Genomic DNA, 144,179 nt, shown 5'->3' on the forward strand with positions numbered 1-144,179 from the left:
CTATGCAACATGCCCAAACTATCCTTTATCCTGTTGCCTCCAAGGGTTTTTTTGTTGACACAAGGTCTCAAGGAGCCAAGCCTGGTCTCAAACTATGTAGCTGAATTCATGGATGATCTTCATTTGCTGGTCTTCTTGCCCCCATTCCCAAAGTGCTGGGACTGGTAGACATCAACATGCACGGTTTAGATGGCACTGGAAATCAATCCCAGAGGCTTGTGCATGCTAGGCACCATTCTACCATCTGATCTACATCCCAGCCCTGTTGTCTGCATTTCTGGATTAATTTTCTCCGTAATTGGAGGACCATTCATTCAGGTTTGAAGATGAACTGTTGAGGTGGATAAGTGGGTAGTCTAAAAATAGCACTTACCTCCTCCTTGCTACTTAAATCTTTAGTATTTAATTTTGTTAGGAAAAACAAGGGCTTTATGTAAAGGTAGAGAGGGGGTGAGGCAGAAGGAAAAATTTGATGGCCATTTTTTCCACCCCCAATCCAAGGTTCACTCTTCACTCTCTCAAAACAGTTCAGGCACAGGGCAAATAGAGAATTACTTTACTCTCTTTCTGTAATCGTCTTTTCCCTTCCCTGCTTGCATCACAACAAGATCTCGAAATACTGTGTTTAAGCATATCTGACATTTAGCTCTCATTTCTGTCTCCTGGAAGTCACACAGGGAACTTAGGACCCTTTTGTATCCACCACGTCTCCACGGCAGCTTGATCTCTATATTGCCAGACTCCAGTTTTCAGATCTCGTGCCTGCCTTTTAAACTTCCTCTGTGCGGCTGGAGAAATGGTTCAGTGTTAATCAGCTGCTCTTCAATTTCCACCTTCCCCCCACCCCCATCCCCACCCCAGCCCAATGGTGGCTCACAACCTTTTCCAGTTCTCAGGAATCCGATGCCCTGGTTCTCCCTCCAAGGACACTGACACACATGCAGGCAAAATATTCATACACATTTTAAAGAGTTAAAAAATAAAAAAATAAACCAAGCAAAATCCAAAAACTCTCCCTTTGAACAAAGTCATTTCAATTTACTGACGGTCTTCAAGAAATTAATCTCTTGGAATTAATGGGTTAGAACCTTTAAAACTCCAACACTGTCATCTTTCTGTAGTCTAGTTTCTAGCAAACATTACCCAGTAACTCCTATTAAGCTGGAGACTCAGGTTTTATTTTGGACAGCCCCTTAGTTAAAAGCTCCATTATTTGATGGAACAAATACCACTTTAAAACTCTGGGAACTTGGGGTTGGGGATTTGGCTCAGTGGTAGAGCGCTTGCCTAGCAACCGCAAGGCCCTGCGTTCGGTCCCCAGCTCCGAAAAAAAGAAAAACAAAACAAAACTAAACTAAACTCTGGGAACCAGAAACAATGCTTTATAAGTGAACATTTACATGACAGTCTAATGCTTTTGGCTACAGCTTTTCAATTGCTTGTTGGCCCTAAGTGGAGCCCACAACATCTAAGAGCTTCTACCAAAGGCTCTCTTCCACCTTCCGTTATCTTGTACTCCAGCCTCGACCACTGTCTTCTCCACTTAGGCTTTACAGCGCTAGAATACAAATTTCACAAAAGCTTTGTTTTTGTTCTCATTGTGCTGCTGGGTGAATACAGCCTCACCTGAGCATCAACTTAAAGGGTAGAACTGTTTTAGGGCAAGATGAGGAATGGGAGAGAGGGGGAGGGAGGGGAGGGAGGGGGGAGAGAGAGAGAGAGAGAGAGAGAGAGAGAGAGAGAGAGAGAGAGAGAAGAGAGTCCACCTCCTTAAGGCTCCACCACCTTCCCAAAGTGCTAGAGATGGGAACCAAGAATTTAACACAGGACTTTGGGGAACATGCAAGATCAAACTATAGCAACAGTTCAATACTAGAATTTTAATCTTAAAACCAATCGAGGAAATCACTATTTGTTCTGCATAATACCCCTCTGTCTGCAGCTTAGAACACATACTACATTCGATGGCATTGCTCTAGAGAAGCCATGCTTACTCAGAAGTTACTAGCTGTCCTCTGTAAGTGTTCAAAATCGCCCCAACTACTTCTGTAGTTAGCCTATATTAGACACCTAGTCTCTATCTGGAATCCATCTTTTTTTGTCTCAACAATTTTTCAGCGATAGATACCTGCTGGTTCACAGATATCTCCAAGCCCAAAAGTTGGTTTAAAACAATCTTTTCGGGGTTGGGGATTTAGCTCAGTGGTAGAGCGCTTGCCTAGCAAGCGCAAGGCCCTGGGTTCGGTCCCCAGTTCCGAAAAAAAGAAAAGAAAAAAAAAACAAAAACAAAAACAAAAAAACCAATCTTTTCTTCCTAGATACCTTCTTAGATCACTACTTCAAAATGTTGTTTTTCCGTTCATCAATGAGGTATGAGAGAAAACTTCTGCAGTGAGACCAGCTTTCGCTGTGCTGTAAACTCATGTAATCTGAGTGAAATCATTTAAAGTCAGAGTTGGTCGAACACTTTCCTAGCGTGCACAAGGCACCTGTTCTACTGTCTAGCACTACAGAGAGAAATGACCTTATCAGCTAGTTTGTTCCTGCTAGGCTACTGGAGGCATCACGCCAGTTCTGAAATTGACAGAAATCAGTGTCTTGGCCAGAAAAAAAAAAAATTCTTACTTTGGTTTAAAACCCATCTGTGTATACACCCAATGATAAGCAAACCCTTCCTCTTTACAACTCAGCAAGCGCAGTTAATTTCCTATTTCATTCAACAAGTCTAGGCAAACCACACACTGTAAGTAAACTAGAAACACACATGTAACAGCAAGAAATGAAGGTGTGGACTAGGCTTGTTTTGCCGTCTGCAGTGTTTAGAATATAGATTTGATGAACCCTAACAGAACTAGCATAATCAGTTATCTGTTTTTCAAGACTCTGGATATGATTCAGAAAATGATAGTTTTATACTGAACAAAATTCAAGGAATGACGACGATGTAAAAACCTAGAAAACAGTTAAGGAAACCATACAAAGGTTTCTTGTCTTGTAATATTAAAATTAAAAAGTAAAAGCTGGAATGCTATATATACTCCAAATTCACTGATTTGGACATAGGAACTCTTTCTGAGAAATGGCAACTTCATATTCAAGGCCAAAAACTCTATATGCAATAGGAAAAATAGGGAGAAATGATAAATCAATATAGCTATAAATTATGGGCTGAGTTGGGAAAGACGTTATTATTCTACCGGAATGTCTTTCACGTGTACATTCTGGTGCCATCCACTTCAGGCTGCAATCTGATTACTAACTTGGGAAATCAACTCATATCGTCAGCAGATTTTTAAAGGAAACTGTAAATTACAATGTTATCTGAAATCTCCCGTTTTAAGAGCAGTCAAGTTGAATCCTACGTAAGTTGAACAATACTTCTATATTTGGCTACATCATTAGCAGGTAAAAATCTACACTTTTTGACAAGGGATGGGGTGTATGAGGAAAAAATGCCTTTTCCTAATTCTCGGTTGCAGCCTGTAGACTACAATGGCAGACCATTAAATGATGATTCTCATGCAGTACTCTAAGAACCTAGGTTGCTCACTGCGAGGCTTTTCTACTCTGGCAATGTGCTTGGTTCCCCTTTGTTTGGTGGTTGCTTGGGATAGCATCCAGGCTTCCAGCATGCTCCCCTACAGAACCACAATCCCAACTCTTTTTTCAGGCAGTGTCTTGATAAAAGACCCAGGCATACTTCATAATCCTCCTGCCTCAGCCTCTCGAGCAGCCAAAACTACAGGCTTTTAACACTTGGCTGGGTATTTTGTATTCTGCTCAATGATGTCTGTAAAACAGCTTTACTAGTCTTAGGTGCACACACTGACATGGATGGTGGGTGTGTGCAATACATGTCATGGAGGTATGTAACTCACACCCTAAGATTTATGACCAAATAAGACACAGGGCATTTAAAGCTTTTCTTTTTGTTGCAAAGCTTGCACACATACATAAAGTTGTTTAAGTGTAGACTGCAGGTACGATATATACTCAAATTTGAGAACCAACCATCTCTTCATATACAGGTGAAAGCTTTTGTAATAGCAATTCCCCAGGACCCACTTCTTAGTCTAAAATGAGCACACAGAGCACAGTGTGTCAAGATATACACGGCACGAGGTTTTGGATGTTTGGTCTCATTACCTAGCTATAGGGACATTTTCCAAGGTTGTTGTAATTCCTAAGAAAACTGCTTCAAGTAAAACTCATGCTTATAAGTAGCCTTTGAAGAGAAAGCTGAAGACATTTTTAAAAACCAAGCAAGTGTTGAGGCACAAAGTGACAGTGTATAGTGAGGCTTCGTTCTATAGTTAGAAAGCAGGTATTACCAAGCACCTCCACTTTCTACAAACTCTAGCATGCAATCCACCGCAGCACCACTCCAGGACGTTTCCAGAAACAGCTATGTCCATGATGAAGTTATCTGCGTCTTTTTATAAAGCTCTATTTTGTTGGGGGAGCATACAAAGAGAAAACAAGAACTAAAGTGTCATCAAATGCTAAGAATGTTCACTACCTACTCATTCTGAAACCATTCACAGTATTTTATACCTCTAGAGGTATCATATATAACCTTTAGGTAGATTAATAATCTACCACCATTTACCTTACACAAAGAGTACTCAAAGACAAATGTAAATTAAAAAGCTTTCAAAGCAGGTGTTTAAAGACTGAAATTCATACATCAGTGCTTTAATCACATCTGTTGACTTCTTAGTGGGAGAGGCCAGGGCTGCCACCCAGTGGCAACATCAGCCTCCAAATGATTTTAAGATTTAAATGAAAAGTTTTAAGATACTACAATGTAGGAAAAAGTCAAACTACAAAGTTTGATTTTCACGAGCTATAATTTTGGTAAAGTGTTTAAAATAGCAAAAAGCAGCAATGTTCTTGTACTTATGTGGAATTGAAGTTTTTGTTACTTTGCTTAAAAATTTCAGAATGAAGAAGACTCAATGCTTTAGCTTCTCATTCACACACACAAAGTACTAGATGGCAAACAAAAAATTAGATAATACAGTTTACCTGACCATAGCACATCATTTCAGTGTGTGTCCCAGTTAAAGAACTAAAAGGAGGGACCAGAGAACTCACTAATACAGAACACCTGCTTTCCATGTGTGAATCCTTGGGCTCAATATGCAATAGTGTCAAAAAAAATTATTTCAGTAAATCTGATCAGATATTGGATCAGGATGGTGAAAAGTTGAAAACTTTAAGTTACTGCCATGCAGAATTAGTGATGTTTAGAGAGGAAAAAAAATTACGCATCTCATTGTCGACTATATTCCCCAAACTTGGCCATGACTTATTTCACAGTGGCATAAATATGGCATGATCTCATGGAACAAAGTTTGGTCAAGGAACATTAGAAACATTCAAGAATCAACAGCCCAAACTGCTTTGTTCTCTTGAATAACCAAGTGAGGGGGGCAGGGGAGAGGAAACACTTCCTAAATTCTTAAATTTTTGTTTAAATAGCTATAAATTCTATTTTCTAACAGATTATCTGGTCTCTTTTGGATACAATAAATGGATTTTTTAAAATTAAGGCACAGACAACAAACTTGATATTTACAATGGCTTGTGACAGATACAATATCTAAAAATAATGTCTTATTTTCTGTTTATTATTGCTATTTAGTCACAGAAAAGATTAACACTTTACAAGAAATGTCCTTTATCATATGCCATATAGATATAATTTTATATGAAGAGGGACTGTGGGGAAACAGGATAGCTTTACGAGGAAATAAAGAAACAGCAATAAAAGGATTCTTCCATATAAAGATTTTGAACCAAATTATTTGTTTTCAGAATACAAAACCTTAATTGTTGGAAGGAAAGAGAAAAACAGCAAAGAAAACAGTAAGACAGAAGACCAAGAATAAAGACCTCTTCTACACGAGATGCACTGCCTATGCAATATGTATGTATGGGCTGAGTCATAACAAAATACTCATGTATTGTACAGTCAGTTCTCATACAGTTAGAAACAGCACTTTCCCAGCAAGCACAACTGGCCCAACACTTTCTCAGTCTTCCGCTGCGTGACGAGTTAAAGTGTGTAGCAGTCATTGCTGACGAGCAGTATCAAGACAAATGCTTGACGAGATACAATTTCTCTCCTTGTTCACTTGTAAAGATCGGTGCCTTTTTGTAATGTTCTACAAGTTCCTCCATGGTGCTGAATTTCCGCTGCCCAATGCAGTAGACAGTCTCTTTCAGCTGGACTTTAAAATGCTTGTTTTTCCCTTGTGCTTTTAGTGATACTGAGAAATCATTTGGCTAAAACAGAAAGGGGAAAGGGGAAGTAAACATTTGAAAGTCATGTATCAGGACATAAAATAAAACATAACTGTGTAAATCTGAGCATTTATGCTAAATTATTTATATCTCTCCTTTATTTCTCCAAATAAGCCCTTTTTATAAATGAGGAAAACAAGCCTCAAAGAGCACGCCTAGGATCCATTACCTGGTGACAGGGTGCTAGCATCTCCTAACAGTCACCCACAGTACCCATAGAGTAGTAAACACAGAAAGGAGTTTTCAGAGGCACAAGAGAAAACATTAGAAAATCTCAGACTTCCACTCCATCCCCTTCTCAGTTCAGAGTGAACAGTAACTGACTTATATAGTATGCTGAATTTTCAAAAATAATGGACAAATAGGAATTCAACTAAACTTTTAATAAAAGGTAACAAACACAAATTCCTACAAGGGCCAAAAGTTAAATGTAAGAAAGGCAGAGGAGGAAAGAGGGTGTGGCCAGCCTAAAGAACACTTACTGTTCACCTGTGATTGCTGCTTTGCAAGAACTGACTGCACGTGAACAGTTTTTTTAACACCTTTATTTATGGGTGAGTGTTTCGCCTGCATACATGTTTCTATATCACATGTGAGCAGTGTCTGTGGAGGCCAGAATTGGGTACTGGATCCCCTAGAACTGGAGTTACAAATGGTTTGAGTTGCTGGGAATCAAAACTGGTTTCTTTGAAAAAGCAAAAGAACAGTACTCCTAACCCTGAGTCCTCTCTCCAACGTGGTCTTTCAATTTTAAAGGGAAATCTGAAGTCCACATTTTTAAAAGAAGTTTTTATTACTTTACAGATTTTGCATATGTTTGTATGTCTATACGTGGGTATATATATATATGTACACTAGTGCAAGATGTTCAAGAAGCCATCAGATCCCCTAAGAGCTGCAGCTACAGGTGACAGTAAGACACCTGACACAGTGCTGGGTACTATGGGTCCCCCGGAAGAACTGTAAGCACTTCTCATTGCTGAGCCATTTCTTTAGCCCCAAAGTCTGGATTTTTATAAATCCTTCCCTATTTAAATATTGGCAATGAATTAGAAAAAAAATTTAATTGTGTAAGGCTAAACAAAAATACACGTTCACGATCTCTAGCTGAAAAATAACACTACTGAAAATAATCACATATTTCAGCTGGTATTTATACTCAAGCCACAAGAAAACCAGCATCCTGTACTTAACTTTCTTTCCTTCTTAATCAGGTGGAGGCAGTTGCAGCTGTCGTTTTAAACCTAATATTTCTGAACAATGTCAATCGAGAACAGTGACTTTTGAACGGTCTGTGTGCTGCTGACCATCAGGATTTTAATAAAAATGGACTCCTCTATCCCATCTGTTAGCAACTCTCTGCCTCCTGACAGGTTAAAGGCCCATTTCTCCCAATTCCGCATCAGAAGGTTCAATTCATCTCAGTCTCATACACACACCACTTTCTTTAAACTGTTTGTATAATGCATTCACAAAAAGCCAGTATTAGCCATGATTTGATAAGTAGTGACATCATTTATCAGGAAAAACTTTAAAAAAAAAATAACCATCAAATTTTAGCATTCAAAGGAACACTTTTAAGAGATTATTAGTGATGTCATGGTTCAATTTGTATGGCTACTGTCTAGCTGTTACTGCAATGTAATTTACCTTTTATTGCAAGTATATTTTAAATGATGCTAAGTAGGTTGTTGAGGTGAATAAAAACTATTTTTGGTCAAGTAAGGTATATCTGTGATTTCAAGGCACCCTGGTCTACCTACACAGTGAGTTTCAGGGCAGCCAGGGTTACAATAGTGAATCACTGTTTTATTTTTTTTTAAAAAAGATATTTTAAGCAAACAACTAATTTATAAAGAAACATTCAGTTGCTCCATTTTTAAGTTTAATGAACAGAACTATTCCAGAAATGCAAATTTAAAGCAACTGAACAAAGTCTATTAAAACAAGATATTCACTGCTCAGTTATCTTATTCAAAACAGGTACACTGGAAAGAAGAGTGTGATCGTGTCCCCTGGCTACCTCAGGCTGAAGGAAGCCGGCCACTCAACCTTTCCGACCTTATTTATGAATGCACGGAACTCTATTTTCACTTTCCTTTGAAAATCACTTACCGAAGACTCACTGTCGCGAATGAGGAAGTCTCCTTCATGCCCTCTTTCATTCAATGCCATCTCTGCCTGGTGCCTGGTGACTTTGCCATAATACCAAGGATTGCCAGCAAACTTCCCCGTGAGTGAAGGCCTAATGTAATCACACTGTGGAGGCGATGGTTCCAAACCTGAGGTTAGCGGATTATTCTGCATGACGGTAACATAGTTTTTTGGCACCAGGCCAACCATGCCATTGATTTTCCTGCATTTCCACCATTCTGGGTCATTTTCCGGCTTTTCAATAACATCCATTACATCACCTTTCTCAAAATTGAGTTCTTCATCATTGGATGAGCTGAACGGGTAAAGAGCCTGTACAACGTGCAATACTTGACCTGTATTTAGGTTATTGACAACTGCTGCTAACTTCTCTGACAGAGAACCTACATGGTCACCCAAAGGACTGTCACCTTCTTCAGTTACATAGTTTGAAGGGAACCATCCAATTTGTCCATTGTAGCTGCCACGCCACCATCCGTCACTGCATTTCTCCATGACTATCACCTTGGTCCCTTTTATCAATGACAATTCATCCTCTCTCTCAGCCATGTAGTTAAACTTCACAAAAGCAGGCATGTTGAGGTCATAGAGACGTTCTCCTGGATCAACAAAGCTATCATCAGCAGGAGATGCCGTATCTGGAACACTGGGTTTTCTTTTCACTTTTCCAATGCCTGTTTGAATAAAGAGGAGGCTGTAAGACTATAGCTTCAACTTGATACACTTACCTCAACCAGGCTTCTAAATGGAGCAAGCAGACTGTGGCATGATGGAATCATCTTTTGGGAGATAAAATACAAGTTAAGTTCTTCTATAACCAAACCAAATATACTATTAAGTATCTTTCTCTCCTGCCAAAGCCAAAAAATAATTGCATAATAATAAAGTTGCCATGTTGAATTTTCTCTTAAATGTTAATATGGTTTCTTTCTTTCATAGCTACAACTATGAAAGAAAGTACTGAAGTACAAATACTTCAGTAATCCCACACTTTGATATCTTAGTTTATTAACCTAGATTTTGTAATTAGCTGTATACAAATGAATCAACTATTTAAATAAGAAATGAAACACAAAGGAAGCGGTAATATAGGAAGGAAGATGGGGGACTGGGCATAAAGGAAGAAATAGCAAAACAAGTCCTTCCTCATCGGTGATAGTTACCTATGGTAAAATGCATTTCCCATTCCCACCCCAAGGACATTCAAGCACTTCTTGTTAAAACATTCCAGGATCTTCTCAAGGAACTACATAATAGTTTGTTTTTCCCCCTGAGTTTTTGCTTTATTTTGTATTTAAGCCAAATATAAAGCATACCTTTCAATGATAAGTGTTCGTGTTTCATTAATCTTTTTGCATGTACACCATCAAAAACTGTATATGGAGCAGACATATAAACAGTACAGTGAAATAAAATATTTTAAACTTTTAACTGAAAATAAAGACTAGCCTCCAAATGACTTTTAATTCTAAAGAAAATGTCACAACTAGTTATAGATATTCCGATTATATATATACATTCTGATTACATATAATCAGAAAATAAAGAATAAAGATTTCTGGAAAAACTAACAACTAATATGTCAAGTGAGAGCACATTAAAAACAATCTGCACTAATCGTAAGAGACTAGCAGTACTGTGAGGACACGGCATGTAGTGTCTATAAACTAGAAGCCTCCACATCTCTGTCCTCAGTAACACCCTCCTCCTGGCACACTGCCGCTCTAACACACCACAGCCAGAACAAAGTCTCATAATCACTGGAACACTCCCACCTTAGTCTTCAAAACTTGGCACAGATATGTAGTTACTCACTGAAGATTTCCTTCCCTCTCCCTCAGAGTTTATGTGTTTCTCCTTTTCTATTACAAAGTTCTATAGTTTTACCCTAATGCTAATACTGTGTGCTCCTATTTGCTTCCTTAAGGCCAAGCATATGCTTTTCCCCACTCTCTCTCCATCCCTAGTGCCTCCCCTATATTAAATGTTCTATTAATCTTTATCAGAAAAAAGAACAAACCCCATGCCTGATCGCACATGATGGAATGGGAAAACAAACATCCATAGGTTGTCTCCTAACCTACATTTCCTTGCTGTCGTGTGCACGAACATGTGCACACGCATGGCGTGCACACACAATGATAGTAATACATTTTTGTAAACAAATGTATGTGTAACTAGTAGGCTATATTATTCTCCTTTACAACTTTGTTTATATTACAATCTGCTATCAACAAAGGTTGATATAAAAATTTTACAAAATTATTTTAAAGTATTAAGTCATTCAATCATGTATGTGATACTTATTAACAATTAGATCCTTTCTTTTACATTTCCTTCAGAATCTATATTACTATTTTTTCCAAAATCCCTCCTGTCTTTCTTTGCTCAGGCTGCTTGTTACGTAAGCCACGTAGCTTACAGTTAACCAAAATTTGCCTCTCATAGTTCTGGAAGCTGGGAGTCTAGGCTAAAGACTACATTTGGTGGTTTTATTTCTTATAGTTCAGGACTCACATTTTAGTAAAGACAAAAAAGCTTGTAACTGTGTCACACGATGGCACTAATCCAACTCAGGAAGGCTTTGCCCTAGTAAGCTGGTCGCTGCCTAAAGACCCAGCCTGTAAGTTCTGGGACTCAAAGCTGACACACAAAGCTCATGTCATAGTCTCATGTATTAGTGATTGAACGAACCAAGGGATTCCAAGGGATTGGCAACACAGTGAGACCCTGTTTGTTTTAAAAACAAACAAAACCCCCACTACATTCATAGCACATTTTGATCTAGCATTTAGTTGACCACAATCATCCTAATTTCAATTAGTCTTTTATTTCCAAATTATTTTATTCCATTGCTACTCTTGTTTTGATCATCTCTTAAAGGATATATTATGAAAACTTAATAAAAAGACTTAAATTTATATTGTCCCTTGTTAACTTCTTTAATTTAATCAAGTTATTTAATTTTTAAGCTTCGAAATGTTGACATGTAAAGAGTTTTTTGTTTTTTCTTTTTTTCGGAGCTGGGGACTGAACCCAGGGCCTTGCGCTTGCTAGGCAAGCGTTCTACCACTGAACTAAATCCCCAACCCCAAGAGTTTTTTTTAAAAGTGCATATATTAGTGCTTAGGATAATACACAGCACATAGTAGGCACTCAGTAGGTAGCAGCTATCAGTTTTTCTGGTATTTTTCAGAATTAAATAAATCTTTTTCACCATGACAGGTTGGCCAGACCTAGCCAGGGTTGGAAGGGAAAGAGTCACATGTAAACACTAATGAGGAGATAACTCTGAAGCAGCCATAGTTGTTGTTGTTACCTTAAAAAATGGATAGCTTTTGTCTCTCATTTCTATTTGGTCTTCTCTAGAAATTGTGTGTGTGTGTGTGTGTGTGTGTGTGTGTGTGTGTGTGTGTGTGTGTGTGTGTGTGTCTCGGGCTACAGGCTCTCCCTATGTAGCTCTGACTGTTCTAGAACTCTTAGGTCTGTACTACCTTATCTGGCTAAGGACTACTTACTTATTTAATGTATATGTGGGTTTTGTCTACGTGTACGCCTGCATACAAGGAGATAGCGGACCCCATGGAACCAGTTATGAAAGGCTGTGAGCCACCATGTGGGTGCTAAGAATGGAATCCAGGACCCAGATCTGGAAGAGCAGTCAGTGGTCTCATCCACTGAGCCATTTCTCTAACCCCTTATAGCAATGTTTTAAACAAGAATAATGCATTATAAGTTGCTCAAAAGCTTTTTGGAACCAGCTGAATATGGCGGTAAACTTTAATTTCAGTACTCCAGAGGCAGAAGTGGCAGATTTCTAAATTTGAGGCCAACCTGGTCTACAAAGTGAAACCTTAAGAAAAAAAATTTTTACCCCAATCTCTATATGATAGTGTTCTTCTTTCTCAAGCAAATCTTTGTACCAATAACTCTTCCTTATATAAACTGCTTTCAAATCCCTAATAAGCTTAATGTCAGAGTCTGAAAGCATCAGATACCAAGTGGACAAACTGCCATGTTTAACTGTCCAGAATATATGTAAGGAAGCTGCTGCAGACAAGACTTGAATCAAGACCACCATAGATTTTTGCACTTACACAACCATGGCAGCTCTTACTAAATTTTTCCTTGGTGTCAGCCATTCCCAGGCTGATTTTCATCAAATTTTTATTAGGTTTTGCTTCCAATAACAGCTTTCTTTCAATAGCTAAGTAAATGCTCAACAGAATGGGTTCTGAGAAAGTACTGCTGCTTCCAATTCCTCACTGAATTATCATCTGCGCTTATGTCCTCATTTCTCCAAAACCTGCTTCTCCTGTGGACTTCCCCCAATCCCCATGACACACACACAGCCATTTATGTATATGCCAAGACTGTAAGACTTCTAGAGCTTGAAGGTACTTTCTAGGATCATCTAGTCTTGCCCAACTGTTGATTTTTCCCAAAAAGGAAATTAAAAAAAATTTATAGCTGTATATTAAGACTACGAGGCTTATACATAGTTTAACTGAGGGTAGAACTAATTTATTGTAAATACAAATATATACTATTCTACTCATTACAGACTATTTTTTACTTCATCTGTTCATCTATCTACATCATAAATTATGAAAATATGTAATATTTTCAAAGTATCTTGGCTATTAATGAAGAACATATAATCCTGTTTTCTCTGTTTTTCAAGTCCATTCAGAAATCAGGTGAATGACTAACCTGTCTCTACTCTGACAAGTTTCCTGGCAGAATAAACATCGGTATTATAGGGATTGAGGAAAGTAATATTTTGCTTACAAAACTAAAATCTTAGCCCTTGGACTAGATACAGTTAGGATTATAACTGTAAAGTTCCTAAGACCCAGTAAGAGAACAGCTTTGTCATTCTATTTATAAACTGATATACTGAGTCAATGTCCAATAACATATGCTTTATATGCATGCCATCTTTTAATATCATTTCTGGTTTATTAATGATTACCACTCATGCCAGGCATGGTAGTACATGCCTTTAATCCCAGTACTTGGGAGGCAGAGACAGGCAGATCTCTGTGAGTTTGAGGTCAGCCTGGTCTACAAAGGAAGTTCTAGGACATCCAGGGCCACACTGAGTAAACCTGTCTCAGAAAAACAAACAAACAAGAAAAAAAACAAAAAACAAAAAACAAAAAACCAACGTATGACCATACCTAGATAGAAACCTACCTACATTATTAACAGATAATTACTACATCTAACTCCCTACCAGATTCTACAAGAGTTAATATGTCATACAAATCTTAAAAAATGATTTTATTACATTATTTGTTCATTTATTATAGTATGTGTATGTGCATGTATGTGAACATGAATATGCTGATGTAAGAACAATGTGTAGGAATCTGCTCTTCCCTTCTACCATGTAGTTCTAGGGATCATATGGGTTGTCAGGCTTGATGACAAGGACTGAACCATCTTGCCAAAACATTGGGCGGATTTTTATACAGCTTGCATTAGATTCTCTATAAAAGTATGTTCATAAATTAATGAATAAAGAGCTGAGGGGAAGCCTCAGTTGGGAACACACTTGCACCATGAGCACAAGAACTTCATTTTTTACCCAGAACCCAGGTAAAAAATGCCAAGTGTGCTAACTTGGTTTTATGATCCTGAGCTGAGGAGGCAGAGACAGACTGCTGAGGAACATTGGCTAGCCAATGCAGCTCAATTATGCGCTCCAGACCAATGAGAGAACATGTCTCCCTGGAAAGAGGAGGATGGTGTTCCTGAGGATGGCACCTAAGGTTAGCCTCTGGCCTCTATAACGTGTACCCACATGCGCAAAGGCATGTACACACACATACACACAATGTGTAGAAGAAAATTAGCTTTAAAAAACTGGATCTCTTGGGCTGGAGAGATGGCTCAGTGGTTAAGAGCACTGACTGCTCTTCCAAAGGTCCTGCGTTCAACTCCCAGCAACCACATGGTGGCTCACAACCATCTGTAATGGGTCTGATGCCCTCTTCTGGTGTGTCTGAAGACAGCTATAGTGTACTCATATACATAAACTATAATAAAATAATTCTTAAAAAAAAAACAAAAACCAAAAAAACCTGGCATCCCAAAGATCTAAAAATGTGTTTGTTCTCTAAAAAGTAAATAGGAGTTAGAAGAAAGAATGCAGGAATCAGTCAGTCATCAAAGCTAACAAGGAAACAAAAGAGCCCACGCATTACAATGACCACATTCTCTTCCAACAGTGCTTACTCCTTTGCTTTGCCCTTTCTTTTGGAATCTCTCGCTAGATTACTGTTTTCTTCTTAGGCTTCTTGTATATAAGAGACTTCTAGAATAATTTCTCTCTTCACTTTTGTAATGACACTTAGCAAATATTCAAAGAGATACAATCAAGTGCAAAATTATCATAGTATGCCACCAGCAGAGCCAGGTTAGCATAGTATTTTACTTATAAATCAATACTTGTAGTTTACTAGTGCTCTTATTAAATGTTATCTTGACATTATTCCAACAAAGCATAAGCAAAATCTAGTAAACAAAACAACCAAAAAAAACAACCAAACCAAAATCAAACAAACAAAAAACCCCATGGTGTTACTTCAGAGGGTGAAAGTAAAGAATTGCTCACAACTGACAATGCCTGTGCGAGGTTGAGCTACTGAACTCCAACTCTCTACTTCACATCTAAATCTTGTATATCCTCTGTCTACTTGTTACGCATTCACAATGAAACACTTTTAAATCATTTACCAGATCAAACAACTAGTGAAAATATCACCAGCCATCTACCTTATATTACACAAACAGCATGAAGTACCAGCTTACATAAACCCACTGAGTTCTTTCCATAAAATTTCCCTCTTAATTCACAAAACAATAAAATCCAATTCAAAATCTGTAACAAGAAAACTACAGACTTAATAAACAAAATAACTTACTGAAAAAGTCTTTAAAGATGTTTAACCAATCCATTTTGAATAAAAATTCTGTGTTCTCTTTTCAAAGTTTGTTGACACAGCTCCGGGATAATTTTCAGTGAGCTTCCTGGTCTGTTCTGTAACACTGAAACTTCCCACACCCAATCCATGTGACCTGGCCCACACCCAAGCAATAGAAAAGTTTTCAAAACTGAGGCTTCTCTTTTCCAATACTGTTTCCCTGTAAGCCATAACCCGTGGAACAAATAACTCATGGCAGCAGCAAAAACATGAGTTATAATCCACTCATTGTAACAGAAAATATTAAAGCTAGTACGTTTTTAATAGTTAAAAATGAATACATACATTCTTCATTTCCTACACTTCCTCCTTTTCCTTGACTTCCAAACAATGTCTCTACTAGCACAGCCATTGTAAAACAAATTCATTAAATTATATGAGATTTAAGGTATCAAAATGTGGTACAGAAATCCTAGGAACGGGGGAAAGTTAGATATTTGATACAAAACCTAGATTCATATCATTTAGATGTGACCACTAATTTAATTTCCAAACTCTGGGAAATGCAGACAACTATAACTGTAATAAGTACAGTTGACTGATGTTTCCCAAAATTAAGAGGTAAGAAGTTAACTGGTGTGTCAAATTCCATGTTAACTGCAGATATTAAAATATGTTAAGTATACCAGAAATGTCTTCGTGTAGAAACTGAAAATCCAATACTTCAGGAAGTTCTTAGTACTATATTTTAGCTTTTGCAGCTTAGAATAATTTAAAAGAAGAAACATTTACCTTATATTGCCAATAATTATCAAAATACTAGAGTATTAATTGTGTATCAAAAATTTTAAATACTATTTAATAATATGCTAGTCATGCTACATTTAGTCCTAAACTGTACACAAAAAACCATTTTCCTCCTTTTTTACAAACAGGCAAAGAGTTATTAAGCAATAGCACATCTGTCTCCTTGAACACCAAAGTTAAATTTCTGTCCCTCCCAATTCCTTCCTGTCCATTAAGGAAAGTTAAATTAAGAAAAGGGAGGAGGTCAGTCTTCACCCTACATACTTCCTTCCTTCAGTTTAACCAAGGCCAGGGTAAAGTGGGTTCCCCATCTCTGGCCTTAATAAAGGCCAGCAAACAGCTGAACCAAACATACAGAGTTGGGGTAAGACAGAAGTTAACAGAAACGCGACCAGTCCTACAGATGCAAATATACAGCAATAGCCCAATGGTGTAGAACTCTTCCGTCAGAATAAAGTAAAATGATTTGCTTTTTAAGGGAAATTCATTAACATGTCAATAAAGTTCAGTAATGTGCCATGTAACATAAATTACCAGGAAGCCTAGAATCAATTGCGAATCTCATTCATTTTCCCTTTCTCAATTAGTGGCAAATTTTTTGCAAATCGAAACTCCACAGGAGCTGTTGTAAGAAGGCCAAAGTTGGGCTGGAGAGATGGCTCAGTGGTTAAGAGCACTGACTGCTCTTCCAGAGGTCCTGAGTTCAATTCCCAGCAACCGCATGGTGGCTCACAACCATCTGTAATGGGATCCGATGCCTTCCCTGGTGTGTCTGAAGGTCAAAGTTGGTTCTGCTCATTAGTACCATTTGAATGCAGGCCTAGATTAATATAAACAGCTAACATGATCGTCATTGCCTCTTAAACAGCTGTTAGGAATTCAACTTACATTGTCTAGATAAAACAACTTTGCATACTGCTATATGGATTGTGTTCAAAGAACTAAGTTCCAAAATCCATCTCAAATGAAAGCTGTTGCTTTTCCTCCAATAGGAAACCACTTACCTAAGGTGTCCTTCAGGTTTTTAACAATAGATGCTTTCCGAGCACTATTTTTTCTTTCCACATAGTTAGAAGGGACAAAACCTGTTTTATTCATGGAATTTCGAACTCGCCACCAGGACTTAGAGTCATCCAGGAGCCATAATCTCTCATTCTTCTTGATATCCAGCTCTTGTTCCTGCTGTGCCACATAATCAAATTTGGCCACCACCACCACTTCTTCAGCCATGTTTCAGCAGCCTCACTGTAACACATAGACAATGTGTTTAAATGTTGCTGGAGTGTAACTGTCTACATGCTTGTTCAAAAAGACATGCCTAAACATGTAAGAGGCCAGAAATTATGAATCATACCAGCAAGCCTAACACTCAAAAGGCTGAGGCCAGAGGACTTTCATAAGTTTGAGGCTAGCCTTGGCTACACACTAAGTTTGAAGCTAGAGTGAGCTACAGAGTAAGGCCCTGTCTCAAAAATAATATACAAAACAGGAGACGGGGGCTGGGGTTGCATGTAGTTTAGTGGTAGAGAACATGCCTAGAATATGCACAGCTTTGAGTTCAATTCCCAATACTATAAAAAGAAAAACATCTAAGAACATCAAAAAGTTAAAAGTGATATGAAAAATGCCAACAGGCAAATACTAATTTTTAAAAAGCACTTGTTCCTATTTAGTATTATATAAACTAACTTACATTTAAAACCACCATTAGCAATGAAATTCACTACACAAACAACTGAACATTTTTCTTAATGTGGATAAAATCAAACTTGTATGTAACAAATAACATAGATGCTTTCTGAATACTTTTCTATCCCATATAAGTTATATAGTACAAAATTTAAATATAGTGGTCTAACTACAGGAGAAATAACAAATCCATTATTATGAGGGATTATTTTTAACATACTTATCTCAATAATTAAACAATCAAGGAGACAAAGCATCAAGGTTATAAAATAACACTGTTAGTGAGATATAACAGGCATGTCAAGTGTTACTTCTAAACAAAAGAACATATATGGAACACATAGATACCATCAGTATGAGCTAAAACTTTAAAGAAAGTTTTAGCCTGTAAGTTCAGCAACTGGAGACTAAGGTAGTAGCATCATAACTCCGAGGCTAACTTAGACAACATTTCATATCTCAAAAGTCTAACCCCTTTCATGTTGTTCTCTGGACTGAGAACCAAGTACACTGATATGTGTGTATGAAAAATTCAGTAATAAGGGCAGGAGCAATGGCTCAGCTGTTAAAAGTATTTCCTGTCTTCCGGAGAACTGAGATTTGGTTCAGACTCCCCACCTCAGGTAACTAACAACCCCTGGTAACTCCATCTCTCCTCTCCTCTCCCCTCCCTCTCCCTCTCTCCTCCCCCCTCTTCCTCCTTCTTCTCTGTCATACACACACTAAATAAATTAAAAATATTAAAAATAAAATAAATATTTAGCGCAAGGCCCTGGGTTCGGTCCCCAGCTCCGAAAAAAAGAACCAAAAAAAAAAAAAAATAAATAAATATTTAAATTGGAATAATGAAGCCCATTACTTTATAAACTGGTTTAAAAATTATTTTCAACTTTCATGTAACTGGCAAAAGAATTTATGAAGGAGATGGCTCAGAGTCAGGGCTGCCAGCCATTGCCCAGTGTAGAAGAGTGTGTAACACTCAGGAGGTGAAGCTCCAGTCCTCTCTCTAATTAAAATGACAATTCTGGAGATATTAATCAATAAAACAAAGAAAAAGTACATGTAAATACCGGGAGCTACAACTGTGTACTGCAAAACAGTCAAAGTTAATAGTAACACAAACAACTTTATAAATAAATCTGAAGATAATAAAATACAATGATGAAACTGTATGAAAAATAGTATTAACAAGTCTTCCTATAACATCAACACCAAAGAAAGAAAGTTTTACAGGAAAACTCTACTAAAATCAAGAAGAAATTATATTGATTGATTGAAAGATTGATTGGTGGGATTTTTGGTTTGTTTTTTTTTTATTGGTTTGTTTTGTATTTTGAGGTAGGGTTTCTCTGTGTAGCCCTGGCTATCCTGGAACTCACTCTGTAGACCGGGCTGGCTTCAATGTCATCAATCTACCTGCTTCTGCCTTCTGAGTGCTAGGATTAAAGGTGTGAACCACCACTGCCTGGCTTATACACATTATTTTAAAAGAAAAAATAGTTTCAATAATAGTTACAACTATTATTCAATAATAGTTCAATAACATATAGTTGCAATAATAGTTTCAAAGGCTGTCTTGAAACTATTTTAGAGTTGATCTCATTCTGCTTTCTTCGGAGAGATTCCTTTCATAAAAGCAGATATATATGCCTCACAAAGGAAGCCAATTCAGCCTTTTGTCTTGGGCATTGATACCAGGTCTGTTTTCTCAACAATGAAGTAAGTACTTTAATCTAGAATTTTAATTTTAATCCAGAAAATTAACTTTAATTCAGAATCCAACTTCCTTTTGCACAAGTATGTCAACAAGATAGAGACATACAAAGGATTTGCAAAAGCCTCAAAATCTGCCACACATTGTTTTATGCTTTGTAAGGGAATCACTTAAGTGAACAAAGATGCTTTAAAAAAGAAGAAAGAAAAAGAAACAACATGCTCTGTAAGAAACACTGATGAGCTAGGATGTAGCAGGTCAGTGGTAGTATTCGTGCCCAGAATGCACAAGGCCCCACGGGTTTGAGAACCATGAGAAAAACAAAGATGAGCAGAAAAACGTGTGGGGGGTGGGGGGGAGGTTACTTGTATTACTGCAACTCGACTGTCTGAAAAGACCTCAGCACAGAGTGTAAATCATTACTGCCATGATACGATGTCAGTTAAAATAAAGGCCGAGGAGACGGCTCAATTGGCAATGTGCTTGCTCTGCAAACAGGAGGAAGAGTCTAATGCCCCAGAACCTATCAAAACGCCAGACAGCAGCACACAACTGTAATCCCAGAGTTAGACACACACACACACACACACACACACACACACACACACACACACACACACACACGTCCCAGGAGGTAGCCCTAAACATGCTGCCAGCCCATCTAGCAGTCCATCTAGGTTCAATGAGAAACCCTTTCTTAAATATAAAGAGCTATTGAGGAAGACACACAGTTGTCAACCTCGGACAGACACATAGAGACAGACAGACACACAGAGACAGACAGACACACAGAGATAGACAGACAGACACTGATTACAATGAGCAACCAGCTTTCTGAAATACTGGAAAACTAGAAGCAGGGATATTTTTCTTTTTTCTTTTTTTTTTTTTGTTCTTTTTTTCGGAGCTGGGGACCGAACCCAGGGCCTTGCGCTTCCTAGGTAAGTGCTCTACCACTGAGCTAAATCCCCAGCCCCGATATTTTTCAAAGATACCTAAAGAACTGGAATAAGGGTTTTTTCCTCCCTCATACCCCGCAACTAATTTTTATAAACTTAATAGAATTTATTTTGATACTTGACAACTGTTTTGAGTTTTTTCTAGAAAAGCATGTAAAATTAATAATGAATATTTGGAAAGATAATTATCTGAATACTGACAAACTGTATATTCCAGAATTTAATGTCTCCTGTTGTAGCATACTTGGATTACCCTTCTATTAGAATCTACTGTTATTTTTAGCAATGCAACTTGGGAGACTGACTTTAGCTTCAAGTAACTGGATTAATCAAAGCCCCATCAGGATATCAGATTCACATATTGGACTTTTAAGGCCAATTAAATGAAAGGAAAAGAATCTTGACAGTTGCTTGGAAATGAGCTAGAACTGATTTAAAAAACAAAATACTGCAAAAGTCATCCTCTGAACCTCTAGGTCCTTAAGTTAGTAATGGGAAGATTGTTCATCATCTCAGGCATTTGGGTCATCCTTTACTCTTATTTTCAGTTAGGTCATGTTACAGGTTAGGTTCCCAGTTACCACAATGTACTTAAAAATGCTGAAGTAATTTAAGACAACACTAAAGCAGAAACATATAAAACCAATACAATTACGGCACCGCTGCATACACTTAACCTCTAGAAGTCTTTTTTCCCCAATGTACAACAAAGTTCTAGTTTAGGCTTTTAAAAAGTAGAGTATTTCAAACTACTGGTGATCTAAACATTGAAGTGATTTCCTTTCTATGTTTCTATTCCTCCTTCCCCCAAAAAACACTTAAAGGTTTCACACAGACCAACTAATTCAAAAGCAAGTGATTTTTAGTGACTTTCTTTGGTAAGTCTTTCTAAAGCAATCAATTTAGTTTTCATAAAATAACCTTCTTTAGCACTATTTGTTTATAAAATAAATAAAGGTTCTTAAAAGAAACTTTCAATATGCAGATTTAATTCATGGGAACAGAACTGTACCAAAGGTATCAAGTTATACCCTGCATTAACAAAAATGCAGGGGCCTAATCAGGCAAGTCAGTTAAGTAACTTCTATTGTATAAAAACATTAAAAAATATAAGAGCTTTATGAGGAGTAGCACTGCAAATCATGTTAGAGCAAGTTATTTAATGAAATAACTGACACCAGAGTATTGGTCCTTTGGGGAAATAGTCCCAGGTTTCTAACTAGATGGGAACTTGTACTACTAGGGAGGACTGTCCTTTTGTTAAGTTCAAGTGAAATTCCTAAGTGTTGTACCTGGAGAACAGGACAGAGAGTGGGGCATTAAAAACAGCAGAGAGACTAGAAACCTCTCTCTCTACCAAAATTGACACTTAACAATCATGTGCAGAATAGCTATATGCTCTGGGTTCAATCTTTAGCACAGAAAATAAACAAAGCCTAAAAAATGAAAAGAACACAGCTAGAGGATCTCAAGCAGGCAAAGACCTACACAAGTGATTTTTAGTTTAATGTTCAACCAAGAGAAAACAATAAATCAACATTTATAGAATCCTCTGCCACCCCCCCAAAATATCAAAATACACATGCTTTACCATGTGCCCTGCAGGGAACAGATAGAGATAAACCATAGTCTTAGCCACACAAAACTCAACACCTCTGTATGGCCCCCAACCATCTGTGATGGGATCTGATGCCCTCTTCTGGTGTGTCTGAAGACAGCCACAATGCACTCAGATATATATATCTTTTAAAAAAAGTTTGTACCAAGCTTTTATACAATATTCAGAAAGTAAGAGTCATACATACAGATATCCTTTAACAAATGACTGACTTAAAAAACTGTAAAAATCTATACCAAAATGAGCAAGACGGATACACAAAACCTGCACAAAGTTCTAAGGGAATTACACGGAGTGGAAAAAGGCCAATAATAATGACTACTGACTGACTCCATTTACATAAAATTCTTAGAATGGTATGTTACAGAACTAGAACTAGTGACTAGAGGGTAATTACCAAAGCAATGAGCGAATGGGAAGGGGCTGGAGAGACAGCTCAGCAGTTAAGAGCACTGATTGCCCTTCCAAAGTACTTGGGTTCAATTCCCAGCACCTACATGACAACTCGCCACTCCAGCTCCAGAGGATCCGACATACAGACATATGTGCAAGTAACACCATGCACATAAAATTAATAAAATTAAAAATAGTTTTTTTTTAGGAGAATGGGAACAGGAGAACTGTGAGTATAGTGGTTTTGTTAGTCAGCTTTCTCGGACCAATAAAAACAAACAAACAAAACCTGAGATAACTTATATTTAGTTCAAACATCTTGGTTCACAATTTTGAAAGTAGCAGTCCATAATTAGCTACTATTGGTGCCATGAAGGAATAGAGACACTCATTTTTTAGCTATGAAGCAAAAGAGAAAGGAAGGGAGCTAAGCCTCTAAAATGGCATAACCTCCCTCCATCCTCAAAATGGCCCAAAGATCTCTCCCTAGGCTTCAGCACTTAAAGAGCCCACCTCTTCCCAACAGCACCAGGGGCTGGGAAGCAAGACTTTAACACACGGACTTTTGAGGGACTTAGAAATCACAGCAGCTACAAGTCAGCAACATGACAGATTCTTTTGTTTATAAAAGAAATATACTGTATGTTGATTGTGTCAACATTAATATTCGGGTTGCGATATTGTACTATAATTCTGCCAGATATTACCACTAGAAGAACTCAGTCTTTCAGTAAAGTCTAAAGTTTCTTACATTACACATAGATTTAGAATTATCTCAAAGTTCAAACATAAAAAAATTAACATGTTTAGCACTTAGTGTATTGCTGCTGTAACTAACACACTAGTAATTTTAGAAATCACAAATTTATTCTTACAATTTTTTTGAGGGTCAGAAGCTTAAAAGCCTGATGAAACCTGTAACACTAAGCAATATTTTCAAATGTATACCCATGAATAACTGGGTAAAATAAAAATCAACCAAACTAAAATGCAGTTACTTTTTCTTTGGTGGTGGTGGTGGTGGTGGTGGTGGTGCTGGTGCTGGTGCTGGTGCTGGTGGTAAAATCCAGGGTCTCCCACATACAAAGTGCATTTTACCAATGAACTACATCAATGTGTTTTTAAAAGCTTTCGAGACAGGGTCTCAGTAAAGCTGCCCAGGTTGGCCTTGAACCTTCAAATTCTCCTTAGCTAGTATATTTTATGTCTCTTAGTATTGCAATTATTTTCCGTCACTCTTGCATGTTCTTTCCTGAAGAAATTAGATTCATCATTCTTATAGTGCATCCCCCATCATGAATTTGGCCTATAATCCCAACATGTGGGAGACTATAACATAAGTTCTAGACTAGCCAGGACTACACAACATAGGAGGACCCTGTCTCAAATTAATTTACTAACTACTTAAATGAGTGGAAGAAGAGAAATCAACTCCAAAGAACTGTCCTCTGACTTCCACACACATGCCATGGCATGTACGTCTGGATGTAAACCTCCCTACAAAGGCTACTTAAATTACATGTTCACCTAACATAGCCAATAATTTAGAAAAACTCTGAATCAATGAAATTTTATAATAATTAGGGGTTATATTTACTCATAATTTTTAAAACTAGGGTAGGGTAATAGTTTGTGTAAGGACAATATAAGTTATAAACAGTCAGTATTTTAAAAAGCTTGGTGACTCCAATATAATACGGCCATTTCTTAACTTGGCATAGAACATAACTAATTTTGCTTTACTCACACTCATTTCAAAATGAGGGCTGGAGGGATGGCTTATCAGTCATGAGCACTTATTCTTGCAGAGAATCTGGGTTCAATTCCCAGAACCCACACAGAGGGTCACAACTATCAATAAGTCTAGTCCCAGGAGGATCCTACACCTTCTGACCTACACAGGCACCAAACAAGTGCATGGTACAAAGACACGCTTGCAGGCAAAACACCTATACACATTAAAAACATTTTTTTAGGGAGCTGGAGAGATGGCTCAGTGGTTAAGAGCACCGACTAGGGGTTGGGGATTTAGCTCAGTGGTAGAGCGCTTGCCTAGGAAGCGCAAGGCCCTGGGTTCGGTCCCCAGCTCCGAAAAAAAGAACCAAAAAAAAAAAAAAAAAGCACCGACTGTTCTTCCAGAGGTTCTGAGTTCAAATCCTAGCAATGGTGGCTCACAACCATCTATAAAGAGATCTGAAACCCTCTTCTTGTGTGCCTAAAGACAGCTACAGTGTACTTATATGTAATAAATAAAAAAAGCTTTTTTAAGACAAAATCACTATATTAGTATTTACATATGAAATTCTTTTTTTTTTTAAGATTCATTCATTTTATTATATATATAAGTACTGTAGCTGTCTTCAGACACACCAGAAGAGGGCATCGGATCCCTCTATAGATGGTTGTGAGCCACCATGTGGTTGCTGGGAACCGAACTCAGGACCTCTGGAAGAGCAGTCGGATGCTCCTAACCGCTGAGCCATCTCTCCAGCCCCCTACATATGAAATTCTTAAAAGTATATACTTTTTTTAAAGTTATAATCATGTATAAATGTATGTTCTTAGCTGGTAAATAAATATTCTTACAGTAATGTAAGACTTCCTGTTTCTATGATATCTATCGAGGGAATTTTAAAGATGTCTCTATTTTAAAAAAAAAGAACAAAAAAAATACAGCTTAATTACTAAGTTGCAATTTTATAAATTCTGTATCATTAAAATCTCAGAAAATTAAATTCTAAGAAATAATTAACTTGAAAATTTCAGAACTATCCCCAACATACTTTTCTTGGTTTTTTTTTTTTTTTGCAATTTTAAATGTAAAACATGTTCCCCCCAACCAATGATAACTCATTGGTTTACATAAAAAAGGACTCTAAACAACTTCTCTTAAATGTAACCTTCTGACAGAACTAAACTTATTTTTACAGATCACTCAATCTTAACTTAAACCAAAAAGATTTATTTATTTTATATATGTGAGTACACACACCGCCACTGTCTTCAGACACACAAGAGGGCATCAGATCCCATTACAGATGGTTGTGAGTCACCACGTGGTTGCCAGGAATTGAACTCAGGACCTCTGGAAGAGCAGTCTCTCAGTGCTCTTAACCGCTGAGCCATCTCTCCAGCCCCCTCAATATTAACTTGTAGTTATGGCCTATATTTGTTGTTTTATTGAGACGGGGTTTCTCTATTATGTAGTTCTTGCTGTGTAGACCAGGTTGGCCTTGAATTCCTAGAGACCTTTCTGTCTCTGCCTCCCAAGTGCAGGGATTAAAGGTGTGCATACCTGGCTACACCGTATGTTCTAAGCAGTAGCTTTTGCTTAAACTTAGCCTAAGTTTTCTAAACCTCTTCTATCACATTTAGCTAAAAATTGCTTTATTTATACATACTACTGTCCATATAATATCCCCACAAAACAGGAGTTAAGATTATCTACAGGAACATGCCTATCTCACTAAAAAGGATCAAAGCATGGGATGACTGACAAGAGGGAAGTAAAAATTGAAATGAAGCCTCAGTACTCCCAAGAGAAAACCAAACTAGGGAAATTTATGTGAAAGAAGCTCTCAGGCATTTGCCTATACTCCCACTAGGTGGAGCTATTAGCTGCCTCCCTGTGTTCTGCTAATGCAATCCCTTTCCGAACATCAGCATGCTCCTTTTTAATTACAGGCTTCCAAGTGTCCTTAACTGAATCTATGTTCAAATACAGCAACAAACAGCTAACTAGATAACACAGTGCTCTGAGTGGTGTCTTGGGTGGGGGTTGGGGGATGATGAGACCTAAGCTTCAACCCTATTCTCATAGAAATGGAATAGTAGGGGAGGGAAGACAGCTCAAAGCAAAGAGTTTGCCTCATGTAGACATGAGGACCCACATTCAATCCACAGAACCCATGTAAAAAGAAGGAACAAAAATGGAGATGCTGGTGCACTTGTAATTCCAGCTCTGGGAAGGCAGAGACAAAGGCAGATCTTGGGGGTCAGCCAGCCTGGTGTAATCAGTGCACTCCAGATTGGTAAACGATGCTGCCACAAACTCCTCAGGACAGCTCCTGAGGAAACACACACACACACACACACACACACACACACACACACACACCCCATTTTAGCAACCACATGGCATTACCTGTCTGTAGCTCAGATAATGAATGGCCTGAAGCATAGAGCACCTGGATTGCTACAGTGAAAACCCCCAGTACTTGCCTGTGCTTCTTTTTCCCATTTAACACTGGACTGTTACAAGCACTTTGAGGAGAGATTTTTTTTAAGATTTCATTAGATCTTTCCAATATGCTCATCATGCTTGTCTCTTTGACTAGCTTTTAAGTACTCTCAGTTACACCAAAAAGGGTTTTACTGTATGTAAGTCAACTAAATATGGAACAAAATAGCTACCAGGATGACTTAAAACACAGAATGAGCCTCCCACATACATAATCTTGTATTGTTATTCGATACTCACTATATTTTATATACCTTACAAATGTCCCGATGTTTTGTGACATCCATCAACTTTGGAGACAACTAAATGTCCACAGTAAAAGAGAAACTAGCATCCTACTATTGTAAACATTGCCTTGGCTTTATAGATCCCTCAGTCAACCACACATCTAAACAAGTGGGTACAACAGGCCAAATATCTACACTTCACCTATTTCTACAAATTAAGAACACATATTATTAAGTTTGTCAAAACAGTCACTTGAGATCTCAAACACCCTTAACCCCAGTACTCAGAAGACACAGTCAGGCAGATCTCTGAGTTCAAGACCAACCTGGTTTACACAGAAAGTCCCAGGACAGCCAGGCTACACAATAAAACCCTCTCAAAGAAAGGCTGTCAAATCATCTAACCAGCAAACTCTGAGGAAGGACGATGTTTGCCATTGATATAGGTCATAAGCAATGGGATCCTTTTTTTGGCAAGTTAGATGTTACTGTCTAAAAACAACCAGCAGCAGGGGAAGGGGGAAAAAAACACATCTAAGAGAAGCCTACCATGCTAGTTATAAATACGATTTTATAGTCTGCTGTACTTTAACTCATTACTTGACAATTTCCTGTTCCTGATAAGAATGAGCTAAGTAGCAGTACTCAGGTAACTAAGTCAGGCCATTTAGATGAGTTACAATCTCTCGGTAAACTATGAAATAAAAAAAATCAATAATAACATTATATTATTATTGTTGTTATTATTATTATTATCAACATTTTATGCCATACCATCATAGTTTATATTGCTAAATATTCTAACAAGTACAACTAATAAACATTCTACTACTTACAAAACAAAAATTAGAAGCACATCAGAAATAAAGAGAATGAAAATCAAGTGTTTTTTTGAGTTCGGTCTGGTCTTACTATTTGTTTGGTCAGTTGTAATCACATGTGGCCCAGTCACGCCTTAAAACCCACTATATAGGATGACCTTGGCTTTGAACTACTGATCTTCCTATCTGCAATCCCAAATGCAGATATTTTAGACCTGTATCACCATGCCCAGAAAGATTAGGTTCTTTTAAGGATAGGGAACAATTTTATCACTTTTTTAAGCCACTTTTCAATGATTACTTGGGATATATAACCAAGATGAGAAAACAAAGATGAAAAAGAAAAAATGGTATTGCACACATAAAATTCAGTTGTTCATTCAGCAAATAATAGCTGAATAAATGTTCACTAGGAAAACAAACCAAGTTCTGGGAACAAAGGAAGACAAATCAAGTATACTGCTAATAAAAAGGATTCTAGTGAAAATCCTGTTTCTTCAACACACTTACACATGCCTTATACTAACACAAGAGTAACACATTCCCTATATGAGGAGTTTGTCAACCATCACAAAATTTTACTTTCTATCCTCTCTAAATTAAAATAAACTGACCCAGGATTATATATCCTTGGGCTGGAGTGATGGTTCAGTGGGTGCTCTTCCAAAGGACCTACCTTCTACTCCAAGTATCCACATGGCGGCTCACGACTATCTGTAACTCTAGTTCTGACACGCTTTCACACATGGACAGACAGACATGCAGGCAAAACCACCAATGCACATTAAAAAAAAAATAAATAAGGGCTGGAGAGATGACTCAGCGGTTAAGAGCACCCGACTGCTCTTCCAGAGGTCATGAGTTCAATTCCCAGCAACCACATGGTGGCTCACAACCATCTGTAAAGAGATCCGATGCCCTCTTCTGGTGTATCTGAAGACAGCTACAGTGTACTTATATATAATAAATAAATAAATCTTAAAAAAAATAAATAAATAAATAAAAGAGCATACCCATCCTACAATCTGCAGAGAGTATTGTTTTATAATACCAAAAGAAGCAACCACTAAAATAGTAAGCAATCTTGCCAAAGTAAATAAATTACAGCTACATGATTACAACACAAACTGTGAAAATGCATAACATAAAGAATTTTATTCATATAAGACATGAGTTATGAGTTAAAGAGTTATTACTCTAACCCTTAAGTTACCAGATGGCTATGAAACAGTCACCACTGACTATATCCACGTTGAAGTGCTCTGATTGTGATATAAATAAATGATGGGTCAAGGATGTAGCTGCTGATACAGCGCTCGCCTAGGGCATGAAGCTCTGCTGAGTTCAATCCTCCTCACCACAGAAAACCAGATGTAGTAGCACATGCTTGTATTTCCAGAACTGGGGCGCGCGTGCGCGCACACACGTACATGCACACGCACACGCGCACACACACACACACACACAGAGTACGCTGAAATCCAAGCCTCCGCACCTATGAATATGACTATTTGGATAGCTTAAAAAAGTAAATGACGCCCACAGCTCACTGCTCCCAAACCCCTTGGGAGAGAGAGCTCACTGCCCGGACAGGTGGGCACTCCTGAGACTGCAGAGCGGAAGAGACCACCAATACTGCCCACCCCTGACCACATCCCTGGACCAAGAGGAAACTGTATACGGCCTCTGGGAACCGGAAAATAGCGGCACGTCCCCGGCACTCCAGACACCACCTGGACCTGAAGGGACTCGGTCAACAGTTCTCTGCACCCAAATCCCGTGGGAAGGAGAGCTAACCCTTCAGAGGGGCAGACATGCCTGGGAAGCCAGAAAAGACTACACTCTGCCCACATTTCTGACTCCAGAGGAAAACACCCAAGGCCATCTGGGACCTCTGTGCACTGGGGCTCAGGGAAAAGGCGGCGCAGGACCTCCTGGTTACCGCCCTCACGGAGAGCTCAAAAGCAGCCCCCTCTGCACACACATCTTGGACACCAGAGGAAAACGCCAAACGCCATCTGGAACCCTGGTGCACTGAAGCTCCCGGAAACGACAGCGCAAATCTTCCTGGTTGCTGCCGCCGCAGAGAGCTAGTGGGCAGCACACCCCGAACGAACTTGAGCCTTGGGACCACAGGTAAGACCAACTTTTCTGCTCCAAGGGACTTGCCTGGTGGACTCAGGACACAGGCCCACAGGAACAGCTGAAGACCAGTAGACAGGAAAGACTACACGCCCGAAAGCAGAACATTCTGTTCCCATAACTGGCTGAAAGAAAACAGGAAAACAGGTCTACAGCACTCCTGACACACAGGCCTATAGGACGCTCTAGTCACTGTCAGAAATAGCGGAACGAGGTAACACCAGAGACAACCTGATGGCTACAGGCAAGCGCAGGAACCCAAGCAACAGAAACCAAGACTACATGGCATCATTGGAGACCAATTCTCCCACCAAAGCGAACACTGAATATCCAAACACACCAGAAAAGCAAGATCTAGACTTAAAATCATATTTGATCATGATGCTGGAGGACTTCAAGAACGTGAAGAACTTCCTTAGAGAAACACAGGAAAACATAAATAAACGAAGCCTATAAGAGGAATCACAAAGATCCCTGAAAGAATTCTAGGAAAACACAATCAAACAGGTGAAGGAATTAAAAATGGAAATAGAAGCAATAAAGAAAGCACAAAGGGAGACAACCCTGAATATAGAAAACCAAAGGAAGAGACAAGGAGCCGTAGATACAAGCATCATGAACAGAATACAAGAGATAGAAGAGAGAATCTCAGGAGCAGAAGATTCCATAGAAACCATAGACATAATGGTCAAAGATAATGTAAAACGGAAAAAGCTACTGGTCCAAAACATACAGGAAATCCAGGACTCAATGAAAAGATCAAACCTAAGGATAATAGGTATAGAAGAGAGTGAAGACTCCCAGCACAAAGGACCAGTAAATATCTTCAACAAAATCATAGAAAAAAACTTCCCTAACCTAAAGAAAGAGATGCCCATAAACATATAAGAAGCCTACAGAACTCCAAATAGATTGGACCAGAAAAGAAATTCCCTCTGTCACATAATAGTCAAAACACCAAATGCACAAAACAAAGGAAGAATATTAAAAGGAGTAAGAGAAAAAGGTCAAGTAACATATAAAGGCAGACCTATCAGAAGCACACCAGACTTCTCACCGGAGACTATGAAAGCCAGAAGATCCTGGACTGATGTCATACAGACCCTAAGAGAACACAAATGCCAGCCCAGGTTACTGTATCCTGCAAAACTATCAATTAACATAGATGGAGAAACCAAGATATTCCATGACAAAACCAAATTTACACAATATCTTTCTACAAATCCAGCACTACAAAGGATAATAAATGGTAAAGCCCAACATAAGGAGGCAAGCTACACTCTAGAAGAAGCAAGAAACTAATCGTCTTGGCAACAAAACAAAGAGAAGAAAAGCACCCAAACATAATCTCACATCCAAATATGAATATAGCAGGAAGCAATAATCACTATTCCTTAATATCTTTCAACATCAATGGCCTCAACTCCCCAATAAAAAGACATAGATTAACAAACTGGATACGCAATGAGGACCCTGCATTCTGCTGCCTACAGGAAACACACCTCAGAGACAAAGATAGACACTACCTCAGAGTGAAAGGCTGGAAAACAACTTTCCAAGCAAATGGTCTGAAGAAGCTAGCTGGAGTAGCCATTCTAATATCAAATAAAATCAATTTTCAACTAAAAGTCATCAAAAACGATAAGGAAGGACACTTCATATTCATCAAAGGAAAAATCCACCAAGATGAACTCTCAATCCTAAATACCTATGCTCCAAATACAAGGGCACCTACATATGTAAAAGAAACCTTACTAAAGCTCAAAACACACATTCCACCTCACACAATAATAGTAGATTTCAACACCCCACTCTCATCAATGGACAGGTCATGGAAACAGAAATTAAACAGAGACATAGACAGACTAAGAGAAGTCATGAACCAAATAGACTTAACAGATATTTATAGAACATTCTATCCTAAAACAAAAGGATATACCTTCTTCTCACCACCTCATGGAACTTTCTCCAAAATTGACCATATAATTGGTCATAAAACAGGCCTCAACGGGTACAGAAAGATAGAAATAATCCCATGCCTCCTATCAGACCACCATGGGCTAAAGCTGTTCTTCAATAACAATAAGGGAAGAATACCACATATACATGAAAGTTGAACAATGCTCTACTCAATGATAACCTGGTCAAGGAAGAAATAAAGAAATTAAAGACTTTTTAGAATTTAATGAAAATGAAGGTACAACATACCCAAACTTATGGGACACAATGAAAGCTGTGCTAAGAGGAAAACTCATAGCGCTGAGTGCCTGCAGAAAGAAACAGGAAAGAGCATATGTCAGCAGCTTGACAGCACACCTAAAAGCTCTAGAACAAAAAGAAGCAAATATACCCAGGAGGAGTAGAAGGCAGGAAATAATCAAACTCAGAGCTGAAATCAACATCAACCAAGTAGAAACAAAAAGGACCATAGAAAGAATCAACAGAACCAAAAGTTTGTTCTTTGAGAAAATCAACAAGATAGATAAACCCTTAGCCAGACTAACGAGAGGACACAGAGAGTGTGTCCAAATTAACAAAATCAGAAATGAAAAGGGAGACATAACTACTGATTCAGAGGAAATTCAAAAAATCATCAGATCTTACTATAAAAGCCTATATTCAACAAAACCTGAAAATCTGCAGGAAATGGACAATTTCCTAGACAGATATCAGGTACCGAAGTTAAATCAGGAACAGATAAATCATTTAAACAACCCCATAACTCCTAAGGAAATAGAAGCAGTCATTAAAGGTCTCCCAACCAAAAAGAGCCCAGGTCCCAGGCAGGTTCAGTGCAGAATTCTATCAGACCTTCATAGAAGACCTCATACCAATACTATTCAAACTATTCTACAAAATTGAAACACACGGAGCACTACCGAATTCCTTCTATGAAGCCACAATTACTCTTATACCTAAACTACACAAAGACCCAACAAAGAAAGAAAACTTCAGACCAATTTCCCTTATGAATATCGACGCAAAAATACTCAATAAGGGAGTGGGGAAAGAAAAAAAAATACTCAATAAAATTCTGGCAAACCAAATCCAAGAGCATATCAAAACAATCATCCACCATGATCAAGTAGGCTTCATCTCAGGCATGCAGGGATGGTTTAATATACGGAAAATAAACATAATCCACTATATAAACAAACTGAAAGAACAAAACCACATGATCATTTCATTAGATGCCAAGAAAGCATTTGACAAAATTCAACACCCCTCCATGATAAAAGTCCTGGAAAGAATAGGAATTCAAGGCCCATACCTAAACATAGTAAAAGCCATATACAGCAAACCAGTAGCTAACATTAAACTAAATGGAGAGAAACTTGAAGCAATCCCACTAAAATCAGGGACTAGACAAGACTGCCCACTCTCTCTCTACTTATGCAATATAGTTCTTGAAGTTCTAGCGAGAGCAATCAGAAAACAAAGGGAGATCAAAGAGATACAGATTGGAAAAGAAGAAGTCAAAATATCACTATTTGCAGATGATATGATAGTATATTTAAGAGATCCCAAAAGTTCCACCAGAGAACTACTAAACCTGATAAAGAACTTCAGCAAAGTGGCTGGGTATAAAATTAACTCAAATAAATCAGTAGCCTTCCTCTACACAAAAGATAACAAGCCGAGAAAGAAATTAGGGAAACGACACCCTTCATAATACTCCCAAATAATATAAATACCTCGGTGTGATTTTAACCAAGCAAGTGAAAGACCTTCAAACCTCTGAAGAAAGAAATTGAAGAAGACCTCAGAAGATGGAAAGATCTCCCATGTTCATGGATTGGCAGGATTAATGTAGTAAAAATGGCCATTTTACCAAAAGCGATTTATAGATTCAATGCAATCCCCATCAAAATACCAATCCAATTCTTCAGAGAGTTAGAACAATTTGCAAATTCATCTGGAATAAGAAAAAGCCCAGGAAAGCTAAAACTATCCTCAACAATAAAAGAAATTCTGGGGGAATCACTATCCCTGAACTCAAGTAGTATTACAGAGCAATAGTGATAAAAACTGCATGGTATTGGTACAGAGATAGACAGATAGACAGACCAGTGGAATAGAATTGAAGACCCAGAAATGAACTCACACTCCTATGGGCACTTGATTTTTGACAAAGGAGCCAAAACCATCAAATGGAAAAAAGATAGCATTTTCAGCAAATGGTGCTGGTTTAACTGGAGGTCAGCGTGTAGAAGAATGCAGATCGATTCATGCTTATCACCCTGTAAAAAGCTTAAGTCCAAGTGGATCAAAGACCTCCACATCAAACCAGATACACTCAAACTAACAGAAGAAAAAGTGGGGAAGCTTCTCAAACAACATGGGCACTGGAGAAAATTTCCTGAACAAAACACCAATGGCTTATGCTCTAAGATCAAGAATCGACAAATGGGATTTCATAAAACTGCAAAGCTTCTGTAAGGCAAAGGACACTGTTGTTAGGACAAAGCTACAACCAACAGATTGGGAAAAGATCTTTACCAATCCTACAACTGATAGAGGGCTTATATCCAAAATATACAAAGAACTCAAGAAGTTAGACTGCGGAGAGACAAATAACCCTATTAAAAAATGGGGTTCAGAGCTAAACAAAGAATTCACAGCTGAGGAATGCCGAATGGCTGAGAAACACCTAAAGAAATGTTCAACATCTTTAGTCATAAGAGAAATGCAAATCAAAAAAAAAAAAAAAAAAAACCCTGAGATTTCACCACACACCAGTGAGAATGGCTAAGATCAAAAACTTAGGTGACAGCAAATGCTGGCAAGTATGTGGAGAAAGAGGAACACTCCTCCATTGTTGGTGGGATTGCAGACTGGTACAACCATTCTGAAAATCAGTCTGGAGGTTCCTCAGAAAATTGGACATTGAACTACCTGAGGAGCCAGCTATACCTCTCTTGGGCATATACCGAAAAGATGCCCCAACATATAAAAGAGACACGTGCTCCACTATGTTCATCGCAGCCTTATTTATAATAGCCAGAAGCTGGAAAGAACCCAGATGCCCTTCAACAGAGGAATGGATACAGAAAATGTGGTACATCTACACAATGGAATATTACTCAGCTATCAAAAACAATGACTTTATGAAGTTTATAGGCAAATGGATGGAACTGGAAAATATCATCCTGAGGGAGGTAACCCAATCACAGAAAAACACACATGGTATGCACTCATTGGTAAGTGGCTATTAACCCAAATGCTTGAATTACCCTAGATGCACAGAACACATGAAACTCAAGACGGATGACCAAAATGCCAATGCTTCACTCCTTCTTTAAAAGGGGAACAAGAATACTCTTGGCAGGGAATAAGGAGGCAAAGATTAAAACAGAGGTAGAAGGAACACCCATTCAGAGCCTGCCCCACATGTGGCCCATACATATACACCCACCAAACTAGATAAGATGGATGAAGCAAAGAAGTGCAGACCGACAGGAGCCGTATGTAGATCGCTCCTGAGAGACACAGCCAGAATACAGCAAATACAGAGGCGAATGCCAGCAGCAAACCACTGAACTGAGAATAGGACCCCCGTTGAAGGAATCAGAGAAAGAACTGGAAGAGCTTGAAGGGGCTCGAGACCCCATATGTACAACAATGCCAAGCAACCAGAGCTTCCAGGGACTAAGCCACTACCCAAAAACTATATACATGGACTGACCCTGGGCTCCAACCTCATAGGTAGCAATGAATAGCCTAGTAAGAGCACCAGTGGAAGGGGAAGCCCTTGGTCCTGCCAAGACTGAACCCTCCATGAACAGGATTGTTGGGGGGAGAGTGGTAATGGGGGGAGGATGGGGAGGGAAACATCCATATAGAAGGGGAGAGGGAGGGGTTAGGGGGATGTTGGCCCAGAAACCGGGAGGGGGAATAGCAATCGAAATGTAAATAAGAAATACTCAAGTTAATAAAGATGAGAAAAAAAAAAAAGAAAGAAAGAAAGTAAATGACTCTGCCTGAGCCTGACAAATAGAGGCGGATGCTCGAAGCCAACCACTGGACTGAGCACAGGGTCCCCAGTGGAGGAGTTAAAGGACTGAAGGTGCTGAAGGGGTCTGCAACCTCATAGGAAGAACAACAATATCCAATCAGACACCCAGAGCTCCCAGGAACTAAACCACCAACCCAGGAGTACACATGGTAGGACCCATGGCTCTAGTCACATATGTAACAGAGGATGGCCTTGTAGGGCATCAATGGGAGGAGAGGCCCTTGGTCCTGTCAAGGCTCCATGTTCCAGTGTAGGGGAATGGCAGGAAGGTGGGAGGAAGGAAGGAAGCACCCTCATAGAAGGAGGGGGAGATAGTGGGGTTTCTGGAGGGGAAACCAAGAAAGTGTATAACATTTGAAATGTAAATTAAAAAATGCAATTTAAAAAAATTTGAAATAAAAAAAGAGAAAAATATTGTTTCTCACATGAATTGAGGTCACTTTTTTCTTATTAACATTGTAATCTGGTTTTAGATCTAAATTTGTTCTGATATCTAAATATTGTCTCATATATCTGTTACTTTTTTGAGAATTATTATTAGGAAGTTCTGGTTTCTAGTTTTTTCCAATAGATTTTTGCTCATTCACTATTATGCATGATGGGTTTCTTCATCAAGATATTAAATAATGGGGTTGGGGATTTGGCTCAGTGGTAGAGCGCTTGCCTAGGAAGCGCAAGGTCCTGGGTTCAATTCCCCGCCCTGAAAAAAAGAAAAGAAAAAAAAAGATATTAAATAATTCTGTTATTGATGGGGTGCATCATGGGCTGGTGTTTCATTGACATTAATGTTACCTTCACATAAGACAGAATATAAAATCTACAGAGTATCATAGCAGGACCACAGTTTGGTGAGTTAGAGACCTTTTGTTACACAGAGTGAGTTTTATGATAGCCAGGGCTGGGTAGAGAAACATTATAACAACTCTTAGCTCAAAAACTCACCAAACAGAAAGAAAAGCAAAAACAAAACAAACAACAAACAAAAAAGTAGTGTATGAAAGTCACATAGACTCATTATGAATAGAAACAATGTAAAGTGTTACCTACTTTTATGGTCGAGTCCTAGAAATTTACAATAACACTCCAAAGCTTTTCCTCCCTTTGCAATATCAGACTATATTGAATAATGTAAAATAAACAAGGTAAATGAGGAACAATGAGTTTATAAGTTTACTAACAGGCCCTTATCCAGCACGACTGGTGCTCCTGTAGGAAAAGTTTGGTTCACTTAGAGAGAGAAAACAGCCATCCAGAAGCCCAAGATAGGAGAAAGGTTAAAGCGTAGAAGAGGAGGCTCTCAAGAACTCTGCTGAACCTAACCACAGACTTACTATCTTCCCAAAATGGTGAAAAAAAAAAATTTCTGTTGTCTAGGCCACTGTATCTGTACTGTTTTCTTAATAGCACCCAAGAAAACTAATCGAATACAAAAAAATTACCATCTGAGCTATGTTTTAAACGATTTAAGTATACAATCCCACAGCAGTAAATACCTTTACAATGTTGTGCCATTTAGCACCACTATCTTCAGTAATTTTCATTTTACAAAAATGAATCTTTGTGTATATTAAATAATTCTCTTATATGCAGTCAAGTCACTATATTAATTCTACCACATGATCCAGCTATACCATTCTTGTGTATACACCCCCAAAGATGTTGCATCATACTACAAAGATATGTGTTCATCCATGTTTACTGTTGCTCTATTCACAATAGCCAGAAAGTCAAGCTCTGTGCTTGGAGTCACTGGGGAAGAAGAAACTTCAATTAAGAAAATGCCCCACTAAAACTGGCCTGTAAGCAAGCCAGTAGTGTATTTTCTTGATTGTTCAATTATGTGAGAGGACCAAGCTCATCACAGGCTGTGCCACCTCTGGGCTGGTGATCTTGGATGCTATAAGGCAGGCTGAGCAAAGCATGACAAGCAAAAGAGTGAGCATCTAATTCCTGCCTTCAGGTTCCTGTCCTGATTTCCATTAGTGATAGCATGTGACCTGAGAGCTGTAAGCTGAAATAAACCCTCTCCTCCCAAAGTTGCTTTTGGTCATGGTGTTTTATCATAACAATAAAAATCCAATTAAGTTAGAAGGGAAATTAGTTAGGTAACAGAGAGGGGTGGGTCTCAAGGGAGAGAAGATAGAATGCAATTATAAAAATGGGGTACAGAAAAAATGGGGTACAGAATAATTGAGTAGAACAGATTAAATGGGGTGGTATGTGGGAAGGCAAGACAGAGAGGGAATACAAGGAAGGATAACTAACAATAAAGATCTTCTGGAATAGTTGTATGAAAAACTCTGACTGCAGAAGCTTCCTAAAATATAAACAAATAACATATAAAAAGAGCTTACGAAAGTACCCTATAATGGGACAAAAATGTCTCTAACTCATGACAATAAAAAGCCCAATGTCAGGAATGAGGTTCTATACACACCCTCGCTATAGGCTATCCCCATTGTCCTCAGTTACACGATAAAACTTGACTAAGACCCTTTTGCTGAAGACATCACATGCTTGAATCAAAAAACATGAAGACATCAAGCTGTTATCACCAGGAAGCTTTATTCCCACTCATCAGCTCTTACAGCACTGGAAGGTGCTATTCATATTATGGGGAGAGAAAAGAAATTGTCAACCTTATTCAGGTATGAACCCTGTGAGTTATACTAATGAGCTGTCTGGCAAGATATGCCTACTGTTAGAAAGAATGTCATGACAATAACCAACCACTGCAACTGGACTTAAGGCCTTCTCCACAAGATGGATCTCCTACCTGGCACATTTATCACGGCCAAGAACCTGTGCTTACATGGAGTCTACATTCCTAGAGGAGACCCTATTACTGCACTCTGCTAATGGGACATAGGATTAAGCTGAACCTAACAACTCCTCATTATACACAGAGATCTGTACCTCTCTCAAATCTCTCATGAGAGGATCTGCTTTTCACAGAAGATAAGAGATGACCACAAACCCTGCAACTGGTCATGTTGCAGAGAGTAAGTGCAGTGTGCTCCTCCCTAAATGAGATAGATAGCTGTATCACACAACCTGCCTCAAGGCTCTAGGACCATGGCAGAAGAGGGGACAGAAAGACTGCAAAAACCAGAGGTAGTACACAAGGAAACCGTTTTTCAGACACAATATGGCAGCTGCACATGAACTCATGGCAGTCGTAACAACATGCATGAGGTCTGCACAAGTTTAAGCCATACAAAATCCCAACGTGGAGGGGTAGGGGTACAAAGTCCCATATCTATTGAGGAACTATTGGTGAATGACAGTTACCAGGAGAGGTAGTTTTAGTTTTAAGGGTGTAGTCCCTAAGAGGTCTAAACAGAGCCAGGCGAAGGCCAGATAACTCGGAGAAGACAGGCAGCACTAACATGACTTCATGGGTTAAAAAAAAGGTGAGGACACAAAGTTGGATGGATATGGGTTGTGAGTATGGGAGGAGATATAGAAGAGGGATCAAAATGTTCAAAATACAATGTATGAAATTCTGAAAGAATTACTAAAAAACCTTTGTAATATTAATTCCAGGGTTGGCAATTTAAAATCCAATTTTAAATATCCTATTAAAAAAAAAGAAAGAAATGTAATTGCCACTAAAGAAAACTATAAAACTGCGAGGCACTGGAAGAAAAAATGTACGGATACTCCGGAAAGAAAAAGGAAACCTCACCCAAATACTTCCCAAATCCTAGGAGATCTGTGTACAGTAACGGATTATGGCTTCTCATCATCTACATACAGGCATAAGCAGGCTGCCAACATTTCATTTCTCCAAACTATAAATCCTTCCTTCTCAGATTGAAGAAAACTTAAAGAATTGTCTTTTATTGTTTTTCTTCTCCCCCCATTTTTCTGTTATCCTCTTTTAGGAGCCAATAATAGATCAAGATATTCAAAAGAAAACATGTAAACTGAGGTGACTAAAAGGTCATGTGAATACTCAGGAAAGACAAGAGCAGACAGATATGGGACAGAGAAGGTAGTGACAAGCAAAGGAAGAAATAACCCTAAGAAAAGGAATACTAATTCCCAGAGTTACCACAGAAGATTTGGATGTATAGTTTTCAACATCAGAAAGTGCAAGAGGACTATGGAAATAGGTCAGTCAGTAAAGTGTTTGTTATGAGCATAAAAACTTTGAAGCTAATAGCAAACTCCAAGGCAGCTAGGACTAAATATCCTGTCGAAGAGGGGGAGTGAGACCCAAGGTTAAATTCTGGCCTTAGCACTCACATACACATAAGGAAACATATACACAAAGTACACAAAGAAACAAATAAATATGCCTATTATAAGAGAAGAGGGAGGGAGAGAACCAACGGAAACTTCCTAGAGAAGAAAAAGTTGGATCTAAACTACATAATGCTTTTAAAACAGCTGCCTCAAAAATAACCTAAAAATTAAAGGAAGGCATAAAGAAAGGCAAAGAGAGAGAAAATAAAATTGAAACTAAAAGAAATTCTAGAGTTGAAATTTTCACTAAAACCATTCAAAGGCAGATTTGAGTGCACGGAATAAAGAATCAGCACATATGAAAAATCTATAACTGAAGCTAAATGAACTAAGAAACAGGAAGAAAAAAGACTGAGGAAAAATGAGCTAAAGAAATGGGATCTAGTGCTTACTTCGGCATATACTATATACTATATACATATACTAAAATTAGAAATGGGATCTATGTGATATAAAAAGACATTGTGGGAATTCTGTACACACACGCCATTGTTAAGCTGATGTCATTTGAGTTCAAGTATCTGGATGGTATTCACTCTGAAGCCTATTTATATTTAGTTCACATCAGAACTGACTCAGATGTTCATATGTCCACATAAGAAAGATGAAGACTAGGTGTTGGGGAAATGGTTCATTCAGTAAGATGAACAGAACATAAGTATAGATCCGAGTTCAGATCCTAGCACCCGTATTAAAAAAAAAAAAAAGACAAAGCAGTGTGTATTCATAATCTTGGTTCTGAGAACATGAAAACAGAAAGATCTCTTGGTTTACTGACCAGCCAGTCTAGCTGATTCAGTGAGTTTCAGGTTCAGTAAGAGACCCCACTTCAAATAAATAAACAATAAAGGAAACTATCCAACTTCAGCCTCTGGCCTCAACATCACAAGTGTGTACTAGTGCCTGTCATATGCACACGTTCTCTCTCTCTCTCTCTCTCTCTCTCTCTCTCTCTCTCTCACACACACACACACACACACACACACACACACTCGAGAACACATATATATATGCACAAAAAAGGATTTTAAAGAAGGAAATCATAGTTGAATACCCACTATGACAGCTACTGCTCCCATTCATTAATATCTGTGCTTTCTTCATCAGCTTACTGCTATCTTACATTTTTCAGAAATGCATAAATTTCTACAAAGAGAACATGATGTGGCTATGACCAATATGGGTAAAAGAAGTGACCACTTCTAATCCAGTACCTTAAGCTTCCCTATACACATTTCCCTTTTCAACTCAACATCAGAAGCCACTGCTGATTGTGGTGGTAACATAAAGACAGAAGAGCTTACGTCTCTAAGTAACTGCATGGAGCAAAGGTGTCCTAACACACACCTTAGACAGTGATATTTGAAGATAATATGAACTGTGTTGTTGCTAAGATTTGTGGCTTGTTGGACACAGTAATGAATCATACCTAATATAGAAATCTTAAAAACATTTCTCTGGCTGCTGTGTGAAATAATTTTTTTAAAAGGTAAGAGATTTAAAAGAAAAAAAAAAAAAGACCTATTAAGGCAGGAAGCTCATAGCTCGTGCCTATAATACCCATATAGTTCCCCAAAAATATTATAAACAGAACTATTATACAATCTAGCAGAGAGCACAGTCACAAAAAGACAGTTCTACTATTCTACGTGCAACATTTAAGAAATTTATTGAAAGAAAAAGCAGATTAGAGGGCTGGAGAGATGGCTCAGTGGTTAAGAGCACTGACTGCTCTTCCAGAGGTCCTGAGTTCAATTCCCAGCAACCACATGGTGGCTCACAACCATCTGTGATGGGATCCGATGCCCTCTTCTGGTGTGTCTGAGGACAGTGACAGTGTACACATATAAAAGAAAAAGCAGATTAGAAAGTAGTTGCTAGGGGCCAGCAGAGAGAATGGGGACTTTTTTTTAAATGGGTAAAGAGTTCATACCAAGATGAAAGACTACCCGACAACATGAATATACTTAATACTAAACTATAGACTTGAAAGCAGTTAAGACTGAAGGAGGGGAATCCTGAGTTTCAGAGCAGCCTCAGCTTAAAAAAGAAAAAGGGGGCAAAAACCTTAAGACTGTAAAATGTTTATATTTAACAACAAAAAATACATATAACAACAGCCGGAGACCAATAATCCAAATAAAATAAAGACAGCAATGATGGTGGCTTGCAGTTGACTAGTGTACTAATATAAATAGAAAATAAAAGAATTTACTGGCTGAAAATGCAGCCAGTCAGAAGTGATTGCCTAGAATGTATAATTTAGAATGTCTGCCTCGAATGCAGAAATTACCAGCATACAGGGGTCAACCACTGATCAAAATGGTGACCACCAGAGGATCAAACACTGGGTTTGATTCCCACCACCACATAAAACTAGGAATGGTGATGCATACCTATAACTCCACAGCTGAGTATTAAGCTTGAGGCCAACCAGGGTTATGAGACCCTAGTCAGACAAGTAATTAAGACTCCAAAGGTCAGCAAAATGACTCAGCAGGTAAATAAAGGCACTTGTCATGCAAACCTGAAGACCCGAGTTCCATACCCCTGAACCATATAGAGATGAAGAAAATCCACTCCACAAAGTTGTCCCCTGGTTTCTATACATGAACCGTGGCACATGTGCCCCTCCACATATCATGTATGTACACACTCACAAGCATACACACAGATATGCAAATAATAATGATAATAATAATAGTAATAATAATGTGTTTAAAGAATTCAAGAAGCATTTGGAAATATAATGTATATGGACTAGAATAAGGAAAAGAAAGGTATCAGATATGGCACATGACTTCCTGACAGAAACACCATTTAATGAGTGAGGTGGCATGAACTTTAGTTCTCAGAACTCTCTGGAGGCAAAGGCAGGCAGATCTATGTAAGTTAAAGGCCAAATCATGGTAAAGGAAGAAATAACATTTGATAAAATGAGGAAGACTGAGGAAAGTTTTACTCCAATTATCTTAAGTTGATACTATCTGTGAAATATCCTAATGACATCAAGAACATTACTCAATGTATGGCAAATTATATTTTTAAAAGATAGCTGAGGGTTGGGGATTTAGCTCAGTGGTAGAGCGCTTGCCTAGTAAGCACAAGGGCCTGGGTTCGGTCCCCAGCTCCGAGAAAAAAAAAAAAAAAAAAAGATAGCTGAGGGTGAGGGTATAAGAGTATAGGAAAGGTGGTGTGGGAGAGGGGGTGTGGGGGAGGGGGTAGAGAGATGACTCAGAGGTTACAAGCACTGACTGCTCTTCCAGAGGTTCAGAGTTCAAATCCCAGCAACCACATGGTGGCTCACAACCCATATAATGGGATCCAACTCTTCTTCTGGTGTGTCTGAAGATAGCAACAGTGTATCCACATACAATAAATAAACAGTTGTGATACTGTACCCATCCTAAAGTACTTGCTATATGATTTAGACAAAATTAGTAGTATATCCCTCTCACTGGCTACAACAAAAGTAAAGTATTTCAATTTCCAAGTTCTCATTAAAAATGTACCATACAGGGGATTTGGCTCAGTGGTAGAGCGCTTGCCTGGCAAGCGCAAGGCCCTGAGTTCGGTCCCCAGCTCAAAAAAAAAAAAAAAAAAAAAAGTACCATACAAAATCTCACTCTTCAACTACAGGAATTCTTCAATCTTTTACTGATTAATTTCATTTTCTGTTTTAATGATATGATCAATACTTCTACTATTTGGAAGTTGACTTTCGGGGTTGGGGATTTAGCTCAGTGGTAGAGCGCTTGCCTAGGAAGCGTAAGGCCCTGGGTTCGGTCCCCAGCTCCGAGGGAAAAAAAAAAAAAAAAAAAAAAAAAAGGAAGTTGACTTTCCAGTCTGACATTTTATCTTACCTTTTTGTCATTGGTATCCTTTTTCCTTTGTGAAAGGTCACTAATAACTTTCATCCTTTATTGTTCTGTCCTTGTTATACAATAGTTTAACAGATTTTTGTTGTTATTTTGGTTGAATTCTTTTTTCCTATTTGCTTCATTTTCTTATTTGTAAAGCTTGTCTCATATATCTATTAATCCTGTCTGTCTACTCAAATTTAAAAGGAAGCCCCTAAGAAGTTGTTAAATTGCTCCTCCCTTTGGATTATTGAGAGAAGCATCTTTTCTATCCTGTCTTTAGGCAGGATCTCACTATGCAGTCCAAAATAGCCTTGAACTTGGCATCTTTCTGCCTCCAGATGCTAAGATTACTGGCAAGCATAATCGTGCCCTGGAATGCATTCTCTCGACTACTACTTAGATGCCAAAATACCAGGAGCAAAAGAGAAGAGTTCTCAAAAAGGGTTACAGTAGTGAGTACTTAATCAGATTTTTCTAGGAGATTTAGTCTTCAATTATGTTTAATGCCTATCTTCTCTCCGAAAGATACATTTTAAACTATTTGCAGTTTAAGTTTTAAGTCCTGCTAAGGCATTCAAGTAGGTAGCATTCGTCTGTACCACTTGACGAGAATATCTGAACTCAAGCTTTCCTTTTGTAATAACTTTATAGAGATGTAATTCACAGATCATAAAACTTACCTACCTGGGTTGGGGATTTAGCTCAGTGGTAGAGCGCTTGCCTAGCAAACGCAAGGCCCTGGGTTCGGTCCCCATCTCCGAAAAAAAGAAAAAGAAAAAAAAAAAAAACTTACCTACCTAAAATGCATAATAGGAACTGAAGAGATGGCTTGGTGGTTATGAGCACTTTTGTTATATGCACTTGCTGTGTAACCCTGAGCATCATAACCCCATGTAATAAACTGAACATCCACACTTGCTTTAATTCCAACTCTGACTTGCTTGCTTCCAGCCTAGATGAGAAAACACACACCCTAGGTTCAGGGAGAGCCTTTGTCTCAAAAGGAATAGGAAGAAAGTTATAGGAGAATATCCAATATCTTCCAGCCTCCATGCACAGTCAGTCATATATACACATGTAAATAAAAAATTTTAGATCAATAAAAAACAAAGTGTGTGATGATTTTTGTGTAATCAGAAAGCTATAGAACCTCCATATTTAAATCTGTTGGAAGGGTTACACAAACAGAATCATGTATTTTGTGGGGGTTTTTTAAAAATAGTTTTCTTTGGCTCTTTTTTTCGGAGCTGGGGACCGAACCCAGGGCCTTGCGCTTGCTAGGCAAGCGCTCTACCACTGAGCTAAATCCCCAGCCCCTTAAAAATAGTTTTAAAGGTCCATCTAAACTAAAACATATGCCAATGTTGTAGCTTTTGTGACTTTTTTTCTGTTTTTATTTTAACTTATTTATATATATGCGTATCTTGCCCATCAAGTATGATTGTATATCACTTGTATGCGTAAGACCAGTGGTGGACAGATGATGGTGTTGGATCCTCAGAACTAGGGTAACAGGTTTGAGACACCATTTAGGTGCTGGAAACTGAACCTGGAAGTGTACTTGCTTAATCTTGAACCATCTCTGCAGTCCTATGAGTAGGATCTTTCACAGCACAATGTTCCTAAAGTTCAACAATGTTACACCATGAATCAATATTTCATGACTTTTTAATGCTGAGTAATAATATTCCATAGTGTCATATACATTTCGCTAACTCATCAGGTGATGAGCATCTACATTTTGGTATTATTTTCAGCAGATTTGAGGTGGTATATTTTAAAACCTAGGATAACTTTATTTTAATAGATCATGGCAAAAATCAGGGCTCATGAAAATCTTCTATTAAATACCCAAGGGTTCCATAAAGTATAATAAAATCAATACTTCCATTAGAGGAACTGTGATGCAAAATTTTTAGATTTTTATAAAATGTTTAAAATGGCACTTGTCTCCTGAGATACAGTGTACTATTGACAACCAGGGTCCACAAGTCTAGGCTGCAAAGCAAAAGCAGGAAGCAAGACCCTCCTATCTGGTATTGAGCAACTTTGTGATAAAATCAGCCCTAATACTGCTCTGTCCTTTGAGATAACACACGCTCTTAAACAAACAAAACCCAGAGCTTTGGAAATAATACAGGAGAAGAATAATTTTCATGGATTTTTAGAAAACTAATATATGCACATAAGCTAGTCTATTGAAAGCTTGCCAGGTTAAGTCTGACATATACTTGTACTTAATTCATATGAATAAAGTGGGTATCCCCAAGTGTCACCACTATTTCAAGATAACTGCTCCTTATTCTGATGGCTAGTGCTGTACTACTAGCTCTTCCCATTATGTGCACTTCTCTGACCTCTACCTCTACTACTTTAGCTCCCTCAGTGGAAGAAACTACAGACAGACTGCTGCTGCTGGCTGTCCTCTTTCAGTTGTCCAACAATCTCTAATATAGGGCTTACACCTCTGGTACATTGTCTTTTTTTTCAAGAAATAGAGCAAGCTTTGTGATGCAAGGGTAGGTCAGAGAACATCATGTGGGAGGCAATTCCCTCCTTCTGCTCTCTGCGTTCTAGGGAAGGAACCCAGGTAATCAGGCTTGATAGCGAGCACCTTTACTGCTGAGCCATCTGGTGATTCCCTGAAAACACCACCTCTTATAAAGGTGAACTGCTGTCCCTCTCCTGCTGGTTTATGGCCCAAACTCATTCTCTCTCTCATTTTTTACAGATGCTGGGAAAAATACAGGGGTGTCTGTGCATTTGTGTGTGTGTGTGTGTGTGTGTGTGAGAGAGAGAGAGAGAGAGAGAGAGAGAGAGAGAGAGAGAGAGAGAGTGTGTGTGTGTGAGAGAGAGAGAGAGAGAGAGAGAGAGAGTGTGTGTGTGTGTGTGTGTGTGTGTGTGTGTGTGTGTGTGTACATAAATAGGAACAGAGATGCATTCACTGCCTGGAGCAGCTTCTTATACAAGTATGAATGTTAACTATGAAGAGGGGACAATTTCATTAGAAAATATAGGCCAGGTACTGAGGTACGTACCTCTAAACTCAACATTTATGAGTTCAGCAAGAAAAGAAACACAAGTTCAAGTCCAAACTAGGCTACATGGTAGATCCTACAAAATGAATACTGTGAGAACCACTGCAGTGTCAGTTCCTGAAACAGTCCTTGAGATCCTCTGTAGACTGTAATGGTGAATGCTTGAGTGGGAGGAGGTTCTAGCCAATCCTTCCTTTGAAGATAGTAAAGTGTATCCATTAGAAGTTAGAAGTTACCAAATACCATCTTTGAGCACTAGGATTCTGTTTCTCTGTTTTGCCTATGTATAGATACTGCTGTTCTTATAGGAGCAGTGAGAATCCTTGTTCCCAACCAGTGTTCACCCAGGAACGTATAAGTAGTAAAACATGTACAAACTCCCATTGAATCCTAAAAGTGCGTTCTTTCTTTGGTATTTCAAAACAGTACTGAGAGACCTTAGAGGTCTTGGGTTTGCAAAGCAAATACAACAAAACAAAACATCAATTTGATCCTGCACTTTGAGGCTTTAAACCCTTCTATGCCCCATTCCCCGCCCCCCGCCCCCCCCCCACTATGTGAGTTTACATCTTACCTCAAATGTAGTAAGATCTTACTGCCAAAGCCTCTCAAGCAGCTAGGGTTACAGGCAAGGACTTTAGCTTCTAACTTCCTTCCCCCATTTTGTTTTGTTTTGTTTCTTTTTGAGATAAAGAATGTCATCATGTAGCCCAGCTCATTAAGTAGCCCAAACTCATGACTGTCCCAAATACATGAGGTCTCAGGTGTATCCACTGCCCTAAGCTCCCTTTCTTCTCCATTCTAAAAGTATATGAGTCTCTTGGGTTCTGCACTTAGATGACAAAGCAAAGAGCAGTAAGGATTTCTTAGATTCTACAATTCAGTTCCTCAAGATTATGCTTTATCTAGGCTCTCTAAGCCTAAGGTTTTACATTAAGATGATTTAATTAAGATGGCTGAGTAGAAAGAACCAAAACAAGCAAAAAAGAAAAAAACACCAAAAAAACCCAACTACTTCACTGAAGTATTTGAGGTATTTTTTTGAAGTATGGTTGGAATGTGGAGAAGACGCTGCATAGCATGAAAACAAGAAGAACCAAAACAAGCAAAAAAGAAAAAAACACCAAAAAAACCCAACTACTTCACTGAAGTATTTGAGGTATTTTTTTGAAGTATGGTTGGAATGTGCAGAAGCCGCTGCATAGCATGAAAACAAGAACTAAGTTGTGGTGGTTGAATGAGAATGGTCTTCATGAGGCCATGTATGTGAATGTTTGGTTATCACTTAGGGGAACTCTTTGAGAAGGATTAGGAGGGATGGACTTGTTAGAGGGGCTGTGTCATGGACAGAAGGCTTTAAGTTTCAAAAGCCATTCCCAGTTACTTCCCTCTCTGCCTGCGACCTGTGGATCAGAAAACTGGCCCTAAGAAACTGATGCTTAGTCTTTTCTGTAGGTTGATGTCTAGATGCAGGTGAGCGCTGGCACAAGTTAAGTTGAGGCCTGTAATTGGACAGTAAAATGTAAGGCAGGAACAAAGTTTTTGTAAGGTGAGAGAGAAGAGGGGGAAAAGGAAGAACCAAGATGGAGGCAGAGGGTGACCTGGAGTATAACGACCCCAGCAGTTATGACTATTCCTTAAGGGATGGATTTTTACAGCTCAATTTAGGTGGGCGCTTTATATCATTATCAATTGGCTCTGAGTTTATTGTGTGGACGTACTGTGAATTGAGAGTTTAACACACAAATCTGATTGCTAAGTTATAAGCTTTTTGAGTATTAATTCTAACGGGTTGCTGGGAGTTTATACTATAACTTTAAGGGGGCAGATGCCATGAATGTAAACAGAGCTGCAGCAGAGAGCTTCGGGAGAGTAACCGCTGCTAGGACCAGGGGTCAGTTACTGGGTGTATGGGCAGAGTCCACAGCAGGGAGCCGCAATAGGCCAGCTGCTCCCGGGATCTCTAGAGTCCTGATTTTACGGGGTTGCTGGGACCAGAGAGCTCCGGGCTTACAGAGAAATAACAGGGAGAAGGTGGCCAGCAATGGGCAGAGAGACCTCCTAGGCCAGAGAGTAGCTGGGGGTAGTGTGGCATGGTGCCCTATGGCCACCAATGAGATGAACGTTCCCGCTCTGCTAATGCCATGGCCTCACGGTGCCAGCATTAGTGTGAGATATTAGATTAATTTTTTTAGTATTTACTGCAACATCCATCCACCCAACATGGGAAACAGGCAGGCAGAGTTCCCTGAACAGTCGTCCCACAAAAGACTATATATATATACGCCATCTTTACCACTGGTCAGCATTAACCACCAGAGAGCATTGACACACTGGTCAGAGTTAACCACCAGACAGTACTGACACACTGGCAGACACCACACCCTACCCTACTGAAACATGCTGTGCTAGATCCCCAAAGCCCTGGGGCATGCCTGCCTTCATGTGACCAGTGGAAAGTGGCCAGCATCCCCTCCTAACTGCTAGATGTACCTCATCAGGAGCAGGTGACAAACGCACCTGCCTAAGGGAGCGACAGCTTACCATGCTGCAGTCCCACCACCCTAAGATCACAGTCCCACAGACATCTACAGACATTCTCAAATTAATTATAGCTGAAGAAACTACTCAAAAACTATGCTAAAGCATCTACCTGAAACCAAAGCCAACAGTCTATCCAAATAAAAGTAGGAAACACTGCCAAGAATGCTTTAAGCCACTCTTAAAATTGGCAGAGACTACTAACCTACCAGCTGCATAAAATACCAACACAGGGACACAACTAACGTAAAGAAATATGTTAACAAGACACTTCTAAAGGAACACAAAAAACTTTTTTAGAAAGTGCCAAAGAAAAGGAAACCAACAAACTGTCAAAAAATTTTAATGAGTGAAGAATTCTGCAAATAAAAATCATTCTTTAAAAATCAGGGCTAGAAATACAGATGTGGATGCTCGCAGCCAAGCACTGGACTGAGCAGGGGGTCCCCAATGGAGGAGTTAAGGAAAGGACTGAAGGAGCTGAAGGGGTTTGTAACCTCATAGAAGAATAATATCAACCAATCAGACCCCCCCAGAGCTCCCAGGGACTAAACCACCAACCAAAGAGTACACATGCAGGGACCCCATGGCTCCAGCAGCATATGTAGCAGAGGATACCCTTGTCTGGCATCAATGGGAAGGGAGGCCCTTGGTCCTGTGGAGGCTGGATGCCCCATTGTAGGGGAATGTCAGGGTGGGGAGGGGAGAGTGGGTGGGTGAGTGGGGAAGCTCCCTCATAGAAGCAGGAGGGAGGGGGATGGGATGGGGGGATTACAGAGGGGAAATCAGGAAGGGGGGATAACATTTGAAATATAAATAAAATAACCAAACAAACAAAAAAAAAGAAAAAGAAAAAGACAAAGAAATCAGAGCCAGAGACTATAGCTCAGTGGTAGGACACTTGTTTAGCATATTAGTAAGCAGTACCTCAAATTTTGGCATTGAAAACTCAATATATAAAATACAAGAATAACTTACTTTGAAGATAGGTCTTTTGAAAATATCTAGTTAGGCTTAAGCCACAAACAAACAAACAAAAGGAGAAAAAAATAAAAAAGACTCCCAGACTTAGAGACTACTAAGCAAGCAAGCACTTACAGTTTGTGCTTAAAAAGAAGGGGAAAACATAGAAAACTTACACAAAATAATAAGATTATCATTATTATTACTATTATTATTTTAAACTTTTTTTTTTCGGATTTTTTTTTTTGATTCTTTTTTTCGGAGCTGGGGACCGAACCCAGGGCCTTGCGCTTCCTAGGTAAGCGCTCTACCACTGAGCTAAATCCCCAGCCCTATTTTAAACTTTTAAAAACAAAAAACCTTCTCCAAAGCACTTAGTAGTCATGCTACCTAACACAAAGAAAGCCAGGAGTGCGGGACACAATTCAGTCAGCTCAGCAACAGAGTAAATGCTTAGTGGTTCAACCTCAGCACCAAACAACAGAGAAAATTCTGACGAAATGAAGAAAAAGGTGCATCTGATACTCTTGCTATGAAAATCCAACAACGTGATCAATCCCCGGACCCATGTAAAAATAAAAGAACCAACTCCCCATAAGTTATCATCCTCTGACCTCCCACATACAGTGGCAAGCAAACATCCATACATACCAAACATAATAATAATCATTTTTCATCAAAAAATAACAATGTGGGAGCTGGAGACACAGCACAGTGGTAAGAGCACTTGTTCCTCCTGAAGAGCCCAGTTCAGTTCTCAGGACCCTCATCCAGTGGCTCACAAAGGCCTATAACTGGAGCTCCAAGGAGCTCAACACCTTCTTCTGGCCTCTGTGGAGAACCTAAACACACATGGCACTCACCCACACACAAACACGTACACACGAATAAATGAAAATACGGGAAATTCTGGAGCTAGAGTTAACTGCAGTTAAGAGCACTTGCTGCTCTTGAAGAACTAACAGGTTTGGTCAAAGCACCCACATGGCTGCTCCATCACTTGTTAACACCAGTTCCAGGGAATCCCACACCCTCTTCTGGCCTCCAGGGACAGCAACACACATACATACACACAGGCTAACACTCATACACATAAATATTTTTCAAAATAAAAGTAAGGGATTCAAACTACCCCTTCATGTTGAAGTGCCCTTGTTAGCCTTAACTATTAGCACAGCTTACTCACTTGAGAGTCTCAGCTGAGGGACTGCCCAGATCAGACTAGCCTCTGGGCAAGTCAGTGGGAAGCTAGCTTAGTTACTAATTGATGGAGGAAGACCCAAACCACTGTGCCTGGCAGGTGGTCCAAGCTGTATTAACACACACACACACACACACACACACACACTCACACACACACACTCTCACACACACACACACTCTCACACACACACACACACACACACACACACACACACACACTCTCACCGTGAGCCGGTAAATAAGCTAGCAAGCAATGTCTCTCTAGAGTTTCTGCTTTAAATTCCTACTTGACTTTCTGCCCTGATTTTTCAATAATGGTAGAGTAACCTACACGCTGAAATAAACCCATTCCTCCCCTCCCCTCCTCTGTGCTGCTTTTGGTCAGAGCATTTTTAGCATATCAGCAAATCAACAGAAATGTAACCACAGTAGAGAGAATAATTTTTTTTATATAGAAAAACCTAGACATTCTAAAAAGTCCATTACAGCTATACGATATCAAAATTATCCCTGCCAGGTGTGGTGGCACGCACCTTCAATCCCAGAGCTTTAAAACAGAGGCAGGCAGATCCCTGTGATTTCAAGACCAGCCTGGTCTACAAGGTAAGTCCCAGGACAGCCAGGACTGTTATACAAAGAAAACCTGTCTCAAAAAACAAAAACAAACAAAAATTAACTCATGAGGCAGAATTAGACAGACCTCTGTAAATTCAAGGCCAGCCAGGGCCACAGAGGAGAGGGAGGGGGAGGGGGAGAGGGAGAAGCCCAGGGAGAGAGGGGGAAAGGGGAGGAGGGAGATGGGGAGGAGGGAGATGGGGAGAGAGGGAGAGGAGGAGGGAGAGAGGGGGGAGAGGGGGAGGGAGGAGAGGGAGACACTCCCTCCAAAAACAAAATGGCAAAACAACAAAAATCAACATACAAAACTTAACTTTTTAAAAATATACAAATAACTAGGAAAAAATTAACTAAGTCCACATATTTAACATCAAATTTTCAACAAAGGCAAGTATATTGATGAAAAAGGAAAGTCTCTTTAATCAATACTTCTTGGAAGACTGAATATAGAACTGCATAAAAGTAAAACATCTGCCCCTATTTCTTGATGTAAATAAAAAATAATTCAAAATGGAACTAAGATTTAAATTTAATTCTAAAACTATGAAAACACTAGAAGAATATACAAGAAAAATGCTTTTGGACATGGGTCTGAGCAAGATTTTTAGGTAAAATACCAAAAGATCAAGGAACAAAAGCAAAAACTAACCAATGAGACTGACTACATTAAAGAAAAATAAAATAAAATTTCATTCTAACAAAGGAAACCACCAAAAATGAGAAAACTGTACAAAATGGAAGAAAACAATGGCAAACTATTCCTCTAACATGGTATTAATTCACATAAAAACTCAAGACAATTCAACTACAAATAATACAATTATAAGTGGGCAACTAGCTGGCTTGCAAGAACATCTCACAGTTCCAGCACTCAAGAGGTGGAGGGGAAAAGATTAATTCAAGGTCAGTCTGGGCTACAGAATGAAGCTTTATCTAAAATGTGTGTGTGTGTGTGTGTGTGTGTGTGTGTGTGTGTGTGTGTGTGTGTGTGTGTATGTGTGTATATACACACACATACAATAATAAATAGGCAAATGTTGTAAGTAGGTAATTCTCAGGATATACAAAAGCCAATAAATACATAAAAATACTCTTCATTCATCACTAGAGAAATGCAAATCAAAACCATATGATTAAAAAAAGAAGTAGGCACAGATGAGGATGAGCTGAGAAATTAGTGTTGGTAGTATATTCATTACTTTTCTATTGCTGTGATAAAAGACTCTGTTGGCTTATGGTTCCAAAGAGGTAAGAAAACATCATGGAAAAGCAACATGGCAGTAAAATGACAAGCAACAGGAACAGAAGCTAAGAGACTAATCACATATACAACTGCAAACAAGATGCAGAGGTGGTGAACTGGAAATGGGTGCTACAAAAAGCCCACCCAGAGACATCCTTCCTTCAGCAAGGCTGCACCACCTCCCCAAACACAAGGGCTAAACTATCTGAGCCAATCGGGGACTTCGTCATTAAGTCATCACAGCAGGACTCTACAGTGTGGAGGTTCCTGGAAAAACTATAATAGTGGTGTGACCCAGCATGTCCACTTCTAGGAAATCAGTGGTGAAGAAGGAATCTGCACTCACTTTTATGTACGTTCTGGTTAGATTTTTGTTGCTGTTTGGTGTGTGTATGTCGGGGTGGGGGTGAGAGGCAGGCAGACAGACAGGCAGACAGACAGGCAGGCAGGCCACACTGTGTAGCCCATGCTGGCCTTGAAATCATTATACAGGATACAGTGGCCCTAAAATTGTGCCCTTCTTATCTTCAGCCTCCCTAGCACTGGGATTACAGGTCTACTGACCACCCTTGTTCACCCACAGAATCAATGTCCTATGGCTATCGATAAGGAATAGTAAATATACATAATGGAGTGCCCAAGGAGGTCAGAAGAGGTGTCAGATCTTCGGGAACTGGAGGTACAGACAGTTGTGAACAGACTTGGTGATGCTGGGAATTGAACCAGGTCCTCTGGAAAATCAACCAGTGCTCTGAACCATACAGTAGGCAGGGGGAATAAAACTATCCAGCTATTAATTAATTTAAAAAAATAATAAAAAGCAAGATTGGCAAGCCATAACAGTTTCTGCCTCTGCTCCTGCTGGAGTTTCTGTTCTGACCTTCCTCAACAATTGATTGTTGATCATGTAAATCAAATAAACCCTTTCTCTACAAGATGTCATGGTATTTATCAAAGCAATAGAAAGCAAACGGACATAGCGCGAACACGAAAACAATCAAAACATCCCTTTAAAAGTTTAAAAAACTTGTAGTAGCTGAAAATGATGAAGCATTTCCCAGGAAAATTTTCCACTCCCCTGTCAATATGTTTCTTCAATAGAGCTCGAATGCTTTAAAGATGCTACATTGTGCCAAAGTATTCTATTATTTGAGTTGATCTACACACATAACATGATTTAGAGATGTGTGATAAAAGTTTTGGAAGACTGATTAAACAAAAGAAAAATCATTTAAGAAGCACCTACTCTTAAAAAAAATGTCCAGGCTAGGGACATAGCTCAGTTGGTAAAGTGCCCTCCTAGCAAGAACAAAGCCTCACTTTCAAGATCCAGCACTGCACACACAAAGAAAGATGGCCCACACTTAGGGGACTTGGAAGCAGAAGATCAGGAGGTTCAACAGAGTAAGGTCAAGACCAGCCTGAAACAAATTTTCCACACACTCTCACTGATGTACTTTATTCAAATCATCTGAAGAAAAGCTGGCATCACCCATACCGTATTTATATAGAATATGCAAATCCCTAAAGATAATTTCAGAAATAAATAAGAATCAGCATTTCAACAGAATTTTTCTGTTTCTTTTTATTTTTCAAGATAGGACTTCTCGTTTGTCCTGGCTGTCCTGGAACTTGCTTTGTAGACAAGGCTGGCCTCAACTCACAAGAAATCACTCTTCCTCTGCCCTCCCAGGCACTGGGATTAAAGGCATGCACCACTACACCAGGCTCAACAGACTTTTTAACTTGTAGTTTTGTTTTAAGACTGTACTACATAGCCCAGGCTAACCTCAAGCCTGCAATTCTGCCTCAGTCTGAGATCTAGGATTTGGCAGTTTATTTAAACAAATAAAAAAAAAAAAAAAAAAAAAGCAAGCCATGTTAACCAACCAAAGTATAAATGAAAAAATAGCTTCTAATCTTTTTCTGATCAAAAAAGGAAGCACTCAGTGAGGCCTGGCGGAGTATACCTTCAATCCCAGTGCCTGGGAGGCAAGAGACAGGAGGATGTTTAGTGAGTTTGAGGCCAGCCTGGTCTACCTTAGTAATTTTCAGCTCAAACCAGGACTGTTAAGTGAGACCTTTTCTCACACAGAGAAAGGGGGGTGGGGGATTATAGGAGAGAAGACTCAGAAGAACTTTGCCTGGCAGGTTTCTGTGCTCTTTGCACCACTGAACTCATCATAGGCAAGACAACACTGCTTTTATTAACAAACTTTAGAGTTAAAAAAATAAAAAGCTCTAGCGCTACAAAATGGAAGGTGATTGTTACAATGTGTTTAACAAGCAGACTGCAGAGCTGAGGCTTGACAAACAAAATGTGAAAGTGTTACTGTTTTAACACCCAGAGAAGGAACATTTAGCTAGCTCATTACATTTAGTTACATGATAAACCCTCCAAGCTTCCTCCAAACCATTTCAGTATCCTTTCAAAGTCCCCCAGAGAGTCATTTTTATCAAATAAGTCAAGGAAGATCCTCAACTTCCTAACAGCAAAACCTGTAAGGCAGCCATCCACTGTCTTTTCCCTTTGGTGCTAAGGATCCAACCTCCTTCTGCCTCCCCCAGAGCTACATCCCTAGCAACAGCGTACACTTCTTAGAAGGCTACAGGCCTCAACCACAGAGACAACTTATTTTGTTAATGCTCCTAATACATGGAGTCTGAGAAGTACAAATAAAAGGTCATATACCAGAAATCCTAGATACGCCAAAGGCTGAATCAGATAGATGGAAGATCACATCAGAACATAATTTGAGCAAAAATTTAGAGCAATGATTTGAGAGCCCATTTTTTTTATTTTCAAAATAAAAAGTGCTGGATCTCTAGGGGGAATATATAAAACAAATATTACATATTGTACACAGTAATAATATGGTATCAGAAAGAACACACGATACTTGAATAAGATGACATTTGCATCTCAGCTCTGCACCAACATCAGGATGTGTAAATCTCAAGTTATTTTGCATTTCACTTTCCCAATCTAAAAAACAAAGGGCTAGATTCCAGTGTTTTAACAATGTTCCATGACATCATGACATAAATCCATATAAAATTAAAAAGCAAGGGAAAGAAAGATGTCAGCTGGGGAAAAGGATGTTTAAGGAAAAAGCACAGCAATAAATACATATGCAAACACCATCACAAAACCCATCACTTTGTATGCTAACTCGAAAAGAGGGAAATGCAAAAAAAAAAAAAAAAAAAAAAGACAGATTAACATAAGTAACAAATTTTTGACAACCTTTCCTCAAAAATCAAAATTAAATTTCTGGGCGCTGGAAAGATGGCTCTGGTTAAATTCAAGTACTATTCTTGCAAAAGATCTAAGGTTGATTCCAGCAACTATATCAGGAGACTCATAAGTAAGTGCCTGTAAGTCCAACTCCACCATATCTGACACTTTTTTCTAGCCTCCTTTTTCAGGCACCTGCCTTTGTGTACACATATCATGTCCTCAACATACATACATACATACATACATACATACATACACACACACACACACACACACACACACACTTTTTAAAATGTTTAACTATTTGTAAAAACTATAACTCTGGTTGGGTGTCGGATGCCTCTGCAGGTAAAGGTACCTGCTGCCAAGCCTACAAACCTGAGTTCAAGTCAAGGGACCTATGTGGTGGACAGACAACTGACTCCCTCAAGCTGTCCTCTGACTCTGCCATAAGCACATTGCCTGTCCACCCACCCCCCACATACACACACACACACAAACAAAAATGTAATAATCTTTTTTAAAAAATAGAACTTTAGACTGATGATATAACTCAGTGGTTTATGAGAAGCCATGGATCTGACCCCAAAACTGAGGGAAGGAAAGAGTCAGGAAGGGGAAAGAGAAGAGAGGGGTGAGGAAGGGAGGAAGGAGATTATGGAAGGGAGACTTTTACTTTGCTACTTTAGTAATCTGCAGACAACTTTCTTCCTGTGCTAGGACAGATGGTTCAGTGGTTAAGAGCTCTAGCAGAGGATCTCCGTTCTGTTCCCAGAACCCACACCACATGCTGTGCGCTTCTATGTAGGCAAAACACTCAAACGCATAAAATAAAAATAAACCCTTAAAAGACTGAAATCTAGACGAAAGATATTACTAGTGTCTAAACAGTAAAAATATGTTCAAAGTCGTATTTTAAGATCAGCACAGGCAGAACACATTTGTGAACACCCAGGCAGAAAACCCAGCTAGGGCAAGTGAGCAGTTCAGAAGCGGAAATTTAAACAATATATAAGAATAGGAAGGGAAGGTTTTTTTGTTTTTTGTTTTTTGTTTTTTTTTTAAAGAAAACGACTACAAAAAAATAGGACACTGTTAAAGGTTTATGTCTGGGTTACTGAAAGCATGTTACAGAATGTATCACCAAAGAAAGACAGCGCATGCATCAGTTTTGCAGAGAAGACTTTTTAAAGATTTATTTATTTTATGTACATAAGTACACTGTTGCTATCTTCAGACACACCAGAAGAGGGCATCGGATCCCATTACAGATGGTTGTGAGCCACCATGTGGTTGCTGGGAGTTGAACGCAGGACCTTTGGAAGAGGAGTCAGTGCTCTTAACCACTGAGCCATCTCTGCAGCCCCAGGGAAGACTTTTAAGTTTTATTTCTCAGACAGATTAAAGTGAGAATCATCCGGGCCTGTCAAACTTTCTTCAAACTGTTGGATTTGTTAAATGTTCAGTAATTTCTAATTTTAAGTTTCCTTCAATTTTACTTAACAGTGAAATAATCATTGGTTTTCTGGCATTGAAACCATGCATTCTTCCAAATACTACCAAGGTGAATTCATTTTTTTTTCCAAGTTTTCCTGAAAAGGAATTTATTTACAACAATAATCACATCAAGCCTTGAACTCTAAAACTAAGTTCTCAAATTATGAAAGTCAGCAGCATAAACTATCACTCAGTGTTTAATAAAAGCAATACATTGATATGCCAACTTGTTTACATAGGATCTGTAAGGCTTGGAAAACCAAAACAAAAAATGCTTGACAGGGAGGCAAGTCTTTTCAAAGTTAATGTTCATACATACAGCTGAGACATCAACACAATGCATGCTTAAGTTATTCTAGCCAATTCCTACAGAAGCTCTTCCCAGAGAAAACATCCAATGTGAGCATGATGAAAAAAGTACTAATCAGCCAATGCATATGCTTTGACTTACTATCACGATGCGGAGAGAAGGTCTACTTAAAAACAAGACTGAAAATTATCAAACCAAACTGTCTTCTTGGACTCTCTGTTCATGTGGTGACGTCGCTAAAGGCTGAAAGCTTGCAACTGATTTCCAGGGTGCTTAAGAAATCGTTAAGGCTGATTGATCATCAAGCTATCAAAGTAACTCTTTTGAAAATGAACACTTCTTGCAAAACTTTACCCGTTTTGGGCTGAACACTGATCTCACTGCTCCCCACCCAAGATGGGGGTCAGGAAGTTTTCTTCATCTCGTTCTTTCCTAACTCCTATGGATTCTTACCTAACTAAAGGGCAGTATTGTCTTTGGGTGACTTCAGCTCCGCTCGACATTAACCAAGCGATAATGTTAAGATGATGTTACGGTCCTCAACCCTGAACAAAAAACCAGCTTCCTTCCAACCCAGCTGTTAACAGACTGAACCGAACTAGTGCGGAAACCCGTACGAAAACCAACCCAATGGGCTGTTTTTCCTGGACCTACCCCACCTCAACAGCCACCCCAGACAACCCCATCTCTCCTGCTCTGGAACGGGAGGGGGAGGGGAGGGCGCGCCCGAGGATGTCCCCCCTCACGGCTTCCTCCGGTTGGCGGCTGGAGGTGAGAGCGCCCTTCCTGCCTGCCAGCCCGCGTCCCTACCGTCCCGGCCTCGGACACACCACAGACCGCGACAGGGCTTTCTGAGAACCGCCGAGATAGCGCGCCGCACACTTGCCTGCTCGGCTCCCCGAGCAGGGCTCGTAGCTCAGGCCAGAGGCCGCGCGGGGTCACCGGGCGGCACCGCGGACACCGGAGCTCCGCCGAGCGGCCTCCCCGCCCCCTCCGCTCCGCTCCGCCGCCAGCAGACGGCGCCCCCGGGCTAACTTCGCCGGGGAAGAGGAAGCGACCAGAGACTAGCAGGCAGCGCGGACAGACTAGGAGACCGAAAGGACGGTGCGTGTGTCCGCACGCGGGCAAGGCCATCTCACCTTCCCTCCGCCGAGCCCGCGGCTCCAGTCACCTGAGGACTGCACCGGGACGCCACCGCGGCTGGCCGGATGCCGTTACCGCACGAGGCCTGTGCTGCGCCGCCGCGTAGCTCTCAGAGAGGGGCGGGGCGCGCGCAACCGGTGGGCGGACCGTTGCGGGCAGGAAACCCGCTCCACACCTAACCTAATAGGCTCCTTCGCCTCCGGCGCCCGCCCCTGATTCGTCAGAGGAATGAGCCGCTCCCTGATTGGGCGAACGGGCTTGTCACTCAAGCGCGGCGCTCACTGTTCAGTGAGCTGAGGCTGCGCAGCGTTTGGACAGGAGAAGGTGAGGTTCGCTGGGCCCCACTGCCTTTTTCTCCCCCAGCTTCCTCGGTAGCTGGTTACTCTCCGCCTCTCCAAGCCCTACTAAAACCTGTCATTATAATCGCTCATTAATGTCGAACAGTGGTCCCGAGTTCAACCCAAACTACTCTGGTTCCTGCTTCTGAAAGGGCCGACCACCTACAGATCTTAGGGACAGAGAGCGACAAAGAAAAATCAAGCCTCGGAGAAAATGTAAAATGTTTGTTAACTAAAACCACAACCAAAATAAGCTGTGTGAGGAACTTCCGAGTGCCCTGGCGCGTGGGTAGCCTTCACTCTCCGCTTCCAGTTCTGTGAAAAGCACTGTTACCTTTGCCCTTGGGTTGAGCGTGGCAGTGGCACAGCCCCAGCCACCCGCTAAGCCATTAAGAAATCGATTCTCCTTCCCAATTAGCCCTACAGCCACCAATAACCTGCCTCACTATTTCCGAACACCCTTGCTACTTAGTATAGCTGTGGCACCTAAAAGCAGCACTCTAGGTTAGGTAACTTTATTGAAACACGGGTTTTGCCTCCGGCGTAGCTGCACCCATATACCTAGATTGCAAAGTCTATTACAAGAGGAACTGTGTCAGCACCCACCCACCCTCACTCCATGCCTAGCACAACATCATCGTCAATAATCGAGGAATTAATACATCTTCCTTTCCCCTTTTATTCATTTTTATTTTTTGTGTGTTCGAGTGTTTGGTGTACATGTGTACTTGTGTATCATGTGCGTGCCTGCTACCCCTGGAGGCCAAAAGAGGATATAGGATCCGCAGAAAAAAAGTTACAGATGGTTTTGAACTACCCTGTGGGTGCTGGGAATGAAACTGGGGTCCCTTGGAAAACTGGCGCTCTTAGTCACTGAACCACCTCTCCACCCCTTCCTTCCGCTGTAATACAGGTCCTACCGGTAAGTCCTAAAAAGTTACTTCTCTGCCTTTAACCTAGTTGCATGTTAATAGATATGGTGGCCTGCCCTAGGTAAAATACAAATTACCTGTAGCGCCTTCTTATCCTGAGTAAGAAAAGTAGGTGGTAAAGCTGGGCAGAGGATACTCTGCCTATGTTCTATTGTTAGTATCAAAAGTAGGAATGCAAATCATATATTAAAAACCATACATACTGCAGACAAGGGGGTGGTACATGCCTTTAATCCCAGCACTTGGAAGGCTGAAGCAGATGGATCGAGGCCAGCCTGGTCTACAGAGTGAGTTCCAGGACACCCTGGCTACACAGAGAAACCCTGTCTAAAAAAAAAAAAAATCATACAGACCATTACACATTACACCTGCATAGACAGGTTCAAGTTTTGCAAGTTCAAAGCCAGCCTGATTCATATAGCAAATTCCAAGACAGTCAAGGCTACATAGAGAGACCCTATCTCAAAAGCAAACCAAAAACCATACAGGCAGCTCACCCCCATTAACTCTGAAGGAGGATATTTGGGGTAGTGTAGAAAGGAAATAAGAACTCTCCATGCCTTAAGACCTTTCCCAGAGAACTATTGGCAGCTTATGGTTAGAATGACCTAGTTTAGGGGTTGGGGATTTAGCTCAGTGGTAAAGCGCTTGCCTAGGAAGCGCAAGGCCCTGGGTTCGGTCCCCAGCTCCGAAAAAAAGAACCAAAAAAAAAAAAAAAAAAAGAATGACCTAGTTTAGTGTCCCTATCATACAGGAATGATTAGGAGGAAGAAAATCCTACCTATCTTATCTTATGGTTATCAAGAAGTTATCCCAGACTTGATCTTCAAATGTAAAAATCAGTGGGCCATACTAAACAAATTTAACTTGTGGATTTAGTATGGTTGTGCTGTTATAGGAAAGAGTCTGCTTTGTATGGTAGGTGCTGCAGGAGGCACTGTATATCTCAAGTCTACACCAGTGTCAGATACTGAGATTTAAACCAACCCGTATTCTATGCTAAACACATCAACATTGTATCTAGGGACAGATGGGCATTAAGCCACAATGAGAGGGGAAATGTGTAGTAAGACTGTTTGCGCAAAAAGAAGGGTTTGGGAGGGAGTTACCTAATAGAGAGACATTGAGTAATTGTAGTATGTTGGTGGAGCAGACACGGTGGCTAGAATTGAAGCAGTATGTCAGGAGAGCTGAGGTCCTTAGAGTTTATTCTATAGGAGGCGAGCGGTCACTAAAGAGTTGTTTGTTTTTTCAGTACTTTAAGGATCATTCTGATGCTTTCTGCCTCTTGTTTCTGCTGAGGAGCAAGTTGCTATTTAAAAAAACAAAAACAAAAACCCTTTCTTTGATGTGTGTTAGATGTTTTACTTACATACAGTTCCCTCGGAGATCAGAAGAGGACACCAAATTCCTGGAACTGAAATAGCAAACAGTTGTATGCAGCATGTGGGTGCTAGGAGCCCAACCTGGGTCCTCTGAAAGAGCAACAGGTTCTCTTGATGGAGGAATCCTCTCTCCAATCCTACAATGTACTTTTTGAAATGTTTTATCTATTAATATTTATTTGGGGTGTGTGTGTGTGTGTGTGTGTGTGTGTGTGTGTGTGTGTGTGTGTGTGTGTAGGCTCCAAGGATCCACCTTGGGTTGTCGGGATCGGTGACAGAGCCTTTATCCACTGAGTCATCTCTCTGGTCCTGGAGCTCTTGTCATTGTCTTTCTGTGCGTTTGTCCTTTTGCTCTGTTATTTTTAAGATTCTACAACTTACCCTTATCAGCAAAGGTGCACTGTTGAGTTGCACACTTTTAGATGTCTTTTTCTGTTTGTCCTGCTGCTGGGCGTTCATCTGGCTTTCCAGATTTCTGAGTTGCTGGTGCTTATTTTCTGCCTTGAGTCAAATTTGAAAACACTCTGATTAATATTTCTTCAAAATCTTCTGCTCTATTTTTTGTCCTTTTCTAAAGACCACAGTGACGGGAGCTGAACTATGACCCTAAGGGGACTTTGTACAACATTTTAAAAAAAAGATAAAACTGTAGGCATAATGTTTTTGAACACTGTGTTATTCAAATGCTGATTTCTCTGCCCTCATATCTTGTTTCAATTCAGACACAGCATTGTAGGGCTTATACCAAGAACCTCCTGCCTCAAGTTTGTATAAACAGTTATTACCAGTTATTCTGTGCCTTGTCAATAAATGCTGATCACCCAATAGCTGAGCAGAATAGAGAATAGGGTGGGACATGCAGTAGCCAGAGAAGGAGAGATGGAGAGAGGGAGATTCAGATCAGCAGCAGGTTGGAGGAAGTGGAGCCATGAAAAGGGGATCAGTGTCATGGGAGGGGCTGGGAGGGGCCAGATTAAGTTCCTTTTGCTTGTTCCCAACAATGTCTGTGCACATCACAGCACCCAAGACTTCATATCTGCTGCCCAGGATCTTGCTAAATTTCTCAAGCCGGCCTCAAATTTAGGAACATCCTGCCTCAGCTTTCTAAGACACTAAGATTACAGGCTTTATACCTCTATGTCGGGTTTAGTTTGCATAATGTCTATTGAAAACTAATGTTCAGTAATCCCTGAAAATCTAAGTGTCAACATTGCCCAAAGCTGGCTACCTCATTAATGGCTTTGGTTTTGTTTGGAGATGATTTAGAAACATTTTACTCAGGAAAACAGAAATCACAAGATAACACAATGGAGGAGATTTAGTATTACGTGTTAATGGACTGAAAAAAACTGACACCAGGTTTGGTGGCTCACACCTGTCACCCCATCATTGGGGCGGCAGACACAGGAAGGATCACCCCAAGTTCAAAGCCAGCATGGGTATATAGTGAGGTAATTAATTAAATGCAGGGAGGGGCCAGGGATGGCAACTGAGTTAACACAAATTGCTTCGTGGATCTGCTACCACCCCTAGGGCTAGTGAAAAGGGAGAATCAAGTTTGGACTATAGATAGGACTTGAGCGGAGAGTCATGACCCAGCTGGGATACAGCTCAGACCTCCAAGAGGAAGCTCTCCCTCTGGCTCTTCTACTGCTTAGGGAGTTATGTGTGGGCCCGGGTTACAGGACAGAATGATGCCAAGAGTAACATAAGGATAAAACTAAGTCCTGATTGCTGGAGCCAAACAGCAACAGATAAGGCAAATGGAAAGAAGGAAGTCCATCTCCTCTGCCATCTAATCTAATCTTCTATTGACTTGTTTGCTTTGTCAAGTATGTATTATGTATGTATGTGTTTGTTTGTTTGTTTGCAGTACTGGGGCTTAAACAAGGTCCTCAGCTTTTGCTTCCTAGTCTCCCTCTGTTGACTTGTTTGCTTTTTATATATATATTTATTTATTTATTTATTTATTTATTTATTTATTTATTTATTTATTTATTTGCAGTACTGGGAGTTGGACCTAGAGCAGCTTTCTGCCCAGTATGTAAGTGCTCTGCTGTGAGCCAAATCCCCTGTAGACCTTCTCGTTTTTGAAAACAGGGTTAAGTTGCCATAGCGAACCCTGGACTTTGTGAATCACCTGCCTCATCCTCCCAGTATCTAGAGTTACAGCCCTAGGCTCTGCCCCTCTGTAGTGTCCTTTGTAGGCAGAACCCTATGAAAGAGATACTAGCTAGCATCGGAAATCGAGATGGGTGGGGCTGGGCCTTAGCATCATACAGGAAGTATAGAAGGGAGCTAAGACAGTTCTTAATAATCAGTACCACATCAACATGGGTGTGAGCAGAATGAAATAACAGCCCAAATTACACTCAAATTAATGCTGCCTAGTATGCTTTCACAGACCTTGACGTGCCTTTGAAGAACATCTCAGGATACCATATCAGGATTCTGCTAGCAGATTACTGCTAGTGTTAAATTTTTTAATTATAATTTTTCTTTATTCTTGAGAGTTTCGTGCATGTATACAATAAAATATTATCATATCTGTCCCTATTTCCCTCCTCTAACTCCCCATATACCCCTCAACATGTTCTACTCCCAACTTACTGACTTTGGTTTTGGGTTTTGGTTTGGATTGGTTGGTTTGGTTTGAGACAAGGTATCTCTGTATAGTCCTGACTGTCCTAGAAATAACTTTAAAAAAAAAAAAAAAGAAAGAACCCATTAAATCCAATTAGTGCTGCCCATAGTCGGGGGAGGGGAGCCTGGAACACAGAAACATACAAGTAGGAACATCCACAAGAAAACCACAGTCTCCTTCCTCCCTCCCTCGGCAGGTGTCAACCCACGCCAACTGAGTAAGGCATGGGTCCTGGAGAGCCCCTCTCCCACTTGTGCTAGAACAGTGCCGAGCTTCGCCTTGTCCAGGTCTTGTGCTCGTAAGCCCAGCTGTTTTGAGTTTATCAGTCAGTAGACACGTCAGTGTCCTTTTTTTTTTTAAAGGAGTATGTCTGCTTTGCTTAATACTTACCATAGAATCATAAACAGGAACAGCTATGAAAAAGATATGCATAAAAGGAGATAAAGAGACTCGTCCAAACATTAGATCTCACATCATCAGGTAAAAAGCTGTGTGTACTATTGATTATATACAGCTGGTGAGAAACTATACCCTACACTCATTCTCTATTCAGTGCTGTAGCCTACTGTGGAAAGACAGATTTTCCATTCTAGCGTTTAGACTCCCTGTTACTGAAATCCAGCTTTTCTTCGCTCCCCTTTCTATCCCCTTTTAGGACCTCTTAGATTTCTAGTGGAAAAATAGATTTTAGCTAAGTGTTCAACATTTTATCCTATACTGTAATTATGATAAATGAATATTTTTGGATATTGAATGTTTGTTGCACATTTGTAGAACATTAAAAGTAAGCACTTTTGCCAGTCATGGGGGTGCATACCTTTTTTTCTTTCTTTTCTTTTTTTTCGGAGCTGGGGACCGAACCCAGGGCCTTGCACTTGCTAGGCAAGTGCTCTACCACTGAGCTAAATCCCCAACTCCCATGGGGGCGCACACCTTTAAAGCCAGCACTCAGGCAGCAGAAGCAGGCAGAGTTGGCAACCAGTCTGGTCTACATAGCTCCAGGTCAGCCAGGACTACATAGAGAAACAGGGTCTCAAAAACAAAACAAAAACATGTTTCAAATTTTAGAAGTTTATGCCACCTAAGAGTTCCAGCCTTGGTCTTTAGTGATGGAGAATTCTACCACAATTACCTTCTATTAATAATTGTAAAGACACAAAGTTCATGACACATTTCAGCTATTTAATATTTATTCTTTAATATATTAGTCTGGTATATTTTTCTGCATCTGCATAATTATTTATACTATATAGCACTCTATTGATAATGTAACACAAAAGACATCTACAAGTAAATGCTAAAATGGCAGTGTATGTGTTGATAACTAGACATTAACAAGATGACAGTAATAACCAGGTGTTCATTTAATGGGAGAGTCCAGTATTTCCTGATAATCTTCCCTCCTTACATTCCTCCAGTAAAGTTTATAGCCAGCAAGGACAAATACACTAATCATGATGATCACCCCTCCAAAAACATCATAAACACTAGGAAATATGTGTAACACTAGAAGCTGTAAGACCATAGCTACCACAATCTCCAGATGTTGTACTGTGCTGACCAAAGCTGGGTGGAATTTGTCCAAGGCGTAATAAACGCCTAAGAATGCTACAGTAGAACAGATGCATATAGCAATGAGATAGCTCCATGTTTCTCCATCTAAAGGAATGATGGGTTCTTGAAGGACAAACATAGTAGATAACCCCCAGATTGTTCCAGTCCAACCAAAGGTAAACAGTGCGGTCCACATGCTGATCTTCTCCCTGATGGATCTGTACACTATCATAGAAAGAGCAGTGGTCAGCCCAGCCATCACAGTCATTGTATACCCAAAGGCTTCCTTCCAGACATTTAACAGAGAATTGTCCTCATCAGCAATGTTGGGGATCATGACAAGACAAACACCCAGGATGCTGCAGACCACTGTAGCCATGTCAACATATGCCATTTTCTCATCTACAAGAAGAAAGGCTAGAACAGCACTGAAAACGGTGGTGGTGGCTCTCCACATCGTGGTGCCATTGCTGGGAGGAACTATTGAAAAGGAGGTGTAAGCGCAGGTGATGGAAATAACGTTGCACACACCGTACAAGAAAAGTCGTAATCTGTATCCGCTGGGCCCAAAGGGAGCTTCCTGGTAATAACACACAACTATCACGGATAAGACCTGCAAGACAGACCGGATAAAAATCAGTTCTAAGGACGGAACTTTAGAACGGTCGGAAACAAGCCTCGTGATGAGAGCCACACATCCATGCGCCAGTGCAGACCCAAACAGCACTAGCCACATTTTTCGGGACTGAAAAATGTTCTTTTCTGCAAAGCTCTGGAACTGTCCCCTGCTGCTGGCTCTTGGGTCTTCTGATCGTGGAGGCTGAGTGTCCATGGTTCCAAACAGAGTTCTTCCTTTTCTTCTCATTTCACTCAGCAGACTTTTCTTTGGGTTTTCTTCCATAAATCTACCATAGTCTTCGTTGATTTCTTCATACCCATCCTCCCCGGGTTGGGGATAATGAGAGGTATATTTCACCATGACTGTATTGGGATGTATTTTCACCCGTTTTTTAATTGGGTATTTTTTGGATGGAGAAGTATCCATTTCTTCAGATAAGAAATTCTATTTAAAGAAAAAGAAAAACAAACATGTTCATTCCGTTGAAGACTGCATTGCTATTTTACAGATATATACTAATTCAATGATGAAAGCCAAATATAGCAAGAGTCTGGAAGATGTAATAGGAAAAGAGGACCTGGCACGTGCATTACCACATACACGAAGCCCACCGAACTTCCCTCCCCTTATCATGTCTGCTGTAAACCTGTCCCGAAGTCCCACTCCATCTGCGCTTTGCCTCATTTAGCTTGGCTGATTGGTTGGTTAATTGGTTTTTTTGAAGTAGGGTCTCATCTAGCCCATAATATCCTTGAACTCCTGGTCCTTATGCCTCCACCTCCCAACTGTAAGGATTAGAGGCATATACCATATGACCCATCTTAAAAGAAAAACACCAAACTAAAAAGCAACTTCAATCACATCTTACTTATTTATGTGTCTACTTGGCTATGTTCTAAATTGCAAGTACATAAACCCGAAATATTTTAAAGATTTTTTTAAATTTTGTTTGTGCGAGCATAGGAATATACATGTGCACATGAAGATATCCTCACGGGCTAGAAAATGGAGTCAGATTTCCTGAAACTGGAGTTACAAGTAGTTAGTTGTGAGCCACCTCACATATATGCTGGGAGCCAAAGCAGGGTCCTTTGAAAGAGGAGGTGCTAACCACTGAGCCATCTCATCAGTCCCCCAAAGTATTTTACATAATAACACAATCTAAGCCAGGTATAGTGTCACATACCTATAACCCCAGCACTTGATACTGTGAAATACTGCTGATTAGGAAAAACATTAAGCTTCTTTCAAAGTAAGGAGTAAAGAAATACTGACCATAAATAATTTGCTATAGCACTATATATAGTAAACTGTCAGATGTGAGCAGTAAGTAAATTTGGCCATTTTCACCTATAATTATCCTGTGAAACACTGGGTATCTTTTACAGTGTTATTCTTTCTCCCTCAGCCTGCCTTCCTGTCGTTCTTTGAACAATTCTTTTTCCTTCTCAGTGATTCTTTTCTTCTTCCCTAAAATATAGTCTGGCCAAAGACCTTACCAGATATGTGAAGCCCATAGGCATTCTCACCCTAAAAGGGAGGAGACAAAGGAGAAAAGAAGAAACCTTTTTCCTCATCATTCCTAAAATCCTTGCCCAAACTCACCAATTCCAAGTTCTTACACCATAACCCCAAAGCCAAACCGGGTTCTGCTGTTTTAACACTATCTGTTCTGTGTGTGCCCTTTCTTCTGAAGATCCTTTCAGCTGGAAGAAGCCATGGGAAATACTACCCAGGCCTCAGAGCCACCAGTTTCCTAACCCACCGCTTCCTTACAGTCCCTCCAGCATACAAGTGTCAAGAAATGTCAGGCCCCTTTGTGTCCATTTCCGTTTTAAAGCATGGCTTTAGCTTCAGTAGCTTCAGACTGTGGCACAGTCTCCCCACGAAGGGATTTCCTTCCCAGCTGCCTCACTTCTGTTGGCGACCTCATGGTCCCTCCAGATTCCTAAGCTACAAACCAAGGGACACTCTGAAATCTCCTTGCTGTCACCACACTCTAAATCGGCTGTCCCTCATTACTGCTTGTGTCTTTGAACTGTTTCTCAAGGGTTTTCTCTTTTCTCTAATTCCATGCTTATGCCGTTTTTCCAGATGAAGGTAGTGTGGGTTCCGGACTAGAAGGTTACCCTGGCCTCCTGTCTGCCCTCCTTGAGTCCCACAGTCCTCCCCCTTCCAAATCCCATCTGTGTTATCCTGTCTTTGAAAGATTCAGAATGTTGCTGGAGAGATGGCTCAGTGGTTAAAAGCACTGACTGCTCTTCCAGAGGTCCTGAGTTCAATTCCCAGCAACCGCATGGTGGCTCACAACCATCTGTAATGGGATCCGATGCCCTCTTCTGGTGTGTCTGAAGACAGCGACAGTGTGCTTACATACATGAAATAAATAAATCTTTAAAAAAAAGAAAGAAAGGAAGAAAGGAAGAAAGAAAGAAAGAAAGAAAGAAAGAAAGAAAGAAAGATTCAGAACAAAACTCTACCGACCTCATTCCTACACTATCACAGTGCACCCCTGTATCCCAGCACTTAGGAGACAGGAAGACCAGGAAGTTAGCTTTCTCAGCTACATAATGAGTGGGTTGGAAGTTAGCCATGGTCATGTGAGATGCTGTCTAAAAAACACAACACAACAAAACAAACAAAAAAGAAAGAAAGAAAAGTTAAATCCAAGTCCTCCACCAGGCACTTGGTGCGCTGGCCCTGGTCTGCCCGTAGCCCCTTGGCATTCACGCTTTGCTGCGTGGCGTGTGTCCCCCTGACCATATCATGTGTGTAAAATCATTTTCCAGACTTTCATTTTTCAGACTTTCATTTTACTAGTTCCTCCATTCTCCAACTTTCTGAACACTGATCATCTGTTAGGGCCTAATTCTAAATCGTCTTCAGGAACAAGCGTCTGACTTCTCCAGACATTTCTTTTTTTTTTTTTTTTTTTTTTTTTTTTGGTTCTTTTTTTTCGGAGCTGGGGACCGAACCCAGGGCCTTGCGCTTCCTAGGTAAGCGCTCTACCACTGAGCTAAATCCCCAACCCCCAGACATTTCTTTACCTAAATAATTACAACGCTTCTAATCTGATTTGTATAATGCAATTATGTTGCTTCCTGCTTGGCTCAGCTCTAGAATTTTATGTTCCTAGTTACTCTACCCAATTTAACTATATCAATTCTCCTCCTTGATGACCAGTAATTGCCTTAATGAAATTTTACATTCCATAACTTCTCATTTGCCACTGTTTTTTTTTGTTTTTTTTTTTTGGTTCTTTTTTTCCGGAGCTGGGGACCGAACCCAGGGCCTTGCGCTTCCTAGGCAAGCGCTCTACCACTGAGCTAAATCCCCACCCCTGCCACTGTTGTTAAAATGTTACCTTCTCTCCATTCAAAGTTCCCCCTTCCTGCTACAGGCCAAATCTACAGCTCTAGGGGCAGAGTTAGAGTGTGTAGGTTGCTATTTTATTCCTCCTTTTTTCTCGGAGACCATAAGAAGAGTTTATCAGGCTCTCAAGATAGCTCAGTGGCCAAGTATGCACTCCAAAAAGAGGCCAATATTCAATCCCCAGAACTCACATGGTAAAAAGAACTGACTCTTGCAAACTGTCCTCTGACTTCCACACACATGCCATGGCACATGTATGCCAATATCCACACACATGTAGCGTTTTAAAAATTGTAAAGGGGGTTGGGGATTTAGCTCAGTGGTAGAGCGCTTGCCTAGCAAGCGCAAGGCCCTGGGTTCGGTCCCCAGCTCTGAAAAAAAGAAAAAAAAATAAAAAAGCAGTGGAAGCGGTTCCTGTGCAAACCCTGGTGGTTGCTAGTTCCCCATTGGGCCAGATTAGTATCTCTCCCAGAGGCTCTCCGCTAGCCTTGAACTCTCTGGTTCCAGCCACCTGGTAAAATCAAGACTCAACAAACTGTAACCCAACAATCAGATTTACATGTTAAATTCTCAGTCCACAATACAGTCCACACAATAAACTTACAACCAGTTGATGAGGATATAAACTGCCCACCTAGATAAGATATAATTTGCTCATCTAGACAACACAAAATCCGGTACACATCCATCCCTTAAGAATAGTCATAAACAACCTGTAAAATGTGCAGAGAGGAATCTTTTTTTTTTTTAAAGATATATTTATTTTTTGTATATGAGTACACTGTAAATTCAGACACACCAGAAGAGGGCATCAGATCCCATTAAAGATGGTTGTGAGCCACCATGTGGTTGCTGGGGATTGAACTCAGGACCTCTGGAAGAGCAGTCAGTGCTCTTAACCGCTGAGCTATCTCTCCAGCCCCGCAGAGAGGAATCTTAACACCTGCCGCCAAGTTCTTTTGTCTCCTCCTCCCTCTGGTCTCCTGTGCCTCTCTAAAACTTTTTCTCCCACCCATCCTTCCTTCTCGTCCAATGACAGGCCTTGTTCTAGCCTGTACCTGCCTTTACCTGCATAATGATATCAACCTACAAAGAAGGGTTTAACTTTTATACATAATTTATTTTTATTTTATGTTCACTGATTTTTGCTCGCATGTGCATCAGTGTGAGGGTGTCAGAAACCCTGGAACTGGAGTTACAGACAGTTGTGACCTGCCAAGTGGGTACTCAGAATTGAACCCAGATCCTCTGAAAGAGCAGCCAGTGCTCATAACCGCTGAGCCATCTCTCCAGCCCCTTAATTGCTTTAGTCCCCATCTGTTGGGCTGTAACTTCCCTAGAGGCACGAAAAGGAAAGAACATGAAAGGGACATGTCATGCACTGGCTCTTGTGTAATAGGCCATCGGTGTCTAACCTAGGACAAGCTGCACCACAGACCTCACCTACGTAATCAAACACAAACTTAAAGCTGCCACGAATGGACTTTGTAGATGTGTTAAAACCCCCTAACTGAGGTGTAATCCCAGAGCTTGGGAAATGGAGGCAGAGACACAAGGAGGTCAAAACCAGCCTCAGATACACAGGTGTTCAAGGCCAGCCTAGGCTACATGAGACCTTGTCTCAAAGAAAGAAAAACAAGGTTCTTGATGAGTTGAATTTAACTTAATTACAAGACTGCATGACTGTGGAGTAGAGCTAACCTAGTACGTTGAATGCTTAGTCATTTCATAATGTCAGAGATCCAAGTATTTGATGTCCTCAAAGTTCCAACCTGCCCTTTTCCTTACTGTTCTTAGACAATAAAGCTGTATCTGTGTTCATGAATTTCCAACTTGTTTTTACTCTCCCCTCCCTGCCTACCTCTCTGCAGACTTCATGCGTGTTATCCAGCTTCACTGCACAGTAAGCCAGTTCCTTGTGATAAGTTCCTAGTGGTCCAGAATTGTTTCTTAAGTGACTTTGTTTTTTTGTCACATATCCTTTAGGTTGCAGGCTTGCAAATGCAGGTTTTCTCAGGTCAGTTCCAAAGGCTCAAGACAGACCTCTGCTGTGCAAGACTTTTGCACTATAGAGCTTACTGTTTGCCCTGTGCCTAGCTTTCTTGGACAAAACCCAACAGTATCCACTTGGTCCCAAGACACTCACATTTCCCTGCCTTTCTAGACAGTGACTGGAGACATCACTGCTCACCCTTTTCTTTCCAACCACTTTCTCTGTGTTCAAACAGCAAGGGGCAAATGACAAGGTTCTATGCAGGTTTGTTTCCAACTGGGGAGTGAGAAGACGTGCCTAAGTTGAGGTGCCATTGGTTTAACAGCTCTGAGTCCCTGTTGTCATATATGTTCATCAGTTGTAGCCCACCCCAAACCGCTAAGGCAAGAAAAGAAGGGGAAAAAGAAAACCCACTGGAAGGAAATGGTAGTAACCCTGGAGTGCATGGCTGGGGATGATGCCTGGGCTCTCTGAAGGATGGAGACAAATGTCTCTAATGCTAAAAGCAGCAAGATCTACTGACGTGTACCTTTCCCATTTTCAAACTTGGAGCTAGAGTAAGACACACCTTGAGTTTAAGATCAAAAGATCAATAAATGTTAACATATTGGAATTAGCTTTGTGAAATAAAGCAAAATACCTCCAAGTTGTCACCTGAACCAGAATTATGATGACAATTTAAATCCACATTAAAAAGCGGTTGCTGATCATTTCATTAGATGCTGAGAAAGCATTTGACAAAATTCAACACCCCTTCATGATAAAAGTCCTGGAAAGAATTGGAATTCAAGGCCCATACCTAAACATAGTAAAAGCCATATACAGCAAACCAGTTGCTAACATTAAACTAAATGGAGAGAAACTTGAAGCAGTCCCACTAAAATCAGGGACTAGACAAGGCTGCCGACTCTCTCCCTACTTATTCAATATAGTTCTTGAAGTTCTAGCCAGAGCAATCAGACAACAAAAGGAGGTCAAGGGGATACAGATCGGAAAAGAAGAAGTCAAAATATCACTATTTGCAGATGATATGATAGTATATTTAAGTGATCCCAAAAGTTCTACCAGAGAACTACTAAAGCTGATAAAGAACTTCAGCAAAGTGGCTGGGTATAAAATTAACTCAAATAAATCAGTAGTCTTCCTCTACACAAAAGAGAAACAAGCCGAGAAAGAAATTAGGGAAACGACACCCTTCATAATAGACCCAAATAATATAAAGTACCTCGGTGTGACTTTAACCAAGCAAGTAAAAGATTTGTACAATAAGAACTTCAAGACTCTGAAGAAAGAAATTGAAGAAGACCTCAGAAGATGGAAAGATCTCCCATGCTCATGGATTGGGAGGATTAATATAGTAAAAATGGACATTTTACCAAAAGCGATCTACAGATTCAATGCAATCCCCATCAAAATACCAATCCAATTCTTCAAAGAGCTAGACAGAACAATTTGCAAATTCATCTGTAATAACAAAAAACCCAGGATAACTAAAACTATCCTCAACAATAAAAGGACTTCAGGGGGAATCACTATCCCTGAACTCAAGCAGTATTACACAGCAATAGTGATAAAAACTGTGTGGTATTGGTACAGAGACAGACAGATAGACCAATGGAACAGAATTGAAGACCCAGAAATGAACCCACACACCTATGGGCACTTGATTTTTGACAAAGGAGCCAAAACCATCAAATGGAAAAAAGACAGCATTTTCAGCAAATGGTGCTGGTTCAACTGGACGTCAACATGTAGAAGAATGCAGATCGATCCATGCTTATCACCCTGTACAAAGCTTAGGTCCAAGTGGATCAAGGACCTCCACATCAAACCAGATACACTCAAACTAATAGAAGAAAAACTAGGGAAGCATCTGGAACACATGGGCACTGGAAAAAATTTCCTGAACAAAACACCAATGGCTTATGCTCTAAGATCAAGAATCGACAAATGGGATCTCATAAAACTGCAAAGCTTCTGTAAGGCAAAGGACACTGTTGTTAGGACAAAACAACAACCAACAGATTGGGAGAAGATCTTTACCAATCCTACAACAGATAGAGGCCTTATATCCAAAATATACAAAGAACTCAAGAAGTTAGACCGCAGGGAGACAAATAACCCTATTAAAAATGGGGTTCAGAGCTAAACAAAGAATTCACAGCTGAGGAATGCTGAATGGCTGAGAAACACCTAAAGAAATGTTCAACATCTTTAGTCATAAGGGAAATGCAAATCAAAACAACCCTGAGATTTCACCTCACACCAGTGAGAATGGCTAAGATCAAAAACTCAGATGACAGCAGATGCTGGCGAGGATGCGGAGAAAGAGGAACACTCCTCCATTGTTGGTGGGATTGCAGACTGGTACAATCATTCTGGAAATCAGTCTGGAGGTTCCTCAGAAAATTGGACATTGAACTGCCTGAGGATCCAGCTATACCTCTCTTGGGCATATACCCAAAAGATGCCCCAACATATAAAAAAGACACGTGCTCCACTATGTTCATCGCAGCCTTATTTATAATAGCCAGAAGCTGGAAAGAACCCAGATGCCCTTGTACAGAGGAACGGATACAGAAAATGTGGTACACCTACACAATGGAATATTACTCAGCTATCAAAAACAATGACTTTATGAAATTCATAGGCAAATGGTTGGAACTGGAAAATATCATCCTGAGTGAGGTAACCCAATCACAGAAAAACACACATGGTATGCACTCATTGATAAGTGGCTATTAGCCCAAATGCGTGAATTACCCTAGATGCCTAGAACAAATGAAACTCAAAGACGGATGATCAAAATGTGAATGCTTCACTCCTTCTTTAAAAAGGGAATAAGAATACCCGTGGCAGGGAATAGAGAGGCAAAGATTAAAACAGACACAGAAGGAACACCCATTCAGAGCCTGCCCCACATGTGGCCCACATATATACAGCCATCCAATTAGACAAGATAGATGAAGCAAAGAAGTGCAGGCCGACAGGAGCCGGATGTAGATCGCTCCTGAGAGACACAGCCAGAATACAGCAAATACAGAGGCGAATGCCAGCAGCAAACCACTGAACTGAGAATAGGACCCCCGTTGAAGGAATCAGAGAAAGAACTGGAAGAGCTTGAAGGGGCTCGAGATCCCATTTGTACAACAATGCAAAGCAACCAGAGCTTCCAGGGACTAAGCCACTACCTAAATACTATACATGGACTGACCCTGGACTCTGACCTCATAGGTAGCAATGAATATCCTAGTAAGAGCACCAGTGGAAGGGGAAGCCCTGGGTCCTGCTAAGACTGAACCCTCAGTGAACTAGATTGTTGGGGGGAGGGCGGCAATGGGGGGAGGATGGGGAGGGCAACACCCATAAAGAAGGGGAGGGGGAGAGATTAGGGGGATGTTTGCCCGGAAACTGGGAAAGGGAATAACACTCGAAATGTATATAAGAAATACTCAAGTTAATAATAATAATAAAAAAGGGGGTTGGGGATTTAGCTCAGTGGTAGAGCGCTTGCCTAGCAAGCGCAAGGCCCTGGGTTCGGTCCCCAGCTCCGAAAAAAAGAAAAAAAAAAGTGGTTGCTTAATTTCTTAGTACTTTTTATACTAGCCAAAATTAGCTATTTTCTACATCTTAAGTTTCAAAGAATAAAAAATATGATTTAAGATCTCTCTCTGTCTCTTTGTCTCTGTCTGTGTGTGTGTGTGTGTCCGCGCACGCGCGCGCGTGTCGGGGGTATACGTGTACACCACTACTACTGTCTTAGTCAAGGTTTCTATTCCTGCACAAACATCATGATCAAGAAGCAAGTTGGGGAGGAAAGGGTTTATTCAGCTTACACTTCCACATTGCTGTTCATCACCAAAGGAAGTCAGGACTGGAACTCAAGCGGGTCAAGAAGCAGGAGCTGATGCAGAGGCCATGGAGGGATGTTACTCACTGGCTTGCTTCCCCTGGCTTGCCCAGCTTTGCTCAGCTTGCTGTCTTATAGAACCCAAGACCACCAGTCCAGGGACGGCACCACCCACACTGGGCTGAGTCCTGCCCTCTTGATCACTAGTTGAGAAGATGCCTTAGAGCTGGGTCTCATGAAGTCATTTCCATAACTGAGGCTCCTTTCTCTGTGATAACTCCAGCTTGTGTCAAGTTGACACACAAAACCAGCCGGTACAACTACATACTGACTTTTTGGGTGTTTTGAGACAGGGTCTCATATAGCCCAGGCTAGTCATCATTTGATAATCCTCCTTTCTGCCTCCGGCCCCTGAGTGCTGAGATGTATATAATCAAGCCCAGCATAGGGCTTTGCTTCTCCTCCTCTCCTCTGGCCCCATGTGAAGCTGCCACTGCAGGCACTGCCTGCCGACTGGGTGGTGTAGGAAGCACTCTGGGAATCCCCACATCATCTCCAACTTTGTGAGTTCCAAGTGATTCCAAATAGGAGATGGCAGTGTCCACCACGTCTCCCAGCAAGTGGCCAAGAGGAAAGAGCCAAGTAGTAGAGGTGTATATATGGGGACACTGCTAATGTGCATCCTAACTGTGAAGACTTGCTGTGTCCCTAAAGACACTGTCCTACTGGCCATTTTCCTCAGAAGCACTCTCAGGGGCGGGGTTCACAGTAGCCAGTCTCTCCATATAGGTCTACCCACATCTCCCCACGCTGCTCTGAGCATGCAGACATAATCGTCCATCTGTCTGCCATTTCAACGGTTCAGTCCATCATGGAGGGGAGGATATGGGAGAGTAAAGCAGCCTATATCCTGGTGACTAGAGAGCAGAGAAAAGGCTAGGCTGAGTTTTAAACTGACTAGACACTGAGGAATTCATACACAATTTGTGGACACACAAAATAATAGCTTATTTTACATATCTATGTTAAAATGTTATTTGGGGAATTTTAAAGGATGAATTCCAACTAGATATGGTAGCATGCACCTTTAATCCTATATCCTGGGAGGGTGAGGCAGGAAGATTACAAATTTAAGGCCAGCTTGAGCTACAAAGCAAAACTATGTCTGAAATAAGAGAAAGGAAAGACAGGCTGGAGAGATGGCTCAGTGGCTAAGAGCACTGGCTAAGAGCACTGGCTAAGGGCACTGGCTAAGGGCACTGGCTAAGGGCACTGGCCAAGAGCACTGGCCAAGAGCACTGGCTAAGAGCACTGGCTAAGGGCACTGGCTAAGGGCACTGGCTAAGAGCACTGACCAAGAGCACTGACTAAGAGCACTGGCTAAGAGCACTGGCTAGGAGCACTGGCCAAGAGCACTGGCCAAGAGCACTGGCTAAGAGCACTGGCTAGGAGCACTGGCCAAGAGCACTGGCTAAGAGCACTGGCCAAGAGCACTGGCCAGGAGCACTGGCCAAGAGCACTGGCCAAGAGCACTGGCTAAGAGCACTGGCCAAGAGCACTGGCCAAAAGCACTGGCTAAGAGCACTGGCCAAGAGCACTGGCTAAGAGCACTGACCAAGAGCACTGACCAAGAGCACTGGCTAAGGGCACTGGCTAAGAGCACTGACCAAGAGCACTGGCCAAGAGCACTGACCAAGAGCACTGGCCAAGAGCACTGGCTAAGAGCACTGACCAAGAGCACTGACCAAGAGCACTGGCCAAGAGCACTGGCCAAGAGCACTAGCTAAGAGCACTGGCCAAGAGCACTGGCTAAGGGCACTGGCTAAGAGCACTGGCCAAGAGCACTGGCTAAGAGCACTGGCTAAGAGCACTGGCCAAGAGCACTGGCTAAGGGCACTGGCTAAGAGCACTGTCCAAGAGCACTGGCTAAGAGCACTGGCCAAGAGCACTGGCTAAGAGCACTGGCTAAGAGCACTGGCCAAGAGCACTGGCTAAGAGCACTGGCTAAGAGCACTGGCCAAGAGCACTGGCCAAGAGCACTGGCTAAGAGCACTGGCTAAGGGCACTGGCCAAGAGCACTGGCTAAGGGCACTGGCTAAGAGCACTGGCTAAGGGCACTGGCCAAGAGCACTGACCAAGAGCACTGTCCAAGAGCACTGGCCAAGAGCACTGGCCAAGAGCACTGGCTAAGAGCACTGACCAAGAGCACTGGCTAAGAGCACTGGCTAAGAGCACTGGCTAAGAGCACTGGCTAAGGGCACTGGCTAAGAGCACTGGCCAAGAGCACTGGCCAAGAGCACTGGCTAAGAGCACTGACCAAGAGCACTGGCTAAGAGCACTGGCTAAGAGCACTGGCTAAGAGCACTGGCTAAGAGCACTGGCTAAGGGCACTGGCTAAGAGCACTGGCCAAGAGCACTGGCCAAGAGCACTGGCTAAGAGCACTGACCAAGAGCACTGGCTAAGAGCACTGGCTAAGAGCACTGGCTAAGAGCACTGGCTAAGGGCACTGGCTAAGAGCACTGGCCAAGAGCACTGGCTAAGAGTTTGGCTGTTCTTGCAGAGGACCTGGTTCGATTGCCCGCACCCACATGGCAGCTCACAACCACTGTAACCATTGCTCTCCTTGTTTCCACAGTCACTGGTTGTGCCTCCTGACCCTGGAACCATCTCACAAATGCACGGAGAAGGGATGTGGATGGCAGAGTCCAAATCTGTCTTCATCACTGTATCAGTCTGCTGACTGGTCAGTGGTGACAGCGTTGTGATAGTGGCTCCCTGCACTGCTTAACAGGTGCACAGCTATGTCAGAACTGACTAGCAGCCTGATGCTTGATCTAAACTGGAAAAAAATTCAGCTGATGCCAGGCCCCACATATCAGCATATCAGCCAAAACTCTGCTCAGTGAAGGGGTGCATGAGTGGAGAAGCCTCGTCGGAGGCTGAAAACCAGAGACTTTCCAGGAGAGGTCAAGGCTGCTTTGAAGGGTTAGGCTGGATGATGCTGGGGCTGTCAGACACTGCGTTGCCTTGGGTGAGAGGATACAAACCCCATTCGGAAGAGCAATGAAGTCTGTAGTCAAACGTGGCTAAGAAGACTTGAGCTGAACTGGAGACGGTAGTGAGGGACCTGGTTTTTCTGAGTTAGTTCAGTCTGGCCTGTAGAAGGGACGAGCATTATCCGTAAGGGATTTGCAAAAAGGTGGAGGTAAGAGTTGAAGGTTTGGTGTGAAGAGGGAGATGGCCATTGAGCAGGAAACTAGTCCAAGTTTGAACTGGAGACTCGATTGACACAGAGAGCCCAGAGTCAGTTCACAGGGAGTGATCTGTAAGCTGTGCAGATTCCGAGAGGCACCAGCAGCACGGACAGGAAAGGGCAGAGGGTGCTGGAAAAGGGAGGCAGGCAGTAAACTCCACATCTGAGGAGAGCCAGACCAACTGCCTTCATTCGGTGAGCAACAGACCCGTGGTTGAAATCACTCACTGGGGGTTAATGAGTACTGGAGTAGAACGAGCCGTGCATACCCACGCTTTGGGGCTTCGCTTTTGTTTTATTTTGTCCTTTGAGAAAGGTCTCACTGTGTAAATAGCCCTGGCTGCCCCTGAACTCACTATGTGGAGCAGGCTGGCCTGCAGCTCATAGACATCCACCTGCCTCTGCCTCTGCCTCTGCCTCTGCCTCCAGATGACAAGCATGACCCACCATGCCCAGCAATACCAGGGTTTTGAAAAGGGAGATTTTTAAAAGATATTTTACAAAAATTTTGTTTTGGCTTTCTTTTCTTTTTTTTTTTCCTGGACTGTATGTGGCAGTTTTGAAACAGTGAGTAGATTTGGCTTGTATGAAGGTGACGATGCCTGGTTTGAAACAGAGCAGTTATGTTGTGACACTTTAAAATTCACTCTGGCACGCTAATGAATGTGTTGGCTGGCAGCTAAGAACACACTAAAATGCAAGGTTTTCACCATTTATGTTATTTCCCTTTCTTCCTTTGATTTCAGAGGTCAATATCAGGGCCTCACGCATTCCAAGCTACAGCCCGACACCAGTCTCACAACGCACACTCAGCACCCCCTTCCAGCAGGGAACCCCTGATCTCTGAAAAGCAGTTTTATCAATTTACATAAAATATGCACCCTCAGATGACACATACTTATCATCTGACACATTTTCCTTCTGCCTAAAAGGAAAAAATTAAGCAAAATCACTTTGCAGTGAAACCAGCACCTGTCAATTCAGCTGGTGACTCTACTCAGGATAGAAGAGCCAAGGCTGGGAAAGAGGTCAAGAACATAACTATCTTTTTTTTCTTTTTTTGTTTTTTCTTGGGGGGGGGTGAGGAGGTTTCAGGGTGGGGACAGAATCTCACCGTGTTGCTCTGGCTGTCCTGGAACTTACTATGTAAACCAGTCTGGCCTCAAACTCACAGAGATCCGCCTGCCTGTGCTTCCTGAGTGCTGGGATTAAAGGTGTGCAGCGCTATGCCCAGCTAAAATCATCTTTTTGTATTTCATGATATTTTATATGTATATCCATGGTTAAATCATTGACTTACTGTATTGATCACATGCTAAAAAGTGTAAGAGAAATTCTTGTGTTGTTGATGTACCTCAGGTGCTTATCATTCACCTAAGTCTTATGAAAGAATATCAAACATCCCCGTGAACTCAAGATGTCCTCCAATCAGCTCAGATACACAAGACTCTCAGGACAAGAGGAGGGGGAGGAGGAGGGGGGAGGGGGAGGTGGAGGAGGAGGAGGAGAGGGGAGAGCGAGGAGGAGGAGAGGGAGGAGTGAGAGGAGGGGGAGGAGGGAGAGGAGGGAGAGGAAGAGGAGGAGGGAGGGGAGGAAGAGGAGGAAGAGGAAGAGGAAGAGGAGGAAGAGGAAGATGAGGAAGAAAGACATACCCCGGGAGCAGTCGTGGATTCTCAGAGCCCTGAAACACTTCAGCACCACCTGCTCCCATCTGTTCTGTGCTTCCCAAAGTTTATCTGTGTGAGCACCAAGCCAGAATCCCCACCTCACTCCAGGCTAAAGTCCAGAAATGCCACAGTGCGTTAGTCCCAAAATTTTACAAATTTGATTTCTTTTTATCATAGCTGATTCTTCATATAACAGATTGATGTTATAATTTAAAAAGTCACAATTCGGGCTGGAGAGATGGCTCAGTGGTTAAGAGCACCCGACTGCTCTTCCAGAGGTCCTGAGTTCAATTCCCAGCAACCACATGGTGGCTCACAACCATCTGTAAAGGGATCTGATGCCCTCTTCTGGTGTGTCTGAAGACAGCTACAGTGTACTTATATATAATAAATGAATAAATAAATCTTTAAAAAAAAAAGTCACAATTCAGTCACCTCTTTCCGTATACTGTATTTTGGTAAAATCCCAAAGACCACTAAGAAATGGTCATTAGGTACCCTCTTGTTTCAGACCAAACTGTAAATCATATTTTGGATTAAATTTCACAACATTATACACAGAGACTTATCAAAATCACAGTACACAAATCACCATACTCTATTAATATATGTAGAACACATACATACTGCAAAGGTGAAAAGATTTATCAAGCCCCATCATTGCCAAGGACTCTGCACATTAATAACAACACTGTGTAATCCATCTCATCAAAAGTTAGCAACATGTGTCAAAATTTTATATGTGTGAGTTCTCCCATCCATGCCATTTCCAATAATAGACACTAAGGAGATCATCAGAGCATTAAAGTGCACACATAAGGCTTGTCACCATGGTTCTCTTCATGTGATGGAAGTTAGAAATAACCTAATTGCCCATTAATGGAGAGGGGCTAAAGGAAAATACCACCATACCAAATGATAATACCTATGTATATATACTGATATAAGAAAGTATATATGTCATATTACTGAACCAAACAAAATTTATAAGCATATTCATGGGATGGGGTTGTAGTTCATTTGGAACAGTGTTTGCCCAACGTGCATGGAGTCCTGGGTTTGATGCTCAACAGCACAGAAGCCAGACTTGGTAGCTGAGGCTGGAACCCCAGCGCTGTGAAGGCAAAGGCAGGAGTAGGGCGAGTTCAGTGACATCCTTGGCTACAGAGAAAGTTTGAAGCCAATGTGAAATACACAGGATTTTGTCCCCCCACTAAAACACACACACACACACACACACACACACACACACACACACACACTAAAGAATATTGCTGGTAGGCTTCTATTTATATAAAATAATTCATATGTATGTGTATACATGCACACATACTTAGGGTTTTTTATTTTTCTATACAAGTATCTATTTAAAATCTGAAAAAGTTTAACCTACTTTCTTAAGAAGAAAAAAATAAGCCATTACTGTATTTCAGTCTGACAAGTCAGCCAAGAAGCCAGCGTCGTTCCTGTGTATCTCTGCCATCTGTGGAAGGAAGGCTGTGGGTAAAATAGACCATTTTATGGAGAAATGTGAATGGATGGTGTCTAGTGCTCAAACCAAAACAGAGGTAAATGACTACAAACTGTGGGAGATGCTTTTGTTAGTGCTTTTGAAAGAATCCTCTGTGTGTGTGTGTGTGTGTGTGTGTGTGTGTGTGTGTGTGTGTGTATTATGATAGTTTCATGACAGGCTAAAATATATATATAGATTCCAATTGGCAGCACAGAATGGAACATCATTACCATTGACTTTTCTTACATAAGTTACCACCCCATAAATCTGCATGTTAATGTGGGAAAACCTGACCTGAACAGATGGACCGCATGCTGTTCTAATGCTTGCACAGATTCCTGATGCTCTGGACCAGCGAGTGGAGTCAGCACAAAAAGATAATGTCATCCGTCTCCTAAGACTGCAATTTCAGAAGCTGCTCATAGAAGCAATGTTTCCCTCTTCAGAAATAGAATGATATTTTTATGCTTTAATGCAATGTGTTCTTAACACAGTAGAGAGGGGGTGGGAAGATGGTTCAGTAGGCAAAGGTGCTTGCTGCCAACCTGATCCTCATGACCTACAAGCACACATGCACACTAAATAATGTAATAAAAATGCCTTAAGAACAAACACACAGAAGGGTATTTGTGGTTCTGGGGATGTTATGTGAATGGTCCTTGAAGCTTAACCACGTTTGGAGAATCCTCCAGCCATAGCCCTCATTTGCCTGCCCTCCCCTTGGTCTCCCATGTTCCTTACGGAAGTCAAGTCCCTGGGGCTAACTCATTGTCCAGATCTTTATTTCTGCCTCCTTAGCTCTACATCTCAATAGCCTCTTTTTACTTGAGTGTCTTCATTGGTACAGTTTATAAGTAGATGTCCTTGGGCTTGAAGATCCAATAAAGGGTTCTAACAAGCAATTAGCACCTTTGAGATTTTAATTTCTTAGTCCACAGCTCTCTTATTTAATTTAATGTTGTGAAGAGGCTGGCAGAACCAGCAGGATTGACTCTTGGGAAGATTTGGGTCAAGGAAGTAGCTGATGAGGTCAGGACATTGGTTACATCAAAGGAAAAAGAGCAAGTAAATATAGTGAGGATGGCGGAGGCCGGATTCCCATCATGAGAAAACACATGGGATAATGGGGGCTGGAAACTCACTCGGGGAAGCTTCTCTCAAACGACCTGTTCCTTCCCTATGGGATGTTACAGCAGTCCTGGACATACCCTGTCACTGGGGGCGGTGTGTGTACATAACAGAGTCCCTGATAAACTCTTAACACTCCAAGAACAGGGATGATAACTATCTTTTTTCTTGATATCTTGAAGGTCCTGCCTCAGAACCAGACTCAACAAATACTGACAGAACAGGAACTCTCTGGCCTAGCTGGCCTCACTGTTAAACTGTTGGCTTTTAATCCTTGGTTAAACCAGCTGATGCACATTTTTGTCTCCACAGTTCTTCAATCTAACTCTCTCAGATCTTCTGACTCTAGAGTGATAGGAGAATTTGGCTATCATTCTCCAGGGTTCTAAACAGCCTCCCTCACACTCACCACTCACTCCCTCTCCAGACCTTCACTCCTGTTTACAACAGTGGCTCAGGCAGTGATAGACAGAAAACAAAGAAAACAAATTTAATCCGAAAAATGGGTCAGGAGCTGGAGAAATGACTCAGTGGTTAAGAGCACTGACTGCTCTTCCAGAGGTTCTGAGTTCAAATCCCAGCAACCACATGGTGGCTCACAACCATCTGTCATGGGATCCGATGCCCTCTTCTGTGTCTGAAGACAGCTACAGTGTACTCATGCATATAAAATTAATAAATAATTCTTTTTTTAAAAAAAAGAAAAATGGATCAACATGGTTTTTCTTTTTTTTTTTCTTTCTTTTTTTAGTATAGAATAGAATGTATTCTGGGACTGGGAGTGGAGTTAAGAGGGTAGTAGAGACAGAGAAAGGCAGAGGGGGGCAGAGGGAATGGGGAGAGAAGGTGCAAGGGGAGAGGGGACAGAGCAGGAGCAAAAAGGCAAGAGCAAGCAAGGTTTTTCTTTTATCAGGTTCGTAAGAGTCCAGTAAAGCTGCTGACTGATACTTTGATGTCTTAAATAAAAAAAGAACTCACTCCCAAGTCACTGATTATATGCAGTCAGCAAGTGACTGAACATGCTCCAGTAAAATGTTAGGCATGAGGACTGAGTTCATATGCAATCATAACAGAAATAGTGTTTATGTGCGCATAAAGTATTATACTGGATTGGCTCTGTACAGCGACAATTATGTGAACCTAGAGTAAACAGCTCAGCAATATAATTTTATATACAAGCCAATATTTTTAATTATGTATGTACATTAACATTTATAGAGCAAAGTAAAATTTTAATCGAGTCAGAAAAAAGTTCCCTGATCTCCACTGTTCTCTGACATTTCCCTGCCAAGTTAAGGGTATTTCCTGGGTACAAACCAGAGGGGAAAGGAGTGAAAACTGGCGATTACCATTCTCTTCACATCTCCCCACTATTGCTAAGGGATTAAAGGCAGGAAAGACAATATATGGGTGGTGATGAGAAAGGAGATTTTGCCTGATTTTATGATCAAAGTATGCAGGAAGAACATTCAGTAAGAAGAAAGAAACAGCAGTGGCTGCCTGCTGGCACAGTGATGTGTCAGTGTTTAAGAACACCAAGGTGTCTCAGCACGAAACCCAATCAAGACTTTGACAACCAACACAGCTCTAAGGTGCTGGAAAAGGCCCAGGTAGAATATGCTTATGCTTTTCCCTCTTCCCTTACCCCAGACCCATGCCAACAGAATGTTGTATTTCTATTCAGACCGTCGGGAAGCACAACGTCCAGGAACACATAATAAATGGGGAGGGTCTGATCCTCACCGTGGTAACCACAGGCCATCAGATTACTAGGGACATTAATGTTGGCAGAGACCCGCCAGAAGGTCTCAAGTGTGGATAGCAATGCTGTCTATCCAAGTTGAAAAGCATCAAGGAACTTAGCCACCTTTGTGAGTTAGAATATTTTTAAAATTAACTTTATAAACTTTGATTAAAATTGTGTTTGATTACAAGATGTCTTTATGTCTCTATATATTTCTCTTGACTTTATTAAGCCTACTTCTTTGAGGAGATACAAATCATATGCAAGGTTTTTTTTTTTTTAAAAAAGAATGTATGGTTTGTGTGTTAGGCGTGCAGCTCAGTGGTAGGGCATTTGCCTAGTTTGTGTCACATCCTGTGTCTCATCCCTGGCAGTGCAACTTTTTAAAATTATGACTTATTATTGTACTAACCTCCCTGTTAGACTGTCTTTCTTCCTACAAAGTCATATGTGAGAATGTCCAGAGGTAGCAACTTCAGAAGGTGACTAAGTCACGAGAGCAGAGCTCTTGCCACTCTGATACCTGGGGACACACAAAAGGCTACCATCTATGAACAGGAGGCAGACCTCGCCAGATACCTGATTTTCTAGTGTCTTCGTTTTGGACTTCTTGACCTTCAAAATTAGAAGCACATTTCTATTGTTAATTAAAAGCCATCCATTTTGTTATGGCAGCCTGAAGAGCTAACACTGTCCAAATACTGTCTTTCAAAAAGGGGGCTGGAGAGATGGCTCAGCAGTCAGTGCTCTTAACCGCTGAGCCATCTCTCCAGCCCTTAATATTATTTTTATGTTATCTGAAATAGGAAGTATTAACCCCTATTTCTAATAGCTAATATGGAAGTGTCAGCTGTATTTAAATAAAAATCAGAGTGACCATTGGCCTATGTTCAGTGTGGGTCCCTCCGCTTGACTCTGCTGCCTCCTGACAAGCTACCTGACAGGCACACCAGCCCAGATAGAGCATGCTCACAAACAGAACTGGTCTAGAGAAACACAAGGCTATTACTATAACTATGTATCCATAAAAGAAAAACAAAAATAGCCAGGACATACCTCAAATGATATACAAATCCTGTTAAAGATATGGAAGCACAAATGAGCAGGTTGATGTCCATTTTGCCACTTAGATGAGAAAGATGCAAATGCCACCAGCAGTGCAGCGTGACACCACCTCCTGAAGCATTAACTTCACTTAGGGATTTACCCCGAGGAAACACCACTCTTACACAGTTAAACTAAGCTGCCAGTAATCGAAATGTACATAGGATGTTGACTGACTGAAAGCTTAAGATCATGTTCTGATGAAAAAACATTTTCTTTTGAAAATGTGAGGAATTGGGATACATAGCTACAGTCTCAGCACCTGGGAGGCTGAGGCAGGGAAGCAGACGGCAAGGCCAGCCTGGCTATAGAGTAAGACTTTGCTTCAAAAAAATCAACCAATCAACAATAAAACAGAAAAAATAAACATCGTAACCTCCTTATGATACATTAAGTTCATGATATATTGTTATATTTCTTTTTTTAAAGATTTATTTATTTTATGTATATACATAGCTGTCTTCAGACACACCAGAAGAGGGCATCAGATCCCATTAGAGAGGGTCATGAGCCACCATGTGGTTGCTGGGATTTGAACTCAGGACCTCTGGAAGAGCAGTCAGTGCTCTTAACCACTGAGCCATCCCTCCAGCCCTATTGTTATATTTCTAAAGTTACATTACTTTAAGATACATTATCTTAAAGTTGATGACATCTCACAACCAGTGTTATGAATGTTACAATCTGAAAATGTTTACTTCAAACCAAATCTGTGCTGGTTCCTACAGAACTGGACTGATGGGAGAATTTAATTTTATAATCTGATCTTTTTATTATAATCGGCTCTGTCTTTAAATATATCCTCTAAAAACGATGAGGTTATTATTCTCAGGGCTGTTAGGTAGTTCAGTAAGTTAAGGCACCTGCCCACCAAGCCTGATAACCTGAGTTCCCTGGACTCATCTGGTAGAAAGAGAAAAGCAACCCCAGCAAGTTGTCCTTTGACCTTCATACAGGTGCTGTGGCACCCCTCCCCCAATAAAGAAGTAAATATTTTAAAAAATTGTTATTCTCATTAGTCTATTCCAAAATTATCTTAAACCCTGGAAAGAAAATAATACAGAATAATTCAACAATACTCAAATACCAATTCTTTTGTTTTGGAAAATACATTACATTGATCCATAATGGATGGTTGCCAAAAGGCATTTGACCAACCTTTTATGTATACAACCTTACGCATGGGTGGTTCTCCTTTTAGAAATATTCTGACATAAATTCCCATTTTGGCTAATTAGTGTACTTGGACAGATTTTCTTCTGGCTACATAAAAATACTCTAAAGGATAGCTTTTTAAAAATTGCATGCTAACATTTTTAAAATACTACAAGCTACATTTAAAGTAAAAATACTGTAATTAGATTTCTAAAAATTAAATATACCACATTGAAAGACTCAGACTAAATAGCATATTACTTCTCTTAGAAGATGTAGATAAATATGGATTAGAAATCAATATTTTCTAATTCCTTTCTGTTCTGTCACTCAACCCCAAGGCCTTGCATGTTTTATTATTTAATGTACAAAATAATTTACAACTAAGAATGAACTAAATTTGAAAAGAAAATGAGAGAATAAATCAAGGGTTTAAAGCATCATTTTGATAAATTATAAACAAATCATTTGCAAATTCAAAACTTAAAACAATGTTCCCATGAGAAGATATTTATATATGAAAAGCAATAGAATCAGATGCATGCTTGTAATCTCAGTACATCAGAGGCTAAGGAGCATTATGTTTTATATGGGGAAATGCAATGCTGATATAAATGCCAAAAATATAATAAAGTTGTATTAATATGCATGGAGATGTCCCAGTCAGGGGCATGCTTGCTGAGCAAGAATGAAGACTTGAATTCAGATCCCCATCATCCACATTAAAAGCCCAAAGTAGCATGAATCTGAAACCCTAGAACAGAGGCCAATCCAGCCAACTGGTAAGCTCCAAGTTATGTGAGAGACCCTGTCTCAAAAAAATGAGATGAAGAACGATGGAGAAAATCACCCAGCATCCTTCATCCCCTTGCACATACATACACACCACGCACATGCACACACATACACATATGCACACACCCACATGAACATATATTCACTCTGTGATGCCAGGGCTGATTGTCAACAAGACCTAGAATTACCTGGGAGATGGGCCTCTGAGAACACCGATAAGAGCTTGTCTTGGTCACACTAACTGAGACCAGAAGACCCACCTACTGTAATGGCACCATTCCCTGCTCAGGTCCTGGGCTGTGTACATGGAGAAAGGAAGCTATACAGAATCCCTGTATCCACTACCCTCTGTTTCTGACTATGGGTGTGATGGCACAAGCTATGTCAAGCTCCCGCAGCTTTGACTTACCCTCCATGGTGAACTGTTCTTTGAATTGTAAGCTAAAATAAATCTTTTCTCCCTTGGGTTGATTTCTTAGATAATTCATCCTAGTAACAGTTAAAGAAACTCTCTCAGATACATACACACCATTCAAATAAAAATTTTAAATATATATTGAAATTTTCTACACAGCATAATACTATAAACAAAGATAACAAAGTTAAAAGGAAAAAAAGTGTGGTAGCATAGACTTTTAATCTCAGGGTCTCGTGAGGTAGATTTCTTTAGTTTAAGGCCAGCACATTCAACATAGTCAGGGAGCTCTAGCTAGGCCAGTCAGAAATACATGGTGAGATTTTGTCTCAAAAGTAAAACAAACAATACAATACTATACAAAGAGCTTATATGGATTTAAAAAATAAGTAAACTTGCCAATAGAAAAATAAACATATGACTGAGCAAGTCACGAGATGAGAAATAGATATTGCTAATGAATGAATGAACAAATGTCCTTTCCTGTCTGCCCAATCAGAGAATCCCTTTAGCGATTGATAAAACCTGTCTTTGGTGAAAGGATGGGGCTACTGACATTCAAATTTCCCATTTATAGTAGCATATGTTCGTTTACTTTTTAAGGCACAATTTGTAAATAATGGTTGCCCAATAAATATTCCTTAAATGTGGTGCTTTTGGAGATGCTTAAAAGAGCAAATAATCAATATTTGAACAGATTAATGCATCAAATGTATCTAAATTAAAGTATCTATCAATTGAACCACAAATTTTACTTCAAGAATGTTGTTATAAGACTGTAATTAAACTGGGTATGGTGACACAAATAATCTTTAATCCCAGCACTGAGACAGGGAGGAGGATCTCTGAGTTCAAGGCTAGTGTGGTCCACAGAGTGAGCTCCAGCATGGCCAAAGTTACTTAGAGAAACACTATCTCAGAAAACAAAACAAAGGAACTCAGGAAAATACTATCTCACAAAACAAAACAAACAGCTTAGAGAAACACTGTGTCAGAAAGCAAAAACAAACAAACAACAAAAAAGATTGTAATTAAACAAGTGTGTGTTTGTGCAAAGGTGTTATATTCACATGGGGCAATTTAAGTGTCCATCAATACACAAATAGCTTCTTTTAATGGAGCATCTATAAATACAAAGAAATAACATTCAGACTTTAAGAAGAAAGAAATTGTATCCTACGAAAAAATACAAATGAAACGAGATATTATGCTAAGTAAAGCAAACTGATCACAACTCCTGCTTGGTCCCACTTACATGAAGTATATAAAATGGGCAAACTCATACAAAAGAAGAGAATGGTTGTTACCAAAGGGCTGGAGACCGGGGAGAAGTAGGAAGTTAGTACTTTATATGCACTGACACTTCAGTCAAATGAGTAAACCCAGGAGTTGCTGTACATTGTGCCTCTACTCAGTCCTAATGCATTACCATCCATTTAATGCACCTAAATCTTACCATATCTTTCCCCCCTTGGATTTATTTATTTATTTTTATACGTGAAAATGTTTGACCGTATGATGTATGTGGACCACGTCCATACCAGGCGCCCTCTGAGAACAGAAGAGGTCATAGGTCCCCTGAAACTGGACCTTCAGAGAGCTATAAGCTGCAATATGGGGGCCCGAAAATCAAACACAGGTCCTCTGCAAAAAAGGCAAACACTCCTGTCTGCCAACATCTCTCTAGCTCCGTTCTTAAAATAATTTAAGGATGGCATCAGGCCGGGCATGGTAGTACATACTTGAAATCTCGCCTTCTGGGAGATGAGGGTAGGAGGATCAGGAATTCAAGGTCATCCTTGCCTACATACCGATTTTCAGTCCAACTGAGGCTGTATAAAAACTTGTCTAAAGGAAAAAAAACACATAGTGTTTGCTGGGCTTGGTAGCACATATCCATAATTCCATGGAATCCCAATACTTCGATGCTAAGACAGGATGACTTTGCATTCAAGGCCAGTGTGAGAATCAGTGAGACCCCGTCCCCAAACTGGAAACAAACAGAAAAGCTATTTGCAGAACTATTTTTTTAAAAAAAAGATTTATTTATTTAATATGAGTACACTGTCATTGTCTTCAGACACATCAGAAGAGGGCATCAGATCCCATCACAGATAATTGTGAGCCACCATGTGGTTGCTGGGAATTGAATTCAAGACCTCTGGAAGAGCAGTCAGTTCTCTTAACCACTGAACTATCTCTCCAACCCTGCATAACTGTCTTTAACAGTGGTTCTCAGCCTTCCTAATGCTGTGACCCTTTAATACAGTTCCTCGAGTTGCGGTGTTCCCCAACTGTAAAGTTATTTCATTGCTACTTCATAACTGTAACTTTGCTACTGTTATGAATCATAATGTAAATATCTGATATACAGGATATCTGATATGTGACTACCCCCAAAAGAGTCAATACACAGGTTGAAAACCACTGGTCTATAATTTTTTTTAAGATTTATCTATTTTATTTATATGAGTACACTGTAGCTGTCTTCAGACACACCAGAAGAGGGCATTGGATCTCATTACAGATGGTTGTGAGCCACCATGTGGTTGCTGGGATTTGAACTCGGGACCTCTGGAAGAGCAGTCAGTGCTCTTAACGTCTGAGCCATCTCTCCAGTCCCCCACTGATCTATATTAATAAAATGTTGAGCATCAGTGTTCATAATTACAAGATTACTGAAAACAACAGACAGAATAAAGGTCCATCTAAAAGTACATGTGTGCTCATACAAAAGAATTTTTCCACTTCTCTATTACCTAACTTTCTTTAAAGAAGCATGCTTTCTTTTTTCTTCCTATTGCTTGCTTGCTTGATTGATTGATTGATTGATTGATTGATTGGTTGATTGATTGATTGATTGACTGACTGTGGCAGTGAGAAGCCCACCTAAGGTCTCTTGCATGCTGGGTGTGTGCTACGCCACTGAGCTACACTCCCAGTCCCTCTACTACAGCATTCTCTGGAACTTAAATGTGAATACAAGCACAAGCACTTCCGTCTACAGGCACAGTGCCTTTGGAACAGATGATTTGAAAATTAATTATGCTGTAGAGTCCAGAAATTCAAGAGGTGTCAAAAAAATAAAGCTGGGTTACAAAGGGTTCTGGGGAATGTGTGGCTTGTGGTACGTGCTAGCTTTGAAAGGAGATGAGCATTATGATTGTAGGTATACATTCATACATGTATCCTACACATGCATTCACATACATATGCGCATACATTAGGGCCGGTGTGTCTGTTCACAGTGTGTACTTTTAGGCAATCAAGCAAGCTGTGCTTTATCTCTTCTTCCAAGGTGAACCATGTTTCCCGGCAATGTTTCCCTCGGGAGATCACGCTCAACCCATCTGTGAAGGGTTTTAGTGTCTGGCCGGCTCTGTCCTGTCCGCTTGCCTTGCAATGAGTTATTTTTGGCAAAGATACAAAATAAGGAAAATATGGCTGGCATAGGCCCAGGAAGTCGTAAAACAGGGCATGAGGCGCTTCAGCACCACGGACACAGTCAACTATGCTCAAAGTCCTTTCCCAGAGAACAGCTGGCAGACTTGGCCCCCTTCAGGCCTGCTCCCTCACCCTTCGGGCCTGCTCCCTCACCCTCCAGGCCTGGTGTGAGACTATCTAGGTGCTCCTCAATCCTCACTGGGACGGGAAGTTGCCCCAGCTCCTACCAGAGCCTGGTGACAGCCTGGGTAGTGACGTGGGTCTGCGCGGCGCCCCCAGCTGCCCCAGTAAGAGTGAGTGTTCTTCCTGCCAGTTCTCGCGACCCTTCTTCCCCCTCTAATGAGTTAAATGGTCACACGCTGCGTAGAATTCTAAACCTAGAACCAATTCCGTCAAGAAAATCCCGCATTTTGTTCTACGTGGATGGATGAGATGGAACTTGCCCGAGCCTCCACCTCCACAATCGACCACCGCCGGGTCCTTCCTCCCTATCAAATCAAGAGACACAAAATTCTCAACTGGAGTTCAAGACTCATAGACACAGGACAGGAAAGTGATGGCAAATCCAAAATTATTCTCAGACTCCTAAAACCACCCAGCAATTTTCAAAAGTTGCATTCGCAATCACACATATGACGCCACAAGCACTTGCCGCGCTTGTGTGGGCCCCGGGGCCAAAAGAGGGACAACAGCCCTGACCTTCAACATGCAGACTGGGGTTGGGCCCACACAAGCAACGGTGTCAGGACCCGGGCTGAGGCCCCAGAATGGTACTGACTTTATCAACCCTCTGTTCCAGTCCTCCAGGACAGCAGCGGGGAGAAGTGGGCACTGGGTGGCCTTTCGGACGCCCCGCAGAGATGCGCGCCCCGTGCAGGTCTGTCAAGTAGGCGGGGCGCTTGACGCCAGCCTACCGTACCCCAAGCGCCGGCGCCCTACCGGCGAGCTGCCTCCGACGCGGGGCTCGGTGCGCTCCCTCTTCCCGGCGGGACCAGACGGCTCAGTCCCGCACCGCCCGCTGCTGCCCACCCGCCACCCGGCCGGTTACCTGGGAGTCACGCCTAGGCGGGTGCGCCCGGAGCACTAGCGGACTCAGTCGGAGCTGTGCTCCGGGTCTGGCCTCCCTAGCCAGCTGAGGCCGCCGCGCGCTCAGCGGGGACCACTGCAGCCTGGACTGCCAGGGGCGACCAGCAAGGAGAGGGGCGCCAGACGCGGGCACTGCGCCTGCGCTCTCTGCTGCCCCAACCCCCACCGCGGGCGCTGCGGGGCTGGAAGACCGCAGGAGACCACCGGGACGCCTGCCTAGACCCAGGGACTGGTCCTCCCCGAGAGGCGTGAGCGTCCCAGGCGATGGAAGCTGCCAACGCCCTGGGGCGGGGAGCGAAGGGAGACCGGGAAGTGGGGAAGGGACCGGGGGAGGGGGAGCTGAGGGGAGGGGGGGACTCTTAGAAGCAATTGATTACCAGCCAGAGCGACTAGATCCTCTGGGAAGGGATGAGGAGGCAGTCTCCATTCATTTTTACCTGGTTGTAAGAACTAAAAATGATTCCTTGATGTTTGAAACGGTGACCAGCGTCGATAAACCTCGGGACAGAAGAATCTTGGGGTATCCCTGAATCCTGACCTTTTTACCCAGGTTTTGCAAGGTGGGAGAAGTCTTGACAGTGCAAATGTTTGTATACCCCAATCCCCAGAGCTGACTGAACACACTTAAAAACAGCCCAAGTCACCAAGACAATCAAGAGTCCAGGAGACAGGCTGTAAGACTTAGGGTAGGTAAGAAAGGATGAGGCCTGAATTACAGTGCTAACTATGGAAAACGATAAGGGTCTTCTAGGGATTTTCCGGAGTCTGTTTAGATCCCTTTCTATCCTGCTCTGACTCAGGACTCACCTTGATAGATGATGTAAGATAGATAGCTGTCTTCTAGCTTTTGGATAGTTAGACAAGTGAGAGACACATAGGAAACAGTTATTCAGTTACTGACTGTTCTTCATTTCAAAGTCAGAACCTGAATCCTCTGGTAGAGTTTTGTGTTTGCACACCTGGCCACTAGCTGTTCTCCTCCTTCAATCCCAGATGGCTCCCAGAGGTTTCTCTTAAGTCTCTCTTTCTCTCTCTCTCTCTCTCTCTCTCTCTCTCTCTCTCTCTCTCTCTCACACACACACACACACACACACACACACATACACACACACACCACATACACATACATACAAACACAAACATACACACACATATATACATTCTCACATGCACACACATAAACACACAGCTTAATGGATGAAGTCAACCTTCTAGCTTATGGATAGTGTGAGTATATGAGAAACACAGGAAACACACATATACATGCACATACACCTGCACACACATATACACATATGCACATACACACATGCACACATATACACACATGTGCACACATATGCACACATGCATACAAAGATGCACGCATACACATACACTCACCTACAAATACACACACAATGCACACACATACATACACTTGTGCGCACACACACACATTCACACACATACTAGTTTGTTGTGCAAATCTTGTTCCTTAATTTAAAACTATTGGTTGAATAAAGATGCCTTACAGCCTCTGGCTGGGAAAAGGAGAGATTGGTGGGCCTTTGGGTCCCTGGCTTGGGTCTGAGGCAGAGACCAAAAGGAGTGAGAGGAGGAAGCCCCTGTGGGGTGGGTGGATCGTGAGCACATGGGCATGAGAGCCAGCCAGTTGGAGTAGGAGCAGCCCAGGCAGAACATGGCAAGTGTCAGAATTATTGACAAGAAGTAGACAGAGTATACAGGGTTAATATCTGCCCAGCTCTATTGCGTTAAGATTTATTAGAAAGGTTTTGTGTCTTTTATTTGGGAACTAAATGATCAAAGGTGAGGTAGAAACCCCCAAATAATATTAACTCCAACATACACACAAACACACACTCAAGCACACATATTCTCACACACACACACACACACACACACACACACACACAACTTTCAGAAATACTCCCTTTATTCAGGACATTATAATGGATTTTAGTTAAGCTTGGCAATATTTTAAAAACATAGGAGCCCAGTTGATGTTGCATAATAATTTCAGCACTTGGAAGTTGGAGGCAAAAGGATTTCGGGTTCAAGGCCAGCCTCAATTATATAGAAAGATTCTTGCCTCAAAAAACGAAGGGCTGAGAATTTTGCTCAATGACAGAATGCTTGCCTGGCATGTAAAAAGCATTGGGTTTAGTCCCAGCACAAGTAGGTTAATTAATTAGTTCTAGAAGATGACGAATCTCCTAAAGCAATCTTGATAGTCCCTGGGGCTTCAGTGTCCATTGTGCTGGGTGATCTACAGTGGTCCCATTGCCCATGGATGCCAACAATAGTTGGAATAGACCCAAGAATAGAATTCTGACCAATTTGTTACCAACGTGTTCACAAAAGACTGAGAACCACCTAAGTGTCCAACATAGGAGGACTTCTGTGTGTTACTCAGAGTGGGGCGATTTCTAGTCCTCACGCCTCCCAGCTGCAGCAGGCTGCTTCTGAATGGGTCAATATTCTCAGGGCACTCTTAAATTCCTGGCACAGCATCTGATAAATGTGCTTACAGAAGAAGCTGCTGACTGAGGCAACCACCCATGGAGAGTCTCCAGCTGTTTCTCCCAAAGAAGATAAAAAAGGACATTGGTCATTAAGTTACCCCTAGTACAACAGATTAGCTTGTTCTAAATCCAGGATCTGATTTTTTTTTTTTTTTGGTTTTTTTGTTTGTTTGTTTTTCAGGCTTGTAAAAACAAACTGCTTGCCTGGTTTGATTTTTTTTTCCCTACTCAGGAAAAAAAAAAAAAAAAAACAAAAACAAAAAAACCCAGAAAACACTAAAACAACCCAAGGCAACATCACAACATTACAGCAAGAGTTACCCAAAGGGATCCCTAGGCATCATTATTTACAAATAGAATTAGTGTCCAAGTAAACTCCTACTTGTTCTGAATACAAACGAGAGCATAACAGGCAATCTCCCATCTCTCACCCTTTCTAAGAGGAAGGGTCATTTGCTGTCCAAACAGGCATTCATTCTGTTGACCTAGGTAAGAAACAGAGAAACAAAAAGGAACCCCAACAGCAGTCTGCAGGGTTTGGCAAAGGTTTTGTTTCCCTTTAAAGAAATGTGGAGAGGAGGAGAGCCAAGAATGGGAAAGAGAAAGAAAGAGGCTGAAATGAGCCGACTGTAGGAGTAGAGACTTCCTGAGAGTTTTGAGAATGACACTGGGATTTAGCACAGCTGTCATTCTAAGTGACACTAGATACTGAGAGATAAGACATGAGGATTTTTAGAAATTCCGCTCTGTGTAATACATGGAATTCTCTTGTACTATAATCCTAAGAGCTTTTCTTTGCAACTGTCAAAAACTCATATGGAAAGGAATGCATTTGGTATGAGAACTGGGAACTCTATGGATGAGTACTGCCAGAGCTCTCGGGGCTTCAGACACTGTCATTAAGACAGTGACTCCTTCCCTCTGCCTGCTCTTAAGTAGTTATTCCTTCCTACCTCCCCACTTTCCTATTGTTCTAGTTTCATTTCTGCAGCTGAGATAGAATTCCCTGACAAAAGTGATGGGGGGTGGGGACTTGTTTTAGCTCTTGAGTCCAGATTAGATTCAGTCTTGATCAAGGCAAGAGCCTAGAGCCACATCAGATTCATAGTCAAGCTGGCCTTCTCCACTCTCATATGGTCCAGGGTCAAACCCAAGGAATGGTTTGAATGATTCAAATGGTCACCCATCTGAAGGCTGCATCTTCCCACACCAATTAAAGCAATCAAGAGGGAGGAGAGAGATGGCTCATCTATTAAAGGCTAGGGTCACAGCCAAAAGGATAAAACTTAACCATCACACCCAGTGTTCAACTACATCATCCTTCAGCTAATTATTCCAGGACAAACAATGCATTTATTTTGCAATGACATCTTGGGGTCGTTTGTCACTGACGCATTCTGAATTTGTCTTTAGAGACAAATTGTTGGAGGGGGGCCATTCCACAAAAAGAAAACCAAGGTTCTATTACCAGAAGGAACGATACAGGTATGGACAAGAGAACAAAGAAAACGCTCCCTATCAGTTCCTGTCAAAGAAATGTAAGATTTATATCATGTTAATTAATCAACAAATTAATCGGCTTGCTTGTCTATTTATAGACAGTCATATGTCGCTCAGATTAGTGTGGAAATTCACTGGGAAGCCAAGAATAGCCTTGAATTCTTGATCCTATGCCTCTACTTCCCTAGTGCTAGGATTATAGCTACTCACCTCCACATTCTATTTATGTGGTGCTTAGGATCAAAATCAGGGCCTCAGGCATGGCCTGCAGTATACTGCCAAAAGAACGATATCCACAGCCCACCATTATCTGTTTGTTTTCGGATACCAATCTAGTGTTTCCTTTGAAAATGACATTATATTAACATACTGAGGTGTTCTTTTTAAGTCTTTATCATATTTTATTGTACATGCGTGCATACATGTTTGTGTGTACGTGAATGCATGCATGCAGACATGTGGAGCTCAGAGGTTGACCCTGGTGTCTTCCTCAGCACATCTTCACCTTGTGCTTTGAGGTCTCTCGTTGAACTTGAAGCTCGCTGATTCACTTAGATTGGCTGGTCAGCAAGCCCTGGACATTACCGTGTCTCAACCTCTTCAGCCCTGGAATTATGAGCACACATTGACACCATGCCCACCCAGCCTTTTGTATTCACATCAGGGATGTAAAATCAGATCCTCAGGCTTGTGTGACAAGAACCTTACTGACTGAGTCAATGCCCTCACCCATGAGATAGCTTTTTAAGGAAAAAAAAAGAGAGAGAGAGAGAGAAAAGACTTACTGTTTGTATACAAAGAGAAGCCAGAAAACATGTTTAAAATATATTTCAGCTCATTTTCAGTTCTCAAGAATGACACCACTTTTGTGAGTTTAATATACAGTTCAGATCTAGGTTACCCAAGACTCTGTTTACTACTGTAGCAATACTGATTTATCATTATCTCTTTCACACTCACACGTATGGAAGGTTAGCCGTTAAATGCTCTGACCTGACCTCCTAAACGGTTACCAGAATGGGGAAAGCTGAGACAAGAAGACCTCAAGTTCCAAACCACCCTTAGCTACTCAGTGAGATCGTGTCTCAAGACACAAAAGAAAAAGGGAGAGAGAGACCAGGTCCATATACACAGGCAGGAAGGCAGACAGATGTGCCTATTTCAGAAGCTTTCCCGGCTTCTCAGTCTTCAGTCACAACCATAGACCTTGAAGTAAGAAGAAAACTAGCTAGCTAATACAGAGTTCAAGCCTTAGTCTTCAAATGAATTGTAAAACGGAGACACAACAGTACATGCAAACACCTGGTCTCCAGTAATCGATTCTTTCCGCACTACCACTCGCTACTCTGATCAGTACATTTGCGGAAATTACCGTTCACCACACAGCAGGTTACTTATTGAAAGGAACAGAGTGGCCTGCAGTGTGCGAAACAACATTTTAGTAAACAACTACACACAGAAATATCAGATAGCACAGGTGATGAAGGACTGGTTCTCAGAAACAAGAGAAGGAAGCATGGTGCTTTTGTCCTGTGTGTGTGTCTGTATGTGAATGTCTTCATGTGTGTACCTGTGTGTCTGTCTCCACATACACAGGCATGTGTGTGTTTGTGTTCATGTGTGTGTGCACGAGTGTGCATGTCTCATGTTTTAGAGGATAACCAGACTCAGTATGTTGGCTAGGCTGACTTGCCAGCAAGCTGGAGTGATCCTTCTTGGCTCTGAAGTTTCAAGAGTGTAAGCTCCATTGAATGGGGTCTAGAGATTAACACAGGTCCACAAGCTGCCAGGGTATCACTTATTCACCGAGCATCTCCCCAGTCCTGCTTTTGTCATTTCTAGTCAACATAGAACCAGGAGTTGGACACAGAGTAATTAAGCAGGAAAAAAAAAAAACCTAATCTAACTAGAAAAGTTTGTTTACAGACGACACACATTTATGTGTATAAAGTCCTAATTACCTCCCTAGCACACACCAAAGAGTGAGTACATAAACTAATACTTAGAAAATTCAAATGTTGGAATTAGCATAAGGGATCGGCAAAGCAGCCGGATTTACAGCTAAATATAAAAACAGTTGTAATTCTACACAGTAACAATGGATAATCAGAAAAGAAATTAGGGCTGGTGTCTTAGGGTTTTGCTGGTGTACAAATGATACCATGACCAAGGCAAGTCTTACAAAGGACAACATTTTTTTTAATTTATTTATTTTCATTATATGTACATTGGTGTTTTGCCTTCATGCATGTGTGAGAGTGTCAGATTCCCCAGGAACTGGAGTTACAGACGGTTGCAAGCTGCCATGTGGGGGCTAGGAATTGAACGCAGGACCTCTGGAAGAGCAGCAAGTGCTCTTAACCACTGAGCCATCTCTCCAGCCCAAGGACGACATTTAATTGGGGCTGGCTTACAGGTTCAGAGGTTCAGTCCGTTATCATCAAGGCGGGAGCATGGCAGCATCCAGGCAGACATGGTGCAGGAGGAGCTGAGAGTTCTACATCTTCATCTGAAGGCTGCTAGGAGAAGACTGGCTTCCTGTCAGCTAGGATGAGGGTCTTAGAGCCCACACCCACAGTGACACACCTACTCCACCACAGGGCCACAGCTCCTAATAGTACCACTCCCCAGGCCAAGCATATGCAAACCTCACAGCTGGAAAGATGATTGGCAGCTATGAGCCTGGCCATTCTTGCAGAGGACCCAGGTTTGGTTCTCAGCACTCACATGGTGCTGCATAACCATCTGTAGCTCCAGTTCTAGGGAATCCGATGCCTATCCTGTCTTCTGTAGGCCCCAGGGATGCGTGTGGTACACAGACACATGTGCAGGCAACATACTCATACACATAAAATAAAATAATAAATCCAAAGAAGGAGAAAGCAAGGGAGGGAGGGAGGAAGAAAAGAGAACAAAATTGATAAGGCACTCCTATGTAGGTCAGCAGTTGAGTGCCTACCTGGCATGTGCAAGGCCAAGTTTGATAACCAATACTAGCAGGGGGAAGAATTCCAGTTTACAATTAGGATTAAACTTACAGATACAAAGGCCATGAAATCTGAAAAACATTCAGCATTACTTATTGGAAGAAATCACGAGTCAGAACAAATGGAAAGACACACACACACACACACACACACACACACACACACACACACGTATATATATATTACTATTGCTAATGTATAATGCTATTAGACATATTTTATTATGTATTTGTTATTTTATATAATTATAATATATAATATAATAAATAATGTTAAGATGTCCATCCAACCTAATGTGAACTACAGACTTAGTACAAGTCCTTTCAAAATTCCAAAAACATTTTTGCAGAAATAGAATGATCCATCCTAAAATTTGCATAGACATTTATGACAGAGCAACCTTGAAAGCTGGGGGTGACACAACGCTCTCCACACAGATGATGGGAGCAGGAAGACACTTTTGGGGATATGCTCTGTGAGTTCAAAACCAGCCTGGTTATAGTCAACACTCTCAAAAACCAAAACAAGTAAAACATTCTTGAAGACATAGTTGGAAGCTTTCTAGTTTCACATTTGCTACAAAGCTATAATAAACAAAGCACATCAGAGCTGGCATAAACACCACGTAGGCCCATGGGAAAGAATCTGGAACCCAGAAATAAACCCTCACACATACATTTAAGTAACTTTCAAAAGGAGTGCCAAGGGCAGTTGATAGGGGAAAGAAGAGTCCTTTTAGCAATTGAAAAAAAAATTGGACTCTGACTTTTCACTGCATCCAACAATCGCCTCAATGAATCAAAGCTCTAAATGTAATACCTCAGAAAGTATAAAACCGTTAGAAGAAAACATGGAGAAAAACTCACCATACTGAATTTGGCAGTAGTTTCTTGGAGGTAGCCCAAAAAAAGCACAAGTGGCCTGAGAAAAATAGGCCAGTGGGGCTTTATTGACATTAAATGTCTTGTGTGCCTCAAAAGTTGAGGGTGGGCTGCAGAGACAGCGTAGCGGGTCAGTGGGTCAAAGCCCTTGCTGCACAGGCCTGTCCTGAGTTTGACCCGGTGAACCTGCACTAGAAGGAAAGCAGCAAAGTTTCCTTAACAGCCACCCTCCAACCTCCACACCCACACTGTGGCATAAAGCCACACATCCACATCTGCACCACACCCAGTAGTTACAAAGTAGAATTTTCGATAAGACAATATTAGCAAGGAAAAAACACTGTCCATGAAATGGGAGGAAGCATTCACAGACCTATTTGATATCCAGAAGGAGTTTCTACAATTCTCTAACAACAACGAAGTGACCCAGGGGCTAGGACAGACATTTTCCTAAAGAGTATAATGAAGTAGCCGCAACCACATGAAAAGATACTCAACGTCTCTGATCACTAAACCCGCATGAGGCCTGCAGTAAGATTCTGCTTCTCACCCGTTAGGTGGTGGAGGTGGTTAGATTGTTTTTCCAGTGTCAGGGTTGAATCCAAGACCTCAAGGATGGTAGGCCAGCAAATGACCCATCAAGGAGCAACATCCCCCAGCTAGAAGGTTTGTATTGTTTTGTTGTTACAAAATAGCAAGTGTTGACAGAGAGACTCTTGAGCACAAAGAGGAATGTTACACAGAGCAATAAAGGAGGGAACCACGTTGTGAGTCTCTAAAAAAAAAAACATAACAAACGGGGAGTTGGAAGGATGGCTCAGTGGTTAACGGCATCGGCTATCCTTTCAAGGGACTTAGGTTCAATTCCTAGCACCCACCGGACAGATCTCAGCTGTCTGTACTCCAGTTTCAGAGGATCCGATCCCTTCTTCTGGTCTCTGTAGGCACTTGCATGCATGGATGGACATACATGCAGGCAGAACACCTACACATGAAATTAAAATGTTAAACCAAGTATCACAATGAGATTATCATATACATTCCAAAATGTCTGGTGTGTACACAAAAGAAATAAAAGGCGTGCTCTAGTTTGCTTTGTGGCTAGAATAAATTCTACGACCGAGGCAACTTGGGGGAGGAAAGAGTTTATTTCATCTTACCCTCCCAAGTCACACTCCACCATTGGCAGACAGCAGGGCAGGAGCTGAAGCAGAAGCCACAGAGGAAGTGCTGGCTCCCTCTGGATTTCTTTCTTTTTTAAAAAACAAACCCATGTCCCACCCATCATGAAATCTTCAGTGCTAATCTCCAGCTCGCACTCCCAGACCATTTCCAGACTGTCATCCACCTGCAGCTTTTGACTGCAAGGTCCCTTTGCTGCCACCATGACAACCCTTTGGCCAAACAAAGTGGCAATATTAGCTGCTTTCTGTGTACCTCACGGTCTACACAGTAAGTTCTAGAACACTGCCATACCCTGACATGGATCAGGAGTGTCAGCTCAGCCCCTACTTGGTTTCCCTCGGCTGCAGCCATCTCTTGGGTGCAGGCCACCACTGAGGCTCCCTTTCCCTATATTTCCAAACACCGAGTAGAATCCATGTCTCTCTGCCTTGGGCCTTACGCCCAGACTATCTAGAGGCCTTATTGGATGTCTGCCTGAAGGTTAAGTGGTAGTTCAAGAATCTGCTCGCTCTGCTCGCTCATGCTCTGTTCGCTCTGTCCCACTGCTCAATCCTTCCTTTGTCTCCTGTCTCCATTCAAGCGAAAGGCTGAGCCTAAATGCCTTTTCCTCCTGCGTTTTGCCTTAAAGCCACGCCCCTCACGCAGTTTTCAAGCCTTAAAGCCACGCCCCCTCCTCCAGTCGTCTGTAGATCTCTCACACTCTTGAAAAGGTCACGCACACAGAAATGCCAAAAAAAGACCAGGTTAATAGATTTTCTTTCTCAATGATTTATCTTTTTAGATTGTGCTGGTGTATTTATACACATGCGTACCTGTGTCCACAGAGGTACTGTCCGATGTCCTAGAGCTGGAGTCCCAGGTGGTTGCTTGCCAGCCAACCGGAATGCTGGAACTGAATCAGCTCCTCTGCCCGAGCAGTACCTAATCTTAACCATCTCCTCTGCTCCTATAGTCTTTTAAATGAAAGGAAATTTAGACTGGTTTGGGCAGTAGGGGAGTGCAATCCCTGATCTGAGTGAACGGTCCAGACTTTAGCCATGTGCTTGCTGTTCAGCTGCTGCAATTGTGGGTCAAGGCTCAGTTTCTCAGTTTCTCCATTTGACTTCGCAGTGTTGGTTCCAGTCTGGCAGGCCACTTACCTTGACATTCCAAGATACCTGCCAGAGACTCCTGGATCATAGCTTTCCAATTGTTCCTGAGGAAGAAAGGATACTTCTCCTCAGACCCCGGGTTGGACTTGTTCTTGATGTGGTTATTGTGATGACTTGGGTAGTGTTGAATAGCTTAACCTAGACCCTGTAATCAGCTTTCCCTCAAAACTTAATGGAAGGAAAGTGTATTCTGACTCGTGGTTTTGAGGGGCTTCAGCCCATGGTCTTTAGGTCCCATTGCCCCATGGGATCTGTGGCAAAGCAGTAGCTCAAGGTAGAAGCACATGATGGAGCAAAATCTTCTAATAGGTGGGAACAAAAGAGGTGGAGCATGCCTCTACTGACAGGAAGACCTCTCACTAGGCCTACCCTCTAATGCGTCTAACACCCTCCTCCCAAAAGCACCAAGCTTAGTACCCATCATTTTACACATGAGCCTTTGAGAGACATTTATGATCTGAGCTATCTGCTATGAGGAATGAAGTATCTTGGTATTGTCTGCCCCTTTTCTACATTCTTCCTCCCTGCCCTTCTCGCCCTCCCTTCTTCCTCCTCCCTCTCCCCATTCCACTCCACCTCTGTCCATCCTTTTGCATTCCCTTTTCTTGGCCATTCTGGGAAGCTACCACGGAGTTTCACCCCCAAACCCCTCTGTATCCTCTGAACATTAAGACCAGCCAGCCTGTCACTATACTTCCTAAATGCATAGTGACTTTCTCTTTCCATTAATTCTCGAAGGCTTTCTCTGTTTGAAATTCAAGGTGTAACTGCTCGTGCTGGGTGTTTAATATCACGCATAATAATAACCACCAATGAAAGAGCGAACTCCGCTTAAGCCATGAGGTAGTTTACGAACCACAATGAGGACCTTTGAAGCCTGGCTGGCTGCCCACACAGCAGGTGGTGCAGGGCAGCAGTTCCTGAGCAGGGACGGAAGGCCTGAGTTCTATTGTTAGCCCTGCTGCTAGGTCACCAGTGACTTTGTACAAAGCAATTAGCTCCGTGAAACTGCCCACTCCTGGCAGTGAAACCTGATGCTCTCTAAGCTCTTTACCACCCTAGCCTTCTAAAGGGTTCTGAGACATTGGCTTGGTCTCTAACAGTCCATTGAGGAAGCCGAAGTTATCAATAAGGAGTTTTCATTTTTCTAGGACAGGAACTCACTCAGTCCTGTTAATAGGGTAAAGAGGTAAGTAAGCTTAAGTCTGTGAGCAACCAGCATCCTGGAAGCCCCGAGCTGAGTCTAATTTAAGGGAAATCCTGAAGCGGTGGCCCAGTGGTTGACAGCACTTACTGCTCCTCCAGAGGACCTAACCACAGTTCTCAACATCCACATGGTGGCTCATAACCACCTGTAACTCCTGTTCGAGGATGCTTCTGGCCTCTGAGGGCACCTGAACACATATTCATACACACATAAATCAAAATTTAAAAAAGAAAGAAAGAAATCCTTCAGTGGTAGTTACCAAAAAGCATGACTGTGCAGGGCCACTGAGGTTGGTGTGGGATGCACTGCGATGAGTGGTGTCTGTCTCTCTTTCTCTGTCTCTCTCTGTCTCTGACTCTCTGTCTCTGACTCTCTGTCTCTGTCTCTCTCTGTCTCTGTCTCTCTCTGTCTCTGTCTCTCTCTGTCTCTGTCTCTGCTTGTTGCACTATACAGCCTAGTCTGATATCAAACTGGCAGTCTTCCTATCTCAGCCTCTCATTTGGCTTAAGTCCAGATCCAGAACGGGCAATCTGGACTTAAGGAGCAGTGCTGGGTTTGTGGATGGAAAGTTACTGAAAGGGAAAAGTCACACGTATTAGGAGAGTCGGACTATGCTGACCTAACAGGGTTGTTGAAGACAGGCTAATCTAGTCAAGCATCACCTAGGAGATGGAGGAGAATGAAGGGCCCAGTCAGGTATGAAGGTGATCACATACCATGGATGAGGGCTTCCTGTTAAGCTGGCTTAGCAAGGTTCATTTACATTTTTTTACATTTTACTTTTGTGTGCATGTGTTCATGCGCCGAGGCATGGGTATAGAGGTCAGAGAACAACTTGCAGACATCAGTTTTCTCCTTCTACCATGTGGGTCCCAAGGATCAAACTCCGAGGCATCTCGCCGGCCCAGCAAGATCCTTTACTAAAACTAAATTTCACAAGCAGGATACAAATGGTTCCCAGAGAAGATTTAGGAGCCTGACTACAGTTTGACCAAGCAAAGAATCTTTGTCGGTCCTGAACCCCAGATGGCAAATACACGTGGGGGCTGATACACAGTTGGTGCAGAGCCGTCGTCTGTGTAACGTCCTCGGCTCTGTACACAGCGATGGTGGGCCCATCCTCCCAGGCAACCTGACTTCTGAAAAGCCCCAAGTTCAGTGCTCACAGACCTGGCACCACTGCCCTTGAGGCAGAAGCAAAGGTTGAGATAAAAGCATCAGAGGGGTGGTGAGGGGGGTGGGGATTGGAGGGTGGGTGGGGTGGGGGAGGGGCTTGCAGTCCTTTTGTACTCTCAGATCCCCAGGTGCCCTTCCCTAGTGCCCCAAGCCAGTAATCCACCATCACCCGCATCCTACCCTTAGCAGCACACTAACGTCTTCTCAGAATAGAGATCTGATCTTTGGAGAAGAAAAACTTGGATGCTATGTTTGCTAAGAGACACACAGAGGGAGAACACTGAAACCGGAACTATGACGATGTTCCCATGTTGAAGTCACCGGCTCTTTTCTTTTCAACGTACCGGGAGCCAGGCTTGAACTGTCCAAAAGACTAGAAGGTTCTCTGTGCATCCAGACAGCCCAAGATAAAGACCTTAAATTCTGACATAGAGATCTACTTTGTGATTTCTTCTGCTAGGTACTGAGGAACCCACAACAGACACATCCCACTGCATGCGTCAGGATTTGGTATCAGTTCTGTAGCTCTCCCTGATCTTGGGTATAAATACGGGCCAAAGATCACCGCCATGCATCTGAGGAAAGTTTCAGGAGATCTAATTAAACAGGTGAAGCTAACTCTGAGGTAACACTGTCGTGGTGAGAAAACAACTTTAATCATCAAAACTCCTCCAAGAGAAGGATTTTACTCAGAGGACAAGGAAAACGTGTTTATAATTGAGTATTCAGAAAACAAAAAGACCCTTAATGTTTGAAACACATCTGTGCCCCAAGCACTTGGGAGGAGGAAACAGAAGGGTCAGAGGTAAATCTTTAAGTTCTTGACAAGTTTGAGGCCAGCCTGAGCTATGAGTGAGACTGACTTAGAAGAAGAAGAAGAAAGAAGAAGAAGAAGAAGAAGAAGAAGAAGAAGAAGAAGAAGAAGAAGAAGAAGAAGAAGAAGAAGAAGAAGAAGAAGAAGAAGAAGAAGAAGAAGAAAAAGAAGAAGGAGGAGGAGGAGGAGAAGAAGGAGGAGGAGGAGAAGAAGAAGAAGAAAAAGAAGAAGAAGAAGAAGAAGAAGAAGAAGAAGAAGAAGAAGAAGAAGAAGAAGAAGAAGAAGAAGAAGAAGAAGAAGAAGAAGAAGCAGCAGCAGCAGCAGCAGCCAGGTGCAGTGCCGTACACCTTTAATCCTAGCACTTGTGAGGCAGAGGCAGGAGGATCTCTGTGAGTTCTAGGCTAGCCTAGTCTACATAGTGAGTTCCAGGACATCCAGAGCTACCTAGTAAGACCCTGAATCAAAAATAAGTATAATATTCAAAGTATGACAGCAGGAGAAATTTAAAAACATCCTAGAAGGGTTAAGACTATCACAGAATATGAAACACAAGGCCAAAAAGATAAGATATAAGGCTAAATAATTGGGCAAAGTAGATCTGAGCACGAGTCCAACAGTCAAATAAAACACAGAAAGAAACGCCCAGAAGGGAGAAAGATCCTCAAGACACATCCAAGATAACGTTCCAGAACTTGAAGAGTGAAGGGCACTGGGATAGTCCTCTAGCCAAGGTCACATCATGGCGTATCTAGAGGCATTTTTGGAGCCCAGAACATCTATTTGTTTCTAGAAAGAAAACAGAATACTGGGTCCACTTTTCGTATCCAGTCTGTTAGTCTATGTCTTTTTATTGGGGAATTGTGTCCGTTGATGTTCAGAGATATTAAGGAACAGTGATTGTTGTTTCCGGTTATTTTCATTGTTAGAGGTGGAATTATGTTTGTGTCTCTCTCTTTTGGTTTCATTGCAAGGAGATTATATTCTTGCTTTCTGTATGGCGTAGTTTCTCTTCTTGTGTTGGAGTTTTCCATCTTTTATCCTTTGTAGGGCTAGATTTGTAGAAAGATATTGTGAAAATTTGGTTTTGTCCTGGAATATCTTGGTTTCTCCATCTATGTTAATTGAGGGTTTTGCTGGATACAGTAACCTAGGCTGGCATTTGTGTTCTTTTAGGGTCTGTATGACATCTGTCCAGGATCTTCTGGCTTTCATAGTCTCTGGTGAGAAGTCTGGTGTGATTATGATAGGTCTGCCTTTATATGTCACTTGACCTTTTCCCCTTACTGCTTTTAATATTCTTTCTTCGTGAGATTCCACCTCACAGCAGTCAGAATGGTGAAGATCAAAAACTCAGGTGACAGCAGATGCTGGCGAGGATGTGGAGAAAGAGAGAGAGGAAGTCTCCATTGTTGGTGGGACTGCAAATTGATACAACCACTCTGAAAATCAGTCGGGAGGTTCCTCAGAAAATTGGACATTCTACTACCTGAGGACCCAGCTATACCTCTCCTGGGCATATACCCAAAAGATGCTCCAACATACAACAAACACACATGCTCCACTATGTTCATAGCAGCCTTGTTTATAATAGCCAGAAGCTGGAAAGAACTCAGATGCTGTTCAACAGAGGAATGGATTAAAAAAAATGTGGTACATCTACACAATGGAGTACTACTCAGCTATCAAAAACAATGATCTCATGAAATTCATAGGCAAATGGAATGAACTAGAAAATATCATCCTGAGTGAGGTAACTCAATCACAGAAAAACACACTTGGTATGCACTCACTGATGAGTGGATATTAGCCCAAAAGCTCGAATTACTCAAAATGCAATACACAGACCACAGGAAGCTCAAGAAGGATCACCAAAAAATGTGGATGCTCCCACTCCTTCTTTAAAGGGTGAACAAAAATATCCATAGGAGGGTATAGGGAGGCAAAGGTTAGAGCAGAGATTGAAGGAACAGCCATTCAGATCCTGCCCCATATGTGGCCCAAATATATACAACCATTAAAAGTAGATGAGATTGATGAAGCTAAAAAGTGCATGCTGAAAGGGACTGGATATAGATCTCTCCTGAGAGACACAGCCAGAGCGTGTCAAATACAGAGGCGAATGCTAGCAGCAAACCACTGAACTGAGAACAGTCTAGGACAGGGCTAGTCCACACCCCCAGGGTGTGTGAGGCTTCTCCTTTACCCATATCCTGCTTGGCATGTGCAAATAATTGTTTTCTTTCGACGTTCTGACTGGCAGGACATGGGATCCCAGTGGAGGTTTGGTTTGCATTATTCTGAGGGCCAATGAGGGTCGCCATTTTTCATATATTTATTGGACACTGATGACAAAACACTTTAAAAACATGTCACAAGAAAGGAAACCAGGATTGGAATTTCTCAAGGCTTCTCCTCAAGCCCTGTGTTTTAGTTAGGGTTTTACTGCTGTGAACAGACACCATGACCAAGGCAAGTCTTATAAAGGACAACATCTAACTGGGGCTGCCTTACAGGTTCTGAGGCTCAGTCCAGTATCAAGGCAGGGACGTGGCAGCATCCAGGCAGGCACGGTGCAGGCAGAGCTGAGAGCTCTACATCTTCATCTGGAGGATGCTAGTGGAAGACTGATTTCCAGGTAGCTAGGGTGAGGGCCTTAAGCCCACACCCACAGTGACACACCTACTCCAGCAAGGCCACACCTACTAACAGGGCCACTCCCTAGGCACTGTCAAACCATGACATCCCTTGTGTCTTCAGAACTTCTTTTTTCAGTGTCTTACTCTTTTTCATTTTTAAGACTATTGGGTGGCCTGGAACTTGCTGTGTAGATCAGGCTGACTTTAGACTCTCAGAGGTCCACCACCCTCTTGCCTCTTGAGTGCTGGAATTAAAGCCATCTGCCACCGTGCCCAGTCCTGATTTATTATGTACTCATTGGTATGTACGTGTGCATACGTGTGCACATGCCTTTGGAGGTCAGAAGAGAGTATCAGCTGGGATTATAGGTAACTGGGAACCGTTTGGTGTGAACTCAGGTCTTTCGAAAGAGCAGTAAGTACCCAACTGGCTCCTGTTAGCACTCTATTCTAAAGTATGAGTTTTAAAAAGTGTTATAAATGGTAACTGTGAAAGAGTGAGCACAGCCTAAGAATATAAACCTCCCCCTTCCTCACAGTTCACACCTGGTCCTCTTTACTTTTCCTTAGACCCAACTCACTTCTCTCTATCATCCACCCACAACCCTCTCTCTCTCTCTCTCTCTCTCTCTCTCTCTCTCTCTCTCTCTCTCCCCCTTGATTTGAGGACATGCCTACATTATGCTGTTTTTCTTGAGGACAAATCTTGTTAATGAAGGACCCCAGGAAATAGGGAAAGATCCCAAGGGCTCAGGCTTTGCGTGTTCAGAACTGCGCTTCTTTTCGGACAAAGAGTCAGGCTAGGTTTAGTGGCAGATCCTAAATTGGTGTGAGATCCCCCCTTCCCTTGAAGCACACTGCTCCACTGATTGCAAGCTGAGTCGTACCTTGAGCCTGCTGCGCCTTATACCGTCAGCAGGAAGTGTAGTTCCTGAACGACTCCCAGCAGACATTTATAGATTGTTCAGTCTGTTGAGTTATATAAGACAACCAAAGTGGGTTTTTTTTTCCTGAAGATTTTTAAATAAATCTTCATCTCAACTGCTAAGTCATTGAACATAATTATATACAACAAACAGATTAATCTGCATAAAAGCAGAATTGAAGTAGTGGGGATTTAAAAAAAAAATCCAAGTCACTCTGTAGAGGAAATGGTTATTTCTGCTCAAAATTTCAGTTGTTTGGGGGGCTGTAGTATAGCAGCGTAGTCTAACTTAAGCAATCATTAGAGGGAAACTCTGCCATGATTGACCGAAACAAAGATAGAAAAGGAAGGTCCAGGTTCAGTCCACTTTTCAACAACATACTCCCAGGAATCTACTCCCTCTAGCTAGATCCCATTTCTTAAAAGAAATTAGTACTTCCTCCCCACTGTACCATCAAATAAAGAGCAAGTCGTCAACATACAAGCTTTTGTAGAACATTTAAGACTTAAACATGCTATGTTTCTCTTTTTTTCAACCTTATTGGATTAAGGCACTCCCTCTGTAAAGACATTTCCAGAAAGGATTTATTAAAGAAGTTGAAGGCAGAAGACTTACCCTTAATATGACCAGCACTATTCCATGGGCTGGTGTTTTGGACTGGATGATGATGGTGGTGGTGATGATGATGATGATGACGTTGGTGATGATGATGATGATGGCAATGATGATGGTGGTGATGATGATGATGATGTTAGAAACCAGGGTTGATGGGTTTCTTAAACCTGTCGTTCCAGTATACAAGATGTCACAAGTGTGAGGCCAGCCCATACTAGTGAGTTCTAGACCATCCTGAGCTATAGAGTGATATCTTCTCTCAAAATAAGTAAATACAGAAGGGAAAAGAGGAAGCCAGCTGAACACAAGCCTTCACCTCTCTCTGACTCCTGTTCTGGTGAGAGGTGATCGAGCGGCTGCTTCGTACTCCCATCACCGTGGAACCACTTGCTACCGTCTCTCCTCCACCATGGTTGACTGTATCCTCAAACTGGGGGCCCAATAAGCTCTTCCTTCCTAAGTAGCTTCTAAAGTGGTCACAGTACCACACTGGATGTCAACTTGACACAAGCCAGAGTCATCAGAGAAAAAGGAGCCTCAGTTGAGGAAATGCCTCCATGAGCTGTAAGGCATTTTCTCAATTAATGATCAAAATGGGGCAGGGCAGGCCTACGGTGGGGGGGGGGTCGTCCCTGGACTCTAGGTCCTCAGTCCTCAGGTCTACAAAAAAGCAGGCTGAGCAAGCTATGAGGAGCAAACCAGTAAGCAGCACCCCTCCATGGCCTCTGTATCAGCTCCTGCTTCCAGGTTACCACCCTGCTTAACTGTCCTGACGTTGTTTGGTGATGAAAGCAGTGTGGAAATGTAAGCCAAATAAACTCTTCCCTACCCAAGTTGCTTTTTGGTCATGGTGTTTCATTGCAGCAACAGAAATCCTAATTAAGACAGTAACAGAAAACAAACCAAAACCAAAACCAAGACCAAAACCACAGCAATACAACTAATTTGTAAATTTTTTCTTTTTTTTTTTCGGAGCTGGGGACCGAACCCAGGGCCTTGCGCTTGCTAGGCAAGCGCTCTACCACTGAGCTAAATCCCCAACCCCTAATTTGTAAATTTATAACCCAGATCCTGGACTCCAGGAAAATTGCTTGCTCTGTAATCATTCCTGTTTGTCCTGTAAGCCCTTCCAATTAATTAAGTAAAAATTGAACCTGCCACTTTGTTCTCAAATTAATTTTTTGTTTGTATGCATGTGACTGGCTGAGTGGTTCTTTCATTTATCTAGTTTCCAATATCAGAACAGCAGCACTCATCCCGATTCAGGCTTCTCTTCCCACCTTCACCCCTCCTTTCTCCTTTCTCTATCACCCCTGAACGAGATTCCTTCCATCTCTGTTAATCCTGCCTAAGTTCAGTCAGTCATCACCATCATCTCCCGCACAGACTGTCAAGGTCTCCTAAGTGCTCTCAAACATGTTCAGTCTCTCCATACATTCCCCACACTCTTGACAACTCTTCTGCTGCTTAAAGCCTTATTAAAGCTTATGATGGGATGCACAGTCAGAAAAGGGAGAAGTGTGTCAAGCTGTGGTCTAAAGAATATCGCATTTATGGGCACTTTCTCATAACTCTTCTGTGTGTTCAAAATGCATAGGCATCTGCTGTCTGGCCAGCCATCATCCACAGCCACAGATAATGACTCAGTGAAGCTCTTTTTCCTGAGGGCAGCTCTTGTGACTCAAAGTAGAGACAGGGAAGGTATTCCTGGTATTTTTCATCTCATAATTACAGCTACCACAGGAGAGCCTGAAGTTATCAGAGGTCAATCAGGGTCATGATAAAGACAGATGTCAAGGCTCATAAGGAGTCGTCCCCGCACAAGCATTTTGAGGTTAGGGAAGAGGGATGATGGAAGGAAGGATTACCTTTTCTTAGAAGATCTTTGCTTAAAACAATTGATTCCGAAGCTGGGCAAGACATTTTCTTCAGAAGACAGCAGTAAGTCTGACGTGGTCTTCAATCTGACGTACATATAGCCCCAGGGCACAGAAGGATTTCCAAAGTGTCAGAGAACTAGAGGGTTCTACAGCAATCAATTTTCAGACGCTTAACTTGCTTGCTTTCTTTGAAAAAGATTTGGTGTATTTGTATGTATGAGTGTTTGCCTGTGTGTAGGTACATGCACCACACATGTACCTTCTGAATACATGCACCACACGTGTACCTTCTGTCTACAGAGGCAGAAGAGGACGTCGGATCCCTTGAAACTGGAGATACAGACTGTTGTGAGCTGCCATGTGATCCTAGAGTCGGAATCTGGGCGCTTTTAACCACAGGGCCATTCTCTAGCCGTAAAGCTTTCCTTTTTCTTAAGTCATGTGTGTATATATGTGTCTGTGTGGAGATAGATATGTGCATAAAGGCAACTGGAAACACTGAACTGGAGTTCCAGGTAATTGTAACCCTCTTGATATGGGTACCGAGAACTGAGCTGGGGTCCTGGGGGAGCAGTGCTTAGCACTGAGTGCTCTCTCTCTCCAGCCCAGCGCTCTGCTTTCTTCATGATTCTTCTTTAAATGACTGATGTGGACTTGCCATTCTGGTGGGGGCTCGTTATCTACCCTACCATTTCTCTTCCTCTCCTTACAGAAGACACTGATCCAAACTCAGTCTCTGCACCAAAACAGTGTGTGCATGTATGTGCATGTATGTGCGTGTGTGTGTATGTGTGCATATCTGCATTATATGTGTATTTGTGTATCTGTGTGTGTGTGTGTGCGTGTGTGTGCACACCTTGGTGAAGGTTATATTTTCATGTTCGTGGAGAACAAGCCATAAGATAGCAAAGCATTTTGAAAACCATATTTTTTGTACTTTAACTTGAACAAAATTGAAAGCCAGATATATGCGATTCCAACACTGCTCAGGAAAGGTAGATCACTAGCGTTTATTGGTCAACCAGCTTGGCCTAACTGATATTCTGTAGGTTCAGTGAGAGGCCCTGTGTCATAAAGGAAAGTGGAAAGTGATTAAGGAAGACACTTAATGTTGTACCCATGTGTACACATATACACACAGACTAACAGGTACATATACCACATGCACACACACATACATATACACACACACCACAACACACACACATACACACATACACACACAAACACACACACCACACCACACACATACATGCACATACACACACATACACGCACACACACATATACACACAAACACACACACGACAACACACACACATATATACATACACAGCACACACGTACCACACCACACACATACACATCACTCATACCACACACAGAAGGTTATAGTGTTCTTCCCTCACAAGCTCATGTGTTTGAGTGCATTGTTTCCATGTGGTAGTGGTATGGGGGTGAAAGTACAGAACCTTAAGATGTGTGACCTTAGCTGGCAGAAGTTGAGCTGCTGAGAGGCAAGGGGTTAAAGGTTACATCTCTTCGAATTATTCCTACAGCCATGCTCTTCCTCCACAGTGGATTGTAGCCCCCAAAACTGAGAGCCAAAGTAAGTCTTTGTTCCCTGAAATGCCCTGTCAAGTAGTCTGTCACAGTGACAAGAGAAGGCTCTAATCAAATTGTCACCTGTTAGCTCAGCATATTCTTGGTGTTAGTTGCTTGAATGACACTTGTTGGTAGCAAAGTGTCTTTTCGTCTTTTATTCCTGTCATCTAACTCAAAGGGTTCCAGGACTTCCATCAGTACAAGCAGACAAGCACAGATATGACTGAAGGTGAGGGCTGACTCACTCCAGAGGCAAACATTTCCCCCAGGGTCTTCTATCTTATCAATACACTTCTTTTTAGTGATTGTGGTGGTCTGAATAGAATGGCCTCCATAGACTCATGTGTTTGAATACGTGGCCTATAGAGAGTTGTACTATTAGGACATGTGGCCTTGTTGGAGTAAGTGTGTCACTGTGAGGGCAGGCTTTGAGGACTCATACATGCTCAAGCTGTGTCCAGTGTGATGCAGTCTCTCCTTGCTGCTGCCTATGGACCAAGATGTAGACATGTCATCTCCTTCTCCAGAACTGTGTCTGCCTGCGTGCTGCCATGCTGTTGCCCATGACAATAATGGACTTAAGCTCTGAACTGTAAGTCAGCCCCAGTTAAACGTTTTCCTTTACAAGGGTTGCTGTGGTCATGATATCTCTTCACAGACGGTAACGTCACGTCCCTAAGACGGTAACTCAAAAAAGCCAATAATTGTATTTTATTTTATGTGCATTGGTGTTCTGCCTTATGTATGTCTGTATGAGGGTATGGGATCCCCTGGAAACTGGAGTTACAGACAGTTGTGATCTGCTATGTGGTTGAACCTGGTTCCTTTGTAAAAGTAGCCAGTGTTCTTAACTGCTGAGCCATCGCTCCAGCCCCTATTTTCAGCAATTTTTTTTATTTTTAAAGATTTATTTATTTATTACATATAAGTACACTGTAGCTGTCTTCAGACACACCAGAAGAGGGCATCGGATCTCACTACAGATGCTTGTGAGGCACCATGTGGTTGCTGGGATTTGAACTCAGGACCTCTGGAAGAGTAGTCAGTGCTCTTAAACGCTGAGTCATCTCTCCAGCCCATTTTTCAGCAATTTTTAATTACGTTTGTGTAATATTTGTGTTGTTTTGATTAAATGTTTACATTTAAATGTTATAATGACTCTGCCCAGAAGAAAATTTTAATTAAGATGGTCGTAGCAAATGTATTAATATTCCATTTTGTGTATATATATATGTGAGTTTTGTCACAAAGATATCTGATAGTGTGAACAGTGAGTAGATAAAATAGTTCTGTAGAGAAATTAGAATGAAAATATAAGTTCAAGAAGAAAAAAGATGGACTACATATGTAGCCCAGTTGGTTCAGAGCTAGCAAGAGGTGGGCCCTGTCCCCCACCCTACATATATCATATTTGGTGCTATAATCTTAGCATGCAGGAGGTGGGAACAAGAAGATAAGAAATCCAAGGTCATCTTTGGCTACATATAAAGTTCTAGGCTAGCATGGACTATATGAAACTCTGTTTTCAACAAACAAAATAAAACAAAAGGAAAAAAAAAAACAGGCCAATAAGACAGCTCAACCAAAGGTATTCATTGATAATTTTGACCAACTGAGTTCCATCCACGAACACACCTGAGAACGGACCCTGAAAGTTGTCTTCTAATCTCCATGGGCATGCCATGGGTATTCACATGCTCGTGCACGCGCGCGCGTGTACACGCACACACACACACACACACACACACACACACACACACACACACACACACACACAAAAGATAAGTGCTGAAAGGGGACTGTTTTAGTTAGGATTTTATTTCTGTGAAGAGACACCATGACCATGAAAGAAAAGTATTTAACTAGGGCTAGCTTACTGTTCAATTGTCTATCATGTCCGGAAGCGTAGCTGCATATAGGCAGACAAGGTGTTAGAGAAGGAGCTGAGAGTCCTATATCTCCATTTCAAGGCGGCAGAAAAAGACTGAGCTCCTAAAATGGCCTGAGCCTCTGAGACCTCAAAGCCTACCCCCAGTGACACACCCTCTCCAACAAAGCCACACCCACTCCAACAGACCACACCTCTAATAGTGCCCCTCCCTTATGGGCCACGGGGGCGATTTTATTCAAACCACCACAGGGACACTAAAATACTTAGTTACTTTTGTTTGTTTGTTTTGGGGTTTTTGTTTGGTTGGTTTTGTGTTGCTAAGAATGAAAACTGAGGCTGTCTGTATGTTAGACAAAAGTTTTCCCACGGGAGTGATTGAAGAAGATACTGAATTGCCTTGGTGTTTAGACTCTCCTGAGTTCATATTGAAAAGTAACATGATGGTTTGTTTGCTTGTTTTTTTTGGTTCTTTTTTTTTTTTTTTCGGAGCTGGGGACCGAACCCAGGGCCTTGTGCTTCCTAGGTAAGCGCTCTACCACTGAGCTAAATCCCCAGCCCCTGTTTGCTTGTTTTTAATTGTCACTATTTATAATATATAAGGGGTTAGTGTCCTTTATAATGATTAACGTAAGATAAAATTTTAAATGCCAAATTAAAAAACTTGAAAGGGAACACAGCTTTCAAATTATTCTTAAGGGTTATGCGAGTAGCAGTGTTTGAGAGACAGTGGATTTAGATTCTGGAAGCTGCTGAGTGAGGTGGTGCAAACCTGTAATCCCAGCGCTCGGCGGCTGAGGCGAGGGTATTAAGAGTGTGAGGCCAATCTGAGGGACTCGGTGAGACCTTGTCTCAAAGAAAGAAGCAAACAGAACTTGTATTTGTTTCCTTTCTTTCTTTGGTCTTAAATTAACCCATCCCCCCCCCCCAAAGACTACAATCGCCAGAAAGTTTCTGCTCTTGACACCTGTTCCTTAGCTACCCGCAGTACCCACGGTTATAATTTAATTTTGTCGTTGTCGCTGTTGTCGTCGTTGTTGTTTGCTCTTTTGAGACACAGTGTCATGCAGCCCAGGCTTTTCTGAAACTTGCTAGACAGTGGAGGATGTCCTTTACGTTACGTTACCTTATGGTACTGTCCCTAGTCCCCCGAGGGTGTGGGGGAGGGCGTGGGGGAGGGGGAGGTTAATAAGCGCCACCACACCTAGGTTATGTAGTGCTGGAGACTGAACTTGGGGTTCCTCTGATGCTAAGAAACATCTCCAGCCTTAGAAAATAAAGTTCTTAACACTGAGCCAGGCTCAGAAATCTGCATCTATTACAGATTGCCAGCCCCTCCTTTCCCTCTCACTCCCTGCTCTAACTCCTTCCTCACCTCCAAGCCAAAGTCACACTGGAACTTCACAACTCCTGGAAACCGAAACCACCATAGTGGCTCTCTGGGCCTTTGACGATCTTTCACCTCTCGCTGCCCTCTGTCCCCCTTCTCCAGTCACCGGGGAATTTCTGGAGTAATTGTCATTCATACCTGGCCTTCAATTAGGACAGCCAATCATCCCTGTTTCTCCAGGAATGAGGAATTTCCTTGTGGGTGGTTTCGCAGTCACCAGACTGGGAGACACCTATGTGACTAGTGAAGCAGTCTTCCGAGTATGTCTGGGAGGACATTTTAGAGACCACTGGATCGTGAGGGCTGTGACCCGGTGGTCTGGTCCTCTGATAAGAATCACAATTTGAAAGAACTGTTGAGACCCAGTAAGACTGTGGCGAGTGGAGCCCGTTTCAGTGACTACTGCAAGCCTGCCTTGGAGGCTCTGGCTTCCTCACCTCTGCTTCTCCACACTTCAGGGTGAGTAGTTCTGATTCCCTGTGGCTGTGCTGCCTCCATGGTCTGCCTTTTCACGGGTCCTCGGCAGTAGAGCTGGCGGACAATGGTCTGAGATCTCTGGAGTGGTGACCAGAGTAGAACCCTTCCTGAGCTGGGGAGTTCCCCAGCCTATAATTCCAGTACTCAGAGGCTGAGGCAGAAGGATCACAAGTTCAAAACTATCCTGGGTCATAAAGCTGGACTTTATCTCAAAAACAAACAAACAAACAAACAAAAAAACAAACAAAAAAACAAAAAAACTCCTCTACCCCATCCCCCGAGACAGGGCTTCTCTGTGTAGCCCTGGCTCTCTTGGAACTCAATCTATAGATCAGACTGCCCTCAAGCTCCGAGATCTGCCTGCCTCTGCCTCCTGAGTGCTGGATTAAAGGTGTGCACCACCACCACCACCACCCTGACAAACCCTTTCTCTTTTACCTTATCTTTCTCAGGTCCTTGCCACAATGATGAGACCGGTCTGCCTATACAGTTGGTATGAAAGGCTTTTGATACTAAAACCAGGATGCCCTTGGGCCTAAAGAGCGTTATGTGCTCAAAGAATTCACAATTTAGCCTAAGGAAAATAGTCATAGCTATAAAGTACTAACTTATTTTTCCTCCTTACTGACAGGTCTACAGAAGAGAAATCTTTCCTCTATAGTCTGGGAGCACTGTTTTTTTTTTTTTTTTTTCCAGTTTCTGTTTTTATAATACAACTCAAATGCTTTAAACATCTCACTTACAGTATTCCCAGTCACCAGCTCACACTTCCGATAGCAGTTATTTTGTGATCTTGAAAGAAGCGCTCTCCTAATTAATGGAGCTCATTATGCCTGCATCTCCAATCTTGCCAGTGTGTGCCTCAGAGCATCACTTCAAAATAATTTATCTCTGAAGGTTCAGGGCTGCTAGTCTCCTAAAAATAACTTTGAGAGAAGCATTGTGAATGCCCTCCTGTAACTGTATGCATATGTGTTGGGGGGAATGGGGGATGGGAAGGTCCATTCTCCCTCAGGGGTGTTTCCAGAAATTTCACCAGTGAGAATGTGGCCAGGAGCGTAGAACCTGCCACATTCACCTAATTGTGCCTCAGTCATTTCCATAAAGTGTCTGCCTTGTCTGTGGTTCCTGGGTTTCATTCTCAGAACTGTCAAAAAATAATAAAAAGTAAAAAATAGATCGATGCAGTATGGCAACTTGGTTGAGAGAATTGAATCTGGGGGTTGGGGGAGGGGGTGTTTCAGGCAGCCTGGATTTGAACTTTGTCTCTCTAGCTAACTAGCTGTGTGACTTTGGGACATTCACCGGTGTGCAGAATAGGGTTGGTGTCAGACATGTCTGTGTGAAATACCTGGACCGTTGATAGGACAGGCACAGAAGGAACAGCAAATCTCGCTGTGTTCTCAGGCTTTCTTTCTTGGCTGGACTATCCAACTTGCAGAGAGTAACTGGATTCAACAGAGGTTCATCCAGTTACCAAACCACGACGATAGGTTTCCCGACTCTACTCAAAGTCCTCAGTTTGACTAAAAAAAAAGTCAGTTTTTTTCAATGATAAGAAAATCAAACAAATAAATAACAGGAACACAAACAAATAATTGCTCTGTATTAGCAAAGGTGACCTCACCGTTGCCATGGTGAGGATTTCATTACGTCATCATTCAACTTGCCCAAGAAGGAGCCATCATATGCAGAATGAATCAGAGCGAGCCCAGGTCAGCAGGCAGCCTTTCTCAGCAAGGCTCCCCTTGGTACATAAGGCTGCAAAACCAATTTTGGGTTACCATGGTAACCAAGGGAGCTTCTAGAAAAAAATTATTCATTCAGGACATCAAATGGCATATCCTAGGGGTTGAGGATAAAAGAGGAGAGGGACGGAAGTGTAATGTATGTGGCTCCAAGTTCAAAAGATACTCTGCTGCTTGCTTTACTCTGTTTTTATTTTTACTTTATAAGATCACAGAGCCCAGGGGGACCTTGAACTCTCCACATAGCTCAGGCGGTCCTCTAGCTCCAGATGCTCCTGTGTCAGCCTCTCCAGTTACTGTAGATTTTAGAGCTTCCCAAACCAGATGTCTTAATGGATGAGCTCACTGAACACTGTGGATTCCTGTGGCCCAGATAGCTATAACAGTTAGTCCCAAGCCCTCAGGAGTCAGTCCTTTGCAAGCCTCTGCCTCAGTTCTGAATTGTTTGGTTACAGAGAAAGATACAGAATTCTACACCAGGATACGTGCCAACTCTGAGCCCTCTCCCCATAAATGTGGCTTAACAATTTCACATACCACACACAAATGACAGAAGAAGGTGAAACCGGAGTTGGTGGTGGCTAGTTTACATGTGTTCCTTGGCTCTTCTAGCCACATGCCCTAGCAACAAGGGCAGCCCAGTGGAAAAGTCTGCATTGGTAACAGCAGCTTTCAGCCTGGCTATTCTCAGGGACAACTATCTTCATTCCAACCAGCAGGAGCCTTGTGATTTGGGCTGCACAGTACCACACAATATTCTTGCCTCTTGACTAGAGGGGTGGCATGTTTAAAAACCAAGAAGAGAGAGTGTGTAACCCTTCAGATGAACAAACTCAGGCCATCCCAGCAGCCTTGCCGTTAATTCAGCTATTCTACATAGTAACTCTCTAGTTAGGCCACTAGTTAAGTAACTCTCTAGCTATCTTATCAATGAAGAAATTAAAGGACAAAGGGTTTTTTTAGTCTACTCAAAAGCTCACATTCTGTAAGCGGCTGAGACTTTTACCTGATGAGTCCATGCTCTTGATCCCTGCTGTTTTTCTGACTTGCTGTACTTGGCAACCACACATGCAGAATCCAGAAAGGCTAGCAATGCTATATGTTATAGCCTTAGAGAGTGGCAGTGGAGTAAAGAATGGGAAAAATTTCTGCTTAATGTAAGTGCACAGCCATGGAAAGTCAGGGGGAGCCAAGGTCCCCCACTGTGGTGGTTGGCATTGTCAACCTGATCAAATCTAGAATCTTCCAGGACATGTGCCTCTGCATATGCCTATGAGAGATTGTCTTGATTGGGAAGGCCCATCTCAATTGTGTGTGTGTGTGTGTGTGTGTGGGTGGGTGGGTGGGGGTTGAGCTCTGTCAGTTGAGAATGCCTGCCAAGCAGCAGCATGCAGCATGCATACATTCTTGGCTCTCTTCTACTAAAGGCATAATGTTATCACCCGCCTTCAGCTCCCGATGCCTTGACATCTCTGCCATGATGGACTGTAACCTGACACAGTAAGTCAAAATAAACTCTTTCTCCCTTAATTTGCTCTTGTCAGAGTACGCTATCACAGTACTAGGAAAGGAACAGACTCTCAAGTCACCCTGTGTGACCGATCTCTCCTAGTGTGACTACTTATAGCTCCCCTCCTACAACCCCTCCACCCATTTTCCCAAAAGTCATCAGGAACTGTGGAAGAAACAGAGAACCGAGGAACATACGCTCAAATAGAATGGGACGAGACAAAACCCCAAAGACAGAACATGATCTGGAGGAGGCGTGAGCTTACCCGCTGATCTGTTGCTCAGCTCCTACTCACACCTGGAGTCTAGTTCACACATCTCTGTCTAGTTCTCAGTCTCCAGAGAACAGGAGCCATCCCTCCTCATCCAGTTCCCTTGCAGGTGGGCAAAGGAGTTGCCACTGACCTGGTACCACTTCAGTAAGTTCTTTTTCTTATTTGTTTTGTTTTTGTTTTGCTCGTTTGCTTATGAAACAGTATCTCAGGTAGCCCAGGCTGGCCTTAAATTTGCTATGTAGACAAGGCTGGTCCTGAACTCCAAATCCTCTTAACTCCACACCCAAGTGCAAAGACACCCCTTCCCATCATATCTGGTTCCTGTTCATGGTCTAGAAGGATGAGTTTGCTGGTAGGGTGTGTGTGATGAATGAAAAAGGGAATTCCAACTGAGTAGAAATCATCAGAGCTATGGCTGAAAGCAGAGAACATATGGAAACTTTTGGTGTACCGTAATTGGAGAACAGAAAAACAAGATGAAGGTAAAAAGGGAAGGAAGAGCAATATCAGCAGAGAAGAACAAAGGAAGAGATTGCGTAGATGCTCACCGCTGGTCCAGGGGACTGCGGAGTGGATGCTCACCGCTGGTCCAGGGGATTGTGGAGTGGATGCTCACCGCTGGCCCAGGAGCGTAATTCAGAAAGGGCCGCCACCTGAGACGTTGCTGCTCTTGTTCCAAGACTTTTGCTAATCTTAGTTTCTTGGTTTTCTGTGCTTGGGGCTGGCCACTCAGAGCCTCAAATGTGCTAGGCAGGTATTGTACCCCTGACCTACAATCCCAGCCTCTGGCTCTTTCTATACGGACCACATTGTTTCAGTTTAACTGTAAGCAAAGTCCTGTGGAACTGCGAACTGTTTCAAAGCTCAGTCTCTTCTCATCCAGTTGTGACTGAAAAGTCTAGAGAGAGAAGAGAACTAGAGCTAGGCGTGGCGGTCGAGTTCTATAATCTCAGCACTCGAGAGGTGAGGGCAGGAGGATCACCACGGTTTGAGACCATTCTGGGTCATGTAGCAAGTTCTAGACCAGACTGGGATATGAAAGGGGGAGGGGAGGACGGAGGAAGGGAGGGAAGGACAGACAGGGAGACAGACACAGGGACACAGAGAGACAGAAAGATTGTGTGTGTGCGTGTGCGTGTGCGTGTGCGTGTGCGTGTGCGTGTGCGTGTGTGTGTGTGTGTGTGTGTGTGTGTGTGTGTGTGTGTGTGTGCACGCAAACTCTATTTCCAGATTCAGGACATGTATCAGGAGGCAGAATTGGGCAGCTGTATGTTGAGGGATCAAGGTGGCTGGAAAAACGTTGTAGGTAACCCAGTGCACAGAGCCTTATGGCCTGGGGGTCTAGCTGCTGGCATCGTGAAGTCTCCCATTGACCAGCATCTGTCCTGGAAAGATGAGGTTCAGCAGATGGGGAAAAAGCTTCAGGCTTTGATTGCGTAGGTAGCAGATCCAGCACCTATAGACAGAGGAATTATAACACAGGCTGAATGAGGTTGTAGCTCCCTAAAACACTCTTCCTATATAGAAGGAGCAGTCCCCAGCCACCATCATCTGAAAAGCAAAGCCAAAGAGGGAAATGTTTCCAATTTCACAGAAAAATTCAGAAACGCACATTTCACTGTATTCTTTCTTGAGTTTGGGTGTTGGCATTTAGTTCAGTTAAGATATCTGAATAAACCAAGTTTGTCTGTAGGACAGATGTGACCCAGAGGCTTGTCAGCTTGCAACCTCTGCTCTGAACCTTGGGTGTTATAGTTTGAATTTCACACATTTAGAATGGCAACAGGAAATAAGGTGGGGCTGCCAGGAAGCTGGAAACGGATAAGAGGGGTGATTGGTCCTGGGCATAAACTCAGTTCCTCAGTGGAGAAGCTGAGGCTAGGAGAGAAACACAAGTGTCTAAAGCTCCAGTCAAGAGGTACCAGTGCAGCAAGGAGCGGGGACTCATTCCAGGTTTTTGCAAAGGAACACGCAGAGGGTCTGCCTGGCATTTGCTCCTGTCTTCTTCACCTCTTATCTATAGGTTTTCTGTGCATTAGTTTGCGCCATGGCTGGTACCTTTGTCCTCTGCTAAACTCTGGGTTCTTCCTGTTGTATCCCTTTTGTATCCTTGGAGACTGCTGCAGGATTCATTAATCTGTAGTCTCTGTGACAGCCTTTTGCCTGGAGCTAGTGTATTCCTGAAAGGCTGGCACTGTGTCTGTAGGACCCGATCAGTCCTAAGTCCGGAAGGTCCCGCTCTTGAAAACATGGAAACAGAGAGCGATGCAATAAGTAAGAAGTTTAATGATCCAGTGCACTGGGGTGGCCCTGTAATCGGGACAGAGGCAACCCCGAATGACAAAGGCACACATTTTTTGTACACTTGTGGAGGATAGCCTTGAGCCTTACATTCATCAATGGTGAGATATTTTTGGCATGCGGATGGGGGACTGCTAAGGGCCCTTCCTTAGAAAAGGGTGTTATCCTAAATTCTTTGGAGAGTGTGTTAAAGTCCCAGCCACCTGGTATTTGCCTAAGGCAGCCTTTGTCCTTAAAGTTTGAGTCTTAGCCTTTGTCCTTAAGTTTGAATCTTAAACATCCCTCTCTTTTCCTCTGCCCTCTCTTTTCTCTTCCTCTCTCACTTTCTCCCATGTCATGCCCCCACTTTGTTCACCTATATATGAATGTAACCATAAATATATAACATACGATATTTTCCTGTGGAAAAGAGAGGCCTCATCACTCCTTGCTTGGTCCCCACCAAGCCCCATATCACCGAGAGGGAGTCATAGCTAGTAACTGGCAAGGACAGGGCTTTATCTCCGTCTGCTGAGTTTGTGTTTTTCCTCTCCAGGCATTCTTCTTGGCTATAACTCCTGCGGAGAAAAATCAGGCGAAATCAGGTGAAATGCCATTTCGTATGTGTGAAGTATAAACTTACTTCTTTGGGTCCAACTTAATTTTGTTTTTTCTGGTCCTCCCCCCACCCCAACTAACAGAACCAACTTCTCCAGCAGGCACAGCAAGTATAATATTGAGAGTCCACAACGTTTTTATATTTCACTTATAATTTTTCCTAAAGTCAGAGAAATTATTAAAGATATATAAAAATGTATCTCGTGTACCAATTGAATTGTAGATATAAAACCGGTTAAGTTAACCTGGAGGAATGGGTGGCTCTGTGTTTAAGGGCACTTGATGGTCCTGCAGAGGACCCAGTTTGTTCCCAACATCCGAATAGGGTGGCTCACAGCCACCTGTAACTCCAGTTCCAGGAGATCTGACACATGACTTCCATGGACATCTGCTCGGTCATGCATGTATCTACACAGACATGTAACTAAAATTAATAAAAATAAATATTTTAAAAATAGATAACTTGAAGGCTTTATGCATATTTAAGCAGCTAAAATTTAGTTTAGCCTAGATTATTCTCAGGTCCAAAGAAACCTAGGGACAAATGGCTTCCCTCGGTGCCTATTAGCATAACCGCACGCTGGCCTCTGGGCTCCCTCAGCTTTGCTAGTACCTGTTAGTCTGTGGCATCCTGACTCCTCTCAGCTCCTCTCACCCTGTCCCCTACCCTAAACCTCTCCAGCTCTTGGGCTTCATGTGCCTTCCCTGGCCTCTCAGTCCTGTATAACTTCTGTTTTGGCCATTTGCCCTGTGTGTTCTCTTGTTTCTCTCTCTCTTGGTCCTCTTGGCTCTCTTCTGGTCCTCTCTCTCTGCCCTCTCTTTTCTCTTCCTCTCTCACTCTCTCCCATGTCATGCCTTCACTTTGTTCACCTATATATGAATGTAATCATAAAAATATAACATACGATATTTTCCTGTGGAAAAGGGAGACCAAAATTCACAATTTCGTAGGGTTCAAAAAGTAATAATTTGCATTCCTAATTCTGATAAGTCTTGTGTTAATGAACCAAGTCATAAGGCTTGTAAATCACTTGTTTGTGGCTGCAAGGCCTGATGACAAAGGTTACAAACTCTGACCCAGATTCCTTCCACCTGTCAGCTCGTGTGACAGCTATGGCAACTGCTCGGGGGAGATTCTGAGGACAGTAGTCCTGAGAGATTTCTTTTGGTGTCTGTAGGGGCAGGGCCCACCTCATTTAGCATGGTGAACCAAGGGATGTTTGGACTCTGTCCATTTGACCTAAAGGGCATTTCTGAACACTTTATTAAAATGTTTCTCTGTGTATGGTTTTTTTTTTAGGAGGGGGGTGTTTTTGTTTTTGTTTTTTTGACTTGGTTGGTTTTGGTTTTGTTTTGTTCTGTTTTATTTTGAGATAGGGTTTCTCTGCATAGCTTTGGCTATCCCAGAGCTCACTCTGTAGACCAGGCTAACCTCCAACTCAGAGATCTGTCTGCCTCTGCCTCCCTATTGCTGAGATTAAAAGCATGTGCCACAACTGCCTGGCTCTCTCTATTTGTGTGTGTGTGTGTGTGTGTGTGTGTGTGTGTGTGTGTGTGTACTACACACATGGATGCCCATGGAAGTCAACTAAGGGTGTAGGATCCTCTGGCGCTACATCCCCCAGAGTTACAGGTGGTTGCAAGCTGCCCAACTCGGAACTTGAGTCCTGGGAATAGGGCTCAGGTCCACCGGAAGTGCTCTTAACCGCTGAGCCCTCTCCAGCCCTAATTGCTTTCTTTGTACTTCCCAAACAGCTTTCTAGTAGGTCTCCCTGACTTGGTGTTTGCTTTAATCCAGAATGGTGCTTGTAACCAACGTCTCTGTAGAATCAGATTGGTCAGTGGCTTTCACCACTGCCATAATATCAGGAAACTTGGTGGGAAACCATACTTTTAATTCAGGGCAATGTTATATAGAGTAGGCAGAATTTTCTTTAGTTTAGGCTGAATTTCACTGATGCTTTGCTGAAGCCAACTGATTCTTCCTCTAGATGCACAGTTCTTTCTCCCAGGATCCCTGAGGGTGAAGGTCCCAGGTGACCTTGGGATGTGAAAGGCTGTGGGGAATCTCTGCAATCTCTCAGCAGGGTTTGCCTGACCGCGCTAGCTAGGCAGGTGATGCTACTTCTTCCAAAGGGGAATTACTGTCTAGCAGAGTACAGGAGAGGGGGCTGGGGACGATGAAGACACATCACATTAAAATTCAATGCAAAGTGAAAAGCTTGTGGCAAGCAAAGGGGGGATGACTCAGCAGAGACCTGCTTCCAGGAGTGTAGTTCCTGCTCGCTGCAGTAACTGCATTAAGCAGAGAAGCAGACTCTCGTCATCTATTTGAAGTAATTCCATTACTCTCCAGATGGCAGATAAACAGCAAACACATTTTCTAGAGTATTTTTTTCAGATGTAAAATGAGAGGTCTGTTTAGGGTCACAAATGCTTGGCACAACTGGTCACTGGCAGAGCACAGGCATTTGGCAGAGTGAAAGATATTTTGGTTTTCCAGTCCAGCTCTGCTTCTTTGTTTATGACTGTAATGCATAATTACCCCTTCTCCTGTCAGCAGTCATGCTGTGCATGCGTGTGCGAGTATACGAGTGTGCGAACACACACTCACCAAATTTCTTAAGAAATAAACGTATACATGTGCATATCCATTCCATTTTCTCTCTCTCTTTTTAAAACCACTAAATAACATCCCCAAACTTTCTTTCTTTTTTAAAATTATATTATTTATATGAGTACACTGTAGCTGTCTTCAGACTCACCAGAAAAGGGCATCAGCTCCCATTCCAGATGGTTGTGAGCCACCATGTGATTGCTGGGAATTGAACTCAGGACCTCTGGAAGAGCAGTCAGTGCTCTTAACCCCTAAGCCATCTCTCCAGCCCCCCACCCCCCATTTTTCTCTTAATGTATGCACTAAATACCTACTCTGCCATTTCTTCTTACATCAGGGCTACAACAACATATGTATCAAGTTCTGTAGAAGTCTTGTGAGGTGTGGGTGATGTGTTTATAAAAAGATAAAGAGAGTGGGGATATGTTCTATGGAGGTGTGGTGAGACATGGGGTGCCTCTGCTGGCCCATGCTAAGACAGTCCTTCCCCTGAGGGACCAGCCACACGACCATATAGTATGGAGCAGAGTTTATTCAGGGCATGGCGAAGGGAGTTAAGAGGCTAGTAGGGGCAGAGAAAGGCAGAGAGAGAGAGAGAAGAATAGGAATAGAAGCTGGCCATGAGCATGTGGAGAGAGAGGGGAGAAGGGAATGGGGAGAAAGTTGGGGCAGGAAGGCAAGAGCAAGAGAGAAGAAGAGAGTGAGGAGGGGGCACAGCCCCTTTATAGTGTCAGGCATACCTGACTGTTGCCAGGTAACTGCGGGGCGGAGCTTAGACAGAATGTTAACAGTAGATGGTCATCCAACCAATCTTGTCCCTTAGCATCACCTTAACCACACATTCAGTAACTGAATCAGAAATATGCCAGTGTCTCTTAGTTGGGAAACGCCCAAGACTAGGGTTAACTGAAGGAAGGCAGGGAGTATTCATGAGAGGAAGACCTAGTATTTATGAAAATCTCCACATGGCTTAGGCTTGGCCGAGTGTTGTTCATGGAGAAGATGACATAGACTTATGGTTTGAATCTGAAGTACCCCCTATAGCTTATGCTTTGAATACTTGTTCCCCAGATACTGGGGCAATACTGGGGTTGACTAGAGAACCTGTAGGAGATAGAACCTGGCTAGTAGAAGTCAAGAAGTAGGACTTGGGAGGTTGTATCTGGCCCACTTCCTGTCTTGCTCTCTGCTTCCAGGTTCCCAGTGATGTGGGCAGCCTCTACCACACATTCCTACCTCCCTGAGTGGAGTTGCTCTGCTCTGCCTTCCTCGCTGTAATGGGCTGAGACTCCTCCATAACCATGAGCTAAAAGAATTCCTTCTCACCTTAAGTTCTGTAATGGCCAAAAGTAACCTGTAAGCCCGACCTGACAGCAACCAGGTAACTTCCTGGAATGCTGGGAATTGTAGTTCTTGAAAAATAACAATAGGATTCTATGGTGACCTATAGGTTTGTCCTTATAATCCCCTGCAACATGCAACTAGAGGTCATTCTCAGCTGGAAAATTCCAGGCAATGGTCCTGGCCAAAGTCCGTTTCTTTATCAGTATTTAATATTTAATAAAGCTTGTTTTAAATCTGGCCCCAAATGGTGGAATTGGTTTTTCTCCAGCAAACTTAGGAATTGACAGGTCCTCCATCCTGTTGGGTATTCTGTTGCAGCAACACCAAAGTAACTGTAGGACCCAAATTATACCGCAGAGTTGTTTCTGCCTTGAGACATGAAAATTGTCCTCTGTAACTCCTAAACTGTCCATCCCTGCTCAGAGGCTCTCCTCAGTCAACTTAATAAGCCCAGGTCACAGGTTTAGGCTGCTAGCCACATCCTAGAAACTGTTAAAGGTTGTAAGAGCAAGACAAGGAAGGAATGAGCCAGCTGATAAAGGACTGGAGTGGAGCATCAGAGCACCCCCTGCTGCACTGGTCCAACCCATGCTTACCTTAGATGGATGTTAAGTCTGGAACTCTTCTCAGGGCCACTAGGAAAACAATGTCTTGTGCTCATCAAGAACCTAGTAGGATACCTGCCGGCACATGCTGCATCTGTACTGGGAAGAGCTAACTGAGAATGCAAGACTTATGTAGAGACAGAGCCTCTGGGACATTGTTTGCCCTTGAGAGCCAGCTGAACGAATAAGCAAGTAGCCTGGCTGCTGACAGCATCTAACGGATACTGTGGAAACTGGTGGGCTCGGAGACACCGATATCTAAAACGACAGCCACGGCAGAAGCACCCGTGGAAGATGTTGGGAGCTCAGCAAGTCACAGGCAAAACTGAAGAAAAGGTTTTGTGCGTATGCCAGTTCTAGTCAGGAATTCCTCGCGGGGAAAACTGTAGACTATTTCCTGGTGGCACATTCCCTGTTTTTTTCTACATCTCCTAGAACTGTGAAGTAGACATACTCATTTTCATCTCTTCCTAGGAGAATCTGACCCTTCATGCACACCACGTGATGCCACCCCGCAAAATCACAGCCGATCAGAGAGACACAGCACAAGCCAATCTAAAAGCAACTAAATCTTCGGGTGGCTCAAAACCCATTATGGTGTCTGATGGACATTTTAATAAAAAGCCACAGGACAACTAACGCAAGCCAACACCATAGCCTGCAGGAAGCTAGACTAATGCAGAGAAGCATCCTGGGAAGGCAGGCTATGTAGATCTCCATGGAAAACAGGTTAATGACACAAATGCAAAAATGAGCAGAGCCCAAGCAATGCGACTGAGCTGGGAACTGGGGAAATAGCTTAGCCTCGCACCTTGAATTTAAGCTTCATCAGGGCTTTGCTGAGCAGCTTTGAACTTCATGTGCTACCACTGCCTTTGTGCCCCAAGCGCTTCGACTACACTCACACCTTGAGTTAGTAGTTTCAGTCCCGTGTCTCTGGCTTAACCTCATTTTCAGCTTTCAGATGCTTTAGCGCGGACGTCATCCACTGACCTCATACAATACTCTACAAACGAGAGCGTAAGTGGCCTCTTGTCCAAACCTGTCTAGTCTGACCTATGAGACTCAGTGCCTGCTCCGCCTATGTGACCCATAAACTGGATGTAAATTACACTCAGCGTAATATACTGAATTACCGTACAGGTCCTCACTCCTCTATGCAGCTCCACCCTGTGCCACGTGATTTGCAGCTCTTGTTGGAAACAGAAGTATTTCTTCTTGTTCTGGGCTCGGCCTCCTGATTAATTTATTTATTTATTTTTGGCTAAAGGGTACCAGAAGATAAGAAAGCTTAAAGCACACTGGTGCTGTTCGGCGTGCCCTCCTGGAGTCCTAACGTGTTGTGAAAAGATGTCCCTATAGGTAGCTTCTGTCCCGTCAGCCTGAGCCCTGGAACACAGGCATACATACGGAGCGCATCTGAGCTCTTTTTTTTTTTTTTTGGTTCTTTTTTTTCGGAGTTGGGGACCGAACCCAGGGCCTTGCGCTTCCTAGGCAAGCGCTCTACCACTGAGCTAAATCCCCAACCCCGCATCTGAGCTCTTAATGGGGAACCAAGCATAGGTAAACCAACAGCTTGGAGGAGAACTAGCCAGCCAAATCTAGCCTTGATTAGCCAACTCCTAGACGCTCAAGCAAAAACAAATGAGTTTGAGCTAATAATTTACCAGGCAAAATTATGCTGACTGACGATTCCTGGAGCATTCCAATGTAGCAGTATGATTTCACTGTTTCTGCACTTACGAAAGCTCAGGTCCTCGAGACCTGAGTGGTGGGCACAGCTTTGTGAACCTGGTCTTGCAGTGTCTCTGTTGTCATAAGGCAATGCTAGACACATGGACTTTGGTTCTCCTCAGAGATTGCTCCAAATTCCTCATTCTCCAAACTTATGGCTTGCCCCACCTGTGTCAGCCAACTTCCTGTCACCATAACAAATATATGAGGTAATCAACTCACAAGGAGGAAACGTTTATTCTGGCCCACAGTTTTAGAGGTGTCAGTCCCTATCAACTGGCCCCTATTGCTTTTACACCTGTGGTGGTGCACCATGGTGAGAGCGCATGGTATGGGGTAGGGGGATCGAAAGCACTCACTTCACGGCCAAGAAGCCAAAGAGAGGAACAGGAAAGGGCCCAAGTCTCACCATCTCCTGCTAAGGTGTACACCCAGTGACATAAAAAACATCTTGCTAAGCCCCAATAAACGGTTCTATAACTTTCCAATAGCACAACCCTGTGATCCAGCCATTTACTCTATGGACATTTAGGGGATCCAAACTGTAGGGTCGATCAAGAGTAGCACTTAATCACAGCAGTTGCTAAATCTGGGGGTCTAATGGCAAACACGTGCTAGCTACATTCCTTCTGCCATAGGCCAGACCAAGTCCATGGTTTCTTCTGTAATTTCTATTCTGGAGACCAATGGGCATTGGCCCTCTTTCCTATAGTCTATAAGGCCTGAGATATGGTCAAAATCAAACTCATATATTAAGTGAAAAGGAGAGATGGAGAAGATGACATAATGATTGCCTAATAGTGTCTGTTGTTTGTTTATTTGTTTGTTTGTTGAGGCAGAGACTCACTATGTAGCCTTGTCTGGTCTGAACCTCTCTATGTAGACCAGGCTGCCTCTATGTTCTCAAGGAAATCAACCTGCCTCTGCCTCTTGCTGGGATTAAAGATGTGCCCACCATTCCTGGGTCATCAAATTGTCCTTTAAACCTTGTCTGAACTCTCTGCCATTCCGCATACAAATGTACTGCCATCCTAAGCTGTCCATTTTTCTTGAGCATTCCTCAGGTTATGTCTGAGCTGTCTGGCTAGTTGTATGATGACTTGAAACAAGCTGGAGTCATTTGGGAAGAGAAAACCTCAGTTTAAAAATGCCCCCACAGATTGGCAATGGGCAAGCCTGTGGTGCATTTTTTTTTTAAATTGATGAGGGAGGGCCCAGCTCACTATGGGCAGCACTACCCCTAGGCTTGTGGTCCTGGAAAACAAAGGGACCAAGTCAGTAAGCAGCATTTTTCCATGACCTCTGCAGCAATTTCTGCCTCCAGGTTCCTGGTCCTATTTGAATTCCTGCCCTGATTTCCTCGGTGATGGGCTGTGCTGTGGAATTATAAGGTGAAATAGACCTTTCCTTCCCATGTTATTTTGTCTATAGAGTTTTATCACAGCAATCGAAACCCTAACTAGATTAAAAAGTAAGCTTAACTGAGATCAAAGTGGAAGAGATGGGGACCATCTCATCAAACCAGGAGCAAGCTGAAGCCATGTTCCAGGGCACTAGGTTGCCCCGGCTCTTGGCAGAGGCTAAAATTGTTTAGCCAAAGAAAGAATATTTATTTTATAAAGTCAGCCACACTGTAAGAGAAACCCAAATACTGTAAGAGAAACCCTGCCTGGAGTTCTTGCTTACAGAGAGTTTTTAATATCTGGAGTAACCATAGAAACTCCCATCAGCTTTGGGGGCACATCAAGCCCTCTGCCCTCTGCCATTTCTCCTTGAACTGTCAGAGTGACCACATGCTGCATTTGAAAGAGAATTTGTCCAGGATGAAGATCAGCTTTTGGCGACCACATGTTGAGTGTAACATGTTCAGAGGCTACCTACCACATACAGAGGATTCCGAATACAGGCTGGGCTAGCCTTGCTCACAGCCCCTGTTGGCGTTTTAATTACTCTTCTACTTCGGGGACTGTGAATGATACCACACTGACGGAAGCGGACTCGGATACTTCCAGAGCCAATGGCACAAAAGAGGCCTTCAGGGGTTTTTTTTTTATTTTGCTTTGTTTTAAATATAAAACTCATATTTGGGGCTGGGGAGATGGCCCAGTGGGCAAAAAGCATTCGCCATGCAAGTATGAGGATATGAGTTCTAATCTCCAGTCCCTATGTAAAAAGCTAGAAGCGCAGCACGAATGTCTGTAGTCTCAGGGCCCTGCTGTTGGTAGATATTCTTCCGCCATTCTGAGAGATGGCCGAAGGAGAATTCCCAGAAGTTTACGGACCAGCTAGCCTGGCATGTACTCAGAAAATAGCAAAGAAACCCTAAGAGACAAATGAGATGACTCAGCAGGCTAAGATACTGGCCACCACTGATGGCCTGAGTTTGACTCCCTAAAACCCACATGGTGGGAGGACAGAACTGACTCCTGCAAACTGTTCTCTTACCTCCGCATTAGTGCCAAGGCACATCTGTGCATGGACACACATGCACATACATACACACACACACACGCACACACACACACACACACACTCAAATAAACACATAAACCTAATAATATATATTTTTAGGAGACCTTCTCTTAAACAATGTCGAAAGCAAGAATGAACATCCGAGGTTTTCCTCTGACTTTCAGTCATATATATAATGTGGCATCTATGCCCTCGCTTACAAACACACATGGTGGGCTGGGGATTTAGCTCAGTGGTAGAGCGCTTACCTAGGAAGCGCAAGGCCCTGGGTTCGGTCCCCAGCTCCGAAAAAAAAAAAAAAAAGAACCAAAAACAAACACACATGGTATGGTACACAAATACTAAAAAATATGTAAATGAATCCAAAATTGAAGAGACTATAAATTATTGAGCTGTCGTTCTGCAGGCTACCTTTGAACTACACCTCTATTTTTTCATTTTTCTCATTACTTGGAAAGTCTCAGATGTACATCTCCAAATATCAGTAATGTTTTCTGTGGGACTAGTTAGTGATGCATTTGAAGTTACAATAAAACCTAAAAGAAAGGTTTTTTTTCATGTGTACATGTATGAGTGTTTTTCTTATGCGTCTGTGTATCACATGTGTGCCTGGTTCCAGAGGAGCCCAGAAAAAGGTTCCTGATCCTCTGGAACTGCAGTGACAGATGGTTATTAGCTAAAAGGTAGGTGCTTGGAACTGAAGCTGGGTCTCTAGGAAGAACAGACAATGCTCCTAACTGTGGAACTAACTTTCCAGCCTCTGGAACTTGAAAGTTTTGAAGTTAGTATTTTCAACCATGCCTGCCTGCCTGCCTGCCTGCCTGCCTGCCTGCCTTCCTTCCTTCCTTCCTTCCTTCCTTCCTTCCTTCCTTCCTTCCTTCCTTCCTTCCTTCCTTCCCCTTTTTCTTTTTCCTTTTTTCATGGTCTCATTATGTAACCAGGTCAGGCTGGATTTAAAACCTCAATCCTCCTGAGTACTGGCGTGACAGACGTGTACTGCCATGACCAGTTGTTCTTCTTAAGCACAATGTCAAAGGCTCTTCCCTGCCTTTAGACAGCTGTACCAACTTTGCGAGTTTCTCCTTTGTAAATGTCACGGGCACAGTGATGTGCCACTCAGGTCCGCCTTCCACACAGGGTTATTGTCTCAGCTGCTGTTGGCAGATACTCTTCAGTTGTTAGGTTCATTAGCGATCACCTCCCTCAGAAATTAGCCTCTCTCAAGGTTACAGTCTTTCGAGGACCAGCTATAGCCAACAACTAAAGTTCTAATAATGAGTTACCCGGTCGATCGGCCCACTGTGAGAAAACTGATGTGAACCAAGCCGGTCTACACCATGTGCGTGTGTTCACATGGACGTGAGTTTTCAGCTGATTTGGGTTAAGTCTCTGGGTACAGTTGATAGACCCCATAGGAAGCGTGCGACTTTTCAGGCTGGCTTATCTCAGTTATTTTTCTACTACTGAGAAAGAGATACCACGACCGAGGCATCTGAACTGGGGGCTCGTTACAGTCTTGGGGGTGAGTCCATGACAGTGGGAAGGCATGTGCTGGAGCAGTAGCTGAGAGCCAATCGGAGGCAGAGAGAGCTGGAGAGTGAGAGTGAGGGAGGGGGAGGGGTGGAGGAAAGGGAGAGGGAGGGGGAGGGGAGGGGAGGAGGAGGGGGAGAGGGAGAGAGAGAAAGAGAGAGGGAGAGAGAGAGAAAGAGAGAGGGAGAGAGAGAGAGAGAGAATGAGAGAGAGCGCCTGTGTGGGCTCATGTGCCACAGCATGCATGTAGAGACAAGAAGACAACTCTGTTGAGTCAGTTCTTTGCCCCACTTTTACCTGGGTTCCTAGGTTTAAACTCAGGTCTTCAGGCTTGCACAGCAAACACTGTTGTCTGCTGAGCCATCTTGGCAGCCGGGGTCTAGCATATCAATTCTTCTCTCACAGATCATAGTGCTGATTCTTCTGTGTTTTCTTCTGCAATATCATTAGGGATTATTTTAATATAGTTTTACTCTTATAGCTTTAAGTTTATGGTCCACTGTGATTTTGTTTTTGAAAGCTATGTGGTCTGAATTTAGACTCCCCAACCCAACACACATGTGTCTTGTTTCTTGCGCATTGTTCCTGTCCATGGTGAAACTCAGTTGAGCACATCTCTGCGGGTCCGATCTCTGTGACCTGCTCCATTCTCTGTCTGTGTGCCTTCTCACCAGCTCCTCATGGTCCTGGTTGCTATAGAGTCAATTTCATTCTATTTCTTCAATGCTATATTGACTATTCTGGATCTTTCTCACCATGTGAACTATATGAATATTGTTAGGTGGATGTCTAAATATTTCTTTTTGTTATTAATGTAATGGCATCACTTTTTATTTTGGATTCTATTTGTTTATAATGGTATAAACAGGAATGGCTGACCTTTGAGTATCCGCCTCATATTCTGAAACCCTGCTGCCTTTGTGTAACATTTTCAGTTGCAAGAAAATTTTATCTTGTCACCTTCATGTTTTCTTCCTAAGCTGTTGCATCATCGAGGCACAGAGCCTGATTTCTTCCTTCTCCATCCGTAAACCTTTTCTTCTCTTACTTCTTTGATTTATCTATTGGTGCACTCATTTGGTCTTACTACACTAAGTCCATTGTTGAAAAGCAGTGTTGGAAGAGGACATTCCTGCTTGTTCCTAATCTCCAAGGAAGGCGTCACACTTCTCATTGTTGAATATGATAGCAGCTGCAGGATACTTGAGGTGTTCCTTGTAAAATGATCTACTTTAAATAAAGCGACTCTTTATTTCTACTTTAGTTAAGAATACATTTTGGAAACTATCAATGGGTACCTCACAAATTTCTACTCTTTGTCCTTGCCCAGGGTCTTCTGATTATGTCACCCCTATTCTGACAATAGCAAATGTATCTTTGCTCATCACTCCAAACACTAGGATATCCCTGGGAGAATCAGAATGATGAAGGGGTCTAGCCTAGGTGACCAAAGAAGGGAACCATGGCTAAAATAAAACAACATAAATGGACAGGAAGGGCTGGCTGGGCTTAAAATCTGGTCTCCCTTTTATTTATTTTATTGTTAAATTGTATGTGATAGTTGTTTAAAAAATAACATGGACAGGATTTTCTCTCACTCTACAATCCTCTTCTTTTACCTCCAAGTTAATCAGTGGCTCCTATTCTGGAGTCCCCCTCTTTGTGCATTTGAAGGATTAGCTCTACGGGAGGAATGATCACTGTGGCTGGAGACAGGGTAAGCTGAGAATAATGACGGTACAGTGCAGTGGCAGTGTGCCAGGAAACAGCTCGAGTTTTAGACAGGCAATTGAAAGAGTGAGAGCTAATGAGGTAGATCTAGGCCTTTTTTTCTGTATCACTCATAGTGTGAGAGACATGAGAGACAAGAGGGGAAACAGAACGGTTCTCAGTCCTAACCAACGCCCACAGTTAAGGCGATGCCCACAGAAATGGAGGAAACAAGGCAGTAGCTGGTGTACAAGCAGAGGTGCTTCTGCGTTTAGCTGGCCTGGAAGCTCTGCTTCCCTGAGGAAATGCAATACACATACAGCCCATGCCAGTACCTTCACGCACAAAATAACACAGGCAAAATAAGTCTGTTTTGAACAATTTTCATGGGGTTTTCTGCTTCTTATCCTTTTTCACCAGCCTCTACATGCTAGGAGTTGGTTGGGCTTGTGTCTGTCCAGGCTTGGAGGATTAGAAACTCTCTTTATCCCTATATTTTTTGACTCTGCTCTCTATCCATTGTGAGACTCTCCCTCCTGTCCCACTAGGGTGGGGAGACTTGAAAATGCCGAAAGTCTAGGTATCCATGGCCTTTTGGGATTTCTTCCCTGGATTGTGAGCTGAACTTAATTTAATCCTATAGCCACATCTGTGGCTAAAGAATAAAACGTTTTCACCTTATTTAATATGTTGTTCTCAAAAGACTGATTCTGCTGCCTTCTGGGCCTGATGTGTTTGAGTGTACATGAAACAGAGGCCCTTGTGGCAAGGAGCTGAGTTACGAGTTTCTAGCTAACTGTCATCAAGCAACCGAAGCCCCCAGATGACCAGCCCAAAGGAATGTTGGTAACAATCATTTGGTTATTTAATAAACTGATCCATTCGAGCCGTCAGGTGAGGCACAGACCTTGGCTAACAACATGACTCAGTCTTGTGACTATGGAGCAGAGAACCCACGTTGGTTCTATCAAGATTCTTAGCCCACACATATTGTAGAGTGGTACATATGTCCTGTTTGAAGCCACTACATTTTGGAATAGTCTGATACATAGTACTAGCCAATATGGGAAATTTACAGCTATAATTTTCCCAACACATACATATTTGAGCTTTTCCGTGGGAAAATTTTTAATAGAAAAAAAAAGCAGGTAGGTCACCTAGATCTACCTAATGGGACAATAGGGAGAGGATGTAAGAAAGGGGAGAGAGGATATCAAAGGCAAGAAGTGGAAAGCCCAGGACCCATGGCACACACAGGTAAACCTAGCACTTGGGAAAGGCAGGCAGGAGGATCAGGAGTTCAAGGCCAGCCAAGGCTATATAGTGAGTTTGAGTTTGAAGCCAGCCTGGATTGCATGAGACCCTGTCTCAAAAACAAAAACAAACAAACAGACACCAAACAACAACAACAAAATGAAAGAAAGAAAAACAAAAAAGAAAAAAAAAAGAAACTACAAATGAACAATAAAAAAACACTAAGTGGAATCGAATTCAAGTAAAAACAGCAGCAACAACAAAAAGTCATTAAGTAACACAGACGAATCTAAAAACTTCTCCAAGCTGAAGGTGGTATGACAGAGGGTTGAGGGGAGGCTGAGACTTCACTGAGGCCGTGGACCAGCCTGGATCCCGAGCTGCTAAGACTGCCCCACTGCGCTAAGATGCCTAGAATATTTTCTTACTCGCCACATCGCTGTGGAAAGCTTCTGTTAACCAGTAGGCAAGAAAAGGTCAGAGAATGGGCTCAGCCAGGGGAAAGCGTCCAACTTCCACAGGAAGTTGCTCATGTGTCTTTCGCCTTGGCATCATTGGCTAAGGAAAGGAATGTGCGGACAGAGTGACCAAGGCTTCCTCGAAACCCTGTTGGAAGGAGGTCTGGGAAGCAATCGATCATCCTAACTTGGTGGTGTGATCAGGATACTGCCTTATAGTAAACAAAAAGGAACTTCCTCTGACTCCCAGGATGACAGTCATCTCATTATCCTCTCTTGTGAGCTTTTCAAACTCCTGAACTCCCCGCCCCACTTAGGTAGATTTGCATATTTGGGAGGGGTCAGCATGAGCCAAATTTAACAATAATAATTTTAAAAGTAAAAAAAAAATTTTTTTACTAACAATTTAATTTAAAAAGGAAATCAGTAAGCATCTACTATAAGCTACCAACCAATCATAGCTTTTTCTATAATTAAAACTGAAAGAACATGCCCTGTATTTGGACTCCTGAGGTCATTCCAGGTTCACATTTGCAAAAGTGCCAGGCTAAAACACACATTTCCCAAAGGCAAAGATGTCTGGATTAGTGTGCTGACACTTGGCCACCCTATCCTACCCCACCCCTCCCCACCCTGCCCTTTTACTAACTCTAAGTAGAGAGGGGGAGAGGCAGGGTTGCTAGGGCCGATGAAGAAGGCCTGAAATCTCCTGGTTCTCAGAAGCCCACTGAAGGGCCGGAGGAGTGACTCAGTGGCCGAGAGTGCTTAGTGCTCATCTGAAGGACTTGAGTTTGGCTCCTAGGACCCTTATCAGCTGCTCACAGCCACCTCTAACTCCAGCTCTCCCGGATCTCCGATGTCTATTCTTGGTGTTGACTGGACATCTGGAATTAAGTAAAACCCAAGCGGCTGGGTGTGATTATTCATTTGAAGTGGGAAGACCTATTTTAAATCTAGATCTTTTGAGGTGGGAAGATCCAGCTTAAATCTGCAGCCTATAAAAGGACACGGAAGAAGGAAGCTTGTCTCCTTGCTTGCCACTGATCTTGCTGGCAAGTCCGTTTCTTCACATTAGAGCCTACTTCTTCGGAATCCTGGTGTTTATACTTAAGACCAGTTGAAATATGGAGCCTCAATGACTAACCAACTACTGGATTCTCTGACCTTCCGTAAGGTAGACAAGCATTGTTGGACTAGACGGACCACGGCCTGAAAGTCATTTCTGATAAATTACCTTTCTCTCTATAGAGAGAGATTTAGTCTATAAATTCCGTTCCTCTAAAGCATCCGAACATAGGATCCAACACAATTTTCCAGGTTCTGCAGTTACATGGGTATACACGCTTGCATGTACATACACACACATACCATAACAATAAAAAGAGCCCACTCAAAGAATCAGCTGAGAAAAAAACTTTTCATTTCATGAGCAGTATCACAGAAAATTCATTTCTAATGGATTTTGATTAAAAAGACAATGTGAGCTGTGTTCAGGTAATACTGCAAAATTGTACTTGGAACCGTTTTATGATTATATTAGCTGTTGATGTTAGAGCAGTGCCCTCCCTCTGAGGCCTGGGCCACGAGTTTCGCATCGATTTCTTCCTGTTCCCAGCTGACAGTGAAGTAATATCAAACATTCCTTTCCCTCTGTCTTCTTCCTTCTAGCTCCCCAATTGATTGCTTTTTAAAAATATTTTCCAGTTTCTAATTTTAGATTTACTGTATAAATCTTGATTTAGTTCATTTTTCTACAAATACGTTTAATACTGTGGGGCAATCAATGCGTATAAAGGCAGAGTGGTGAGAAGAGAAATAGCAACGGGGAGGGGGGAATCGTGATCGAGTACCGCGCAGTGCCAGGACCGCGCAGTTCCACTTCATATTGGTTTTGGCACTGGAGCACCCTTTGCACCTGCGGGGGTGGGGGAGTGGGTGAGTAGGGGGGCTGGGGTGGGACGACTGGGGGGTGGGGGTGTTGTCTGGTCTCATCCACTTCTGAGAGAAGGACTAATTACCCATCTGGTTTCACTGGATTAGCTCCGCGCTCTACCCAGAGGGTTCCTACACACAGCCACACCACACCCATCTGAAACCTGACCACTCTCTTCCCTCTTACCTCAGGTCCCATCAAGGGACAAAGCAGCTCACCTACCACATCCCCAACCCAGCATCAGCCCTCTGTCCTGTTGAAGATGGACCCTCAGCAGTGGCCTCGGCAATGTAACGCCATTACCCGCGCGGCTGAGTCTGTCTTTGTGTGACCTTTTGCTCTAGTCCTGGCAGTGAATGTGTGTTCTAATGCTTCGTGTTGAGTGATTCTTCTTGTCTGACACTTGATTCGAAGGGAACTAAGGGAAGGATGCCACTTTATCAGAAAAACCATAATTGTCACACACATGATAATTATTTAAAGATGTTATCAATGATTCTAGGCAGTTTTTACCTGCAAAAGTGTGCATGTGTGTGTGTGTGTGTGTGTGTGTGTGTGTGTGTGCATGTATGTATGTGTGGGCTCTCTCTCTCTCTCTCTCTCTCTCTCTCTCTCTCGTGTGTGTGTGTGTGTGTGTGTGTGTGTGTGTGTGTGTGTGTGGTGTGGTGTGGTGTGGCAATCTCTTTGTTCTTTAGGACCATACCACCTTGTTTTGGGGTCTCTGACCAGGCTGAGGTCTTGCTGATTAAGCTGAGTAGACTGGGGAATCCTAGGGTACACCTGTCTCCACAGGGTATATCATCACGCACACCCTCTTTTTAAGGGTACACTAGTTTAAATTTTTTACACGTATTTATTGTTAGCACTTTGATATATTTTATGCCCATCTTTTTCTTTGTGTGAGTATATGGATACACATATGGTTGCATAGAAACAATTCCTAAGTTAATGTCAAAATTGTGCATTAAACTGCATATATAACCTTACATATTAATTGCGAACATTTGCTAACTGTGGTTTTTTTTCATGTTGATGAATATGTCAACACAATGTTCTGAATAACATTGTGTGTTCTGAATAATGGGTGTCATTCATGATGTTTTCTGCTTTTCATAATAAGTCATTACTTACATATCAAACTGTATGAAGTGATTTCTATTTTAAATTCTTAGCATACATCTTAAAGAAAAGCTAATAGCTACCAAAGATCTTGACATGTGGTTTAATCATTCCCCAGAATGACATCTTGGGTGCCTCTCGAAGTTGGCATTAATATGGAAGCCCTGTATCTTTTTAATATGTACATAGTTCCTGTTAGCTAGGGCCAGTTCCCTGGAAGGCAGACTCTGAGATTAAGTTTGTCTCAGCAGATTTAAGTAGGAAGTGTTCTTGGCATTAGCATTTGTAGAAGAGAGGAAAAGGCATATGTGGAGGGCAGAGAATGACTTTTGGGAGTCTGTTCTGAACTGAAGCTCTGTCTCATGGGCCAAGGGAACTGAACTCACATCGTCAGGATTGATGGCAACGCTCACCTGCTGAGTCACTTTTCCAGCCCCCATCTCAGAAAGTTTAAATCCTAATTGAAATAAAATAACCCCCGCTTGTTGACAGCTGAGAAATGTACAATTTATATGGTTTGGCAGACTTAGTATTTCAACCTGATGATGTATTTCTCGAAGAAGAAAATAAAAAGAAATACTGAAAAGGATTTTGATTGGTTTCGGTTTCCTCAAAGTCATTTTATTAAAAATCTGAGGGGGTTGTACATGCCTATGAATAAATTAAAATTAACAATATGCTAATGCTCTAAGTCCTTCTTTATAAAGTAAATAAACCTAAGATTATGGGTGACTTTTCTTTGGTAAGTTTTTTATTGACTTTTTGTGAATTTCACATCATGCACCCCAATCACACTCGTCTCTCTGTCCTCCCATACCCACCCACCGCCCTTGCAACCTCCCCCCAAACAGAAAATAAAAAAATATTAAAAATAAAGCAAACAAACACATCTCACTGTGGAAGATGTGATGTGTCACAGCTTGTCACACAGTGCACCCCTTTGCCCATACAGCGTTACTTGCAAATGTCCACTGCATTGAGTCGTTGGTCTGCTTTGATAACTCTGTCTTCTACCGCACTATCAATACTGAATCCTCACTGGGACTCCTGCTATGGCCTGTGTCGTGCAGCCTTGGATCTGTAGGACCAGCCCTTTCACACACTCCAGCAGTTCATAAATGAGGTAGATGATGGAGCAGGCCAACTCCAAGCCCTGGATCTGGGCCTTCGTGGTAACTGAGCCAGCTCTCCAGGACTGCACCCATCAAGGAGTAGGGCCAGCTCAAGGGGTGACATTCTTAAACCGTTCAACAATTTTGTGGCATTACTAAAGAAGTGTATTCCATGTGCAGTACCATAGCCTGGATAACATCATTAAAATTCAGCAGCAGATTAAAAAAAAAGATTATTTGGATGTCTTTGGGAAACAGCTGGTATTTAGATCACTGTTTTTTGTTTGTTTTTAGTATAATCTTTTGAACATCCTCCTTATGTCACAAAATTCAAGTTCTATTTTTGGAATACTGTGCACACACACACACACACACACACACACAAACATAGAAATAAGATGGCGAAATGCACATAGAGGTGTGGCTGGCACTTCGTGGCACCCTAAATGCTTGATGGCGTTCCATATATTGATTTAGAGATTTGAACTCTCTGGGAAACTAGTCTGGGATACACATGAGCAATTGGCAGAGATCCCCTCCTATTCCATATGCTATCTGTTCTTTCTGGGCTCTCCTTTGCTCTGTGCAAACTATTTGTTTTTATCTCTGTCTTTTGTTATTTTCCTTTAAAATGTTTAATAGTTCATTGACTGTTTCATACAATGTATTTTGATCAGTCACCCCCCTCGTAACTCTTCCTATCCATCCAGTTTTTTTTAAATTTCGTTCAAAAAGTCCTTCAAGCCCAATTTGTGCTGGCCAAATGTTCTTGGATGTATGGTCTTCCACTAGGGTGGCTGGCTTCCTAGGGCTATACTCTTAAACTCTTAGAGAAAGCTGCCTTTTCTTCTCCCAGGAGATGGCAATTCTCAGTAGCTTCTAAACTAGAGGCAGAACATTGTGCTTAACTCCCTTCACCATGCTAAAATTTGTTCTGGTTTGAGCTTGCACAGTTTTATACATGATATTCCAACCATTGTGACTTTATTTCCATGTGCAGCTGCCATGCTGTGTCCAGTAGATACGTCCTTGTCATCTGCCACCTCTCTCGCTCAGACTGGTTCTGTTTTTATTTATTTACTATTATTATTAATGTT

The 144,179-nt window shown here is 42.0% G+C and overlaps 2 protein-coding genes across 7 annotated transcripts; both read right to left on the bottom strand.

The window, feature by feature from the left end:
* Positions 1 to 5,612: 5,612 nt before the first annotated feature.
* Nck1 (NCK adaptor protein 1) lies at positions 5,613 to 60,042 on the bottom strand. Of its 5 annotated transcripts, none has more exons than NM_001106851.2 (4): positions 59,926 to 60,042; positions 17,207 to 17,447; positions 8,425 to 9,137; positions 5,613 to 6,291 (listed from the first exon to the last, which is right to left on the bottom strand). In NM_001106851.2, the coding sequence occupies exons 2-4, from the start codon at positions 17,430 to 17,432 to the stop codon at positions 6,097 to 6,099; spliced, it is 1,134 nt and encodes a 377-aa protein (NP_001100321.1). In that variant the 5' UTR covers positions 17,433 to 17,447; positions 59,926 to 60,042; the 3' UTR covers positions 5,613 to 6,096. The 5 variants fall into 5 exon arrangements, with proteins under 5 accessions (NP_001100321.1, XP_087417427.1, XP_087417423.1 ...); XM_087561301.1 differs by having other exon boundaries at positions 15,396 to 17,447; positions 59,926 to 60,040; XM_087561297.1 differs by having other exon boundaries at positions 59,673 to 60,040.
* A 6,361-nt stretch (positions 60,043 to 66,403) lies between these two features.
* Positions 66,404 to 94,182, bottom strand: Slc35g2 (solute carrier family 35, member G2). Of its 2 annotated transcripts, none has more exons than NM_001393842.1 (2): positions 93,884 to 94,182; positions 66,404 to 67,845 (listed from the first exon to the last, which is right to left on the bottom strand). In NM_001393842.1, exon 2 carries the CDS (start codon positions 67,825 to 67,827, stop codon positions 66,589 to 66,591), a length of 1,239 nt encoding a protein of 412 aa, NP_001380771.1. In that variant the 5' UTR covers positions 67,828 to 67,845; positions 93,884 to 94,182; the 3' UTR covers positions 66,404 to 66,588. The 2 variants fall into 2 exon arrangements, with proteins under 2 accessions (NP_001380771.1, NP_001012126.1); NM_001012126.2 differs by lacking the exon at positions 93,884 to 94,182 and adding an exon at positions 93,614 to 93,739.
* Between the last annotated feature and the right edge of the window lie 49,997 nt (positions 94,183 to 144,179).

The sequence above is a fragment of the Rattus norvegicus genome, chromosome 8, assembly GCF_021556685.1.
Source record: "Rattus norvegicus strain SHRSP/BbbUtx chromosome 8, alternate assembly SHRSP_T2T, whole genome shotgun sequence".
Classification (NCBI taxonomy): domain Eukaryota; kingdom Metazoa; phylum Chordata; class Mammalia; order Rodentia; family Muridae; genus Rattus; species Rattus norvegicus.

Excerpts from the sequence above, each read along its gene's own strand:
- Nck1 (NM_001106851.2), bottom strand. The coding sequence starts at position 17,432 with ATGGCTGAAGAAGTGGTGGTGGTGGCCAAATTTGATTATGTGGCACAG. Across the intron at positions 9,138-17,206 it reads AAACCTGAAGGACACCTTAG|GCATTGGAAAAGTGAAAAGA; the intron begins GTAAGTGGTTTC and ends TTATTCAAACAG. Across the intron at positions 6,292-8,424 it reads TTCGCGACAGTGAGTCTTCG|CCAAATGATTTCTCAGTATC; the intron begins GTAAGTGATTTT and ends TTTCTGTTTTAG.
- Slc35g2 (NM_001393842.1), bottom strand. The coding sequence starts at position 67,827 with ATGGATACTTCTCCATCCAAAAAATACCCAATTAAAAAACGGGTGAAA.